Source organism: Curcuma longa, chromosome 14, assembly GCF_044706935.1.
Source record: "Curcuma longa cultivar G26 ecotype Majalengka, Jawa Barat chromosome 14, ITB_CL_G26_1.1, whole genome shotgun sequence".
In the NCBI taxonomy this organism is placed as follows: Eukaryota; Viridiplantae; Streptophyta; class Magnoliopsida; order Zingiberales; family Zingiberaceae; genus Curcuma; species Curcuma longa.
The window spans coordinates 6,634,962-6,774,636 of NC_133874.1; the positions used below are offsets into that span (position 1 = coordinate 6,634,962).

At 38.0% G+C, this 139,675-nt stretch overlaps 18 protein-coding genes and 1 pseudogene across 19 annotated transcripts in view; 8 read left to right on the forward strand and 11 right to left on the reverse strand.

Annotated features, from left to right (window-relative positions):
• Positions 1-17,053: 17,053 nt before the first annotated feature.
• On the forward strand, positions 17,054-18,240 carry LOC141845036 (cysteine and histidine-rich domain-containing protein RAR1). Its single transcript, XM_074733044.1, has 4 exons — positions 17,054-17,156; positions 17,369-17,520; positions 17,649-17,866; positions 17,962-18,240. The coding sequence occupies exons 1-4, from the start codon at positions 17,092-17,094 to the stop codon at positions 18,052-18,054; spliced, it is 528 nt and encodes a 175-aa protein (XP_074589145.1). The 5' UTR covers positions 17,054-17,091; the 3' UTR covers positions 18,055-18,240.
• A 302-nt stretch (positions 18,241-18,542) lies between these two features.
• LOC141845035 (ferritin-like catalase Nec2) lies at positions 18,543-19,793 on the reverse strand. Its single transcript, XM_074733043.1, has 3 exons — positions 19,442-19,793; positions 19,122-19,347; positions 18,543-19,029 (listed from the first exon to the last, which is right to left on the reverse strand). Exons 1-3 carry the CDS (start codon positions 19,780-19,782, stop codon positions 18,652-18,654), a joined length of 945 nt encoding a protein of 314 aa, XP_074589144.1. The 5' UTR covers positions 19,783-19,793; the 3' UTR covers positions 18,543-18,651.
• Positions 19,794-21,996: 2,203 nt separating this feature from the next.
• On the forward strand, positions 21,997-33,975 carry LOC141845318 (anaphase-promoting complex subunit 2). Its single transcript, XM_074733386.1, has 16 exons — positions 21,997-22,269; positions 23,523-23,609; positions 23,937-24,165; positions 26,996-27,288; positions 27,454-27,525; positions 29,302-29,537; positions 29,624-30,040; positions 30,156-30,354; positions 30,477-30,591; positions 30,660-30,742; positions 31,151-31,270; positions 31,657-31,745; positions 31,824-31,905; positions 32,780-32,968; positions 33,484-33,552; positions 33,646-33,975. The coding sequence occupies exons 1-16, from the start codon at positions 22,057-22,059 to the stop codon at positions 33,772-33,774; spliced, it is 2,622 nt and encodes an 873-aa protein (XP_074589487.1). The 5' UTR covers positions 21,997-22,056; the 3' UTR covers positions 33,775-33,975.
• A 1,336-nt stretch (positions 33,976-35,311) lies between these two features.
• Positions 35,312-46,524, reverse strand: LOC141845266 (uncharacterized). The gene is made up of 10 exons (XM_074733328.1): positions 46,422-46,524; positions 44,099-44,124; positions 42,910-42,994; positions 42,620-42,829; positions 41,463-41,585; positions 40,657-40,714; positions 40,507-40,580; positions 36,791-36,879; positions 36,653-36,725; positions 35,312-35,690 (listed from the first exon to the last, which is right to left on the reverse strand). The coding sequence occupies exons 1-9, from the start codon at positions 46,503-46,505 to the stop codon at positions 36,656-36,658; spliced, it is 819 nt and encodes a 272-aa protein (XP_074589429.1). The 5' UTR covers positions 46,506-46,524; the 3' UTR covers positions 35,312-35,690; positions 36,653-36,655.
• A 3,323-nt stretch (positions 46,525-49,847) lies between these two features.
• LOC141844673 (receptor protein kinase TMK1-like) lies at positions 49,848-52,956 on the forward strand. The gene is given in 4 exon segments (XM_074732673.1): positions 49,848-49,901; positions 49,904-50,065; positions 50,067-52,299; positions 52,370-52,956. Coding segments are annotated over 4 exon segments (2,979 nt in total). The 3' UTR covers positions 52,900-52,956.
• Positions 52,957-55,793: 2,837 nt separating this feature from the next.
• Positions 55,794-57,792, reverse strand: LOC141844674 (purple acid phosphatase 17-like). Its single transcript, XM_074732675.1, has 6 exons — positions 57,534-57,792; positions 57,004-57,160; positions 56,800-56,907; positions 56,588-56,715; positions 56,287-56,483; positions 55,794-56,211 (listed from the first exon to the last, which is right to left on the reverse strand). Exons 1-6 carry the CDS (start codon positions 57,729-57,731, stop codon positions 55,998-56,000), a joined length of 1,002 nt encoding a protein of 333 aa, XP_074588776.1. The 5' UTR covers positions 57,732-57,792; the 3' UTR covers positions 55,794-55,997.
• Positions 57,793-58,468: 676 nt separating this feature from the next.
• LOC141844675 (nuclear transcription factor Y subunit A-3-like) lies at positions 58,469-64,400 on the reverse strand. Its single transcript, XM_074732676.1, has 6 exons — positions 64,158-64,400; positions 62,328-62,769; positions 61,671-61,783; positions 61,512-61,583; positions 59,109-59,279; positions 58,469-59,039 (listed from the first exon to the last, which is right to left on the reverse strand). Exons 2-6 carry the CDS (start codon positions 62,647-62,649, stop codon positions 58,785-58,787), a joined length of 933 nt encoding a protein of 310 aa, XP_074588777.1. The 5' UTR covers positions 62,650-62,769; positions 64,158-64,400; the 3' UTR covers positions 58,469-58,784.
• A 1,243-nt stretch (positions 64,401-65,643) lies between these two features.
• Positions 65,644-72,084, forward strand: LOC141844925 (PHD finger protein ALFIN-LIKE 3-like). The gene is made up of 5 exons (XM_074732904.1): positions 65,644-65,971; positions 66,137-66,169; positions 67,424-67,652; positions 71,231-71,354; positions 71,574-72,084. The coding sequence occupies exons 1-5, from the start codon at positions 65,869-65,871 to the stop codon at positions 71,838-71,840; spliced, it is 756 nt and encodes a 251-aa protein (XP_074589005.1). The 5' UTR covers positions 65,644-65,868; the 3' UTR covers positions 71,841-72,084.
• A 90-nt stretch (positions 72,085-72,174) lies between these two features.
• LOC141844926 (NDR1/HIN1-like protein 10) lies at positions 72,175-72,870 on the reverse strand. Its single transcript, XM_074732905.1, has one exon. It carries the CDS (start codon positions 72,830-72,832, stop codon positions 72,203-72,205), a length of 630 nt encoding a protein of 209 aa, XP_074589006.1. The 5' UTR covers positions 72,833-72,870; the 3' UTR covers positions 72,175-72,202.
• Positions 72,871-75,031: 2,161 nt separating this feature from the next.
• Positions 75,032-76,221, forward strand: LOC141844823 (growth-regulating factor 6-like). Its single transcript, XM_074732814.1, has 4 exons — positions 75,032-75,242; positions 75,340-75,634; positions 75,724-76,080; positions 76,137-76,221. Exons 1-4 carry the CDS (start codon positions 75,032-75,034, stop codon positions 76,219-76,221), a joined length of 948 nt encoding a protein of 315 aa, XP_074588915.1.
• A 4,524-nt stretch (positions 76,222-80,745) lies between these two features.
• On the reverse strand, positions 80,746-81,872 carry LOC141844824 (uncharacterized). Its single transcript, XM_074732815.1, has 2 exons — positions 81,040-81,872; positions 80,746-80,786 (listed from the first exon to the last, which is right to left on the reverse strand). Exons 1-2 carry the CDS (start codon positions 81,870-81,872, stop codon positions 80,759-80,761), a joined length of 861 nt encoding a protein of 286 aa, XP_074588916.1. The 3' UTR covers positions 80,746-80,758.
• Positions 81,873-82,791: 919 nt separating this feature from the next.
• On the reverse strand, positions 82,792-85,967 carry LOC141845103 (small ribosomal subunit protein uS2-like). The gene is made up of 5 exons (XM_074733148.1): positions 85,784-85,967; positions 84,145-84,407; positions 83,866-84,063; positions 83,442-83,652; positions 82,792-83,155 (listed from the first exon to the last, which is right to left on the reverse strand). The coding sequence occupies exons 1-5, from the start codon at positions 85,908-85,910 to the stop codon at positions 83,034-83,036; spliced, it is 921 nt and encodes a 306-aa protein (XP_074589249.1). The 5' UTR covers positions 85,911-85,967; the 3' UTR covers positions 82,792-83,033.
• A 1,078-nt stretch (positions 85,968-87,045) lies between these two features.
• On the reverse strand, positions 87,046-91,109 carry LOC141845268 (pectinesterase 31-like). Its single transcript, XM_074733330.1, has 6 exons — positions 90,838-91,109; positions 90,642-90,746; positions 90,443-90,520; positions 89,603-89,790; positions 87,438-87,611; positions 87,046-87,277 (listed from the first exon to the last, which is right to left on the reverse strand). The coding sequence occupies exons 1-6, from the start codon at positions 91,081-91,083 to the stop codon at positions 87,115-87,117; spliced, it is 954 nt and encodes a 317-aa protein (XP_074589431.1). The 5' UTR covers positions 91,084-91,109; the 3' UTR covers positions 87,046-87,114.
• A 214-nt stretch (positions 91,110-91,323) lies between these two features.
• Positions 91,324-92,942, reverse strand: LOC141845267 (purine-uracil permease NCS1-like; annotated as a pseudogene).
• Positions 92,943-92,994: 52 nt separating this feature from the next.
• On the reverse strand, positions 92,995-98,223 carry LOC141845269 (protein BOBBER 1-like). Its single transcript, XM_074733331.1, has 6 exons — positions 97,727-98,223; positions 95,035-95,207; positions 94,886-94,934; positions 94,643-94,809; positions 93,443-93,526; positions 92,995-93,323 (listed from the first exon to the last, which is right to left on the reverse strand). The coding sequence occupies exons 1-6, from the start codon at positions 98,115-98,117 to the stop codon at positions 93,285-93,287; spliced, it is 903 nt and encodes a 300-aa protein (XP_074589432.1). The 5' UTR covers positions 98,118-98,223; the 3' UTR covers positions 92,995-93,284.
• Positions 98,224-101,107: 2,884 nt separating this feature from the next.
• Positions 101,108-101,455, forward strand: LOC141845218 (transcription factor ILI6-like). Its single transcript, XM_074733278.1, has 2 exons — positions 101,108-101,233; positions 101,309-101,455. The coding sequence occupies exons 1-2, from the start codon at positions 101,108-101,110 to the stop codon at positions 101,453-101,455; spliced, it is 273 nt and encodes a 90-aa protein (XP_074589379.1).
• A 1,308-nt stretch (positions 101,456-102,763) lies between these two features.
• LOC141845586 (vacuolar protein sorting-associated protein 29) lies at positions 102,764-109,335 on the forward strand. 2 transcript variants are annotated; one of them, XM_074733647.1, is made up of 4 exons: positions 102,764-102,916; positions 103,913-104,091; positions 106,796-106,933; positions 108,820-109,335. In XM_074733647.1, exons 2-4 carry the CDS (start codon positions 103,960-103,962, stop codon positions 109,120-109,122), a joined length of 573 nt encoding a protein of 190 aa, XP_074589748.1. In that variant the 5' UTR covers positions 102,764-102,916; positions 103,913-103,959; the 3' UTR covers positions 109,123-109,335. The 2 variants fall into 2 exon arrangements, with proteins under 2 accessions (XP_074589748.1, XP_074589749.1); XM_074733648.1 differs by having other exon boundaries at positions 103,954-104,091.
• A 1,824-nt stretch (positions 109,336-111,159) lies between these two features.
• Positions 111,160-112,811, forward strand: LOC141845644 (cytochrome P450 78A11-like). The gene is given in 2 exon segments (XM_074733702.1): positions 111,160-112,695; positions 112,697-112,811. Coding segments are annotated over 2 exon segments (1,650 nt in total). The 3' UTR covers position 112,811.
• Positions 112,812-119,314: 6,503 nt separating this feature from the next.
• LOC141845289 (transportin-1-like) overlaps positions 119,315-139,675 on the reverse strand; it is a 22,530-nt gene continuing 2,169 nt past the window's right edge. Inside the window, exons 3-29 of the mRNA XM_074733351.1 lie at positions 139,048-139,137; positions 138,870-138,947; positions 138,704-138,784; positions 138,293-138,343; positions 137,798-137,883; positions 134,962-135,028; positions 134,818-134,874; positions 134,715-134,744; positions 134,535-134,591; positions 134,264-134,377; positions 132,465-132,578; positions 131,007-131,105; positions 129,426-129,551; positions 129,272-129,346; positions 129,048-129,119; positions 128,796-128,906; positions 126,873-126,956; positions 125,843-125,950; positions 123,678-123,779; positions 123,528-123,590; positions 123,380-123,454; positions 122,971-123,042; positions 122,784-122,908; positions 120,254-120,305; positions 120,098-120,166; positions 119,959-120,018; positions 119,315-119,874 (exon numbers count right to left, since the gene is read on the reverse strand). Coding sequence (XP_074589452.1) covers positions 119,791-119,874; positions 119,959-120,018; positions 120,098-120,166; positions 120,254-120,305; positions 122,784-122,908; positions 122,971-123,042; positions 123,380-123,454; positions 123,528-123,590; positions 123,678-123,779; positions 125,843-125,950; positions 126,873-126,956; positions 128,796-128,906; positions 129,048-129,119; positions 129,272-129,346; positions 129,426-129,551; positions 131,007-131,105; positions 132,465-132,578; positions 134,264-134,377; positions 134,535-134,591; positions 134,715-134,744; positions 134,818-134,874; positions 134,962-135,028; positions 137,798-137,883; positions 138,293-138,343; positions 138,704-138,784; positions 138,870-138,947; positions 139,048-139,137 — 2,202 coding nt within the window. The 3' untranslated portion in view covers positions 119,315-119,790. The remainder of the gene's footprint in view (positions 119,875-119,958; positions 120,019-120,097; positions 120,167-120,253; positions 120,306-122,783; positions 122,909-122,970; positions 123,043-123,379; positions 123,455-123,527; positions 123,591-123,677; positions 123,780-125,842; positions 125,951-126,872; positions 126,957-128,795; positions 128,907-129,047; positions 129,120-129,271; positions 129,347-129,425; positions 129,552-131,006; positions 131,106-132,464; positions 132,579-134,263; positions 134,378-134,534; positions 134,592-134,714; positions 134,745-134,817; positions 134,875-134,961; positions 135,029-137,797; positions 137,884-138,292; positions 138,344-138,703; positions 138,785-138,869; positions 138,948-139,047; positions 139,138-139,675) is intronic.

Below are 139,675 nucleotides of genomic sequence, written 5' to 3' on the forward strand. Positions count from 1 at the left end.
GCATCTATCAAACCCTTTCGGACACTTCTCTTCCCATCAGAACCTCCGAGGCTTTAACTTGGCAACTTTAACTTGCATCGCATCATCTGTAGTGTCACACGGGCTTGCTCTTTTCGACATTTCTGCATAGTTTCATGGGTGATTTTTGTAGAGAGATTAGAAAATCTACAAGTTTTCAGGGTGAACTTGAAGGTAGTCATTAGAACAATTGCATTGAAATCGTCCACTTTTCTAGCGAACTTAACAAATCTCTTCAAAAAATTTGAGAACGTCTAGCACACCATGCTATCTACACTTTATGCAATTCAACTACTACCAACAAAATAAGATTTAAGACTTCAAATATGCTCCCTAAACTTGCAATTTCTTCTAATGACAACTTGGCAAACTACTGATGCAACTACGCAATTTGATCGCTAAAGCTTGGCAGATTAGGGCATTGGACATTGCCATAAAGAGACAGTTAGGAGTTATAGGCATTAACACGCTCTGAGGGGTCTGTGCTCCCATTAGAAGTATCCATGTTCAAATAGTTTGAAGCTCTTTGGAATTTGTTCCTCTGATATTTCCAATATAAAGAGTGTTCTAACCTCTGAGCAATTCGCTTCCAACTGCCTCATTTCGTCCCTTATCCACACTTGTTCTTCTTCAATCCATTTAGTTATCAAAAGAATTTATTTCAGAGGAAAGATTTATAGATAATTGCCTGTTGGATTCTGTTGAGGCAATAAATAAAGAAAGAGATTTTTTTAGATTAGATAGATAAATATAAATGTTTAATTTGTGCAGGAGGCATATATCTTCTGTGTTCATGTTGTCAAAATAATAATTAAACTTTTTTGCTCATCATTTTGAATCTCAAATTGTAGGACTTGATTACGAGCCACATTGGTGATTCTACTAATGAATGATTTGGTGGATCTTCTTCGGAGGCTTCTTCACTACGATCCAGCTGAACGCTCCAAGGCCAGAGATGCACTTACACATCCCTTCTTCACTCGCTGCTAGACTTTATAGTTCATCATCTTAGTTTTGAGAAAACGAAGTCGAAAAATTTGATACTGAAGGAACGAATATAACGGAAGGAAATGGAAGTGAGTGATGTAAAAGGGTGAAAATGTAAAAGAACTACGTGGACTTTGATTCCCCTATACCCTAAGGGGATACGTAGGCAACTTAATAAGTGCAAGTCCTTTTTTTTTTTTTAAATTTTAAAATTTAAAATTTTTAATATAATAATCTTGAATCATCGCGAACCGTGAATCGTAACCGTCTTGGGCGGTTAAGGTTAAGGGTCGACCTGCCATGAACCGTCGAACCAGCGGTTCCGTCGAACCAGCGGTTCTGAATCGTCAAACAAGCGGTTCCGAACCGTCGATTTTGAACCGTGGTCGGGTCTACTTGAAAGTGTTCCGAGCGCCCAAAATATGAATACCTTTTTATTATTTTATTATTTTTTATTTACGATTAAGTTGTTTAAAATTTTTTTTAGAGGCTCAAGTGTTAGGTTATAGTATTAAATATAAAAAAATTTAAAAAAAATTTAGTTGCTCACGAGATGTACAAGTTGTTATCCAGTACACCATGTGAGCAACTAATATTTTTATTTTTAAACTTTTTTTTATATATAATACTATAATCCAACCCCTAACCCTCTAAAAGGAAAATTTTAAATGGCTTAATCATAAGTCAAAAAATAAATAAATAATAAATAAAAATAATAATAATAAAGGTATGATTCTTCTGTCAAGCGCCTGAAATCTTCTATCGTAGATAAGGGTCAAAAAATAAAATACACAGGATATCAATTATATATATATCTTTTATGTTGTAAAGACTCTTTCCAATGTAGTTTACATACATTTTTTTTTCCAAATTAGTTTTTTAATAATTATATTGAACCATGAGTAGAGAACCATGAGTAAAGAACTCAGGTTCCTTCCTATTCAGTAATTTTTCATCAATAAGTACACCATTAATTTACGGCAGAAATAACATATCCATGCATCATGGGCAAATTCCACTCTCTCTCTCTATTATATATATAATCCAAATGTCCCGATTAAGATAAATAATTTTCTCTAATTTTCTTACTGTGTACATTCAAAACATTAATTTATTCCATTTACACGAACAATATTAATAATTGTCATTTGAGTATAATATATCTATTCACTATTAATTCGGGTGCTATAATATAGAAAATATTTTTTTAAATTATTTAAATTCAATTAAAATTATTGTAACTTATTAAAAAATTTAATATTATTATAATAATTATAATTGTTATACGATATAGTTATTATATATAAGGAGGGAGTAAATAACTTAAGGTCCTAAATTAATTATATATTAATCATAAATTAGACATCTACATTTTGCGACGTTATTTAGAATTTAGGCGAGCACATGAATGTGATGCATGAACTACTCACTAAGCAAAGCACATCGTCACAACTAATTTATATTTACGTAGTATTTACTAACTAATTTACTATGACTTGGATTAATTTAAAAATAATGCTAATTATTATTTTAAAATAATAAATCAAATTTATTTTAACATGGTTTAAAATACTTAAATATTGATTATAATTGCTCTAATTTTAATCACCCCCGGAAATGCATAGGTAGGGTCTTTTCTTGCCCAAATAGGCATAGAATGTTCGTTGGAGGAGATGGAAACGGAGACGGCGAGGGATTGTCACCTTAGAACAATCTTATGATGTATGTATTATCGCCTCAGAGATAGCGGCTCTAGAAGACGCATTTCTATCGTCCTTGAGGTTGTCTATTTTTGTATCTTTGGATTTATTAAAAAGTAGCACAAAGGATTATCGTTCATTAACTATGTCATTTTTGTATGAGTTCTAGAATTTCAGAGTAGATACAAAGATAATCAAAATATTAAAAATATCTTGAAAAGTAAGATTAATGAAAAATCAAACTATATATACTTGAAAATATTACTTGTCGACCGGTTTAACCGCAAACTTGTAAGCCGATTAAGAGTTGAGCCTCAATAAACTGATAAATTGACGGTTCAACTATCCATTTGACTCACATATATTTTTGAAAATTTATTTTTTATATTTTATATAGTTTAGTTTTTTAAATATAGTTTGTGTTATTTAATAATATTTTAGTTATATTAATTGTATTGTTTAATATAAATTAACTCATTTTATTGATATAAGATGGTATTTTTATTTAAAAAATCTATTTTATTTATATTTTTTATATTAATAAATCAAACGTATTTTTTAATTTTCTTTTTTAGAAAATAGAAAACAGTATATCATACCAAATGTATTATCTATTTTCTAAAAATTAGATCAGAAAATAGAAAAACAGAAATAAAAAATAAAAAATAAAAAATTTAAAATATAGAAAAAATTTTCTAAACCAAACACCCCTTATGTTTTCTCATTTTTCAAAGAATGAAATTGAAAAATATAAAACAAACAATAATTTCTAGAAAATAAGAAAATAAAAATAAAAAATGATCAAACCAAACGCTCTCTAAATTATCCATAGAAAAATAATTTAAAAAAAGTAAAATTTCAAATAAAACAAATGGCGGTGAGCTTGAAGTGGTGGCGGTAAGCATAACAATTGTATAATGCTTTTACTAAAATAATTAAAAAGATAGGGAAAATATTGAGATTTAAATAACTGCGGTAAACTTAAAATCATCCGGTAACCTTAAATCAACTTGCTCTATATCACTGGAAATTAGTATTCTTTCTGTCGGTGTCCAGCAATCAATTTGTTCGATCGATCGCATCTTCGATCGCATCTTCCTCCTTAAGGTTAGTTTCATTTACTTTGTCTTGTTTAATTTAATCCGTCGTCGATAACTAGTCTTTCGTGGTTTGCAAGCATCTATCCATTTCTCTGTCGATGGTATTTGCAAGCAATTTCTTAATTCTCTGTTGTCTGTCTTAAGATTTCTGCACGTTATCAATTTGGAAGTCGTCGTTCCGAATCCGATGGAGAATCGGTGCAGTCCGAACAAGAAGCGTTGGACAGAAGCAGAGGATGCATGCCTGATCGATTACGTCAAGAAAAAAGGCGAACGAAACTGGGACGCCATCGCCAAAGCCACTGGCCTCGGTCGATGCGGTAAAAGTTGTCGTTCGCGATGGCTCGAGCATTTGAAGCCCAATCTGAAGAAAACTCCAATTACACCTCAAGAAGAGCATCTCATCTGTCAACTTCAAGCAAAGATGGGGAATAAATGGGCTAAGATCGTGAAACACGTAAGTACGATCGATATATATCTGCATGCATGTATGCCGACTGTTAATTTGTCGTATGTCTTAATTACTCAGTTAATTAATCATTATAAATCTTAATTTTGTAGTTACCTGGTCGCACTGATAACGAGATTAAGAATTTTTGGAACTGCAAGATGAAGAAGAAGAAGTCTGATCAGCGAGTTCATGTTCCCCTCGAGCCTGATCCTCCTCTTGCTTTGGATCCTCCGAGCATGGCGAAGATGCAACCTTACGAGCGTTCACAGGGGATGACCTTGGAGGGCATTATTCCTCTTCCTGATTTGAGTTCCCATCATTTTGATCTGGAAGCCTCGAGGATAGCGATGCAGAATTACACTGGTTCCTTGCAGAGAATGGGCATACACATTCCTGATTCTGTTCTTTCACTTCTATATCCGGATCCGGCTCCGGCTCCGGCTCCGGCTCCTCTGGCTCCAGTTCTATATCCTCCTCAGGCCCCGGCTCCTCCTTCTCCAGTAGTTTTATATCATTCTCCAGTTCTCGATGCGGATATCAGCTTGGATCCAGCTTTGGAGTTCGATCTCCCTTCCGTCTCCGATCTCGAAATGGATTTCGACATCGATGGCACCATTGCACCAGTTTTACATCCTGTTCCGGCTCTAGCTCCGGCTCCTCCTGCTCCAGTTCTATATCCGGCTTCAGCTCCGGCTCCTCCTTCTCCAGTTCTGGCTGCTGCGACTATCAGCTCGGATCCAGCTTTGGAGTTCGATTCCCCTTTTCCCGTCTCCCGACTTTGGGCATCGATGGCATCCAGATAACTTTGGGCATCGATGGCATCCATTACATTCATATATAAATTCGTTGCTTGATGGATGACATCGAGTATAGGAAGGAGCTCCCTTCAGTCCAAACTTTGAATATACATTTGGTAGTACAAAATTTTATAATTACAGATTTGGTTTAATCTGTAATGCTACTGTTATTACTTAAGTTTGATGGATTATACTTTTTCACATTCATCTGTGTTTATAGTGGATTTATTCTCATAAATTTTACATATTTTAATTGTCTTTCTAGTGTTTTGTACATTTTCTGATTATTCAACATAAATCATGCATGCTTCGATGAATTCTGTGATGATGTGGCAGTCATATGTATTGTGGTAGCATAATCAATCCTGTAAAAGAGTAAAAGATCATACCCCGCCGACTACGGATATATCTTACACGATCTATCATGCAGTTAGATAAGTCCATAAGAGAGTCAGGATGGTGAAATCCCTAATAATAATTATATCTAATAAAATATTTAAAATATATTATAACATATAAATTATTAAATTTATATAAAATAATTAATTAAATACTTTAAATTCAATTTGAGAAATATTATATAAATATATAAATGAATGGGGTATGAAAAAGTGTAATTAGATTGGAATATATATATAATATAATTAAAATTTACAATTAATTTTTTTATATTATTTAAAATCTAAGTATCTAATTTTATAAAATCTCCCATTAAATCTTTCATATTCTTAAGTCAATTAAGCAATTGAGCAATACGTCAATTTAATTATAAATTTATTTTAAGCTTTTTATTAAATATATATTTATAATTACTTATAATTATATTATTTATAATATCATGAAAATAAAAAATAATAGTAATGATCTAAAATAATAGTAATGATCTCCCATTAAATCCAAAAATAGTAATGATCTAAAATAATTTAATTTTTTTATTTGGTCGGATAAAATATATCATTGAAATTACTAAAGCGGGCTAACGAATCGGAGCCCGATAACAATATCCATCCCCGATAAAACTATCGACGAGCGAATCATTTTCTGGAGAATTCGGAGCGGCTCGCTTCGGCAATGGCGGCGACCGACGGCGTCCCCGTTCGATGCCAGAGGATCGGGTGTGATGCCATGTTCACCGAGCAAGATAACGTCGACGGATCCTGCCGATACCATGATTCTGTAAGAAACCTCTTTCCCCGATCATTCTTTCCTATTTGTTCCTGGTGACGCAGAATCGTTCAGGATGAGTGCGTTTTTCTCGAGATCGTGGTCCTTTTAATCTTCTATCTGAATTTGTTTGTCTAGGGCAAACGATTTCTCTTGTTGCTAAGACCTTTATAAGTCATAGCTTTTGTTCTCGTCACTTGGACATTCATTTTTGTTCCTTTTTTGATAATAGTTGAACTTTTTCACTGTTCCTATGGTCAAAACTATCATAGTCAATTGGGATGCTTGGAGGTGCTTGCAAAATCAGTTATTTCTATTATCAAAATCTCATATTTTGCTTCATTGCTAGTCACTAAAAATTGGATTTTTAATGGTTTTCCCCACAGAATAGACCTCTAGGATGATCACCACCAATCCTGTTGCTCCTGTATTCCTAATAGCCGACCTATCTACATATAGCACCCATATTTGTGTTTGTTCAAATTCCTCCATCAGATCTATCAGTTCTGCATATCCGATCTTTCTTATGGGCATAGACTGAATTGTTCGTGGAGCGGCAATGTTTAATTCTTATCATTTATTTTCATAATTCCTTTGAATTGTAGGGCATTCGACGGTATCCCTTTGGACCTCTCATTACAAGTAGGCATCTATCAAACCCTTTCGGACACTTCTCTTCCCATCAGAACCTCCGAGGCTTTAACTTGGCAACTTTAACTTGCATCGCATCATCTGTAGTGTCACACGGGCTTGCTCTTTTCGACATTTCTGCATAGTTTCATGGGTGATTTTTGTAGAGAGATTAGAAAATCTACAAGTTTTCAGGGTGAACTTGAAGGTAGTCATTAGAACAATTGCATTGAAATCGTCCACTTTTCTAGCGAACTTAACAAATCTCTTCAAAAAATTTGAGAACGTCTAGCACACCATGCTATCTACACTTTATGCAATTCAACTACTACCAACAAAATAAGATTTAAGACTTCAAATATGCTCCCTAAACTTGCAATTTCTTCTAATGACAACTTGGCAAACTACTGATGCAACTACGCAATTTGATCGCTAAAGCTTGGCAGATTAGGGCATTGGACATTGCCATAAAGAGACAGTTAGGAGTTATAGGCATTAACACGCTCTGAGGGGTCTGTGCTCCCATTAGAAGTATCCATGTTCAAATAGTTTGAAGCTCTTTGGAATTTGTTCCTCTGATATTTCCAATATAAAGAGTGTTCTAACCTCTGAGCAATTCGCTTCCAACTGCCTCATTTCGTCCCTTATCCACACTTGTTCTTCTTCAATCCATTTAGTTATCAAAACAATTTATTTCAGAGGAAAGATTTGATAGAAAGTTGCCTGTTGGATTCTGTTGAGGTAATAATAAATAAAGAAAGAGATTTTTTTAGATTAGATAGATAATTAATAATATGTTTAATTTGTGCAGGAGGCATATATATATTTTCTGTGTTCATGTTGTCAAAATAATAAAAATAATTTAATTAAACCTTCTTAGCTTGCTCATCATTTTGAACCTCAAATTAAATTGTAGGATTTGATTGCAAGCCACATTGGTGATTCTACAAATGCTAATGATTTGGTGGATCTTCTTCGGAGGCTTCTCCACTACGATCCAGCTGAACGTCTCAAGGCCAGAGATGCACTTAATTACACATCCCTTCTTCACTTGCTGCTAGACTTTATAGTTCATCATCTTAGTTTTGAGAAGACGAAGTCTAAAAATTTGATACTAAAGGAACGAATACAACAAGAGGAACGAGGAAATGAAAGTGAGTGATGTAAAAGGGTGAAAATGTAAAAGAACTATGTGGGCTTTGATTCCTCCATACCCTAAGGGAATACGTAGGCAACTTAATAAGTGCAAGTCCTTTTTTAATAAATTTTAAATTTTAAAATTTTTAATATAATAATCTCGAATCGTGAACCGGTGAATCGTAACCCTGAACCGGCGGTTCCGAACTGTCGAACCGTAACCGTTTAGGGCGGTTAAGGTTAAGGGTCGACCTGTCATGAACCGTCGAACCAGCAGTTTCGAACCGTCGGTTTTGAACCATGGTCGGGTCTACTTGAAAGTGTTCCGAGCGCCCAAAATATGAACACCTTTTTATTATTTTTTATTTTTTATTTACGATTAAGTTGTTTAAAATTTTTTTTAGAGGCTAAGTGTTAGGTTATAGTATTAAATATAAAAAAATTTAAAAAAAAAATTTAGTTGCTCACGAGATGTACAAGTTGTTATCCAGTACACCATGTGAGCAACTAATATTTTTATTTTTAAACTTTTTTTTATATATAATACTATAATCCAACCCCTAACCCTCTAAAAAGAAAATTTTAAATGGCTTAATCATAAGTCAAAAAATAAATAAATAATAAATAAAAATAATAATAATAAAGGTATGATTCTTCTGTCAAGCGCCTGAAATCTTCTATCGTAGATAAGGGTCAAAAAATAAAATACACAGGATATCAATTATATATATATCTTTTATGTTGTCCACCCCTTCGGGTGGTATAATATAAATATAAAAAAATTTTAAAATAAATTATAAATTATAATTTATAATTTATAATATTATAAATTAGGTCCTAAATTATAAATATCATAAATTAGACATCTACATTTTGCGACGTTATTTAGAATTTAGGCGAGCACATGAATGTGATGCATGAACTACGTACTCACTAAGCAAAGCACATCGTCACAACTTATTTATATTTACGTAGTATATTTACTAACTAATTTATTATGACTTGGATTAATTTAAAAATAATGCTAATTATTATTTAAAAACAATAAATTAAATTTATTTTAACATGGTTTAAAATACTTAAATATTGATTATAATTGCACTAATTTTAATCACCCCCGGAAATGCATAGGGGTCTTTTCTCGCCCAAATAGGTCAAATTTTTTGCGACATTTTTTTTAAAAAAAATCGTCGCAGAATTTGTCGCAGATTACTAATTTTTTTTTGTAGTGATTGTCACCTTAGAACAATCTTAGATGATGCATTATCGCCTCAGTGATGGCGGCTCTAGAAGACGCATTTCTATCGTCCTTGAGGTTGTCTATTTTTGTATTTTTGTATCTTTGGATTTATTAAAAAGTAGCACAAAGGATTATCGTTCATTAACGTAACTATGTTATTTTTGTATGAGTTCTAGAATTTCAGAGTAGATAAGAAGATAATCAAAATATTAAAATATCTTGAAAAGGTTCAACTATCCATTTGATGCACATATGTTTTTTAAAATTTATTTTTTATATTTTATATAGTTTAGTTGTTTTTAATTATAGTTTTTGTTATTTAATAATATTTTAGTGATATTAATTGTATGGTTCAATATAAATTAACTCATTTTATTTTAAAATTTAATTTAAAATTATTCCACATTTTTATTAAATTAATTTTTCAACTTATTTACATTGAATTTTGTGACGTGGGACTTTTAAAATTTTTTAAAGAAGTTAGTAAGTGTTTGGTTGGGTTATTTTCTGTTTTCATTTTCTTATTTTTTAAAAATTATTGTTCGCTTTGTATTTTTCAATTTCATTCTCTAAAAAAGAAAAGACATTCTCTAAGAAAATATAAAATGATAAAATATCATTTTTTTTAGAAAATAGAAGGGAAATAAAAAATAATATATCATACCAAACACATTTTATATTTTTTAAAAATTAAATCAGAAGATAAAAAAATAAAAATAAAAATAAAAAATCAAACCAAACACTCCCTATAAGTGTTATAGTATCCATAAAATCTGCTATAGTCAATTTGGAAGTCGTCGTTCCGAATCCGATGGAGAATCGGTGCAGTTCGAACAAGAAGCGTTGGACAGAAGCAGAGGATGCATGCCTGATCGATTACGTCAAGAAAAAAGGCGAACGAAACTGGGACGCCATCGCCAAAGCCACTGGCCTCGGTCGATGCGGTAAAAGTTGTCGTTCGCGATGGCTCGAGCATTTGAAGCCCAATCTGAAGAAAACTCCAATTACACCTCAAGAAGAGCATCTCATCTGTCAACTTCAAGCAAAGATGGGGAATAAATGGGCTAAGATCGTGAAGCACGTAAGTACGATCGATATCTGCATGCATGTATGCCGATCGACTGTTGATTTGTCGTATGTCATAATTACTCAGTTAATTAATCATTATAAATCTTAATTTTGCAGTTACCTGGTCGCACTGATAACGAGATTAAGAATTTTTGGAACTGCAAGATGAAGAAGAAGAAGTCTGATCAGCGAGTTCATGTTCCCCTCGAGCCTGATCCTCCTCTTGCTTTGGATCCTCCGAGCATGGCGAAGATGCAACCTTACGAGCGTTCACAGGGGATGGCCTTGGAGGGCATTATTCCTCTTCCTGATTTGAGTTCCCATCATTTTGATCTGGAAGCCACGAGGATAGCGATGCAGAATTACACTGGTTCCTTGCAGAGAATGGGCATACACATTCCTGATTCTGTTATTTCACTTCTATATCAGGATCCGGCTCCGGCTCCGGCTCCGGCTCCTCTTGCTCCAGTTCTATATCCTCCTCAGGCTCCGGCTCCTCCTTCTCCAGTAGTTTTATATCATTCTCCAGTTCTAGATGCGGATATCAGCTTGGATCCAGCTTTGGAGTTCGATCTCCCTTCCGTCTCCGATCTCGAGATGGATTTCGACATCGATGACACCATTGCTCCAGTTCTACATCCTGTTCCGGCCCTAGCTCCGGCTCCTCCTTCTCCAGTTCTGGCTGCTGCGACTATCAGCTCGGATCCAGCTTTGGAGTTCGATACCTCTTTTGCCGTCTCCGATCTTGATAAGGATTTGGGCATCGATGACACCATTGCTCCAGTTTTATATGATCCGGCTCCCACTCCGGCTCTGGCTCCTCCTTCTCCAGTTGTAGCTGCGGCTAGCAGCTGGGATCCAGATGCTTTGGAGTTCGATACCTCGTTTCCCGTCTCCGATCTCGAGATCACTTTCGGCATCGATGGCATCCATTGCGTTCATAAATCCATTGCCTGATGGATGACATCGAGTAGAAAGGAGCTCCCTTCAGTCCAAACTTATGGATTTACATTTGATAGTACAAAATTTTATTATTACAGATTTGGTTTAATTTGTAATGCCACTGTTGTTACTTAAGTTTGATGGATTATACTTTTCACATTCATCTGTGTTCGTTTACAGTGGATTTGTTCTCATGAATTTTATATAATTTAATTATCTCTATCAAGTGTGGCAGTCATACAAATGCTACAAATCATGTACTATGGATATATTTAATTATACAAAACCTATCTTTCGTACGTATTTTACATTTTTTCTAAATTAATTTATTAATATTTGAACCATGAGTAGATAACTAGCCTTAGATTCAAATATTCAACAAATAAAAAGAGATTAGCGTAACATAGAGGAAATTAAATTAAAAAAATATGAATATGATTAAATCCAGTATTAATATCTCCAAGTAAACAAATTAAATGAATAGAAGGGCAATTGACTCAATCCTTCCACCTATCGATGAATGATATAAAAGTTGAGTGATCATCACCTCAAAAGTTAGTTCAAATGTGATCAATTGTGTCAAAAGAGCAACATTCCTGTGTTAGGTAACGTAGTTTTGCTCGTCTCTTTGTGAAAATATAAGACAGACAAAGAAGAAACGGAAAGACTGCATACTATCATCAGCACAACTGCTTCCACGGGCGGAGCCACGTTGTATGTTACCCGGGCTATAGCTCGGATAGCTCGATGCAAAAAGTCTTAAATTTACGGAAGGAAATTTTTTTTTTTAAAGAAAATGAAGAAGACAGCTCGGGTTATCTTGTCGGAATAGTCCAACGTCGGAGATCAGTCCGGATAAATTACTCGGGCTGGCTCCGCCATTCTGCTTCAATGGCAGGAAAGACCACCTCTGTTTCTCAATTGAACCAAAAATATAGGGGAGGCATCTTCCTTGAGCATAAATAATTTACTATTATATTATGTGTATCTATGTATTTGGATAGTACATGGAGTGTAGGCGTAGCTGTGCATGCCATGAAGTGGTTAATTAATGAACAACTCTGTTTTGGAGCAGAGCATGACCATCGCTAAGTGTTTTTTTAATTTAATTTGGAAGACAAATATGCAATTCTCGATTAATTTTGAAGATAATTAATGTTTTATGATTGTCACACACGAAAGGAATTAATTAATAGGGAACGCAATCAAAGGATGCTGAGTATCTGAATTGGTCGTCATATGCATTTCCCAATTTACTCTGATGGTCGGTGGGGAAACTTCCGTGGGACTGAGCCGACCATCCCCAGAGATTGAGTCCATGAGACTGACTGGGATTTATCATTTTTATCAGTGCGACTTAATAATAATCGATCGCTACATTGCTGTAAGTTGATGAATCACATCAAACCCATAGCCTCGTTTACTTCTTTGTTTGTTAAATGGATTGTCCGATTGGATTGAAATTTTATCAATTAATTTTAAGATGAATTCAGATGAGATCAATCCATTTAGTCCGCAATCCGCATGAGTCAATCTGCAATCCGCATGGATTGACATGCGGGTTAAATTTTTTTATTTTTTCTTTTAAATTTTAAAATTAAAGAATAAAATTTAATAAATTAGTGGGGTTGACCCATCTAAATCACAATTTAAATTTAAAATTTTCAACTTGACCGGTTTAAACTACAATTAAAATTTAAAACTTTTAATATTTTTTATATTTTTGATAAGTCCGTTTGGCTCGTCTAATCCGCAACTCGTTTCTAATTAGCTTTTAAATTAGATTGGGTTGAAAATTTTTTAACCCATCAAGTTAATGGATTGATTTGTCTTATCAAATTTCTAACAAGTTAGCTGTTCCATCGTAGATTGACAAATTTGACAACTCTTGAATAGAGCTGTATATGACACTCCATAAGCATACATATATATATATATATAGAGGAATGATATGCCGCGCGACAGAAAATCGCGACTCCCGTACGCGACCGCCGACCTTCCGCCGTTCATCGCCGTCGTTCTTCGCCGTCCGATCACCGCCGGCCACCATCCCGGGCTCGTTGGAAGCGCAACTCGACGGCGCACACATCGGCACCGGATTCCGGCCGGATTGGGCCGGAGTCCGGCCGGAATTCCGGCCGAAACACAGCAGACACAAATCGACCGTCAGCGTCCGGCCCCGATTCGGCCGGAATCCGGCCGAATTCCGGCCGAACTCCGGCACCCGCCGGACCGCCGGTGAGTTGCGGTTCCAATGGGTCCGGTCCGGCGGCAATCGGTGGTCGGACGGCGATGAACGGACGCCGGGAAGCGGCGAACGTCCGAGGAGAAACACTGTGCAATCGCGAAAATGGACGGCTGAGATCGGGATCGCGCACGAGCGCGCATCGGGCGATTGCGCAGGATATCAAAACCGTATATATATATATATATATATATAATTTTATAAAGATAATATCAATTTTATAAAGATAATAGTAATAAAATTTTTAATAAAAAAGTATTAAGTTCAGCGGAGATTGTTTATAATTATTAAAAAATAAAAAAGGATGGATATGTATATCAATAAATACAAATTGACAATATAATAATCTTAACAAGTATTTTTAAATTAAAAAAAAACTCCAAACGCCCAAAAATATTAATGATCTAAAATAATTTCATTTTTTTATTTGGTCGGATAAAATATATCATTGAAATTACTAAAGCGGGCTAACGAATCCGAGCCCGATAGCAATATCCCCGATAAAGCTATCGACGAGCAAATCATTTTCAGGAGAATTCGGAGCGGCTCGCTTCGGCAATGGCGGCGACCGACGGCGTCCCCGTTCGATGCCAAAGGATCGGGTGTGATGCCATGTTCACCGAGCAAGATAACGTCGACGGATCCTGCCGATACCATGATTCTGTAAGAAACCTCTTTCCCCGATCATTCTTTCCTAAAGTTCTTTCCTATTTGTTCCTGGTGACGCATAATCGTTCAGGATGAGTGCGTTTTTCTCGAGATCGTGGTCCTTTTAATCTTCTATCTGAATTTGTTTGTCTAGGGCAAACGATTTCTGTTGTTGCTAAGACCTTTATAAGTCATAGCTTTTGTTCTCGTCACTTGGACATTAATTTTTGTTCCTTTTTTGATAATAGTTGAACTTTTTCATTGTTCCTATGGTCAAAACTATCATAGTCAAGATGCTTGGAGGTGCTTGCAAAATCAGTTATTTCTATTATCAAAACCTCATCTTTTGCTTCATTGCTAGTCACTAAAAATTGGATTTTTAATGGTTTTCCCCACAGAATAGCCCTCTAGGCTGATCACCACCAATCCTGTTGCTCCTGTATTCCTAATAGCCGACCTATCTACATATAGCACCCATATTTGTGTTTGTTCAAATTCCTCCATCAGATCTATCAGTTCTGTATATCCTATCTTTCTTATGGACATAGACTGAATTGTTCGTGGAGCGGCAATGTTAAATTCTTATCATTTATTTTCATAATTCCTTCGAATTGTAGGGCATTCAACGGTATCCCTTTGGACCTCTCATTACAAGTAGGCATCTATCAAACCCTTTCGGACACTTCTCTTCCCATCAGAACCTCCGAGGCTTTAACTTGGCAACTTTAACTTGCATCGCATCATCTGTAGTGTCACACGGGCTTGCTCTTTTCGACATTTCTGCATAGTTTCATGGGAGATTTTTGTAGAGAGATTAGAAAATCTACAAGTTTTCAGGGGTGAACTTGAAGGTAGTCATTAGAACAATTGCATTGAAATCGTCCACTTTTACTTTTCTAGCGACCTTAACAAATGTCTTCAAAAAATTTGAGAACGTCTAGCAGTGTCACCATGCTATCTACACTTTATGCAATTCAACTACTACCAACAAAATAAGATTTAAGACTTCAAATAAGCTCCCTAAACTTGCGATTTCTTCTAATGACAACTTGGCAAACTACTGATGCAACTACGCAATCTGATCACTAAAGCTTGGCAGATTAGGGCATTGGACATTGCCATAAAGAGACAGTTAGGAGTTATAGGCATTAACACGCGTTGAGGAGTCTGTGCTCCCATTGGAAGTATCCATGTTCAAATAGTTTGAAGCTCTTTGGAATTTGTTCCTCTGATATTTCCAATATAAAGAGTGTTCTAACCTCTGAGCAATTCGCTTCCAACTGCCTCGTTTCGTCCCTTATCCACACTTGTTCTTCTTCAATCCATTTAGTTCCCTGGCTTGGAACAGTCTTCTCCCCCGTTGGTGGTATTTAAATTCATCTTTCTCTACATCAGTCTCATATGTTTTTTCCTCAACTCTTTCATAACTCCAGCATCCTTCTTGGGCACTACTTTCTTTTCCTTTATCAACTTAGAAAATATCTTCCTTATCATTCTTGCTATAAACTTAACTATGAACTCAAAGTTTCCCAAAATTTTTTATCAAGCATCATTGAATCTGAAGGAACTTCCTAACTTGTGGCATTAGAGTTTAAAAAAAATTCTCATGGGTATTGGAGAAAGTCTAGGCTCAATTCCCTTAGTTGAAACTTTAAATATCTTATTTATTGGTGAAGCAAGTGAATTGTGGATTGATCTCTTTTCTTCTTTTCCTCTCATTGCCATGCCTAGCACCTTCCCATAGATGATGCTAATTTGTCGTGGTTGAAACTACAACACGTGGAAGTCTGCTAGCTACTCCAAGTTTCTTGGACCTAAATTGAGGAAACTGGCTAGAGGGGATCAAGTTGAGAGAAATGCAGCCGAATTGCTTGGAGTTTGGTAGAGGGTCTGATGGAGTTTAGTCAAACTACCTGAGCTCTATCGAGGTAGGTTGAGATGAGTTGGATGATGAACGACTTGCTCAAGGTGAATGGGTATGAGACTGATTTATGCTATTAGTGTTTTGGAAATGATGTCTGGCTGTTGGGCACAATGCCTTCTTGGGCTGAATGGGTTTAGGTGGTGAGTTTTTGCGGGATGAATCTAAAGGGGATATAGGGTGTTCAATGTAGAAATTTATCACCTTGAATTTTATCCTCTAATGCTTCCAAAGTGTGCGTCTCCATTCTGTGTCCTTGACCCTCTTTTTATAGGCTTCAAAGAAAATGTTCATTCAATGACGAGTTGGCAGGTGGTAGAATCTTCCTGGTAGCTCCATGAACCTTCGTTCGTCCAATCTGAGGGTATCCTTAAGAGTTTTCAAATTATTCAGTCTGCCTAATTTGCTAAAGCGAACTAAATTAGCAGATAAAAGAAACTTGATTCAGTGTCCATTATTCAGTTTTGGACTACGCTACATTGAAAACCATAAAATGCTAATGGATTGCGTGTTTTCTCTCTGGTTCTTTTTGGTTTACTTGTGTTTTTTCAAAAAGTTGCACTAAACTGAACAGCCTATTCTTTTGGTTTATAGTTTTAAAATGGTTTTTCCAATCCACAGAAGTCATTCCAAATCCAACTGATTGTTTGATTTAACTGTTGTCTATTAGGCCATTTGCATCTTCCACTGCTTGAGTGCTCATACAATGATACAAATATGCTATTTAGCTCAAATTTTTGGCTTTTTGGGCATTTTATTCCAACCAGTATTGCAATTGTCGAGTTGTATCTGTCCCCAACCTGAAAATTATCCTGTCTATAATTTTTGTATTGCTCATTCCCGTTCTTATATTTTGCAAGTCTTTTTGCTTCCTTTTTGTCTTCCTTAGTAATAATTCTATCAATTTAGATTTCTAATTTTGTTTTTTTTCTTAACAGGGGGTAAGTCAACTTTACCATTGCTCTGTATCATTTTGAGATTTCAACCGCCATGCCTCTTAAAGAAGTGTTCTACAAACTTTCCAGCCGATATTCCATGATGGAATGAAAGAATGGAGTTGCTGCAAGCAAAAAAGTCATGATTTCAGCTTATTTTTGGCGATTCCAGGGTAGGCCGTCCTTTGTGTTAATATCATGTCAATTTTGGTAGATAGTCCTATATTCTGTTTCCCATTTTTTGGATTATGTACTTTATTGTTCGTCGTATTCAGGCAAACTTACATATGTTTATTTTGAAGTTAGAATATCATATTTGAATTTGATATGTTTGTTTGTATGCTGGTTTTTGATTTATGGCCCGTAACTGTGTCCCTTTCTAAAGCTGTAAGACAGGCAAACATACAACTGAGAAACCAGTTACCAAGGTTGTCTCTACAAACACCCAAAAGCCTGCCCCGGTTCAATCTTCCACTCAAAAGAAAGCCGATGAATCTTGTTCGAGGTGCCGTCAAGGTTTCTTCTGCTCTGATCACGGTATGTTGCTTCTGATACTCGATGCTCCTCTCCTTGTATTACTTTTTGAAGCACTTGGTGGAAATCCTCATGATTTGTCTTCATGAATCTGTTTAGTTAGCTTCATAGTTCATAGTCTTTTGCTTTAGGTTCACAAGGGAGGCCTTCACAGCCAGCCGTCGTGCCTGGCGGCACCGACAACCCTGTGGAAAACAGCCCCCCTCCGGTTAAGAAAAAGATCGGCATCAATGAACCCCAGACTTGCAGAAACAAGGGATGTGGCAAGACCTTCAAGGAGAAGGATAACCATGAAACAGCATGTGAATATCATCCAGGTCCAGCGGTTTTCCATGACCGTCTGAGAGGGGTATGTTTGCTCGTTTTCTTCTGTAGTTGCTGAAGCATCAAACTCGATGTTCAACTTATCATAGAAATCTTCCTGACATCTTCTCCATCGCGCAGTGGAAATGCTGCGACGTCCATGTGAAAGAGTTCGATGAGTTCTTGAGCATTCCTCCATGCGCTAAAGGCTGGCACAATGCCGATGCTGCATAACACTAGAGAGAAACCCAGACATCATCCACCTCCATTGTATCGTACTAAATTCTTGTATTCTGCTTTAACAATTTCTAGCTACTATTTTAGCTGATGGATTGCTGTTGTTTCTCATTGCACATTTGCTTCAGATGGCTTTTCCATTGACATGTTCTGCTAAAACCAGTATATCGTTCATGTTTGATATTGAATTGTGCCAAGTGAGGATTTGTCTCTGCTCTTTGATATTGAATTGCGCCTACCTTCGTTCATCATCGTATCGCAGAGGTTGACTCGAGAGAGGGCTCGAAGGATTCTTTAGAAGAAGAAGAAGAAGAAGAAGAAGTGGATGGATGAGCAGAAGCGAGTCCTCCGCAAAGGAGAGAGAGTTGAAGAAGACGATCGAGGAAGACGAGGTTGACGGTTGACTTTGTTTGCCCGTTGACATTTCTGAGCAGTTCTATTCTTCCTTTTTACAAATTTTTTTCAACTGTAATAATATCAAACGATTAAATAAAGCCCAAATATATTGCTTGAGATCGACACTCCACATGATTCCAGCATTATTCAATCCTTAGAGTTCTGGTCATGGCGATCAAACATTTAGCAGCTATCTTCTCAAGGAAATGCCAAGAATTCCCTTGCGATTTTCCCATCCCCGCCGTCGGGGAGGAACCCTCCGGGCACATGCTCGCTCCCAGTCCCATACACCACCCGGAGCACCTCCGCCGGAGTTCGCTGGTAGCCGAGGGAATCCCGGTTGGCCGACAGTATGTTGGTGGACAGCCTTGCCTCGGCGCCGAACTCCGGCGGCACGAGCAGCCCTTCGTCCCTGACGCCGCACATCGCCAGCCGGTTCCTCAGCTCCGATATCCGACCCGTGAACTCCGCCACCGTGATATTGTACGGCGCCACCAGCTCGTGCTTGCGCTGATACAGAATCGCCCTTATGATCGCGTCTTGCCCAGCTTCCACGGCCAACAACCCCGCCAAAAGCTGCGCAAATTTGCAGTTACAGTTAAGCTATAATCAATCAAGCCGTTCGACGATCGATCGATCTCTAGTCGTTCTGTTCGCCAGCTGATTACCCTCTTGGCGACGAAGCCGTTGGTGTTGGGGTTTGCGCCGACGTAGGCGACCAGGCCCATGTAGGGGATCACGTAGGAAGCGAGGAGGTAATTGAGAGCGCCGGCGTAGGGATCAAAGGGAGGGTTTAGATGGTACCCCAAAGCATCGTCCATTATGTTCGCGAAGTTGTGAGCGCTCAGGTCGAGCTGAGGCCTCGGGAACCCACCGACGGTGCTCTTGATCGCCCTTCATCAGTTACGATACGCGATCGATCAGCCAGCTGACGGCCGGCGAAGCAAATTCAGAGTGCAATATAATCAGGCGTAATTAATTAACGAACCTCAAATGGCCGACTTCTTGGTAGCCAAACTCCTCGACGATGAGCCTTGTGGTCTCGTCGAGGTCGGCCTTCCTCGCGCCGATCGGCGGCGGCCCGCCCATGGCCAGATCCGGCGCGACGGAGTCTAGCCCGCGGCCGAGCGCGCCGAACAGGAAGAAGTCACACTCCGTGTGCTCCAGGTTCAGCGCGAACTGCAGCAGCTCCCTGTCCAGGGGGAACACCGGGGCTCCGATCGCCTCAGGCTCACATGCAGCGGGATCTCTGGCTTCTCCGGTCACCGCCGCGACCGCCGCCGTGGAGAGGAGGAAGAGAGACAAGACGTGGACCGTCACAAAAGCCATGTCGATCGAGCTCCAAGCAATCGAATTAGTCTGATGCACATATATAGGGTTCCATGGAATCTCCCAATATATTACCAACTGTTTAGATGAAAAAGAAATTCAATCTTGGTGAAGTTTCAATATACGATCATGAACAAATGTTATAAATGAAGTGAAGATACATGCACCAAACATTTTCAATTCTGCACGAAAGACCAGTTGTTGTTGGATCTTGAATTAAAGTCTGATGATATATGGAAGTAAAGTAGATGGAAGTTGAATGAGGAACCACTGGATTTGTATAAGAGTGTATATATATCTGTAAGATAGATCTTAATGTTCAGCAACTTCATCTGCTCGAATTAATATATATACATATATCACACGCATGCTCACTGACTGGACATTGTTTACAAATAGTGGAATGAGTTGTTTTTCTTACTCCATTCAGTCCAAAATTGGATGAGAAAAAGAAAAAGGAAAGGAGAAAGAAGAACGCCAATTAATGTATACACTTATATTTTGAATTTCATCCATTATCTCTTAGTTTTCAGACAGTTACTTGCATTTGTAAAAGTACTGTCTACCTCTGAAGTAATTTAATTAGCTTGGTTTACAACACACTAGTCGTCTAATGGTGGTTTCTCAAAGTGGGAAGAAAACGACTGAAACACTTGCCTTGTTATCTTGATCGAGGAAAATAACGAGCAAGGAGCTTAGATCTATGTCATGGGATTTAATAATAAGGGTGCATTTAGTTTAATCATCATACATAATTTTAATTATGTGATGATTAAATAATCATATAATTATCTAAGGTTATGAGATATATTAAAAATATATATAATCTAATATTGTTTGATCTAACATATTTATTACAAAGAATAAAAAAATAATCAATTTAATATTTATTATATTATATTTAATTTAATTTATTTTAAAATAAAATAAAATACAATATTAATATTAATATTAATATTAACGATGATAATAAATTGATAATATATATAAAAAAATATAATTTATTTATAATTTTTAAAATTTCAAATAAAGTTATATATATTAATAAAATAATTTAAAAATAATTTTTTTTTAAATTTATAAATATTTAAATTAAAATTTATTGAATTAATTAACACATTTTCAATTAGGTTTTACTTTACATTCTAATTAATTTATTTTTATAGTTGAAGGATAATCATAAAAAAAAATTTATTAACTTTTGAAATCGTAAAAAAATCTTAGGCTATTGAGTTAATCACATTCCAGATTTATAATACATTTATTGATGGTTTGCTAATGTGGCGGTAATGCTACATTACTTGAGAATCGATCATAACATAAACCAAATAAGATTATTTTGTTGATAAACTTGGATAGATAATCAAGGTTATCAACGATAACTCTAAATTAAACACGCTAAAAGAGTTGAATTCCTTAATTATTAGGATTGCATTAGAATAATTAGACTTTAAGTTGGTTGAATGAGCAAGTTGATTAGCTTTGGCCCCATGACCTACATGAGTTACTTTGCAATGGATTCCGATTGACTTACAAGTTGAGAATTTTTTTTATTTTAAAATTTAAAACTAAAGTAGAATATTTAATGGGCTTATGGATTTAACTTGTCTAATCCGCAACCTAAATTTAATAATTTTAATTTTTTTTATATTTTTGATGGGCTCGTTATTTAACTCATCTAATCCACAACTCAAACGTAAATATTTCAATCTTATATATATATTTTTGATAGACTCGTGAATTGACTCGTCTAACTCATAATTCACTTTGAGTTAGATTGAATTCGCTTTGAGTTGGATTAAATTGAAATTTTTTTAGTCCATTAAAATGATGAGTTCTCCGTCCCACCATATGATAAATTTTTGATGTTTGATGAATTTAAAATCTATCGAAGGACCTTAACCACTACACCACTATGGGTTTATGTTTTTTTCTAAATGGGGATCGCAATCGAAGGATGTTGGGCATCTGGATTGGCCGCCGTATGCGTTTCCCGATTTACCCTGATGGTCGGTGGAAAATTTTCATAGGATCGGACGACCACCTCAAAGGATTGAATCTACGAGATTGACTGGGATTTATCATTTTTTACGGACTTGTATGTTTATGCTAATTCCTTACCATAATTGGTTAAATATGAGGCTCACCGAGCTTTGCCCCACTTTCCCCTCAAATCAAAAAACCCGTCGCGCCCTTTTCGCTGCTTCTTAGCGCTGTTCCGACCGCCGTCGTCGCCGACGCTCTCGTGCGCTGCCTCCGCCCAGATCGCCCTCGATGATGTGGGATCCTGAGGCTCTGAACTCGTTGGACGGCGAAGACATCGCAGTGCTGCTGCAAAGCTGGGAGGGCTTTCACGAATGCACCGACGTTCTCCTACGCGACCGCGGCGACCTCTCCGCAGGAGCTGACCTTGTCCCCCTCGTATCTGCTCTCTGCCGCTACGGCCTCGATTCTCTTGTACAGGATCACTTCCTTCAGTCCCTCGAGGTTCGTACTCACACATTTGCCTAGTGTGCCGTAACCTTGATTTTGTTCATCTTAGGGTTTTCACTTAAAAATTCGGGCTTGATGGTGAGTGTTCTAGTATAGGGTTTCCCTCGCCACCTACGTTTCAGAAGAAGCCACTTGACTTTTGTGAGGTGTAATCTATCTGGCCCGAAGTTTCCCATTCCCACCGAAGTTTAGTTTTTTGCGTTGACTTTAACCTTTGCAAACCCAGGTCTTATGATTTTATGTACCGCAGCCGGATTTTATCAAGTGGTGTTGACTATTGAGTATTGTTGGACTAAACTTGGAGTTAAAGAACGTCAACCTTGACGCTCATCTTATTCTGATACTAGAGTTTATCCTGTCTGGTTGTGGAAAATTTTGACTAAGTAAGCCTCGTGTGACTTGAGTTGACTCGTGTTATTGGCCTATACTGCAGGTGGGTTTAACATACCTCTATCTTTAATTTTGGAACATTGCTTTTTATGTGTTTGTGAAAATGCTGATTTAAGTATTAAAAATCTCGACTTCTGTTAAATAGTACTTTGATACGATGAAACACCCAAACAGATAAACATGCAACTCAATGGCAGACAACAATAGTATTCAAGAAACATCCAATTCACTATGAAGCTATAATAAGAGAAGTAAACAAACTCTTTTACTGGGAGATCAGGTTTAGCTTTATCCAACTTTTTGAAATATCTTTGTCTCGTGATGAGATACAACTATGATTCTGTAGTTCTGTTTGGCTGCCTGATGCCACACATGCTTATGCAGTCAATTTGAGCCTCTATTTAGCACACAAGAACTGATATATTTTGTCTACGTCGATGTACTTAAACAGGCTTATCTTTGTGGATGCTGCCAGTTAGAATTTCATGTATACTGTGTCATGAACTGCCCTCAGGACAGCCCAGCTAGAAGATATTAGATTGCTAAAATCTTAGCTCACAACGACTAGGCAGTAACAATAATTATGTTGAATTTTTACTCCCAAAACATGATAAAACACTAGTGGGAGGAACTGATTTGGCAAAATATAGCATCATATGAACTAGCGGATCCCATTTGATCAAGAGTGAGAGCTTGGGAAAACAATCATTTAGATGATTCTCATTTAAATAACTATACAAACACATGGTTTTATAGCATGTGATACGTGTATATCCATGTGTATATGTATACATTATGTAAGTGTTTTTCTGGCAACTCTTCTATTATCTCCTTCTAACGTGGTCAGTGTCTTGCAGGAAACATTCAAGTCAAAAGCAGTTTTGAGGTTTTGGAAGCAGTTTGATGCTTATAGCGTGTCAATGGGAGAAGGAACTAGTTTTCAAGTATGATATCAGGCTTTTCGGCCCCTTTTTCCTTATGTTTGTGCACTTCCAAGTTGTATACACGAGAGTTCATGAAGAACTTAAATTGATATAGTCCAATTTCTTATTTATAGTGGTATGCTAGCCATTTTTTGCTCCTTGTTTTTGTACATGTCTGGGAAAAGTGTTCTCAAGAATTAGGTGTTTATGGACGTTTTCAAGAAGTTATGTAATGGATTTTCTCATTCCATAATCCTCAAGTATGACATTTCTGAATCTGCAAATTGTATTCTACTCTGGGATAAATATGCAATGTTGTGAATTTCTAATTAATTTTTACAACTGCAGGAGGAAAACTGGATTGAGGGAGTGTTAAGTAAATCATTGGAAGAGATATGCTTGGAAAAACATTATGAGGAAAAATGCCTTTTGATGCTGATCCATGCTTTGCAGTTACATGAGGAGAGCATAGCTGACAGAAAGATGAAAATACAGGAATATCAGTCCTGTCTTACTTCCAGATATCAGTTAATGGTGTCTTCCATTCTTCTAGCAACATTACCTATGCATTTCCCTGGTGCGTTGTTTTTAGGAAAAACACATGAAAACTTTTCTCTTTCTCATAGGATCAAGTTGAGAGCCAATCTTACTTCTAGATAGGCTGTGTATACTATTTCATGGATGCTAATTGCATAAATTATGTTTTAGAAGACAATCCTAACATTAAACGGCTAATGTTGCCACTGCTCCTCTAGAAGCCTAAGCCAAAAAAGGGAGCTCTACCTTGTTACTTTTAGGTCTTGCAATTTAAGCTCTAGTAAAGATGGTGCAAATCAAACAAAGTTTTCCTAGGTAGAGGAATCTTTGTTCCATGGTTAAAACAAAATCTCCCAAAATCTACCTTGCCTAACAACTACAAAAAGTTTGAAGTTGCAATACAAGTGCCAATTTTGATATCAAGTTGGAACCATCTTGTGTTGACGTAAAGTTGTGTAGACACACTCGACACAACTCAGACCATGTCAACATGGTTTTGAACTGATTGATTTTCTTTTATTTGCTTTGTCATTTGTCTACTTCCGAAGATAAGAATACAATCTTAGAAACAACTCAAAAGAAGTATAACAAATTTCTCAACTCAAATCATGCATAAGTAACCATATGATTAAGACTATCTCTAGTAATGTCTTATTAGTAGGAGTCTATACTAATGCTAGAATGACTGTGTTCCTGTTGATGAGACCTTAACTCTCACGAGCTTATTGTTAAATTCTAAAATCATATATGTAGTGACATCATATAGTTATACTTTGCATTATATATGTCATTGTCATATCTAAGCCTTTATTTTGCCAAACTTATGTGTTTAATTGGATAATTATGAGAATTGAATTCAAATTCAGTTTAATTTTGAGTTAAATTACTTAAAATGAGTTCCATATGGTTTAAATTTGTTTAGCTCAATATGGGCTGCAGTAAGGTTTATATTTCATAGAATATAGGTAGAAATTTATATCATCATGTGTTAATTTTCTCATAAGTAGGTTAATCATTTTTGTCAATATAAAACTATATGAAATAATATAAAGCTAATTAAATACCTTTTATGATCATTCTACTGGATCTAAGACAGATATACTCTCTAAAGAATTAACTTAGATTTCATAAAAAGTTATTGATGTTTAAAAAAAAAAATTCCTTTACAATTCATGCTATCTATTTATATATACTGTTAAGTGTTGTGCCACTTTTGAGTTTATATTGCACAGAACTTTAGGTAGAAATTTGTATCATCATGTGCTCATAAGTAGTCGATATTGTTTGTATCAATATAAAACTATATGGAATAATATAGAGTAATTAAACACCCTTTATAATCATTTTATTGCATAAAAAGTTATTGAAGTTTTAAAAAAAATAAATTTAGTTTCCAATTCATGCTATCTATTTATTGAAGAATTAAGTTAATTATTGAAGGTTAATATTGCATAGAACCATGGGTAGTAATTTATATCATCGTGTGTTAATTTTCTCATAAGTAGGTCATGTATGTAATTTTCATAGGATGCTGATTGGTCTCAGTTTCAATACTCATGTGAAAGAGTATGTATCACCTGTGTTGGTTGAAACTGAGTGAAATTATGAACTATGAATTTCATGTTTTGTCTTTTGTGTAATGGTTTTGAGTGTCTAATGTTTATTAAGTGTGGTTTCGGAGTTTTGGTAGAACTTATATCTGGTTTATTTTGATTTTTGCTATGTTCTTATCTTTTACTTTATGGAAAAGTAAAAGAACTAAAAAAAATCTTCTTTCTCTTCTCTTGAAAGTCCTTTCAAAGAAATAAACGGGTGAGATCAATTGGAAAGTCAGCTTGGTTGGATTGATATATTTTTCTGAAGTATGGTTAAAGATATATAGTATTTCTCTTCTCTCATCCTTAAGTTTGTATTTGATTTACTACTATGTAATTGTCAGTAGTTGCAGATTTGAAGTGTATTTTATGAACATTGGCTTTTTTGAATTAGCATGTTTATCTCGTATTTGATCAATTATTACATATAGCCTTGTATAGAGCTCAATGGAGGATACAATTCATATAGCCGATCCTAGATAATTAGGATTAACACAGCTTGTGATGTTCATTTGTCTCATAATCTATTATCTAACATCTTCATGATATATATTCATTGCTCTTTCAAATTCAGTCTCGTATTGCATTTATACCATGCTTAACCTGCTGATCCTTTACCATTTTCTAATAGTTTATGCATCACTAAAATTCTTACTTAATTGCTGTTCATTTTGACATTTATTTTGTGTACTTTCTTGTCCAACTTTTAGTATCCTAATTTGAAGGATGCAACCTTGTTTCTTCTTTCTTTTTGTCAACACATTATATGCCAGTTGCCAACTGGCTATCCTGGCAAGGTTGTGTAGACAGATTCTGCAGATTTGTCCTCCACAATGAGATGGGAGAAATAGTTGGTCAAAATCTCGTTTGATGTTATTCAAATATATGTTTTGCTGTTGCCTGATATTTTCACCACTGTGTATGCCTATATGATACTATTATTTTGTTTAGCTAAAAACTTGGAGAATGCTATTTGTTGGTGAGGCTCTTATTCCACATAAGCTTGACTGTTTCCTAATTTCTCTGTATGAAGATGATGCTGATATCTCCTAATTACCAGAGTGTGGGTGTGAAAATGCATGGAGTATTTATATTTAACTCATATGACTTGTGCATATATGTTCAGTGTACATGAGAGTTTGAAAATTGCACTGGTGCATCACAGTCAGAATAGTTTTTTTTTTTTTAAATTTGCTTATAAGCATAAATTAGCAGTGTACATTGTTCTTTTCTACTCAAGGCATAACTTAGCAACTAATTATGTTACTTTTCTAGAGATGCTCCGCTTATATTTTAAGGGAAAGTTGGAAGAACTAAGTCATATGATTGATGTGCATCATGAGGAAGATGCTTGTCAATTTCAACTTGACAATGACAATTTGCGCCATCAAAAGCATAGGCATATTAGTGTTGGTGAAATGGATATTGACACACACAGTCACGGGTGTAATCATAATAAGGACATGTTGGTTAACAACATTGGTAAAGTTGTTCGTGATCTTCGAAGTCTTGGTTTTACATCCATAACTGAAGATGCCTATGCTTCTTCTATCCTTTTGCTCCTGAAGGTTAGGATCTGTTGCTTTGTGTAAATACATTATTTTTTGCAGCTCTCTAATTTGGATCATTTTTTGGTTACTTGTAAATAGCTTCTAATGGATGGTAAGACACGTTCATCTTGTAATTCCCATTGCTATTTATACTGACATGATTGTTTCTACTTTCTACACCAGGATAAAGTTAATGCTTTAGCTGGCGATGATTATAGGAACCCCGTTCTTGTATCTATTAAAGAGTGGATTCAGGTATCTTTTTGATAATAATGAGTGGTGAATATGTTATTGTTGAATTTTCTGATAATAGTTTGGTCTATTGAAGATTTTTTTTTTCAGTTGAGACCTTTTTCTTTTCAAAAAAAAAAAGAAGGATTTTGAGGGAAAAACGTGTTCACACAATTTTAATATGTTAATATCTTCAAAACAAAGGAGCATGTGATATCTAACAAATTATAGTGTAGGATTCAGTTGAGACTAATTATTTGATAGTATTACACAAAATCTGATTGGATGTTAAGCCTTAAATCCACATATTAGAGACGTATGTGAAATTCACTGACAGGAGTGTGCTTTGGTGATCTACTCAAGCATGAATCTGCTATGCTGTTTTATAATTTAGCATTGAATCAATACTGTACTTCGACATCTGTGCTCTTGTCCAATCTATCCTAGTATGTAATTCATGAAAATAGGATACTACTTAGTAGGTTTTCATATATCACTCTTTTGTGCTAGATAAGCAGTTATAAAGATTATTTCTTCATCAACCAATTAACCCAGCCCAAGTGATGGAATTTCTTTTGAATGATTTGTCAATTCATTAAAAAAATTTACCGGTTGTAAATTTGAACATGGATTGGATGTGCTTCTTGTTCTTCTACGCAACTAGGTTTTGGCAATTACTCTTTGATTCAAAGTTTTAAACTACTAATATCTTCTATTTCTTGTTCACATTTCCAATATACAATTTTCCTCGTCATATTTTCTGCATTAGTCATTCTTACATGTTTCCTAATTGTTCAACGATCTAATCCATAAAGTGTAATTAGTTGCATACTTGCATCACGATCTTACAAAGGCACATGATTGTTATACAAAGACAGCAAACGTTTTCTATTTCAAACATTCATTTTTTTAATCTTGTTAATAATACCTTTGTCAATATATCCTTGTTAAATCATAGTTCCACATTATCTAAAACTTTTATTTTCAGAATTTTATTCTTCTTCTTCATTATTTTCTTGATTTCTTTTTTTATGGTAGATGGATACGAAATCCCCATAAAATTTTTGATCTCTTCAATCTATTATTGAAAGACATTGATAAAGATATTACAAATAGGATACAAAGAGGATGTTTGAAATGAAGAAGCTTCTGGAGACTCATGTGATTGTCATGTGTCCCTTAGGTTAAAAGAAATAATATGTAAAATTGATATGATTTACCATACTTATGGATAACAGTGTTAAAGCATAAGGAGATAAAGATACAAAAATCATTCCTTCTACTTTATTTGTTTCATTTTCATTTAGATATAAGTGGGATAGGCTGAATAATGATGTTTAAATAATGAAATTATTATGTTCTGGTGATCGGTGAGACCCTAATAAATAGATTTATGTTTGAAAGGATAATTATTGTACGAGGTCTACCCAATGCTAGATCTAAGGACCCATAATATATCTGTACGAACATCAAGAGTTATCATAATAGAAGTAGCTGATGCTGCCTTCCTCTCCACTCCTCTTTCCTACCCAAATAAGCTGACCCAAAATTTAAATAGTTTAGACATGGTCAAAGAACGTTTAACTATGTATCTTGTTTTATGCACTGCCTAAATTGAACTGTCAGGAAAACAAGTTAGATATCTGTAGTTTACTTTAAATTACTTTTGTGGTCATGCCATTGATTAGATCTCATATGAATAATAATTTTCTAATGTTTTAGTGATTGTGTTCATAATGCTCCTGTTTTCAACTAGCTATATCTAATTCTTACTAATTTACATGTTTGGTTCACTCTCAGGCTGTTCCTCTTCAGTTTTTACATGCTCTCTTGGTATATTTAGGCGATTCACCTGTCCATGATGCATCATCTGGTCTTAAATCGCCTTTGGCTGCTTCTCCTTCTTACCCTGGGATAGAAATGCCTTCAGAAGGGCTTGTAAGATGGCAACTGCGTCTTGAATATTGTGCATATGAAACATTTCAAGACCTTAGAATTGGAAAACTTTTTGAGATCATTGTAGACTATCCTGAAAGGTACACACTTACGTACTCTTTTGCCATCCACTATTGGATTTGGAGGAAATTTGTCTCAAAAGAATTCTTGTTGCCTCTTTTCACAGTTCTCCTGCAATTGAAGATCTTAGGCAATGTCTGGAGTATACTGGACAGCATTCGAAGCTTGTTGATTCATTTATTTCTTCCTTGAAATATCGATTGCTTACTGCTGGTGCATCAACAAATGACATATTGCACCAATATGTGTCCACTATCAAGGCACTTAAGACTATAGATCCAACCGGGGTATTCCTTGAGGCAGTTGGTGAACCAATTAGAGATTACTTGAGGGGAAGAAAGGATACCATAAAATGCATTGTCACAATGCTTACTGATGGGACAGGGGGAAATTCCACTGGTTCTGGTAATTCTGGTGATAGTCTGCTTGAAGAGTTAAACAGAGAAGCAGAGAACCAAGAGGGTGCTGATTATGATGATGATACAAACCTTGACGATAAGCAAGCATGGATAAATGCTGAAAGGCATTATTAACTATTCCAGTAGATTCATAGACTAATATTTATTCTATCAAAAAGCAAACCAATTAATTTCTATTATCTTGTGGTTTTTAAGTTGCATCCCTTTTTATAATTTTAGGTGGGAACCAGATCCAGTAGAGGCAGACCCATCAAAAGGTAGCCGGAGAAGGAAGGTTGACATCCTTGGAATGATAGTTGGCATAATTGGCTCAAAGGATCAGTTAGTTAATGAATATCGTGTTATGCTAGCAGAAAAGCTCCTTAACAAATCTGAATATGATATTGACTCAGAGATACGTACTCTAGAACTCCTTAAGGTGTGTGCCACCTTCCTAATCAAGTTATACAAATTCTAGGAGATTTCTACATTGATCGATCTCAATGTTCTAAAAGTTCAATTAAAAAAAATCTTGATCCTTTTGTCATATGTTCTTAACAGATACACTTTGGGGAGGGCAGCATGCAGAAATGTGAAATAATGCTTAATGATCTAATTGATTCAAAACGAACAAATACTAATATTAAAGCTACTATACCGCCATCATCTTCAACTTGTATGCTGAAACTTTTAATGAACACTACTTTTATTTTTTTGCCTATTCATTAATTGAGTATTTTGTAGGTTCTGAACCAGAAGCAACACATTTGTCCCTTGATGTTCTGGATTCCACCATAATCTCTTCCAGTTTTTGGCCAACCATCCAGGTATACAATCAGTCGAGTATAAAGTTCCTTACTGAAGCTGTTTTCACTTCCTTTTTTCTATGTATTTTTACTTCTTTTTTTTTACTGTTTTCAAGATCAAGAAGTCATGGAGAACTCAGCGGCAATATGTTCATTGTGACAATAACACTTCTTAGAAACTAGAACGTAGGAGATAGAAGTTGAAATTAGGATAAATCATTGTAAGTTTGCAATTATCTGTCAAATTGAGTAGTTTACAATCCAACTTTGCAGAGTTGGAACCTACTATGTTACAATTATAAATGATAGGTCATAGGTTTATGCCTCTATTACTTGATATTTACTCATGGGAACTTCCTTAGATTTTATTTATTTGTATGTCCTCTATCTCCTGTAATTATGTAACCCTGTTACCTTGACAAAATACAGGCAGAGTCTCTTAATCTCCCCAATTCTATCGAAGAATTACTATCAGAGTATGGGAAGAGGTTTCATGAGATCAAAACTCCTCGTAAGCTGCTATGGAAGAAAAATCTTGGGACAGTGAAGGTTAGAATGGCTGTAACTGGATCTTTCCTGAATGGGTTATAGTATCATTTTTGCAATTGTATTCCAGTGAAACAGCCTTAACAAGAAGTTTAATTTTTTGTAGAAGGTAATGGTTCGATGCTATTTTGATAACTTATAGGTTCATTCAGTAAATCAAACGCCTAGTTTAGTTTCATAAATTAACTAAACAAGACAAAATGAATCTATGCCAAGCTTTTATTATGTACAAGCCTGTATTTTTTTCATATGTTTCTACATCAGACATTCAGGCATAATGGTAGTAACTAGATACCAACCTCATTTGTGTCTTAAGCTGTGCTTGAAAAGAATACATTTTGATAGGTCAGTTTACTTGACATTTTCATGTTTCATATATGCTACTTCAGCTGGAGCTGCAATTTGAGGATCAGAATATGCAATTTACTGTAAGTCCACTGCATGCAGTAATTATTATGCAATTCCAGGAACAGCTAAGGTAAGAGTAAGAGGGTTGCCATCCTCTTTAAATTCACTTCCTTGCATTCAAACTAACTCTTTTTTCTCTTTAATTCAGTTGGACTTCTACGAACCTTGCAGCTGCTGTTGGGGTTCCTGTTGATACACTTAACAAAAGAATTAACTTCTGGATAAACAAGGTGTGCAAAGTCACATTTTTGTAGTTTTTTTAGCTTAAGGGCATGCAAACATAATTTTCTTCTTTAGTTTTATTTGTAGTCCTAAGAAAAAGTTTAATTTTCCTACTAGACTCATTTCAAACTCGTGTTCCATTAGGATTATAAATTCTTTTAAAAATTTAGAATTAGTTGACTCAAACACAATATCATTTATGTATACATGTGCTATAAATAAATCTGTTTCAAGTGCTTTTACAAAGAGGGTTGAATCAATTCGACCTTGTTTCAACTCTTTTGAAATTAGGTAATTTAATAATCTTTCATACTAAGCCCTAGGTGTTTGTTTTAGACCGCATAAAATCTTTTTTAGCTTAAACATATGATTTGGATAGTCTAAGTTTTCAAACCCAGGTGATAACTTACATAGACTTCTCCTTTAATTAACTCATTTAAAAAGGTGGATTTAACATCCATTTGGTATAACTTGAATCTTTTATGTACTACATAAGCTAATAACATTCTGATGGATTCAAGTCTAACTATTGGGGCATATGTCTCGTCGTAATCTAGATCTTTTACTAGACTAAACCCCTTAACTACTAGACGGGCTTTGTTTCTAATAATTTCTCCTTTATCGTCTAATTTGTTACGGAATATCCATTTAGTGTCTATTATTGATTTATTCTTTGATGGAGACACTAGATTCCATACTTCGTTTCTTTCAAACTGAGCTAACTCCTCTTGCATTGCTAATTTGCTATTACCCAATCAGGATCAAGCAATACTTCATCTATAGACTTGGGTTTGATTTTAGAAATAAAATAGATTTGACTTATATTTATAAAAGCTAATTAGTGACCGGCTACTTTGTTTCCTTTTTCTGTGGCTTTTCCAGGGAGTTCTCTCCGAGTCTGGTGGATCCGATTCTGATCGTATTTTTTCCATTGCCACTGCCATGGTTGATTCTAGTAAGAGCAGTATAAACAATGGAAGATGTGAAGGTGTACTAGCAATGGATGAGGAATGTGAGAGATCTGTGGCCTCCGTCGAGGAACAGTTGAGGAAAGAAATGACAGTATATGAGGTTGGTTTCTGCTCAACTTTATTTCTTTGGTTTCTGAAACCTAGCACTTCAACAAGGAACAAGTTTCGCCTTAGTATTTGACTGATGATGATTTGCTTAATTGAATTCGTCAACCATTTCTCTTATATTTTCAACACATTTATCCCAATGTGGAAAATTAATCACCAACCATCACAAAACAAGAAGTTATGAGGCTTCCGCCCGACCTCAACGCTTTTTGCACACCCAACCAACAATCGCCTCAAAGTGTTGTCTTTAAATCTCAGTTGTAGAGATTTCTCTTACAAACACAATCTCCAACCAGTGAATTTGTGGAACCAAATTTTATTGAGTTGTATTAGTATACCGCACTAGCTTGAGCACATTGGAAACTGCATATGCTTCTTGATGCAATTCCTTAGTTTGGTTAGAGGAATACCTACCTAGCGAACCAGTGTAGGAGATTCTTCTTTGACATTTGCTTTTCTTAATAATGCATAGAGTTATTTGATTATCTCACAAATTTCTTGGTTCAGAAATTCATTGTAGGGATGCTCACAAATTTTGTCAGTATGCCGGTGGATAGGATACATAACACTTTGAAGGTAAATGGAGCAAATAATAACATGCTCATGATAAACTTAAGCCCTTTCTTTTCCAAGGAGTCCTGACTCATCCTGGCTCTACATTACCATCAGATGTTCTGCGTAGCCGAACCTTCATACGACAAGTCTCTCCAACAATTACAGAGCTTCCTTTCCAGCCTAGTAGTCGAAGAAAAGCTAGAATTGAGAGAAGGGATGTACTTCCTGAAGAAGCAGCATTGATTACCATGCGGTATGCATCTACATCTCAAATAGGAAAGCAAGATCACTCATTCATTTTATTTGGTTCTGCTATTGCTCTGTTCTGTAATATATATACATGTATCTGCTGTTTCCTTTTCATTTCTTCTTATCTCTCACTGTTATTGCATTATCCAACTTTATTAATATTATAACCACAAGGGGTCAGTATTGGAAAAAAAGGAAAAACATATTATTAGTTCAACTAATTATCTCTGAAAAAAATTGATGATTGAACATCATTGAAGCTAGCGTCCTCTGTGCCTCTAGTTGCTGAAATGCTGAAGAGTATGAAAAAACATCCGTCCTGTGGTGTGGTAATAAGAGATAATATATATTTTTTAAATAATTAGTATGTAAAATTCATGTAGTATCATCACGTGATGTTTGAATTAATTACATTGGAGTATCACATTTGAAGTCATCTTGTTTATTGAATTTATTTGATAGATGGAATGTGGGATTCTGTTTATTTTTAAATTAATAGGTGTGAATTTGTGTGTGTGTATAAGTATGAAAAAAATATAACTCAGAGATTGTAGAAAAATCTGTAATTACGTTGAAATATTTCGGATTGAATATTCCAAATTGAAATCATCTTGGAAAGGTCGTGGGTTTGGTTTTGGTTCAATTTGAATTGAAAATAAATAATGGATTTATATGAAGAGAATCAAACCGAAGTTGCTTCGAAATGCATGAATAGCCAGAAAGCTGGAGTATTGCCAAATTAGTGAGAGCACGGCCGTGAGCTCCAACGAGGAAATATGGTTGGTTGGTGGGGTTTTTTTTTTTTGAATAATCTAAATATTTAACTTTTAAGATCTAATTAATCTTGGAGGATCTACTTTCACAAAAGTTTTTCAGCTCAAATGGATTTTATGACGAATCAAACGTTATAAAAAGCTCAAAACTTTTCAAATGTATTCTGAATGAAATTTGAACCTTCATTATTTAAAAAGTCTTAATGTATTTTAAATAAAATTTAAACTTTCGTAATTTAAGAAATCTTAATATATTCTAAATGAAATTTGAATCTTCATTATTTTTGTTATTTAAGGAATTCATCCCACCTTTACCATTATCCGCTTCAGAAATTCGTTAAGGCGGTCTTACACGATCAACTCCATAACCATTTGTGGCCAATAAATCAAGAAATTGTAACTAACCATCCTAATTTACCTTCTCACGTATAATTTTTATAATTTTAGCTGATCGTGTAAAACTATTATGTCCTGGACACCTTTACCACATTATCTGCCATTGGTTGGAGGCTTGTAAATACCCCTTAATGTTGCATGGGAATAGACCTTCTTGGTAGATTCCAGAACTGTACCATGCTACAACGCAGCCAAAATAGGCCAACGGCAGAGGGTTAACCAGTCAGGTCCCAAGCTTGCTCTTGAAGGGAATCTATGAACATTAGTTTTAATTGCTCAGTAGGTCTAAACAGCACATAAAAAAAATTCTTACAGCCATCCATTTAAGAACTTTAATTCTTGAGAAACAAAGGGAGGGAATCTATGAACATAGTTTCTAATAAATACTATTTCAAATTGCTACAGTTACACTAGTAGCTGCGTAATGTAGAATTCATGAAATATACAGCAGTATAATGTACATTGAAAAACCAAAGAGCCACAGTCAATAACCGAACTACTTTATGCCTACCAAACAATGTATGCTTCACAATGCATTTTACAAAAAATTTAAATTACATCAGCGAGGACTTCTATCCAGGTCTGATCTCTGATCCGTCAACCTAGTTATTTGTCAGATGAGCAAAAGCAGCTACCTGAGGTGTACATATGGAAGGTTGAGGCAAAAAAGATAAGTGGTGAATAGTCATCCACCAAACGACCGTTCCCCAAGGTTAAATATCTTGCATATAGAAGAGCAATCTGAAAGGAAACAAAAAAAAAAGAAGAAAAGATTTATTTATGACTTCGTCTTTGGATTAAGCATCTAAGATTAGTTTCCAAGGCAATAATATGATCATAGCTCAAAACAAGTCACATACACACACACACATATATCATAGACAAGTCAAGGAAAATTATTTATTTTATTCCCTCATTTACCAGATTCTTCTTTTTTCAGGAAAAGAAAAACTGAGTAAACAAAATCTGGAAGTAAGCACAGCCTATAAACAAACTAGATTTATCTGCTCTACCGCCACAGCCAACATCAGGTTATCGGACGCAGAAGTTTGGTCAGTCTTGGTGCCTCTTAGAGGAATTAGGTTAATAGGATTACTAGTATAGTGGATTTATTGCCGCATTAGAATTTTATATTTAGGGTTTTATCGTGATTCTTACATGTAGAAGTAACTGTCTCATTGAAGGCAATACAATGCTCCCTTTCTCCACCTTCAACATAATTTAGTGGTTATTAAGCTGAAAAAGAGTTCAGATACAAACAGGAACATGCAATGTTGAGAATCCTAAAGTGAGAAAGATATAGAATAATCCCAAGCAATTGAAAGAAATCAATTAGATATTAACAGTGTTTATTAAGGTTATGAATAAACACGAACAAACAAGTTTGATAAATTACTACACAAGTAATGGAAGTGAATAATCTATAGGTGAAAAAACTATTTAAATTGGCACATTTCCAGGTGAGAAAGAACAGGCTCCTTGCAACAAAGTGACAGAGTTAAGAAAGGTAGACAAAGATTGACAACATAAGAAGAGGACACTATGAAAGAATAAAGACACTTGTGACTTGTAGCTAAGAAGTGTTTCAAGTCTTAATTATGCTGCTCGGAAATCCTTAAAATATCTATGCATGTCAGGGAAGTTTACCAGCTAATATGTACTTGTTTTCTTAGATGGAAAAGGAAGGTCAAAAGTCTACCTACCAGCTAATAAGACTTTGTCTTCTTCCCTGCTTTTGAGATGCGTTTCAAGTCTTGGATCCCCCTTTTCATTCCTCTGAAAATTCAGAACCATAAGGCCACTATCGCAATAAATAACCATAACCTTCAGAATCACCATACCTCTGATGCAGATAAACCAATACATAGAACAGAGGCAGCAACATGACTATCAATATGGAAACAGCTAGGTAGAAGACACTAGTTTGCTTCTGTTAAAAATGAGGGGAAAGTGTTATGATCACAATATTAAAGAGTAATATCAATTGTTTACTTACTTTATAATATGCTTAAAGAAGCAAACAATATAAACAAATAACAAGTGAATGGCAAATTATTAAAATGTGATAACAAATGGAAAAATTGCACAAAGTGACCTTGAAAGTGAACATTCATTGTCAAGCAAAAAAGAGCTAAAAAGGAAATCTTAATCGGAAAGGAATAAACTGTTTTTTATTATTTAAAAAAAGTAGTTTTATGCATTTCCAGGTAAGCACAGTCCTCATGATATCTAGGACAGTACTGATGTCATATAATGCAAGAATAGAATAAGGTCGGCAGCCTAGGAAAACATTTCACAACCAGATAGATATCTCTGTCAAAATTATATTAATAGATCCAGATACCTCAACCGCAAGTATGCTAAGCTAGTTTGTAGATTCTCTGCAAGATTGTCATTGGGATGCAAACGTACATATATAGGGATACATCAAGGAGTACAAAGATGCAGATTGCTACTAAAGCAATGGCTGTACTAGTATTACAAGATACACTTATGTAAGTTGAGCAAGTTCTCTTTTATAAAGTGTAAAATATGGATAACTGTCCAGATCTGAATGAGTTTACTGAATTCATTCTGGTTAGGCTTTTCCCTATTTTGGAACAGGATTTTCATCCTCCTTAACTGGCATATATTCTCCAAATTTGAGGGAGAATATATCTGTAGGATTTCTTGTTTCTACTTTCAATAAAATAACTGACTGAGGTATGTCTCCTCAGCTACGAGGACCATAGGGTATTCTCCTGTAAACTTAAGGAATAAGAGAACAAAACATCCATACAAGTTCCATCATGGAGGTTATGTGTAGGCACCTCATGACAAAAATACTCTTGGAGGTTGCGTGATCTCTAATGTTATCTAGACATGTTCCAAAAAAGATCTGGGTTGAGACTGTTTTAACAAATACCATCACATGTACTGAATTTCCAGACCCAGTGCCAAGAATTACTTGCAACTACCTGATCTGAATCCAAATGCGAGGTCTTCAGTTGCACAGCCTTTGTCCACGTCAACCAGCATCATGGTAAACATAACCAATACTATCAAATGTCTTCTCCTAAGTTACTCCTCGTATCAGAAAGGTTACAAGTGACTCTCCCCAAAATTTACAATTACATGAACATGACCTTCAGAAGACCAGCCCTTTATCCCAAATCAAACATTCAAGGGGGGCACTAGAGAAATCAAATTATGGAAAACCTAGAGCCTTCTCCAGTACATCATTCCTATTCTCAACCTGACCAACTGCCTATGGCATGTCCGTTACCTGTGTTGACTACCTTACCCGTGTCAAGTTCCTAAAAAGGGTTGGTTCCTCAGAATCCTGTTTCCCATCAAGCTAGAATCTGCACAAAGGAAAACCAAAAGAACCTATTGTCTATTCAAGTAGATAGAAAACTCTAGAAGATCAAGAGGACCACACACCATCAGGGCAGCACCAAGACCCTCAGAAACTCACACAGGTATACAGGTAACACTCTTTCAGACTTGCATTCTGTTGAGGTTTTTGATGATCTTAATCAATTGATTGCTTCAAGGGTGTGAAATCTTACACCTAACATCCCATTGGTAAATTATGTATCTTAAGAAAATTTCTCTCCTAGTTTTAGAGCTTTTGTTATATCCTTAACAGATATCCAAATTCCAAATAATGTGCAAGAAGCACTCGTCCAACCAGAGTTAAAGATAGCAATTATGGAGGAACTTTGAGACCAGCCTACCTGCAGGGAAGAGAATGGTTGGAAGCAAATGTTGTTGGGAGTGTAAACAAATTCAAGGCGAGACTGGTTACTAAAGGATTCAAACAACCATATATAACTACGAGGCGGCATTTGCCGCTGTTGCTAAGTAAAGTTCAATGCAGATTCACTAGACTCTAGCCACTACTTTGGACAGACCTTTCCACCAATTAGATGTAAAAAAAAAACACATGCTAACTTGGTAATCTAGAAAGTGGTTATTATACATGACTTGAAACACAAGAGAGGAAGCTCTACCCGTGTGCCAGGTTTGAGAGATTAAACAGTGGTAAAGAAGCATAGGTTCCTTCAACGAATAGAAAAGACTTATACATGGAAAATCCACCATTACTTGAAACCCAAGAGAGCTTCAACAAAGTGTGCAGACTCAATAAGCCATATGGTTTTAATCAGTCCCCACATGCCGTGTCATTTAATTAACTCAACGAGCAAGATTGAGATGGAGTAAGAAAGTCCATAGACTGATAAAGGAAGGGCTGATAAGAAAACTTATTTATCTTGTCCATACAAGGCCCAATATTAGGTTGGCAAAAAGTTTATAAATAATCCAACAGAGAAGCACCTGTGAGCTGTATTTTGAATCATTTAGTATCTCAAAAAGAATCCTGGAAAAGGACTCTAGCTCAAGAAAATTATGTGCGGAGTGGAGATTTTTTACAGATCCAGATTGAGTTGAGTGCTTAATTGATTAACGATCAACTACTAGGTATTGTACCTGAGTGGGGAAACATGGTTCCATGACAAAGTAAAACACAGTCAGTTGTAGCTAGAAGCAGTGCTCAAGCTGAATTCAGAGCCATGTTTCACAACATTTGTAAAGTAATATGGTTGGAAAGAATGTTGAAGGGGTAGCAAATATTCTCCCAGATTTGAAGAATGTCTCAGTAGGATTTCTGGTTGGTGTTTTTAATAAAATAGCTGATCAAAGCCTGTCTCCTCAGCTATAACTACCACATGAAATTTTCCTATAATTTAAAGAATAAGAAGAATAAAACACCTAGAAAATTTCAATTATTCCCTTCATAAAGGTTATCTGGTATTTGGGTATAGTATATTTTATGGAGGAAAATTGATGAGTTGGAAAAAAATCCAGAGCAGAAACAAAGTAAAGGGCCTTGCCACTATCAACATGTCAATTATAGTAGCTTAACTGCTTGTTGGTGGAGCTGATAAAATGTTGCTATGAAGTCAATATGGGATAGCCAAATAGTACTGCCTATTTCTTCAAATTAGACAAAATTTTGGTGTATGAAATTAGTGTCCTCAAGCAAATTATGTTTGCAACAAGCTAAGCATGTCAGATTCATATGCACTAACTTGAGCAGAGTTGACAATTTGTGTAGCATGATGTTAATTGTATGATAAGCAGGTCATGTAATCCATGCGAATGAAAGATCATATAGAACAAGATAAATAAGATCTAAAATATTAGGTAAATTCAAAAAACTGAATTTAAATAATGTAAAAGGTTATTAAAGTTTTTTGAACAAAGAATTTATTTATTAAATGGATCAAGCCAATCCATTTGCCACAGCAGCCATGTCATATCATTTTTGTATTTCCCCATATCATTGAACATGTTTCATGTTAAGTTAAATAGGGGGACTCGTATTTTTTCATGTCATAATTGAACCATGTCATATCATTGATCATGTTTCGTGTCAAGTTATCATGCCATGTCCAATTCTGCCATCTACTAAAGAAAAAGGGCTATGACCACAACCATAATCACTCTCAATACTGCGTCTGGTCAATAACACCACATTATAACAGGTGGAAAGTGCATAGTCAAACCTTACCTTGCCACCCTGAGAGAAAGGCTTCTTGCCCCCACTGCATGTGTGAGCATCACAAAATTGACGCAAGAAAAATTCTGCAATAACTCCCCATAAAAAAAAAATCTACAATGATTCAGTGAAAGTGGCATATTTATATAGCTGAAGGCATACCATGGAGACGACTTGCTGAATGGCCTTGACTAGTGGGAAAGCAATTGTCTGCCAGGCTCTGTGTATTGGAGAAGGACCAATAACCAGTTATTTGTTAAAGGGTGTATTCAACTAAAATAGCATGCAAGAATTCCATAATCCAAATACAGTTAACTCATACATCCAGACTAAGTAGGTAAACCCATGGACCAGAAGATGGCTTTTCAGCTCATACACCTTATGCTTTTTTTTGGAATAAATGCATCATATAAATACATCCATAGGGCAGAAATTAAAAATGGCATTAATAAATGATTGATTTACAGAGCCTACTTATAAGGCAAATGAATTAACATTATTATGTACTAAGAAGTAAAAAATATCCAAGTTGGTGAAGTATTCATTGTCAGAGATCAGGCATTGGTTTGTATTTGATCTAACTTGAAGAAATAAGTACAATTTGGAGCATATTAAGGCAGAAGAACATGCCTATATGTACTAATTGTTTCTTATAATCAATCAGTATACACTCAATGAAGAAATCCTACATTTGTAGTTCTTATAATTTCAGTATATGTACTATCCTTTTGTGTCGCCAGCAACAAATTTTGGAAGGTATTTCAGTCAGTAACCAACTTAAATATATAGCAATGGGATGACCAGATAGCACAGAATTAGTCAAACAGCTGCAGAAAACATTCATTTCAAGTGACAAGTCAGGAATGATCCAAATATTTCTACCATTTGGTTCATGATAAGCTTGTAAGAATCCTCTTGTTGATTCTGTTATAATGAAATACTCCTAAGTGATTTAAGATATAATGAACCTCACAAAGATGGCGATTCCTAGCAGCAGCTGCAGGATTGCATTTTGTCTTGGCTTTCTTGGACTCTACCATCTGGTCACAATGCAATGCTCCGCATAAATCTGCCAAACATCGCCCTTGACTCTGAAGAGAGAGTGGAAAAAATTGAAAACCAAGTATATTTTTTTCAATGTAGTTTTAGAAAAACCAAAATATGTGCCAATAAGGTCATGAAGCTTTATGAAGCATAGTCTACCATATCAAAACAGTGCACTATAAAAAGTAAAAAAAACTCATGGAAATGAAAACAGACAAAAGACAGAGAGCAGAGAGTGAGACACAGATACATGCCACTATTTCAGCGACTGTAACATATAGTAGATCACTGAACACCAATGGGGCAGCTGTTAAACACAAAACAAGTATCGGGAACATACAATAGTATGTATAATGTACTAATCCTTAAGCTAGCAGAGTATGTCTTGTTCATTGGCAGATATAACTGCAAGATGCTACATGCTTTTGAAATGGCTAAAAGTTTGACAAGTGAAAAAAGAAACATTCACCATCAAACAAGATGCTACATGCTTTTGAAGGGGAGTTTTGGCGCAACGGTAAAGTTGCTGCCGTGTGACCTTATGGTTATGAGTTCAAGTTGCGGAAATAACATCTTGCAATGCAGGATAAGACTGTGTACATTAGATCCAATGTAGTCCGACCCTTCCTCAAAACCCCGCATTGGCGGGAGCTTTGTGCACTTGATTGCCCTTTAATCATCAAACAAGAGAGTATGGTCCCTTCTAAACCTTGGAGTGACTAGACCAACCAAATGAAGGAATGCAAAAGAGGTATTAATGATCAAAGAAGCCCACATCATGTTGAGCTGATGCATCTGCCAAGCATCTGATGCTGATGCACCAATCACATGAAACGATGAGGAGCATTTTAAAATGGAGCTTTCGAAAACTAGTGTTTCAGAATTGACAGAATAGCTAATCAGAAAAATGAGTTTCCAACAGAGAAGAAAATCATGTAGTAAATAGAATTTTCAAAGTTAATTTAAATTTTGATGGTGAAAAGCAAATGCATAGAATCAGAAAAGTAGTAGGAAATGCACCATTTAAAAAAGAAAAGAAGAGTAAATTGTGTCAATTATTCGTCTTCTAAGATTCACCTACATCATCCAGCAGGTTAGAGTGTCGGTTGTCAAAATGTAGATCAAGGAATTTTTCAGCTCGGAAACTTTTCTTACAGAAGCCACAACGCCATTCATTGATATCCACATGGATTTTATGTTCTTCTTGTTCCCGGAACATATCATTATCATGATGGAGCCTGCACTTATTGGGTAGATGGTATTGCTCTTGCTCTACAAATGGCATTAAATACTGCAAGATAACTGATTTTATAAGAGATGGCGATCTACAAGCAGAAAAAAGTTACTAGAGTTGACAGTGATCTTGTGTACCTGCTCAATGACTTTTGAGGCAATCCTGCTCCTTTCTCTGGAACAATGTACTTCGTGTTTTTTTACATCTTCTTGCAAAAGAGTTCTGAAAATGGAATATAACCAAAACAAATCTTATTGATAATATTCCAACCCCAGGATTGTCAATAAAATGGTAGACTGTTCTGCACAAACCACACATGTGAAAACAAAGATAAAAAAAGTTTCAGATCCGTCAGGAAGCTTATTGGGCTAGAAAACTGACATTGGGAGAATATAAGACCTTTCACCTCCACCAAAGGTAGTTAACAGCCAGCCCAAAGGTTATTTACTTTGATGATAACAAATTGAACAATGTTTTGTACAGAAGTTACAGACTTGCAGGAAGCTATGGAATTGAGAGTGCAGGAACCAAGCTAATATCACCATGACAATTCAAAATTGGTTTGCTACAAGTCCTGATAAATCATGATCAGAATGCACAATAAGAAGACAACTCACAACAAAGAGTAGCAACAAAATTGGCTTTCTAAAAAATTAGTTAATTTATTTTAGCATTATATACTCAAATTATTGGAAAAGTCACAACCAAGCCAATTGGTCAAACTTAGTCAAACTTTGATTTAATCCACAGTTGGGCCTTAATGTAATTAATTTGTATTCAGTATTGATGTAGATTCTTGTTGTACTTTATCTAATTTCAAACCTTACATATCACCAAGTCACTTAGTCTAAATCCCATTTCACAAGAAAGCAAATGCATTGTTTGCTTGAATCATTTGGTTTACCTGAATTTCTTTATCGATACCTTCTTAAAATTCCCACATAAACACTCACTTTCCTACCAAAATAAAGGTTGGCTCTGAATCAAACCGGGAACAATACCATTCTGTTTATAAAGAATTTTTTCAAACCAAAGCAGAACTTTTTAAGGTGACAATTCTCATACTGCACCGAATAAAACCAATAAGCTTCTGAACCAAACCAACCTATTGGTTCAATTTGTTAGATTTAAACTGAATATCCTCAAATAATATAATGAAACTCTGGATTCAGCCATGTGTGTGTGTGTGTGTATACTTTTTTAATTGACACTAGTAATTATAATGTAGTTTGGGTATTGATTAAATTAAAATTTAAAACACCACTTTTAAGCATCCTTTAACATATTCTAAAACTGGAAGACATTATAGAGATAAAGATTTATCACCTGGTTCCAGCAGCTCCAACAAAATCCTAGAGTAAGAAAAGGAAATCACAAATACAGCAAAGGTTAATCCAAAGAACATACACATCTGCAAGAAAACTTAATCTAACACAAAAGTTTTACTTGGTTTCCAAGATTCAAGTTCATGGAAGATGCTATCCTCATGAGAAAAGTAAAAAAAATTATAAAGCAATCGATGAAAGCCACTGAACTAGTGGAACACATTCTTGATGCCATTGATTTACAGTGAAAGCCAGTCATTTAGAATGGATTCAATGTCATACTCAAGTACAGATATGGGGAGGTGCGTTTGGCTCATTCAGAGGCAAAAATTAGAAGAAACACCGCCTGCAGTGAGTCTATGCTAGTGTATACAGAGACAGTTTTGCATGCTTCCTCAGAGAATAAAGCCCCAACATATGCTACATGTGTGGCATGTGTAAGCTTGCATGATCATGAAAAACAAATTATATATTTGGTCTATATTTCTTTGTTTCAACTTCAACAATTACATTGATATGTACCAAATTCTGGATAGTATAGAATTGCCCAGTTATGTACCAAATTCTTGAACTACCTTAATAACAGTAGCAGCTTCAGAAAAAAGATAATCCAATAATTCAATTAAACTTGAAGCAGATTTGCACCAACAAAAAGTCAAGTTCCTTTTGGGAGAGAAAGAAACTTAAGTGAGTCCCCAAAAATTCAATGTTGATAACCATAAACTTGATGCCAAGAAACAGAACATTTAACACATATATCAAATTTGTTAGCAGCAGACATTTCTACTACAAATTCAAAGCTCGGATGTTCCTAGTAACTATAGCCATATATTTGCAGGTAAATCACTAGCTTCGAACAGTTAAATTTAGAGAAAGAAAAATATTTTATTGCATTTTTAAAATACCAATCAAATTGGTATATATAGAACTAAAGATAAAACCCTAAACCAAAGAATATCAATGTGAGACTAAATCCACTACACCTAGAAACTCTAGTGTTCTTTAGTCTTTAACACTCCTACTCAAGCTGAAACATAGATACTATTTAATCCAACTTCGATTTGGCACATAACCTAGAGAAACTTTTAGACAAAATATTGGATAGACCAATTATTAAGTTTGCACTTGTAGGAACAGAGCAGTGAACGAAACTCATCAAATCTTGAATTTAGTGTTGCTGATGCTTGGATGCCACATCTCCAAAGAAAGTTCTTAATACAGATTTGGTGTGCAAGGAGCAGCACATGATATCGCAGGCACAGCATAAGCATGCGGCAGCATCAGCATGTGACAGTAGAAGCCTATTTGGATGAATTAGTCATTATCTGATGCATAAGGAGATAATGATTTCCTCATTAGAGGAAGAGAGTCACGTCCACATTGCTATATCAGCCACTAAGTTGGCCACAGTGGCAATTGCAGCGATGAGGTTAGTGGTTGCAGTTTGGAAGAGACGTAAGTTATTCCAAGTGATTGTAAGCTTGGATTTCACTAGTACATTTTAAAGCTTATTTGGTTGATAAGTTTATTCATTTTGAGAGCTCCTTTATTTATTTACAAGTTTATTTATAACTATGACAAGCATTGTTTGTGGCCATTGTTCATAAACATTAAAAATTTCATAATCTTTGCTTACTAACATTACGTATGTTTTCAAGATTGTTCATTTAGTTTAATAAATTATTCAAGCTTACCACTTAATTAATCTTGTGCACATCAAACATAAACAAGCCCTTACCAAGCTGAACATTACAAACTCTTGCCTCTTTTACAGATCTAATTGTCATCGATGCCTTTGAAATGGAAATTAGGGTTAGCTAGAAATTTGCTCGCCTATCCTTCCCACAGAACACTTTACCAGACCTTCATATTTCCATGCAGAGAATGTCTTCGCACAATTGTTAAGAATGCAAATAGCATGCGACGCAGTGTCATTTTTTATCCTACTGCGGGCTCGAAATGCCGCGTCTCACTCAAAAGCAACAAGACATCCCGAGACCTTAAGTTGAGATAAATTACCCACTTGTTCATAGTTCCACAAAGATTGCGTTGTTCCCTACTTTATCAGTCGCATGTTTACTATGAAAGATCAAACTAGTTTAACTGTTCAAGCCAACATGACCTTTAGGAATAAAGTAAAGAAGAAGAAGAAAACTGATACAGTTTATCTTTGATCCAATGCAACTTGAAGAATCAAAGGAACAAAAAAAACATCTCAGAAAATTTCCTCAAAAATTCATGAGATTTTTTTCCGCTATTTTACCGTAGTACAGAAAAACGAAGGAACGAAACAAAGAAGATGGAGGAAGTCAGAATCCAAGAACCTGATCAGAAAGGCATCCTGCGACGTCCAGTGAGACAAAGAGGCAAGCGAAAAGCAAGGCGATCGCCGCGGCCGCTCGTCCCATGGCGGTCGGAGGAAGAGGCGGAGCACCGAAAGGGGGCATCTCTCTCTCTCTCTCTCTCTCTTAATTCTGTTTTTCTGCGGCCGAGGGTAACGGCGAACCCATGGGCTTTTTCCGTTCCGGCCCCTGGGCTTTTTCAGTTCCGGCCCATGGGCTTTTTCAATTCCGGCCCATGGGCTTTTTCAGTTCCGGCCTTGCGGCTCGGAATTATTACTTTATTACTCGAGTAGCAAAATTGGTGTCTATTTATTCAATTATCTAATATAATAATATTCTATACAAATCCAAATCTCTAAGAAAAAATACACATCCATTTTTGGTTAAAAAAGAATAATTATATGACAAAGTCTCAGAATGTTATATAAATAGGGTAAAAATTAAAAGTCATTTTAAAAATTCAATATTAAATACATGCTCGTTGGAATAATAGAAAAAACGTTTTTTTTATTTATTGTTAAAATAGCACCCTTCTCACCTTTATACAATTTTCCTTTTTAAAAATTATCTTTATTTTTAATACTATTATAGTAATTATAAAATAATTATTAGTATATGTAATTAATACAATATTAATTATAAAAATAAATTATCTATGGTATAATAATTATGATTCATATTTATTATAATATAATATTAATTAATATGAATTAGAAATTAAATATATATATTATAATAGTTATGAATTGTTGATGCAGTAGATAACTATGGATTCAGTTGATTCGTATATGAATATCGAAAATGATTTTTTAAATCGTGTTGATTATGTGGAATGTCAGGAGATGGATAACTAAACTCGATATTTTAGAAGAAATGATGCGGTCATAAATTCTAATTAATCAAAAATTTATTATTAATGCATTGTTGTTTTCTCGATGCCATATAGTAAAAAAGTTATTAAATTCATTGGTTCACGCACGAATATTGAAAATAACCTTCTAGAACCTATCAACTTTATCAAATAATATCAAAATTTAAGAAAACAAATTAGTCGTTCCCAAAGAAGGAGACAACGATTGACTCCACAATATCAACCTCACTTTCAGGGCCGGCTCAAGCCTAGGAGGGGCCCTAGGCGATTTTTTTAAAAAATAATTATTATTTTTAAAATATTTTAAAATTAAATAATAATAAAATTTAATTTTATGCGTAGTAAAAAGGAATAGATTCACAGAGGGGTGTTCGTTTACCACTTTTCTTCGGCCTTGCTCTTCTTCAACCGCGACGAGCCGACGAGGTCTGGCGAAAGGCGAACTGCGAAGGCGAAGGGAAGAGTTTGGTGGCGAAAGACGAACAACGAATGGTCGACGGTGAACCACCAGAACCGACGAAGGCGAAGGGAAGGATTTGGTGGTGAAGGACGAACAACGAACGGTCGACGGTGAACTGCCGGAACTGGCGAAGGCGAAAAGAAGGGTTTCTGGATTTGGTGGTGTTTTAGGGTTTGGTGGCGAAGGGCGAACTGGCGAAGGGCGAAGGCGAATTGGCGAAGGCGCGAGCGAAGGAGGAAGCGAACTAGCGAAGGGCGAAGGCGCGAAGGTGAACTGGCGAACGGTGAACTGGCGAAGGGCGAAGGTGCGAGCGAAGGTCAATTCAAATCGGGAGATTCAGAGCGAAAGGTGAACGGTTTGGTGACGTTGATTTGGTGGCATCTTAAGGATTTTTTTTATTTGGGGCCGGCGAAGGTGCGAGCGAAGGTCAGTTCAAATCAGGAGATTCGGAACGAAAAGTGAACTATTTGGTGACATTTTAGGATTTGGTGGCGTTTTAAGAAATTTTTTTATTTGGAGCCCTAACCCGCTAAATCGATTAATAAAAATATTTTAATAATTTTTATTTACTTAAAATATATACATTAATGTATTAAAATGGGGGCCCCAATTAAAATGGGGGCCCTAGGCATAGGCCTTAGTGGCCTATGCCTAGAGCCGGCCATGCTCACTTTGATACCAACTGACATAACGGATAACTATTGAATCAGTTGATCCACACAGAAATATTGAAAGTAATTTTCTACAACATGTTAATTCGAAGAGATACGACTAAATTAATTTTTTGAAAAGAGAGATCATGGTCGTAAATTATTATTAATAAAAAATTATTTCCAAAACAACTAAATAAATATTTAAATAGACTCAAACTCTTACCTCTAAAAAAAATAAAAATACCCCTAAATTTAACTTGGCAAAAATAATAAAAAAATAAACTTAATCCGCATCAGCTACTATAATATAGTATTATTAACATTGATTAAAATATTAAAATTCTATTAGAACTGTTGATAAAATTAAAATATTTATATTATAACAATTATAAATCTATAGTTGTTATTAAGAACGGAGATAAAAATTTAAGGAAAAATGTATATTTAAATTGAGTAGGAGAGAGCTTCATTCGTCCTTTATTTCTATATCTAAATCTCTTGTATAAAAAATTAAGAGGGACGGTGGCCCCACGGTCCTCGGTTCTGTCCCTGATTATTTTAATAATAAAAAAAATTAAAATAATGATTTAGAATGAAATACTATATTTTGATAATAAATAAAAAAATATTCTTATTTCAGCGTTAATCAAAATTACTCTTTCACAGGGAAATAAAACCAAATACCTTGGAAGCATCAGCTTCGTAAATGCGCTTGGGAAGTCGATCTTCCATTGAAGTTGGCCGCCTCTCCAGATGGAGAGAGAGAGAGAGAGCGAACTGCATAACTCAACTGCCATCTTGTGCGCGCTGCCGAGCGGAGCTTGCACGTGGGCAGCGGGGGAAATCACGCATTGAACGCTGCCCTGCAGCTCACTCTGCTCAACGCTGCCCTGCTGCTTCGAATTCATCGAAACAAAAGCTCGACGATGGAACTGCGGCTCGGTAGGTAGGTACGTAACTGCGATTGCCTGGGTTTCATGAATTAATGCACCAGATGATGATCGGTAACACCTACGACATTAAACTCGTCGACGAATTCATCTTCTCCCTCTTCCCTTTCCACTGACAGCTAAATAATGAAAGATATATTTCGAACTTCAGAAACTTTGTAGGTAGGCTCTTTAAAACCGAAGACAGACAGCTCTGCTCTGCTTAAGTTCATCAAACTTTCCCTTCAGACACCGCTAGCTCTTTCTGTGGATTCAATCTGCATCGTAGCTTTTGACTGGATTCGAGAATCCAATGCGGAGGGAGAAAGATGGCTCTGAATCCAGCGACGAGCCGCCGTATACCACCTGTCTCGGCCCCGCAAACACTGTATTGGTCCAACCAGGCTACACCGATTTACTGCCTTTTTATCTGCAGCAACTAGCTGTTAATCTGAAAAGAAGCGATCTGAGGGTGTTTCCTGTCTGGAGACGAACATGGGTGAGCCGCGGAAGCCATGTGCACTGCTTATCTGACTCTTCGTTATAACGTGTTTACTGCTGCATCGCCTTCTTCCCTTCTCAGCTTCTCTTCTCTTCGTATGGCTGCCTGCGCTCTTCGCCGCCTCCTGCTGGTGGAGGTGGCGCTCCTCCTCCTCCTCCCCTCCGCCTCCGCCGTCGAGACTGACCCCGGGGACCTGGCGGCCATGCGCGCCGGTCTCCCTTGCGCTCGGCGTCGACCGCTCACCTTCGCTCTCCTGGCCACCGTCCGCCGACCCTTGCTCATCTTGGCAGGGCGTCTCCTGCTCCGGAGACGGCCGAATTGTTGCCGTCCAGGCCGGAAACCGCGGCCTCTCTGGCTCCCTCTCCCCTTCCGTTCAGAACCTCACCGCTCTCGTCCGCCTTGAGCTCCAGATCAACCACCTCGATGGTCCCCTACCCTCCCTCGCCGGCCTTGCCTCCCTGCAGGTCCTCCTCCTTCACGGAAACAATTTCTCCTCCATCCCGACTTCCTTCTTCTCCGGCCTCTCCTCACTGCAGTCTGCCTACCTCGACGACAACCCCCTGTCGCGCTGGCAAATCCCCGAGTCGCTTCGCGACGCTGCACCTCTCGTCAATTTCTCCGCCAACTCCGCTGGCGTCTTCGGCTCCCTCCCCGCCTTCTTCGCCACCGCCTTCCCCGACCTCGACCACCTCAGCCTCGCCTTCAACCACTTGTCCGGCCCTGTCCCTGGCGCCTTCGCCGCCGCCCCAATCCGCTCACTCTGGCTCAACAACCAGCAGGGAAACACCCGCCTCTCCGGCGGCATTGTCTTTATCGAGAGTATGACCGCCCTCGAGGAGCTCTGGCTTCACTCCAACGACTTCTCCGGGCCGTTGCCGGACTTCTCCCAGCTCACTGCACTCCGCGACCTCCAACTCCGCGACAACCGCCTCACTGGTATCGTCCCCAAATCCTTGACCCAGCTCCCGTCGCTCAGCAAAGTAACCCTCACCAACAATCTCCTCCAGGGGCCAGTGCCGGAGTTCCTTCCCTCTGTCAAGGAAGTGGAAATCGATCCAAAAGGTGAGAGCTTTTGCCTTCCCGCTCCTGGCGAATGCGATCCCCGCGTCAATTCTTTGCTCTCCGTTGCCAAAGGATTTGGCTACCCCGCTCGATTCGCCGAGAACTGGAAGGGGAACAGCCCCTGCGGATGGTTGGGGATTAACTGCGACGACAATGGCAACATTACTGTGATCAGCTTCCAGAGGATGGGTCTCAATGGCACGATATCGCCGGAGTTTGGATCGATCACCTCTTTGCAGAAATTGTTCTTGTCAAACAATAATCTCACTGGGACAATTCCAGATACGCTTGCAAAGTTGCCATCTTTGAAGGAATTGGATGTGTCAAACAACTCATTATGGGGACAAGTCCCAACCTTTAGCAAGAACATCTTGGTAAACACCGCCGGGAACCAAAATATAGGGAAGAATGCGATCAATGGTTCCCCTGCTTCTAGCTCGGCCTCTCCCGCAGATGGCAGCCATTCTAGTTCTGACAGATCAACTGATGCAAATAACCAAAGTAGCAGGAAATCTTCCCATGTTCGAGGAGGCGTAATCGCCGGTTCGGTGATAGCCGTGGTGCTGGGAATTGGTATCCTTGGGCTGTTGGCTATCTGCTACCACAAGAGAAAGCAGCAAAATTTCGGTAGAGTTCAAAGCCCTAACACAACTGTGATACACCCACGGCATTCGGGATCCGACCCAGACATGATCAAGATCGGCGTCGCAGGATCCAGCGTGAACGGCGGCACAGCTGCAAGCGAGACCATTAGCCGGACGAGCAGTGGCCCAAGCGACGCCCATGTCGTCGAGTCCGGCAACATGGTGATCTCCATCCAAGTCCTTCGGAACGTGACCGACAATTTCAGAGAGGAGAATGTCCTCGGTCGCGGGGGATTCGGAACGGTGTACAAGGGCGAGTTGCATGATGGAACAAAGATCGCAGTTAAAAGGATGGAGTCGGGCGCAATGGGGACGAAGGGCTTGAATGAATTCCAATCTGAAATTGCAGTGCTCACCAAGGTCAGGCATCGGAATTTGGTTTCCCTGCTCGGATATTGCTTGGACGGCAACGAGAGGCTCTTGGTCTACGAGTACATGCCGCAGGGGACTCTAAGCCAGCATCTTTTTGACTGGAAGGAAGAAGGGTTGAAGCCCATGGAATGGAAGAAGAGGTTAGGCATCGCACTGGATGTGGCACGGGGCGTCGAGTATTTGCACAGTTTAGCACAGCAGAGCTTCATCCACAGGGATCTGAAGCCTTCTAACATTCTCCTCGGGGATGACATGAAGGCCAAGGTTGCTGACTTTGGCCTTGTTCGACTTGCTCCGGAGGGGAAAGGCTGCTTTGTAGAGACAAGATTGGCAGGGACTTTCGGCTATCTAGCACCAGAATATGCAGGTAATCTAGATTAGATTTGCATGATGCTTTAGATTGCTGGTTCTCATCTGTTCTTCTGAATCTATTGCAGTTACAGGGCGGGTGACCACAAAAGTCGACGTATTTAGTTTTGGAGTAATTCTGATGGAGTTGATCACCGGCCGGAAGGCTCTGGATGAGACCCAGCCGGAGGAGAGTATGCACCTGGTGACATGGTTCCGGAGGATACTGCTCGACAAGGATGCATTCCCTAAGGCCATTGATCAGACGATCGACCTGGACGAGGAGACCTCAGCTAGTATCAGCACGGTCGCGGAGCTCGCCGGCCACTGCTGCGCCAGGGAGCCTCACCAGAGGCCAGACATGGGTCATGCAGTCAATGTCCTCTCTTCGTTGGCGGAGCTTTGGAAGCCCTCCGATCCCGACTCGGAGGAGAGCTACGGCATCGACCTCAACATGACACTGCCCCAAGCACTGAAGAAATGGCAGGCGTTTGAGGATCGCAGTTACTTGAACGGAGCCACGAGCTCCTTCCTCGCGAGCTTGGATAACACTCGCACTAGCATTCCGACGAGGCCGCCAGGATTTGCAGATTCTTTTACGTCTGCCGATGGAAGATGATCGTCTTCACTGAGCTTTGATCATTCTCCTTTTTTGGTTCTTGTAAGTTGATTTGTAGTCGAACCACTTGAAGCTATGACTGTTAGGATTGAGTTGCCTTGTAACATTTGCTACTTCTCTAATCAAACATGTATGTTTTGCTTACTGATGCGGAGAGTCCAGGTGGACGACGTGGCTCCTCTGAAAGTCTTCCTATGGTCAAAGTCGGGGCCAAGGTGTCGCTCGCGGCTTTCGCCTCGTTTCGGCCCGTAGCTTTCATCTCGTCCCGGCTTGCTGCTAGCCTCTCATCTCGTCTCGGCTATCAAGCCTCTCTCTCGTGTCTCGGCTAGCAAGTCCTCTCAGCAGTTGAAGGCTCTCGTCTCGGCTATCAATCCCTCTCGTCTCGTCCCGGCTATCAAGCCCTCTCGGCGGTTGAAGCCTTTCGTCTCAGTTATCAATCCCTCTCGTCTTGTCTCGGCTATCAAGCCTCTCGTCTCGGCTAGCTAGCAATCCCTCCCCATGGATGAATCCTCTTGTCTCAGCTCTCATCAGATAACCTCGCCTCGGTTATCTCCTCCAAGTCAACTTCACTCCTATACATGCGAACTTAGCCACTCCACCTCTACCGGGCTAAGTCGTAGCCTCAACTCGGACTCCCTGACATCCGCCTTAGGCGTTGTTGTTGGAAGAAGGATGTGTCAATAGATAACATAAGTATGGTGCCCCTGACATCTGTCCTTTCCATGCCACCGCATTAAAGGCGCATCAAGTTGTTATACGTGGCCTCCTCCTTTAACCTTGCGACCTACACGTACTACCAAAAGGAAGATATGGGGATTAGACTTGATCCTCACTTAGAGGCCTCCCCTATGCGCGTAGCCAAAGGTAGAGGGGACAGAATGAAGGTCCTTCCGGTAACTGTGTAGCGTCCCGAGGCGTGCAGGCGCCGACCTTATGTACGAAATCCTAAGGTTGATTATAAAGGAGTAACTCACCACCATGCAAGAAGTCTGTTTCCTGAAACTCTCTCACTACTGTTCTTACTTGTTCTTGATTTCCTGTTTCTCATCGGAACCCTAACTTGAACATCGGAGTAGTTTACCAGGACTTTTCGTTGTCAATCTAACCTCTCTTGTAAGTGTATTTTAGGCTAAATCTCTACAGGAGTCTCTCGTCTGGCTCGGCCACAGGATTATTTTCGTCGGACGATTCGTTGACTAGTGACTTGACCATTTGCGGTATTTAGCCGGAACACTTACAAACTTGCTTAAGAGGCCGATCGCCCTAGCCCATGCCGGAGTTCTTCGCCTATTAGGGTATTCCGGCCGTGGCAGTACCGTCGGAGCTCTATTGAAGCAGATTGCAGTCTGCTCCTCCCCGCTCGACGGAGCTTAAGCTTGCACCCACGGCAGTCTGCAGCCTGCTCGAATGGATGCGTGACCTATATACATGCTTGATAAAATGCCTCTGTGAACGGACAACTAGAGGAAGCACGGGGCGCCTTTGACCGGATGGAGAAGAAAGGCTGTTCGCCAAAGCAAACCACAGCTCGGACTCTGGTCGATGGCTTTTGTGCCCAGGAACATCTCCGCGGAGCTCTGGAATGGCATGCAATTCTTTGATGAGGGAGCTCTGTGGAGCATAAACTGGCTTCTGCAGAGGAAGAAGAAGGTATTTGCCATGAAGGGCATTTGGTGGAGACGATCTGCAGGAAGATTGTGCTGATGATGATGATCGGTGAGCATGCTCTGACATCACAGATCATGAAACTGAAACAGCCACAAGATGATGCTGCAATGCAAAAATCAAAAAGGAATTTCTTATCGTCTTTTTCATTAAAAATCAATTTTTTTAAAATAAAATAAAATAAACAGTGAGTGCCCTATCGTATTTCTCAACCTATTATTTTTTTAAAAAATAAAAGGACGATCTAAATTATATAAATGAGAACATCTTTTTCAAAAATAAAAAGAAAAAATAAAAGGCAGCCCACTCAATACTTTACCCGGAGAATATTTTATTTTCAATATTATATGTTATAGTTACGACTAATTATTATAATATTATAATATATATAAATTATTTAATAATTACTATAACATATAATATAATATTATTATAATATTTTAATAGCTATTTAATAATTTTTTACACACCATGATAATGATTAGATAGTCGTTATAATTATTTTTTTAATGATTTTAAATAATTTTAATTAGAATGATAAAAAATTTTACTATTTAAAATTTAAGATTTTAAATTTAATTAATTTTGATTAATTTAAATTAATTTAATATAATAGTGATTTATACCTAAGTAATTTTAATTAAAATAAAATAGTAGCTATTACATAATTATATCTTAAATCTTAAATTTTAAATTTTAAAAAATATTATTATATTAAAATAATTTTTATCAATTTAATTAAAATTATTTTAAAATAATTATAATGACTACTTAATATTATAATAAATAAAATAACTTTTATTCATTATAATAATTAATCTTAACTACTTCAATAAATAGCTACTCTATGTTATAATAATTATCGATAATAATTATTATAATAATACTATTAAATAAGAGATATTTTAAAAATAAAATATTTTTTCTATTTTTTAAATATGTACCTAATTTTTTTTTAATAAATTCCACCATTACTGTCAGCCAACACCATTCACGTGAGTTTCCAACTACTCCATCAGCTAAAGACAACACTCCTCTCAGCAGTCATCTTCCACAATACGTCTGGCACCTGTACAATACGTCAGGCATCATCTCCTTCCAACTTTTCTCGTGAATGCATCCACCTTTTTCAACCTCGAGGTAGTATCCCTGTTTAGCCGGCAACAATCCACTTGCCAACGAGATAAGGATTTAGATAATCCACTCCCACAATCCACACCAACAATGTCGTTAGGTCATATCTTATTCTATTCCTTCAAGAAACCCCAGCTAGTGGAGCTACCCACTCAACTGCATGTGTCAGTGCGCATTCTCTCTCTCTCTTTCTCTGTAACATGTTTACTGAATCACGCAAAGTTTTGTACTTTAGTTTATGTATTCATTCTCAGTGTTCATGTCCAATCACAATTCCACTTTTACAACAGCTTTGTAGATTATGACGTAGCTGGGTAGAGACTCTTGGCCGCACTCCACTTGTGAAGAACTCGGCCAAACACATCGTAGAACGACAAATCAGCAGCTGACCTGGTGAGCTGCAGGGCCATGAAGCCTTGCCCGTCGTAGAAGAATCGAAGCTTGTCTGAGTTTGGAGTGAAAACGCCCCTCCATGCCTTGGAGCCACCTCCACTAGTGAGATACTGAATGGGACTGCCAAGAACAAGAGCAGATGAAGTCTGAATATCTTCCAAAGCGTGCAGTAATTAGCTGGTGAATATCTTTTACCTGTCTTTGCTGCTGATATGCTCCAGGCAATGGTCATGGCCATTGACGTACAAATCTACGCCATTGGACTTGAGAACAGGGAGCAGTAGAGCTATAAGTTCAGGCGTGTCTCCGTGTTCACTGACACTCCTCATCGTGTGGTGCCCAATAACAATCTTCCATGGCGCTGTGGATTCTTGCAGTGCTGCAGCCAAGTCCTTGCGACACAACCGAAGGTCCGATCTCAGTTCTTAATTCATCGCAAAAACAAACAGAAAAACAAATCAGAGAAAATGGTCGCTCGCAATGGAGATGTGCAAACCTTCAGTAGAGTTGAAATGTAAGCGCCGCGAGGTGCGACTCCTCTCCAGTCATAGTTATGTTCCGTTGAGTTGGCCCAGTAAGATTTCTGAAATGGAGTTGTGTCCACGAAGAAGAAGTCCACGATCTCTGTGAAGAGAAAGAGGATCAAAAGGAAAGACCTTTTTTTCTTAGCAATTTGTGATACAAAACCATGTTTAATAAGAGTCTCGCCTGCATTCAGAACGAAGCTTCTCAAGCAAAGCCATCTGCTGTCTATGCTACGAAGAACAGGACTCAGTTGTGCTAACGCATTGCCTCTGTAGTCGTGGTTACCCAGAACTGGCAACAAGGGGGTCGGGCAATCAGATCAAACGATCGATGGACGAAATTAGCAAGCAAAGAAGATCAAACGATTGATGGATTTGATGAACTTACCACTGTACCACTGCTTTTGCAGACTCTTTGCGGTGTAAACGTTGGTGAATGACTCCTCGAATTGCTTGTCGTCGACGCCGGTGAGGCCGTCCTCGTAGAAGTTGTCTCCGGTAGATATCACAAAATCGATGTCCAGATGCTCTCCAATCCTCCCCATCTAGCATATTATTAGCAATCAATATTTCTTCTTGCAAAATACAAACTTCTCTCTTTATTTGGGATTAAAGAAAAAGTTTTCTTGCTTTCTTTTTTCATCCCGAGAGGCTTCTCCCTCAAAAACTGCATCAGAAGCATATTCTCATTTGAGACATGAAAGGGGCGCTGGAACAAGCTGCATGTTCCCACATCCCAAAGATAGCACACAGTTGCAAGATTCCACTCGGAATTTTAAAAAAGCGATCATTGTGCTCAATTTCTTCGCAACCAAAAAAAAATAGAAACGAAGTTGCATCCTTTTTGCTGAAAGATGATCGTTTGGTCGGAGAAATCTTTGCAGAGATCGAAGAGGAGAACGAAGGAGAGAGGTCTACCTGAGTCGCCACTTCCGATTGATTGAACAGCCCATTCCTTCCCCAATCTCCGACGACCAATAGACTCAGCGACCCGTCGGGCTTGGGCGAGCGCTCGAACCGCTGCAACATGGCGTAGCAAGGTACGAGCGCCGGCGCCATCGCCGCCGCGAGGAGCACGACGGTCAGCGCCGCGCTCTGGATCTCGACGAATGCCATGCCTGATGATGCCTCAAGCAAGTTACGACTTCCAAGGCGCCACCAAAGATCGGAGACTGGTCGCTGGGATTAAGGCGGAAGGGTAGGAGCGAGCTTTATAGACGATCATGGCGTAAGGAGAACAAACACGAGGGACGGCGAACAGGGACCTACGAGAGGGACCATACATAAAATCTAGGAAACTATATGGACTAACGCGAAAAATACTCGGAAAACCACCAACAGGCGTAGGCAACCTAACTAGGGACCTATCCTTAATTAGTAAAGATATTTGTCTTCAAGCTCAAAATATCAAAAACTTCCACTTTTGTAAGGTTCTCTAAGAAGCAACAACCAGTACGTTTTCCAGCTAGAATCATCTACCCTCTGGTCTACCCAACGAGTACCTACCAGCCCCACACCAAGACTCGAATTGAGCGAAAGGTACAATATTGGTCCGCCCGCGCTCGTAGCGTCGCGTCGTATCAGGATAAGCAGAGGAGGAATATTCCTGGAATATTTGGGCATAACTAAAAACGCATTCTTCGGCCAATGAAAATATAACAAATTATAAATAATTATCATTTTAGTCAAACAAAAAATATATATCCTTTAGTCAACGGTGAAGCAAATAAGTGGAACAACTGAGATCGAAAGTCAACGACAAAAAGAACAAAAAAACAGAGGCCCAAGCTGAATTGATGATGAATAGTGAAGTTGGGATGAACTTGAAGAACAGAAGCAAATAGCAAATCGAATTAGGAGTCTGAGTGGAAGGCATAGATTGAAGGTATTGGAATGGGATGGATGGTTGATGATGTTCTTTCCATGGATTCAGAGTTGTTTAAGCAAGACGAAACTTGAGCATCTACAAACAAGACGAATAACAGTTTTCAGTATCTAGCAGTCGACTGATGTTCATGTTCGCTACAGATGTCGACTGAAGGAAGCACTTCAAACAAAGGTACTACCAAAAGCCAAGGATGAATTGCCAGGAAAACACCATGACAGACAGCAAAATGCAACACCTCCTTACTGCCCCGAGTCTTATCATGCTGCTTCCGCCTTACGTGGTCACTCCAAACTCGAGCGGAAGTTGGATGCTTGGAAGCCAAAGTGTTTCCGTTCCGCTACCTTGCCTCCGTTTGTCGAAACAGCTCTCATGTCGGAGCTCCCCGAACCAGAGAGACCTTGGCAGACTGACATTGCTGAAGGTTGGGTCTGCTGCTGCTGCTGTTGTTGTTCTAGTTGCTTTGTGTTGAGGAATCTTCCACCGGAACCCCTTGCTCGCTTCATCGCGTGGAGATGACGAGACTCGTGAAGATATGGCTGTGAAGTTACACGAGCGAAGGCACGTTAATAGCCTAACTCGAACAATTAGCTCTTCTTTATTCGTACCTTTCTGCTCTTTGTGAGTTTGTTTTCAGCCTCCAACTTCGCGCGCAGCTGCCTTCTTCGTAGAATTGCAGCATATTGTTTTGCATTGACATAAATAGGTCCTTCGGCTGCGGGTTGAAGAGGCAGTGGCATGCGAGAAGCAGAAGATGTTCCCGCGATTTGCGGATGGATCTGTAGGTAGAGTAGCACAATAGAGTATGACAAGCGACATGATCTAACTGGAAATTTGTTCCTCAAAACTAATGAATTCGCGGAAGAAATGAAACAAATCTTAATGACTTGAGATCGAACAAAATGAAAAACCAATCTTAATGTACTTCACAGACAACGGTAAGCTTGACGACCGAGTGAAAATCGATGCCCAACCCTTAAGTGAAACCTTTGGCCACCAAGCTGTAGCCTTGTACCGATTAATGGTCTCATAAAGTCTTCACTTTACCTTGTAAATCCATCTATGACCAACTACCATACAAATACATTGTTAACATCGAATTGTTATTTGAGAGGATATGAATCTGTATTTATCAAAATGATCAACAAAAAAATGCAGTATTTAAAGAGATCAAAGGAGGTAATTGGAGCAAGACCCCAAACATTGCAAGGATAAGAGTTAGCATTTGAGAAGAAACAATATGTGCTAGGTTGTCTTATTGGCTGTCCTAATTGTCGATGTCAAAGCGTGATGGTGGAACGAAATGAAACATTGCAAGTGGATGTGTGTCGAGGACTCGAGGCTGAGGTTAAGAGGTAGCGAGTACTCGGATAGGAATTAAAATAGTCACTCAGAGATTTCCTTTACTCTAGCCATGGATAAGTGTCGCCCCCTTGTTCAAATCCTTCACCATAAAAGAAGAACGAAAGAATTCAATAGAATTGCGCCCAAAGAAGATTCAATAAGAAAAAAGGTTTCTTGAATGATGCGTATCGTGTGATCTAACCTATATGGGTGAAGGGGATGTTGTTACAATCGTCGACAAGAACATCATCACCACCTATATATTCTGAATGCAACACGAACATCATCACGCTGATATATTTTGAACAAATGGAGAAATTTGGTACATCTGAAGCGATGTGGTGGGAGCTCTGGAATCCATAAGCCAATTGTCAGACAACATGGATGAGGATCGGTTGGGGAGGTGAGCTTGGATTCAGACATCATATATGACTTGCAGACCTTGGCCGAATGTCTAAACTTATCATAAATTTGACAGTAAACTTGCCTCACTAGACTTTGGTGCAGGTGAGCACCAATTAGGAAATGCTAATTAGAGTTAAAGGCACCTCTATTGCTGTAGTGGCTGCCATATTGGCTACTAAAACTCGGTCCCTCCCCACCTTGGAAGAATTTATTCTCGTTTGTATTATTGTTGTTGATGGTGCGTCCCTTGGATCAATAGTTGTTCTCCCACCTTGGAAGAATTTATTCGTGTTTGTATTATTGTTGCAAGTGCCTCCCATGGATCAATAGTTGTTGGCACATTGGTTATATTGGGTGGTGATAGCGGGTAGCTCCTTGTTGGCTTCACACTTTAAGAAGATTTCATGACCAACAAGCTTATCGACCAACTCTTTGTATATTATGACGGTGTCCAAGCCCAGTGACAACTCAAGTTCATCGTCAACAAGAGGTTATCTCCCTCAAGCTAATACTAGTTCATCTCTCTTAGAGATTCTTCGCTGACTTGTTCTCTTTAACAGTTTGGTCTAGAATTGCTCAAAGACAATGGATTATATTCCTCGATTTGTTGGCCTACGTTGCGAGGAGAGGCTATTTAAGCATGCTTAACAATGTGAGCAACGATGACATCAACTGACGTCATGATAGCATTTCAACGAAGACTATCTTGCCTTGCCCAAAGTTTGATTTCACAGGTCATGGATATGAATTATCAACATAGCTCGTCAAGTCATATTCTTGGAGCAAGGTAAGAATACTCTAAACTGGATATGTTCTACTGCTCGAGAATTTAAAAAGAATTAGAGAGGCTACATGGAAAATTATCATGGGTGTCTTGAGGATTGGATACGATTGGTGGAAGAGTGGTGGTTTGGGATTAGACTGTGAAGGGTTAGGCGATGAATGCCCACTAGAAATGACTTATGCTCATTGGAGGTTTTGTAACTGATGCCAATTTATTCTTATCTTTATTACTCACAAGATGACAATCAAGACTTCAATTTCAAGAGTGGTACAGATGTGGCTGACGCGATGTCAAGCAAGGGAGATTACAATGCGGACGATGAGACAAATGTATCCAATGAAGAAGAAATTATAGACGTGAACAAACAAAAATAGTAATATCACTCTCTAAAAAAGGTGAAGCATGCTAAAAAAAATTCATATGAAATCATAGAAATGGAGTGAAACAGTTAAGAATATTGTGCTCTTAGTATAATTACCATAGCCGGCGGTCCACAAACAGCAAGGATGCCACCTAAGTATGGGTCAGCATAAGGATACGCCACATGAGCCTGAAGTTGACAAAACAAATAACCAAATATTGTAATTTTAGAAGCATAATAGAAAGTTTGAGAATCAAAAGTACTGTATTGACTTACAAAAGATTGGCTATAGTCCATCTTCATAGGTGCAAATGAAACTTCTGAACTCCCCAAACATAAAACTGGTTTCGTAGGACTATCATCGGGTTTTCTATATGTATTATCAGCACCTTAGGAAGGTCAAGTAGAGATTAGAAGGCATGTACTACAGCGAGAAAAAAAATTAACAAAAAAGATAGCAAGCAATCATCTCTATGTTCACAATGTAATACAGTAATGAGTTTAGAACAATACATACAAGCATCTGTTTATTTATACATTTGGACTTTTTTAAAACAGCATAAATTAGACATGTTTTGGTTCAAATTAAACATTTAGCAAGCTGTGCAGCTTGAACATCATAAACAAAGGAATCGATAATAAGATCATACAGTAACCCAATAAAAAAGCTCTCAGGCATATAAACTAGAATAAGAGTTGCCATTTGGATCATTGGTAAAGATAGAGTTCAATTCCATTCCACAGAAAATACACTCTTCCTCTAGAAATTAATTTTTCAAAAAAAGTGAAAACAGAGTTCAAATATCATTAACCATAGGCTATCGAACAATGTGTTTGCTTAGGAGGTGTAGCAAACAACTTTACTGCAGTGGTATAAAGGAACATGACAATAAGAGACCCGACAATTCAACATTTTGAATAGTTCGATAATACCAGATTGCATAGGAATATATTGCTGATGAACATTGTCTTCACTCATCTCAGATACTTCTCGATGGGATTGACCACTAGAGTGAGTTGAAGAGTCATGGTCGGACATTGTATGGCTTAATTGTGTTTCCCCGTTACCATCTTTTGCTAAGTAGTCCATATTCATATTCAAGTCTTTGGAATAAGATGACTGCAAAATGTTCGCACTACTAGCATTCCACCAGGTGGGATTGCTCACAAAAGTAGATGATGAATAGAGAGAATTACTGTCTGAACCCTTTTTTCCAACAACCTGCATTTCTGCAGACTTTGCATCAAGATGCATAACTCGATTTCCACAGAGTGCAACTGAGCACAAGTGAAGTCTCTCTTATTGATAAGAGATCAACTAGTATCGATAAGGAACATATACAACTACCAATATGTGAAAGCGAGACAGGATCACCTGAAATAATAAATGTATCATTTTAGTAACACAAATTATTATCAACAATATCTGCAAAACTGTAAATGTATAACAGTGAGCTATTAGAGAAATTTAGCAACTAAATTCTCCTTTACACACATAACGGTAAAATGACTCGACTAACTTAGCAAAATTTCATAGCATAAACGTCTTGCCAAATGATAATATCGGCTTCTCAGATTGGTACAGTATTTGTCAGTAGATTAACTCTTATTTTCTTTGACTACCTTGAGCTTATGGTCACAGGAGCTCGACCAACCAACAAACAAGAAGGGAAAAATTTATCGAATCCAGATAATTTCATTTTACAACATGAGAATCAAAAGAAAAAGAGAAAGAAAATTTTTGTTTATCCTAGCAATTTTCACCAACATGCCAAGGCAAGTATCGAGATCTTTCATGAGAATGCATTTTATATACATGAGACTTTCTCATGAAACACCTTACTCTTCTCCACATGCAGTATTTCCCTAGCATAGTGAGGGTTTTTGGGAAACAAAAGTGTGGCTTACTCAGAAACTAGCACTAGCATATCATCCCACCCAAAGGGAGTCGAGATTGGAAATTGTTCTAATCTCACTCACTTTGCAATACAGGCTGACACAAGATTACTTCAACAAACTTCTGTTCATGGATTCAAGGGTCTTGATCTCTAAAAAGTTGACCATAACCACATGTTCTAACTGCTCAAGTATCTGACTGAGATAGTAAGATGCATGTCAAGAATTGCATATTTATGTAATCCTCTTCAGAATAATAAAGTCAATGTGCCAAACTCTGATGCATCACTGCAAATGGATGATACCTAACAGATTCATACCCTGAGAAAATAAATAATCTGACCATACTCGCAAATGTAATCTTCAGTTTTCCTACTAAACAAAGGGAAACAAAAACAAAAGTATAACAGCTTGAATCCAGGTGATGAACGATAAATAGCCAATAGTTTTCCACCCAAAATCCCCAAACCAACTCTTTAAAAGATAAGAGGTCAAATGAACTAAAAACAAAACAAATCAAGTAATCGATGCCCCAGAAAAGAGCAGAAACACCCATCAAAATCGTCTCTCCCCCAATAGCCCGCAACTAAATGGCAAGCACCCTTGAAAAACAACAAGTTTCACCCGATCCAGTAAGAACTACGAAAACGAAACAAATTTCCTTTTTCTCCAAATATCTCCCACAAATCAAAACCCCCACTTCCAAAAAACAAGCAAATCGACAACAAGATCCCGAGAATCAGAGAAAATTAAGCCAAGAAGCAGCAGGAAAGTGGATGCATGCAAATATACTGAAGGATTTAAAGGAGAGAAAAAAAAAAAAGAGAGAGACTAGTCAGAACCAGATCATTGGCTTCAGAGAATAACCTTGGAGAAATCTTAAAGCCCCTCTCTGTCCTTCCACTTCCCAAGTCCCCCCCTTCCCTTTCCCCTTCTTCTTCTTCTCCCTCACCTTCTCCTTCTCTTCCCTAGTTATCCTCCTCGCCTCTCTCCTCGCATTTAAAAAATGTGCTGCCGAGTTTCACCTGCCAAATATGCAAGAACATCTCCCTCACTCTCAACCTTTCTTTATCCTTAAAAACAGTAACAAATAAATAAATTTCTCCCACTTCCATACATCGGCACCACACAGCAGCCGCCCCTCCCCCTTCTCTCGGCCCCCTTCTTTCCTCTAATAAATTATTGCCCCCGATGTCACAACCATCCTGACCAAATCGCCCCTAGCTTTTGCAGCTATTTCCCACCAGTGGCATGATCCGACAGCAGCCACCTGGGTGGCGGAGCGTGGCCGACGTCCCAACGCCCACAGTGCCGCCTGCCGTCATCGCCCGACCGCGGACCCACCGTTGGAATCGGATCCGAGGATCAATATTACGCCGTAATTGGTAGATCACGGGCGAGCGCTCGGTTAATAGATTTCGAGATAGATTTTGTGTGCCCGTCACGTGCTTGCATGCACGAGTGTCGAGCCGCTGCGTACGTGCTCCTCCGCCGTAACACGCGCCCTGCGCATCGCAAGAACGAGACAAAACAACACGAACGAGAGCCTGTGAAGCGGATTCCCAATTAAAAAGGTGTATTTTGGGAAGAAATCTATCGATGAAATTTAATTAAAGGGGACAAAAAGTACGCCGCATCTAGCTGCTTCTTCGGTCTATTTATAGCGCGGATTTATTGAAGATCCGGTTCACTTCAATCAACTTCGTAGTCACTATACTCGAATTGGAAGTTACGTTTTTACCCTTCTTGATATTTTAAAATTCCATTTATTTTTTCATATAAATTAAAAAGATAATTATTCATATATATATATATATATATTATGTATATTAACAATTCATCAAAAAACATTATTAATTATTGGACTTTGTTGAGATTAAAAAATTAATATTAATTTAAGAATTATATCTAAATAATATGAATTCTAATTGCGAAATTACTTTGTAAATATTATATCTAAGAAACAACTATTAATTATAGATAGAATTACGTTTGGAATTAAATATATTTTATAAAATGTTGAATTAAAACAATTAAGATATATAGAATGAAATTATATATATATATATAATAATTAATTTTTTATTACTCTTCTTCAATAAAAATTGAAATTCATCACCCCAACTACCTTACAATTATATGCAAGAAAGTAAATTGAAAAATTATAATGGATCACGATGAAAAATATTATTTTAATTTTGTTAAGATTCGATTTTTATCTATTTTAGTAATTTTGTTTCATTGTAATTAACATAATTATATCTTGAAAATAAATTTTTATTACTCAATTTAGTTAATTCCGTTATAATTTTCAAAGTAATCGAAATTTTCCTAAAGGAAGCATTCAAATCGGCCATGTTTTGATCGGCGTGCACAATTTTGCCCTAGCCCCCAATTGTTTCTACGGATCTGCTTTTCTTCCCCAAATAAAGAAAGGAGCCTCTCTCGCTTTTCTTATATTATTTTCCCGTTTTACTTCACTTCTCGCTCGATCCTCCCAATCCAATTTTATATGTGTGTATCGTAACTCCTGGATTCCTCGTTCTTGCTCGCTCGCTCGCTCGCTTCTGGGGAGGCAATGGACGGTGGATCGGCGGCGCAGTACAACCCGCGGACGGTGGAGGAGGTTTTCCGCGACTTCAAGGGCCGGCGAGCTGCTATGATCAAGGCCCTCACCACCGGTCGGCATCTCGTTCCCCTTCTCAAAATATGACCTTTTTTCTTGTCTACCCCTAAAAAGATCTTTTTTATTGCTATTTTCATCTTTGGTATAGTAAAGCTCTTTGATTTATTGTTACCTCTGTCGTCGAGAATTGAGTTGTTGACGGCTTTTTCTTTTGTTGTAGACGTCGAGGATTTTTACCTGCAGTGTGACCCTGGTGAGGATCTGCTCTGCCCTTTTTTTCTCAATTGGTTCTCTATGCGTGGCTTGCTGGTGCTGGAACTCGCAGTACTAAGTTTTTGTTGTTAAGTTCTCCGTGTATGTAGTTTTCACATTTGTCCTCGTTGACTAATTTGTAGGATGCTTCCTGCTGCCAAATATACTTACCTTCACTTCAAAAAGTTTGTAATGGAGGAATTATCTTTTTTCATGAGGAAAGAATTATTATAGTATTAAAAAGTCAAAATTAAAAAAATACAAAAGAAGAAATAAGTGATTCATAATCTCGTCCCTAAGAAACATCTTAGGATTGAGACTTGAACGAACTGGTATATATCCATCCATCCAAGTAAACAATAAGCTAGGTAGCTTAAACTTCATCCATCCTTTTTATATTAATATATTCTGATTAGTCCAACCTCATATTATCAGCCCATTCAAGTAAATGATGCCCTTGAGTTCTTTTTTGGAGAATAACGTTCTCTTGTTATAGTTGAGGGCAAAGACAGGGTGTTTGCCCATTCCTTTTTGGAGAAAGTCTTTTCTACCTTTTTCTTTGCCCATTGTGTGACTGTTGAGTGGATGCTGGGTGGATGTACGGCAAATTAGGTCTGGGTACTCTTCTTTTGCTTGATTGATAGGAAGGGCTAGTGGAGAAATAATACAAGATCAATAAAAGTTAATGGGGTTGAAGTTTTGACCAGATTTTACAACCATTGCTAAAAAATGGAATAAATGATCTTGGTCTCCTTAGAATTGGTTTAGGTTTACATAAGAGATGCAAAAAATTGGCATGTGAAAAAGGGGGAAAAAAGAAAACGAAAAAAGTATTTCCAAACTGCTCCATGTTTTTTTGTTTTGTCATTATTGCTACTACAATGATTCAGCATATGCTAACTTTTGTCTGAACATGTGCAGATTCATAATACTGACTGTGAATGCATTCCTCTGGACCTTTAAATGGAGATTCTATAATCTCCTTCTGATCATGTTGATTTGAAAATACACTTTTTTATAGTACACTATTCCTCTCTACTTTTTTTTGTTTGCCATGACAATTGCTTTGTTATTCAAAGAATTCTCTATGATTTTGCTGTTGTTGTTCCTAATTATTGTCAAGACACCACAAATACTTTTGAGTGGAACATCTGTTCCTCATTAAGTTTTTATTTTGCTATTCATATACTCTTATCTTATAACTATAGAATAAATTGTTATCTTGTACTTATTAACAATTTTATCTCATGTGCAGAGAAAGAAAATTTATGTCTCTATGGATTTCCCAATGAACACTGGGAAGTTAATTTACCTGCAGAAGAGGTGCCTCCAGAACTTCCTGAACCTGCTTTAGGAATTAACTTTGCTAGGGATGGAATGCAAGAAAAGGATTGGCTATCTTTGGTTGCTGTTCACAGTGATGCTTGGCTACTTGCTGTTGCTTTCTACTTTGGTGCTAGATTTGGATTTGATAAAATACAAAGGTAATTATTTTATGCTTTTGAGCAGAACTTTCTTACTGTGTTTTCTTAATTGGCTTAAATAACTAGTATATCTATTTTTTCTGTGGGCTTTCTTTTGTGTCATAATTAATTTCATTGAGTTTTACTGATGTGAGTCAGTATCTTCATTCCCAGATGTCTGGTTTCTGACGTTGTTGTTTCTATGAGCTACAGAGATGACTTCTTTAGTTCTCAAGCTAAATAAATTTCCTTTAATCCAGTTCTGAATGTTAACCTTTCTTTTTAAACAAACAATTTTTCTTTGTGTAAGTCAGTACTTTTAATCCTACATATCTGGTTTGTGACATTGATGCTTATATGAGCTACAAAGATGATCTCTAGTTCTTGTGGTGATAATGTTGGTTCTGGTTCAGTTCTGAATACTAATTATCGACTTCTTTATTATTATCTCCACTCAGTATCTATACATGGTGCAACTGACAATGGCTTTGTTTTGTTTGGATTTTGTGTATTAGTTTGTTAACTTGATTTTTCTTTTTTCACTGCTAGAATATGTTCTGTGTATTTCTTGTTGACTGGTTATACTTAATGGCAATTCAAATTATGGTTAGCAAACTCAGCTGATCCTGATATGGATTGACTGAGTTGGCTTGGGATTGGCAAATCCTGATCCTGAGTGATTTCTCTGGCACCACACCAAGCCTCTCGGAAATCTTGTATAATTGAGGGGAGATTAATGAAATTTCATATGTTGGGATTACTAGGCCAAACTACTACTTGAATGATTATTAGGACACTTACCTTCCTGGTAGGGCTTTAATAAGGGACAGTCCCTTTCTCAAAAGAAATAGAACTTATTACTATAATATGCACGGTGCCTATACGGCTATACTTTAGTCACTTTACATCCTATAAGCCCTGGTAGAACCTGAAACCAAAGAGTTCTTTTTCACTGTTGCTATTAGAACGATTATTAGGACACTTACCTTCCTGGTAGGGCTTTAATAAGGGACAGTTCCCTTTTCAAAAGAAATAGAACTTATTACTATAATATGCATGGCGCCCATACTTTAGTCACTCGACATCCTATAAGCCCTGGTAGAACCTGAAACCAAAGAGTTCTTTTTCACTGTTTGCCTAGATCCAAATTTCATTTAAATGTTCATGTATGAAATTTTTAGGTCTACCCGGTGGTTCAAATGTGAGTTTTTTGGGCGCTTCTTTCAGCGTTGCACGTTGCTTGATTTACCCAATTAAGCACGGATTTGAAAACCACTGACAAGGAAGGTAGGTTTTGTTTTTTAATGACACCTTTTGCTGGCAGTATTTCGACCAATTTTGCACAAGCCCAGATAAGGGAGTGACTAGTGGTAAACATTGTATTTCATATCAAATGATCCAGTAGATGTAATTCCTTTACCTCTTCTTTTTTTCGTTTTTGGTCAGAGGGAGGAGGTACTGGTCCTCTTTATTTAGTTGCCCAAAACAGTGTACATTAGTCTATCTACTCTAGTTACATTGGAGGACAGAATCTTGAATAGTGGTGATCACCATCTTCTTAATTCAACTTCAATGTGACTTTGCAAGGCCATCTGTTACGTTCGGCTCCCTGGGAATCTTTGCCCACCCAACCTTTTAGTCTCTCTGCAGCCAACTCTGATGCCGCCTCTGATATTACCACTTCATGCCTGGGTATATTACCTACCTCTCCCTTGAGGCATCTCAACGTCTCCTTGTTTTCCGCCTGGACAAGAATTGATCTCACACCTTGGACTGGGCAATCTCTAGATCTCATTGACTGTTGGATAGTTTCTGCTTCCAAAATAACCGAGCTATTGCTCACATCCATACGCACACACCAAATTGTCATCCCTCTAATTGTACCACCGACTCCAACTCTACCATGGGGTGGAGCTTCAGTGCTGCACCATCTTCAATGTATATTCATACTCCACCCCTCACCTTTGTTTGTTGCAGAATCCATTAGCACCTTGGAATGTCTTACCCCTTGTAGAATTTCACCAGATTCTGGATGAACTCATTGGCCTCTGGAAAATTGAGTCGAAGATCCACTTGCTTCTCCAGCTCTGCAGCTTCCAACATGTAATCAAGAACATCAGTCTCCATTCTCTATCGACTTTTCCCCTGCTCATGCCTGCCTACGGTCCCTTCCAACCACCATCTATGGTCCTTCTGCCTGAAGAAACTGCTACTCAGCAGCTGTTCCCAGACAAGTTTTGCGTGTATGCAGTCCCTCAAAACATGGAGGACATCTTCATCCTCTCATCAGCACAACCCTTGTGTTGGGAGATATAGCATCTACATCTCTCTACATTCGTTATTAACCTCCCATTGATGGTCATTCATAAGAAAGTTCTTAAGTGCTGAGGACCTGGGCATCTTGGCACCAGTTTTTACAGATCCCTTTCTGCACACAGCATGTCATCCACCTTTCTCTTTAGCCATTTGTATGCAGTCTTGACTGACTATGATCCATTACTTGAGTGTTTCCGAAGACATTGTTGTTCCCTGGCACTCTTGGGCTGGTACTTCTGCCAACCTCATTAGCACCGGGAAAGGCAATACTTCTTGAATTAAATTCCAGCTCCCGCGGTTCTCCAAAGCCATGTCTGCCACCTTGGAACTGCATCAATCACCTCGTGGCTCCCCCATCAGTTGGTCTGCTAGCCTCCCATCTTCCCGGCTCAGCTATCACACCAGAAGCGAGTTTTATGTCCATTGGCCAATTTCCAGATAAAGCCCTGCCACCCATAGGTGGCCCTTGATCTCTCAAAGTTATCATTTATTCCTGCCTCCATACTTCTCTTAGCACTCCACCCATAGGTAGCACAATATGCTCAACAGTGCCTTGTTATGTTCCTCATATTACCGTACTCCCAAGTTGCTGCTGTTCACATCCTCTTGCATTTTCTTGCTTCTAACCAAGTGCATCTTGCTCTTTCCCGTTGTTTCATTCCACACAAACCTTCTCTTCTCGCTTTCTCCAACTCACCACAGAGGATCTTTGGAGGCTTTTGCACTTGCATTTGGAAGGTTGCTGCGAACAAAGTTGCCTTGTCACTCTATCGGCGAAAGATAGTAACCTTGCGGCCCACTCAAAAAGTTTATTTTAACAACTATGAAAATAAGCCATTCCATACCCATGGCTCACTTCACTCGCTTGAGAGATTGGCTTGTTGACTAGATTAACCGCATTCTATTTGTTTTGGCGCATGAATTACAAGGAAGAATCTACTACCAAGTATTGGTTTTCATTTTTCTAATCAGCCATTATCTAACTTGTGAGTATTTCAAAGCACAAGGAAATATAACCAAATAATATGCATTCCATCATTAACCTAAACAATGTAGTCTGGATTAGATAATTGTTTACCTTGTTCCATGATACGAAGGACGAACTTAATTTCCACTGTATTTGCTATGTAAAACTCATGCTACCTTTGAAATTCTTCTAATTTCCTCACTTGAAGACTCTTTTATTCATCTTTCTTCCTGACGTACTTGAAGTCACTAGTTGCTGGATGCAGTTGTTCTACTGGGTGGCATCTCTAATAAATTTGTGGTGATTTTGGATACAGGAAGCGCCTCTTTGGTATGATCAACGATCTTCCCTCCGTATATGAAATTGTGAGTAGCAGGAGCAAGGTCAGGTCAACTGAAACAAACCATAGCAATAGCAAATCCAAGTCGAACTCGAGCATGGTTAGCTCACCTCACCTCTCTTTGCTAATCAGAGTTTCTTGATTTTAGCAGACAACTGTTTTCTCATCTTGGATGCATTATTAACTTACGATGCAAAATCTACGAGTAATTCCTTATGTTGTCGAAAATATGTAGCCTTCCTACTGATACAAACATCATGAATATCCTGCAAAGTTAATTTACTTATTAGACTTGTTTGTCCTTGTACTACTGGTGCAGCATGTATCGGAATCTCAGGCGAAGTTTCAGAAGGTGCAACCAAAGGAAGGGGACAACGAACTCGACGAGGAAGAAGACGATGAACACGGAGACACCCTCTGTGGAGCCTGCGGGGACAATTACGCATCCGATGAATTCTGGATCTGCTGCGATATCTGCGAGACATGGTTCCACGGCAAGTGTGTGAAAATCACACCAGCTAAAGCAGAGCACATCAAGCAGTACAAGTGCCCAACGTGCAGCAGCAAAAAGTCACGCCCATCCTAGTAGATGCTTGACGTTCCTTCGATATGCTCTCAATGTCGATAGCTACTCTAATCATAGAAATGTTACTGTCAATCTGCACCTTTAGCTAACTATCAGTTTGGCTTACAGATTTTACTTACTGTATTACTATCGTCGCTTGAGGTGCAGATTGAATCTTGTGGAGGGAGTTGACACTCTGCAAATTCTGCTAGCATGTTTGTAGATCCTGAAGATGTCATATAATGCCAAGACTCTGCATTTTGTTTGAAGATCTTGCGGTGTTATATATGCACATATCTTTGTAATCAAGTTGATTAACATTCTTATGAACATGTTATTGAGAAGGAAACTAGAATTGAAGAAATATTTGATAATGATCGTGATCAGTTTCTATAGACATGGCAGCCGGTGCTCGGAGAGGCTGTGTTGTTGCTGTTTCTGGTGATCAATGGCAGATTCAGGTTGCACTTGGCCCGCAGGTTGTACCGTCTGGTGGTCGCCAGCGAGCCGAATTTGTACCTGACGCGGCCCCGCAGCCACAGTTCGACGTCGAACCACCCGTCGCTGCTGTCGCCGACGGCCGAGACTCTAGGGAAGAGGACGGGGCCTAAAACGGTGGTGTTCTTGTGGCCTTGGTAGAAGCTCGGCAGCGCTGCACGCAGGAGCTGGTCGCCGAGGTACGCCCGGGCTTCCAGCCAGTCGTAATGCACGCCGATCCGGCGGTTGGGGTTGCGGATGGAGAAGGCGGCGGCGAGGTCGTAGGGGGAGGTGAGGTTGGAGCGGGCGAGCGTGGCGCTGGCGGCGACGCGGACGCGGTGGGGGCGGAAGACGAGCCAGAGGACGACGAGGGCGACGACGGTGGCGGCGCAGACGGCGACGAAGATCCTGATGGCGGTGGAGAGGAGGCAGCAGGAGCACGTGCGGCGGCGCGGCGGCGTGGAGCTGGGCAGGACGGGAGGGCCGTAGTAGCCGCCGGGGAGATTCGCCGGCGCCGGCGCCTGCAGCTGCTGCATGGCACGTGGAATTAAGCAATCAAATACAGTAATCAAATAATTCATTCAGAGGGAAGGTGAAAAGAGAGGAGATATCAGAGAAGCAAGGACGAAGATAAGAGTAGATGATCGATGGAAAGAAGAACTAGACAATGGCGACGGCATTAATCAACAGAGAATCCAATTCCCTTTATCTAGAAGGAAGTAGTCAAAATGGTTGACTTTGATCAGAAGGGAGTGGTCAAAATGGTTGACTTTGATATCACTGCTAAAATCTTTCACGCATCTTAATTTTCTCCTCGGCGCCGTTCTTTCCTTACGAACAAGTTTTCTCATTTGCATCCCGCATCGATCGCCTGTGTGGCGCCAGATTTCCCATGTCTGCGCATGCATTCCCGCCTGTAAAGTAATAATTAGCTTCCGCACCGAGCTCGCCTTGTGCCATTTCCACTGACGGTGACTTTGTCATCAGATCAGACAAGAACAGACCAGCATAGCAATAGCTTTGATGAAAGTTGGAAGTGCATGGACATTGGATTGCTCTCTCCTACAATGATTTTAAAGAACGAAGCAGCAGTCTAGTGTTTAAAGAACATGTTTAGATCTCAGATAAGCCACTAAGCAGGGACTAGCCAAAGCTTTTCAGAGTTCTTGTTGCTTTCCTATTGATCTTTTGGGGGCATGCTGTTACGGGGATAAGCCGAATACCCCCTCGTGGTTCGGTTCGAGTCCGGTCCTAGTCCCGCTCAAGTGCCGAGTCAGCATATATAGTCTTTGGCTCTATCACCCAAGTTAGTTCTCTCTCTCCAATCGGGGAGGTTAATCAGCCAACACTCCATTCGGCTCCGAACGAGACCGCCGCCTTATCACCAGGGCCCGAGTCGCCCCTCTTCTCAATCCTTCACTCACCTAACAGCCCAATCGGTCCGTCAATTGGCCGATCTGTCCGCTCGGCCATGCTTAGCGCCGAACCACCAAACCAATCTACGATATACCGAACACCCTATTTGGCTTGGTCCCGAATTGAGCCGTCGGTCGGCCGAATTGCCATTCGACCGTCTCACCGCCCGACTGACCATTATGTCTCCCTTTCGATTCGCGCCTCTCGCGAGGTCGAATCGCCGGATCGCCCTACAGTGCCCTGGTATGTCCCATCATGCCTTCTGACAAGCCCACACCCCTCATTTATTATCGTCATCCCTCTAACACCCACGTAGGCCGTGACAAGATGGTTACTGGTAACGATGGGACAGATAACTCAATTGTTCCTTCGCCTCATTAATTGTGATGAGATCTCCTTTAATGATGACGTGACAGGTACACGTTCATCTCTCTATAAAACTACCACTCCCTCCTCCACATGTATCTTCTTCAACTTTTACTCTTTTTGACGCTCAAGTTCACTACTGTTCACCTTCTTCCTCCCCTGTTTCTAACTTGAGCGTCGGAGTAGTCGCGCTGAGCACTCCTGGCCTTCCTTCTTACGTTCCTTGTGTTCGCAGGTCCTGGAGGTCTTACCGCACTCAACTCATCTTCCTGCTCCACGCCGACGACGGAGAAGGTCCGATGACTTGTCCAACCACTAATTCACCTTGCTGGCATTCATTTATGTATCAAAGGAATGGCAGGAGATTGCAGGAGGCAATCCCTCTGTCGTATGCATGTGCTTGACCGGATCTTTCTTTCTTTATCGTTTGCGACTTTGAAGATCTCGATCGATTGATCATCTTAACTTTTAAGATTAGGTCCATCTAACTGAGTGAAGCATCAGCGAGAGTACACTCCACTCGATGCCTTTTAATCCTGCAGTCGCCGTCGCCGTCGTCGCCAGGTATAGTCGCTAAATACTTTTATCAGGGTTTTGAAGCCTCAAAGTAGGCCTTTTACTAATGGTTTCTGGGTCAGTGGCAGGGAGTCAGAAGCAGCAAGCAGCAGCAGCAGCAGCAATGGCAGCACGAAGCCAGCAGCATGACCAGAAATGGCGGCAGGCGAGCAGCAGCGGCGGGAGCGGGACGAGTTGCAAACTGCGCGCCTGTGCCTTGGCCTGCACTCCTTCTGCCGTCAGTCTAATTAAGAACAGACCACTGGCACCAGGTGGCAGCCACAGCTCCTGTCTCACTGACTCCATTAATTCAAAACCAAAATCTAGCAAGCTGCTGCTGATGCTAATGCCGCTGTCGTAATCTGTAAGCCTTCTTCGACCTGTAGCTGTGTTGGAACATGATGGGAGGAGGAGGAGGAGGAGGAGGAGGAGGATGCCGGAGTAGATATCCCTTCACGCTCTCGCAGTGGCAAGAATTGGAGCTCCAAGCCCTCGTCTTCAGGTACATGGCCTCAGGCATACCCGTACCCTCTGATCTCGTCCCTTGCATCAGGCGAAGACCCTTCGTGGATCCTCAAACTCTCCCCTTCCTTCCTAATCTCCCTGCGAGTAAGTCCTGCGATCGAGTTCAAGCTCCCTAGCTCCCTTCTTTCTGCCGACTCCTCGGTTGACTGACATACATACATGCTTTTGCGTCGGGATTCAGTTGGATGGGGAGCGTACCAGATGGGCGACGCGAGGAAGGCGATGGATCCGGAGCCAGGGAGGTGCCGGAGAACGGATGGGAAGAAGTGGAGATGCTCCAAGGAGGCTTATCCCGACTCCAAGTACTGCGAGAGGCACATGCACAGGGGTAAGAGCCGTTCAAGAAAGCCTGTGGAATTGTCTTTGGCCACCAGCCCAGTCGTCTCCTCCAACTTCCAGCCCCGCCTTCTCCCGCGGCCGCCGCCTCCGGCCGGCCATTTTCCCTTCTCGTGTTCCTCCTCTACTGAAAGTTACAGGTAATGAATGAAGAATCAGTGACTCGTATATCGATCTTCCTCTAAGTTCGCCTCTGTTTATCGATTTTGTATGATTGTTCGGAGAGAAGGAGCGTCCACGGACTCAAGGAAGGTGTGAATGAGTACCCATTCCTCATGGAAAGCTTCGGGCAAACCGATATGAGATCGAAACATCCCTTCTCCAGAATCCTTGCGTCTGAGCAAGAGATGGAAAAGCAATACTTTCTGCCGGATGTCGATCTCAAGATCGATAGGCCTGGTAAGTTGGAGGAGCTGCAACCGAGGCCATTCCACTGTTTTCTCGATGAAAAGCCTCCCAAGGTTGAAGATTCCTGGATGAGCATGAACGTCGACCACCCGAAGACGCAGCTATCTATCTCCCTTCCGATGGCAAACCACGACATGCCGGTGATTGCTTCCCGGCGCTTCAATGGTAGTAGTTTCATGTGGCTGCAATCCATTTGTTTGTTTTTTTTCCAACTTTGTTTTCTTCACGTTGCAGATGGTTGAATTCTGAAGACCACCTCACCTTCCTCGATGATCCAGATTTGACTGTGTCAGATATTGCTCCGTGGTCTGTTCTTTAATTCTCTTCTCTCTCTCTCTCTCTCTCTCTCTCTCTTAATATTTTGTTGTGATGAACGAAGAAGAGGTGGGTTGCCGCCATGTTTGCAATTCTCTTTGAGCAATGCTGTTCCAGTTAGCTTGAAACTACATATTGTTCATAATCGTTTATTAAGCAGATCAGAGAAGTTGCCTCTGTTTAATAAACTCAATTCTGTCCAAATTTTACGGAAACAATCTCTTGCAAAGTAGGATAAGACTACTCGAGTTCATTTGGCTGCCTGACCTGTTTGGGTCGCTTGATTTGTTCAAACAAATTAGGCAGTGCAACTTGTCTAACCGATAAGTCCCACCTAATTGACTAGGTTGGCTCAACTACTCAAATCGACTAGTAGTCCAATTGGCACATTGGATCCCCTTGATCGACACGGCTAACTCAAAATGCTCGGCTCTATATGCTCACTTGTAACACTTGGGCTAACCAAATTGATAGATCTATGTGGGTTGCAATTGAGCCTATGGCCTCTTAACTAACTAGCCAACCTAGCTCATCGAGCTCCACTCTAATCATTTCGTTTGATAGTGTCACTTGATTGTATGCTCGACTGATTGACCTAGATCATTCTCCCTATGCAACTCCTATTCGCCAATTTAAGAATGGGGCTTAAGGATGAAATTGTTTGTGATTTCAACATCCGCTTAAAGCCGCCAACGATGATTATTAGGGGTGTAATTGAATTAAGTTGAATAGTAAGAGGCTCGAGTTCGATTTGTTTTCCTTAAGTTCGAGTTCAACACGAGAGTTCGATTCGAGTTTTAATTCTTAAACTTGAGCTTAGCTCGTAATGAAATTAAATAATTCGTGAACAACTTAAGTTCGGTTCAAAAATGACTTGTTTAAAAGTTAAACGAGTTTAATTCGAACTTAACTAGAAAATGACTCATTTAAAAGTTAAACGAGTTTAGTTTGAGCTCAACTCGTTAATATATAATATTTATAATTTATGTAATATACATATAATATGATAAATGAGGCTCTTAAGGAATATAATAGAATATGTTTGCGAGCTTTTTAATGAATATGTTCGCAAGCCTCTAAATGAATATGTTCATGAGCTCATGAATCAAATACTATTTAGTTCGAGCTCAGTTCGATAATGATTTTAAAATTGAAATCGGGTTCGAGCTCAGCTCGTTAACTTAATCGAACAAACTTGAACGAATTTTTTTCGAACCGAAGACTCGAATAATTTGCGAGCTGCTTGGCTTGTTTACACCTCTAATGATTATCACAAGGAATAACAATGAATATATTAGTTTACAAGGAACCATATATATTTTAACGTGAAAGGGATGGATTTAATTTAGCTTGATTCGAATGAAACTAAAATGGTGATTTTGGACAAAAACAAAAACAAAAACAAAAACAAAAACAAAAAAGATATTTTTTTTCTAAATAGTCAAAGAGTGTTCCATTTTAAAGAATTTTTCAAAAGAAGTATTTTATTTTACTGTTTAATTATATATAATTGCTCAACTGTCCTTTAATACTTTTCGATATTATTATCTTCTGATTAATTTTTGAACACGATGATAATTACGAAATCATAACTACTATCCTATAAATAAGGATAATAAAAATTTATATTATAATATCTATAAAAATATAACTACTATAAAACGTGGTCAATCAATCTAAACTGTACTGATTTTTCTTCTCTGAGATAAGTAAAAGTTCATCCTCCTTCATGATTCACCAGCCATCCTTTATTACTCCACCTGTTCATTTTCTTTTGTTTCATCAAAGTAACTAGAAAGTAAAAGGCTGATGCTCAGGTCACTGCTTGCCATTTTGGTGAATCGAACTTAATGAATAGCAAGCACCACAGATTGCAGCCCATGCTGCCAATCCACTCCCATTAATGCCTCTGTCCTTAGTAGTTGGATTAAACAACACCCCACGCATTGATGCCAAGAGAAAATCTATTCAAAATGCAAGATGAAAAACAAAAACTAGCATTCAAGATTAAATTTCCCTGCAGAATGATCAGTTGGTGGTACTACTGTCTTATTCGATTAAAACAACGATCCTATCCTATGCATGAAGTTCCTGGTCTATTGAATTTACTATACAAAATCTTATTTTGTATTGTATAGACTTATCAGGAATGGGAAGAGAAGAGGTGGGAATTGGAAGAAGAGGGAGTGCTCCAGTTGTCTTCTGCTCCTCTTCACGTTCGCAGGCCTGGAGAGGAAAGGAAAGGATTGGATTGGTGGGAGCACATGTCTCAGAGGTAAGGCCATGCCACCACCTTTACTTTGTTATTATCTTCACTACACTACTTCCTCCCGTTTAATTTCTTTCACAAGTTAGGGCCATGCTTACCTTTACTTTGTTATCGTCTTCTCACGGGAGAATATTCCCCTTCTGCAAGGTTTCCCTTTTCATTGGGCGAATGCATGAAGTCAACAATTTGGTAGTTTAGGGTTTATGTTTAGGGTTTAGGGTAGAAACTTTGCAAATGAAGCCATTTTGTGGATTTTAGGTTTCAGACCAAAAATTGCTCCATAGGTTTGTTAGAATGAACATGATAAAATTCTTTCTTGGTGGTTGGTTTGTGTAAGTTAGTATGGCTCTGTTGTTTTAGAACTCTTAACTTAGATGGTCTTATGGCGATATTCGGAAGGTAAACCATCATAAAATGGGTTTGTTTAGTAAACTAAATGCTAAGTTCTCTTGATTGAATCACCATGGTGAAGGTTAACTAATTTTGTTTTTTTGTTCTTTCAGTATCCTAACACTTTCAACTTTAATCGGCTTATATATCTACTGGTTGTTGTTTTCACTGTTCTGATCATCCATTGAAGCTACACCAACATAATCTTCCATGTACGTCGATCATTTTGTATCTAGCCATCTAGGTTAAGTTTACCACTACCATTTGGAAACAAGATTTGTTTCCTGATCTAATAGATCAAAACTCTCAAGCTTCCTAAAAGTAACATGATAAAAATCTAAACTAAATTAGCTTTACTATCTGTAGTTTTATGGTCATGTTTAAAATGGTGGATCAAAAGCTTTCTAAGTCGATGGTATCCTCAAGGGGATTTGGTGATTTGGTGGTAACGAATTCGAGTTGCATAAACAACCTCTTGTAATGTAGGATAACCCTTTATATATTCAACTTTCTCAAACTATAGAATCTATTGACTGCCTTTCTATATGTTCAAACCATCTCAACCTATCGGTACCGCATAATACAGAAAGTAAAAAGGAAAATTTTGAAACTACAATTACAATGCGACGTTAGCAAGCATAGTTGAAGGCAAAAGTATTTGTTATGAAAATCTTGTAGTTGCTTCCCATTCACGCTGTTCCCATTCCATCAGAAGATGACACGGGCGACAAACCGATATGGTGTAGGTTCAATGTCACTTGGTATGATACACTAGCCGTAGGTCATGGACCACTCGGCCCTTTGGACGTTTCAGAACGGCAGTAGCATGACTAAAATCTCTTAGAAACTTGGGTGTTTGATCTCTAGATTTACTGCAGTAGCTACTAATTAAGAGTCTTGTAACTACTTACCAGGCTGCTGTTTCTGCATTGAATCTACAGCTGCTAAAGAAAACCTCTACACTAGATTTGTTGCTTTTGTTTCTCGATCGATATATTGTTTTCGGTTTTCCTTCTAAAAGGTTGGATTATGTAAGATGATCACAGAAGAAATTGAGAAAGTGTGGGGCATTGGAGAAGTTTTTTTGTCAGAGTGCTAGGTCCTGTGTAGGTTGGTCCCATGACAAGAGTTTGCAGATGAATAATTGTTTGATTGCCTGAATGACTGCATGCATCTGACAACATCACTGAGGCTCCATATCTTGTCTCAACTCAGGCATAATATTTGAGGTTTCAGAGTAGAATTAGAATTAAAAATCTAGAGAAAAACAAAATCATATAGTGTTCTTTGATTTCAACAACTTCAAGAAGTTGATGAAATTGGGCTTGAGCTTGCACCTTCAACAACAAAGTGGTGATTAAGGTGTTTCAGCCAAATCATAGATGTTTGAAGAACTAACTTTATTGCTATAGATTTGATTATGTTTATGAAAGTTAATACAAAATTTCCTGTATGATTCTTTTAGAAAATTCATTAGTTATCATGGGTGGAATAAATAAGAAACACCAGCAAGGAACAGAAACACAAACCGAAAACGATCATTTTGATCAAATAAAAAGATCTTCTTCGGCCATATGTTCTCACAGAATCTGAACCGATTCAGGTTGAGTTTTACTCAATTCTTTTGATATCTAATATCTATGACAACAAGCTGTAATGTCTCAACTGTTTCTGTCTGTTACATTGATCTTTTTCAGCCATTTTCTGGGTACCTTCTACTTGGCTCGAGCTTGTCGTTTTATACTACAGAAAACCGGTTTATTTGATACATGATTACTTCAAAAAATTTAAGTTTCATATATTGCCATCTCCAAGTCCAAATCATTTTGATGGAGCTGTGATGAGATGCCCTTTGTTAAAATTGTCTATCCTGCTGTAATAATCATTCTCCTCGATATTCAATTTCCAAGCTGCAAAGGAAAACCAGTAAACCCATAAGCAAAAACTTGAGTTTCAGTATACTCCTGTGAGAAAAATGGTTATCTTCATATACAACGACGATGATGATTTTATCTACGACAAGTTTAGTACTTGACATAGTGTTTACTAACCTGACAATCTTGTGAAATTTTGTTGGTATTGTCTCTTGACAGATCTTGAAGTCTAAAAGAAAAATGAAAACAGACTTGGATAGATCTTTGGAATTAAAATGATTTCACTCACAGTTCCAGAGTAGCATCTTGCAGGTAATCATCAACATGGAAATAGTCATCCAAGTGTTGTTGAAATAAGGAGCTTTCCTTTGCATCCTCTCCATTGGCTCCACGGTGATCCTCATCGATGCCGCCTTCCATGTTCTTCAAGAACTTACTCCACCATGCTGATGTTGCCAAGTTCAGTTTATCATTCCACTCCATATCATGTTGCTCTCCAATTGATTGAATTTCAGCCATCTCCTCCTCATCTATTGCTTGGTGCAATGAGACCGATGAAGGATCAAACTCGCCAACATGCGATGATTGCTGAGACAACAAAGCTTGTGATGATGATGGCTCGGCCGGTGTTGGATTATGAATGCTGTGGTAGATGGAGGTATCAAGATTTTGAAAATTTTGGAGATTGAGGTTGAGGCCTAATGGCTGATCAGGCAAACTGAAGTTGAGTTGATCCAAGATTGATACAGGTGAGAATGGAGAGGCATGAAAGTAGTTAGCTAACGTTCGGTCGGGTGGATGGTTCATGGAGTTTCTTATAGAATCCACCACCAGCTCATGGGATCTCCTCCTTCGCAAAGTCGATGTTGCTGCCATGCTTTGGTGTTCATAGGCTTGCTTCATGGAGGCTCTATGCAATTTGAGGGCAGCTACAATCTCCCTTCTGGCTTCTGCCATATTGAACCATCTTTCCTGGTAAGGCCTAGTGGTGTGGAGTCTTCTTCTCACTTGTTTCTTCGGTGGCAGCAGCGGCGACTCCGGTGATCCCCTCTGCAATTTTTGAGGTCCTTGTACTTCATGTTCATTGAGGGAACTCATATCCTTGTCATCTTCAACCTCCATTGTTGTTGGATCTCTAGATCTTCCTCCCTTTCCTGGAAGCTAAATAAAGCACAGGGTGTTGCTATAAGTAGTAGAAAGCATCTCAATTATGCGGAATTTTGCGAGAAAACAAACAATCTTTAATCTCTTATCCTTTGGCAGCTAGCTAAGCTTTGGTCCATGATCATAAGAAACTATGGGATGCCATTTCTTTCCAAATTACCAGTGTTTTGTTATTATTCACGTTGAATCTTTCTTTCTTTCTTTCTTCTTTTTTTAGTTTAACAGTCCTTTTAGTCATTCAGTGTGGGGTTTGAATGGGACCACGCTACACCGTCCTATCAGCTATTACTGAATGAAGCTATCACAGAAGTCTATAGCTACATGAAGATGAGGTTTGATATAAAGAGAATTCATCTTCATTTTTCTGCAAAAAGGTGGAATCCGTCACCTTAACGGCTCCACACGGTCGGCCCTATCATCTGTGAAGAGGTAAATCGAGAAACTACAGTTGATCATGACACAGGAAGAGTATTACCTGACTTCATCAGAATTCGAACCCTTGTCCTCTTCTACAAGTCTGCTGCGTCATAACCAACTCAGCTATGCCCCGAGAGCAAGAGAATTCGTCCCCAGGACATAGCACAAATTGAGGTGATAATTTAGAATCGATCTCGTCATACACGTCAAATGTCTATGTGTCTGAATGAATCTCCTCCCTCTATATCTCGTAAAATCGGCTCTAGAGGGTTGTTAGATAGCAAATCTATTTTTTTTATATATAAAGAGAATTCAATTTGTGCCATCTTTCCTTTCCTTTCCTTTATTTTTTTTAAAATTCTGAATAAAAATCACTAAACTATGGCAGTGCTTGGTTTACTAACCGTCCTAATTGCTTTTAATACATAATAGAATGCACCGAATTGAATAGACATTAATATAAACTTTTCAAAAACAATTCTGAATTGATTAAATAATGAAATGCATAAGATCTGTTGCAAAGATTAAAAAAAAGAAAGGAAAATGAAGCAAAAGCCTAGAAAATGGCCAAATTGTCTGAGGGCCTTCGAGTCCAACGCTGACGAAAAGCAAGCAGCAGCAGCAGCAGCACAAAATGAACTAACTAAACAAAATTCAAACTCTTGCAACTGAAATCAATGAGGCAGTGGAGTTTCAGCTCAGTTACTCCCAGCCTTGGGGAGCCACCGGAGGAGCCGCCTCCCAACCGGAAGGAACAGGAGCAGCGGCAACACCACCCTCCGGAGGCGGAGCAGCGACATCCCATCCATCGGAAGCTACAGGGGCTGTGAGAGAAGAAGACAACAGTCAGACGAACTTCACGGTAAGTAGCAGCATTTAAACCATCGAATGTTATAGAATAGGAGTTGGTTCTCAGTTAAATTCTAGTGAATGAGAAGATTAATGAAAGAAAAGGTGATCAAAAAGTGCTTTGGAGAGGAAATATGCAACCATGCAGCAGTACACTAGTGTTGGAGTAGATTCACTAATGTCTTGTTCGACAGGAATGTATCATAGTTTAGTCAATTTGGTTGTAGTGAAGTAGATCATCATATGGATATTGAAACTAACCTTGAGCAGCAGTCCACTCGCCGCTGGGAACTGGAGGCGCGACAACAGGTGGTGCAGCTTCTCCCTCAGGCGCCCATGATTCGGTAGTCCATTTTTCATTGGGTACCATGGCACCATAATCAGGGACTGTGCCAAAATCAGGAGCAACTGGAGCTTCCTCTTCCTCTTGTTCCTTGGCTTCCTCAGGATCTCTGTAGAAAAACAAATCAACCTGCAAAGACCAGCCGGCATTAGAGCATAAATAAAATCAAAGGAAACTTTCAAATAGAAATGCATAGGAACATGCTTTTATGACAACCAGAAATAATTGAACCTAAATAAATACTAGACCCTAAATAGAGGTTAAATGTGTTAACAATGCACAAGAATCAAAATTTTGACTATCAAAAGAGCAAGTAGAACCAAACAATCAGCATCAGCTCACCATTACTTCCCATTTCCGGCCAAGAGGAATAGTACCACGCATCTGCAGAACCATCCTAGCCAGCAACCAATAAAGACAGCCAATACTGAGTTTTCCCTTATTGTTAGCTGGGATCCCAATATCCACATATCGCATCGGAGAGTCAGTGTCACAGAAGGCAATTGTTGGAATGTTGCCCAGAGCAGATTCCTTGATAGGCTGTTGGTAAAAGAATAGAACATTTTCTTTAACTAATCTGCATTCAAATAAAATTTTCAAATATTAAGCTAATTTTCTTACCTGGTGGTCGGTTCTAGGATCAGTTAGGATTAGAAGGCGTGGTTCGCTAAATGAAGTTTGCAGCTGATTCGTGAAGGTTCCAGGCGTATGCCTCCCTGCAATAGGGTGCGCACCTGTGTATTGTGCAAACTTGAGAACAGCTCTCTGGCCGTACGGCCTTGCGGATTGGACAATAATGTCCTGAGGATTCTCAATGGCTACAATGACCCTGGCTGCTAGTTGAAGTTTCTCCCATGTTCTTCCAAGGTTGATGATGTAGATACCTGAAATTTCAATAAAATGAGTTGCCTAGAAATAAATCACAGTAGTTCAATGGTGCTCAGTTACATAGAAGACAAACAGCTGGTTTCACTACAAAAGAAAACCAATAAAGGATCTGAAAATGATATAAAAGCAGGAAAACTGGCATTAGATAGATGACAAATGGTATCAAGAGAAAAGATCAGGTCATTCTAGAAAAGAAATTGAACCTCTGCAAGTAAACAAGAAAGAATGATACCAAACTGAATCCTCTAGACATTGATAGCATGTAACTGGTAAATCACTAATTCATCAGTTCTGATTCCATTTTCCCCCTTCTCTCTGTGTAGTCAAAGGTTGTATATGAGTTGTTATCATATGGTATAAGGATCTTTCAGTTGAGAAAAGGAAACCAGGGAAGAGAAAGAAAACAATGAGAAGGAAAAAATGGTCAATTTCCTGATAGAGAAAGTTGGGCAGACAAAAGAAATGGAAGGAAAATTAACCATTCCTTTCCTCAAAACTGATCCACCCTATATATGGAGGAAATTATCATCACAATTTCCTAATAGAAAGGTTAGCACAACACCACCTACAGACATGTCAGTTGCTCATACTAGCTCTCTGTCATCAAGCTGATTGACATCATGTCAAAGGAAAGTGTAGGAAGTATGAGTTTTGCAATCCTTCTCCAGCCTCAATCCTACTATATCCTACTATGTTGCTCCTACAGTGGGTGAACCTCAGATTCACACTTCCAACTAACTCTTCGTCTTCACCAAATCATTGTTGCTAAAGGCCACAGTAGAAACTCAGTCTATATTCAAAGTGAAACATTTAATTAACATATTCAGCCATATAAATTCTTCAATATAGCAGGCAAGCTTCTTAAAGATTGAAACTTGTTTACTTCTCAACTTGTAGTGCATGATACGCTAGCATATTGAATATATACAGTCATCCAATATGAGTAATTTACATTTCCATAGATGTGAAACTAGTCATCCAATACATCTATATTTTAATTGAAATCAACCATAGATACAAGTTGTTTAAATTGCTTTCCTCTCAATAATTTCATGATTAATCAACCATAGATCTTGTTCCCTACGATGTGAGATAATTTAATGCCGATATCAATCATCAATCTTCAACTTTCAACACGTCGACAAAAGAAAACAGAACATATGGAATTACATCCAGAGAAATGTAGGCACACCAGTTTACACGCAAAACGATACGAAAAACAAATAGAAAGTACACAATAAAATTTAACCGAATACCCAAAAATCCACTGAGAATTACCAAACAATATTAACACATTCCCGAGCAATGAAATGCAAATCCGACACGAGAAAAAAGACAACAAAAAAGATCAAATTTTGGAGACAGAAATTACCATCAGTTCGCCGCTTGTAGGCGTAGCGCTCCATCTGGAAGTCGCAGTTCTTGGTACCGAGGTGGACATCGGCAGCGAGCATCATCTGTATGTCCTGCTCCTTCTGCGAAAGGGTCCTCGACGCCATTGTCTCAAGAGCACAAGATCACTCTCTTGCAGGGAAAAAAACTGCTCTTTTCTCGAAGTGCCGACGGCTGCGAAGGAAAACGTCTGAGGCGACGCTACATATTAACCTAAGAGATCGTTAAATGACTAAAATACCCTCATCTGATAGATATTCACAATTATAATTAAAATAAATAATATTAAGAAATAAAAATAAATTTAACAATGAGCAACTGTAAATCAAATTTATATGAATAATTCTACGCGATTTAAGAATGAGTAAATGATTTAAATATCTTTCCATTTTAATAATTACTAATTATTTAAAAATGTTAGATGAAACATAATTATCTTTGATATAAAATCATTAGTTATACACGTTAATCGGGTGATTAATTATCGAGAATATTTCGATAACATTCTGCTGCATGTTTTTACCGTGGATATAAATTAATTGAAATATTTATGTATAATCTTTAACAATAAAATAGTATAAAATTGTAATTTGGATAATCTGTTCAACTATACGACAAGGATTTTTTTTAATGAAATATATTTTTACAATATTAAAAATTATATATAAATACTAATGTGATCAAGGAGATATAATGATGCTCATCAATAGGAATGGGTAAAAATTTAATTAAATTAAATAAATCGATTGAATTGATCAAATTAAATAATTTAATTCAATTATTTTAAAATTTTAATTTTTTTTTAAAAATTAATTAATTCAATTCAATTTTAATTTTAAAATTTTTTATTCAATTAAATCGAATAAACTAAATTAATCAAATTAAAAATAATTTATAAATCTTAAATAAATAAAATTATAAATTCTTAATTAATTAATAAAATTTTTATAATATTTAAAATTTTAGTTAATTGGGTAGAAAATTGAATTAACCAATAAAATATTAATTCAATTTGTTTGATTTTTACTGAAAAATTCAATCGATTCAGTTGATTTGACAAAAAATCAATTTATTCGATTTTGATTGAATACTCCGTCCTACTCATATGAATGATGTTTCTATATATTTCTATATGAATATTATAATGTCATAACCTAGTTATGTATAGAATTATATTGGTCCTACATCATAATTGTTTTCTAATGACTAATAAAAACATCAATACTCGATCAGAGTTCAGCGTAATAAACCAATAAAACATCTCAACCTTCTTATTCTCAGTACATTCTTAAACAGAGCCCAGAGTAAATTCTAAGCCGAATAAGGTATTCTAGAAGCCATTTTCTGTGCGAGCCAAGGCCTATCTGGATCAGGATCAACAAAAAGGTGTGAGATGAACAATTCAGCCTCATCATCAAGCAGTTCTCTTGACCATGCGACTCGGTTTGTGAGGCAGCAGCCAGGTCCTGAGCATCTGAAAATAGGTTCAGAAACCAAACATGAATGCTTTGTTTCTTCAATCATCAGTATCAATGAAACCATGCAAACTGAATCAATCAAGGAGCAAATTGGGTGGAATTAGAGTAACCAATCTGTTCATTGTCTAAAGGAAGAATCAACAGAAGGCAAATTACCTGTACTCGTAGAAGCAAGCACTTCGTTCATTCTCAGACTTATCCCAGTTGTGCCACCCGAAAGGTCTAATGCAACAGTCCATCCAAGTATACGCGAAAACAACCCTCGCGAAGGGTCCCCATGGTCGGCCAAGAAATGCATAGGAAGTTCCACCGCTGCCCGTGATAATACATCTGCAGGGATCAAATCTGAGAAACAAAATTGAAGCAAACAAAACCAGATGGCACCGGATGCAGAAAATAATATACTTTATTCACAATATTGGACCTAACGATGAAACTGATTACTCTAACTCGGGTAACGATTTTCCTCGTTACAGTCGTCATCATTTTAACAATCCATACTATATGAGAATAATTATCAACCAAATAATTACGTTTCATAATCTGAGCTGCACAATCTGATATGGAATTTTAACCTGTATTGCTAATTATAATCCAAATTCAGCATTGATGATAATATAATTAACAGATTCAACTAAAACTAAAAATTATGAAAACATAATATTAGTAGGACTAATTGACCTCTTATTTACTCCTAAACATTTAACTATCAGATGACTTTCAAATTTTAAGTATATATCAAGGTAAATACATAGTAATTTTTTCCTTATTTGTCTTATACTCTTATTATAATCTAGTGATAATTGCCAACATATTCTGATATATCTATTGCGAGCATGTCAGATACTCATTTTCCTGTTATGCAGGAGATCAAAACTGGTTGTTAATATTTGATAGCAGTCTAAAAGTGATTTATCATGTTATTTTTTGCATTTATGACTTTAATAATAATGCAATATAGTTTGCTCAATGACATCTTTAAGACTCTAAGAATTTTGCATTTAATAGTTATAGTTAAATGGTGGTGTTGGCTTATTCTATCAACTCTAGATGTCTACATTGGCATGCAATGGTGAACCCAGAAAATACGGGTGTCTCCTATAGTTAAGAGAAATTATCAAGGTGAGAGATGAGGTAGGGTAAAAGTTCAAGGGGAAAGAATAAGAAAAGATGTTCCTAGTTTTTGTTTTCTTTAGTGGAAGGAAGCGAAGATTCTCTAGGTGGTTTGTGACTAGTTCAATCTCTTCTCATAACTCTTCCACTTTTCTTTTCTATGGTGATTTCTTCTTCATCATAAGAAACATGATTTCCTCTTTCTTTTGAAAGAAGCAATGTGATCGAGCTATGGAGAAGGCTAGGCTAAGCGATAGGACTAAACTTTTGTTGGGGCTATTCTATTCTACTACTAATTGACTAGGAAACCTTACCCACCGTTTCCAGAAAGGGAAGAAAGAAAAGTTGAGTTTCTAAACTACATCAAAAACATGAAAATATAATTGACAAATAGATTTGAAAAAACAAGAGTATTTTTATCTTGGCCTGATGTAAGGGATATTTGGTTTAGATAGTGTTTCTTCTGACCAATTTAGGCTAAAGTAAAATTAGAGAAAACTAGAAAAGAAAATTCCCAGCCCTTCCCCATCAGTGCTTCCTTCCTACATTGTCTCCATAGGAGAATCACATCCTTGGGTCGGTGAGGTGAAAGAAAGCAAAATTATTAATAATTTACAAATTATTAAAGAATAGAATTACAAGAGGACAACTAAATTTAAAAGAAGGGGAGGGGAAGCAGAATAATTTATAGCTTAAATAACAACAGTTGCATAGAGAAATCATTAAACAAGAGGTCAGATTTCATAGTATAATCATATTGATTATCATTTCAAAAATTGAGAAGTTGCATGAAATCATAAAGTGATATCTCTGTTAATTCTCCAGCATAGGATGTTTCAGTAATCCATAGCATTTTGCAACCATTCCATCAAGTGATTTTGTTTCAAGAGTTCCAGATGCAGAATAGTTATTCAATTTGAAAGGACAACTCAATCATAAAGCCATCCTCCTGATTTTCTAAGCTTGGGGGGCTTCATAAATATAACATTCCCAATAAATTTGAAAGAGCAAAACTAAAAAATACACAATAGAAAATTCCATGGTTGCAAGAAAATATAGAATTAGGAGTTATTTTATTCCCATGCAAGAAATCTTCGAGCTATCTTTTGACATCAAGAATGAACACAAGCTGGTTCTTTCAACTCAAAATAACCAACAGATATGTTTGCCTTTTCTAATCCCATTTAGTTGATTAAAAAATTGTGTACCTCAAGAAGACATAACCAGTTGATTCTTGAGACGATTTCCTATTTTGAGCAGTTATAAATCCCTGCGCCTTGCAGTGGATATGACAATGTTCTAGGAGAGCAGTAGAGTTACCAAAAATGAAGTCAACACTTCCTTCAATATAGCAATCTCTCAGATATTGCTTTCCATAATGTAGATATAAGGTATCCTGAAGAATTTATATAGCATCTGTTAGTAAATATACATAAAAAAAAAATTAACACCGTAAGCAATTCCTCCAAGCAATAAAAAAATGCATCATTCTTCTTTTATTTGCAAGGTGACATGATCAAATCAGAAAGCCTGCAAACACTATTCATAATTGATATTTTTCTTGGCCTTCATTGGCTGATCTTGGTTTGAACCAGCCAGAGCTCAAATTGAATATTATTGTTGTTCGGCATTCAGGCAATTCAAGCAGCTCAAGACTCAAATTAGTCCCCCCCCCTTTGTTCTTCACTATGTCTTCTTAAAATTGAGTAACCTCCTCTTGGATTTGACTCCGTTAGCAAAGTATTATACATAAGCCGAATATCTGAACTCATCTATTTAGAATTAAGATAGTCTCCAATGTTGTTAGCTGAGAAAGAAAATGCTTAATACTAATGACCACTTTGTTATCATCTAAGCAATGTAATTATGATTGAATCTTAGCCTACGTCATCTTTGTGATATTTCTTGATCTCCAACCATTTCTTCCTCTCTAGCTTTACTTTCCTGGTTCAGAAGAAATGGCAGATTCCATCTCTTGCACTAGGAAATACGGAGTGTGAAACAAAATGCAAGCAATCGAGAAGAAAGACTGTGCCAATTAAAAGTACCTGCCACCCAAGGAACCTGCAATCGTAGAAAGCACATCGATCAGCAGTCACCCGGATAGCCACGGCCTGTCCCGAACCCTACATGCACACCCAAAATTACTAAATCTCAGCTTTGAACTTCTTGAGCTGCTGAGCACACTGACAATGGAGGAATATGGGAAACAAACTTAGGGTTTTTGAGAAACCCAATTGGGCAGACCTGCGGAGCAGAGTTCTCGAAGGTGATGTTCTCCGCGATGAAGTCCTCTCCTTCGACGATCGTGCTTCCGCATCCAAAAGTCCCCGTCCCAATCACTCGCGGCGACTGCATTGCAAATAGGCGAGAGAGAGAGAGAGAGAAACGCAGAAGAAGCACCATTATGAGAAAGCGACAGAGAAGGACGGGGGATTCAGACCTGGTGGTGGTCGATGCGGCGTGCAGTATTGTCCCAGGTGAGGACGGTGGTCTCGGGGCAGGAACCGGCGAGGGTGATGAAATCCTTGGTCTTCGGGACGTACACGGGCTGCCGGTAGACGCCGGGCGCCACCTGGATCACCGTCCGCGTCCGATTGGAGAACGGCACCGCGTCAACCGCCTCCTGCACCGTGCAGAAGTCGCCGCTTCCATCGGCCGCCACCCTAAGCACCTTGTCGCAAGACATGGCCTTCCCCTACCGCCTCTCCTCTCCTCGCTCCCAATTCTCCTCTCTCTCTCTCTCTCTCCTTTGGAAGGTCGGAGGCGCCGGTTTCATCTTTGTGATGTTATTTTGGGAAATTTTCTTAACGTCTACTAAACGTAAACTTTTCGCTTAGTGGTAAATTCTTCAATTGATTAAAAATAGTAATGGCGGGATTAATATAATTTTTCATTATTTAATTTCATAATTAATAGACATGTCACACTCACGTCACATGTGGAAAATGAGTCAATTAAAAATGATAAATTTGGCTTTTATATCGCGTCACGCATGGACCGGTCAAATGGACGAGTCAGTCAACTGTACCGAGGAGCGGCTGTCTGTGGAAGCTTCTCGATCAACCCTGCGCTGCCTGGCCCTGCTTCCGCAGCACCGGGAGAGCGCCCAATAGACCACGGACGCAACGGAGACTCCAAAGAACCACGCGCTGTCGTAGACCACGTCGAACACCTCCCACGTCGCCCCCACCGCGCCCACCTTGTGCAGGAAACCCGGGACCGCCGGCGCCACGCCCGCCGCCAACGCCACAAATGCCACCCCGTTGTACCCTCCCGTGTAGTAGTATGGCCCGTGCTCGCTATCGGAGTAGAGGCCGCTTACGTCGAGGCGCGCTCGCCGGAGGACGTAGTAGTCGGTGAGCATGATCCCGGTGATTGGCCCAAGGACGGCGGAGTAGCCGACGAGCCACGTGTAGACGAAGCTGTCGCTGGAGCCCATAAGCTTCCACGGCTGGAAGGCGAAACTGATGGCGGCGGTGAGCAGCGAGCCGGTGGCGAAGCTGAAGGCGGAGGGGCAGAGGCTGGGGAGCATGGTGGCAACGGCGACGAAATTGGCTGGGATGTTGGTGGTGGTGACAGCCAGAGGCGATCCCGAAGAAGGCGACGGCGGAGACGAAGAAGTTGGAATTGATAGTCGAGAGGAGCTCGATTGGGTTGGAGATCATTCGGCCGAAGATGACCGCGGTGGCGGAGGTGATGGCGAGGCCGGCGAAGGCGAATGCGGTCTGGAAAATTGGGAGGCCCATTTGGCCGAACACCTGGTCGGCTTGGCTGCGTGCGAACCGCGCGAAATCGGAGATGTTGAGTGTGATGCCGGCCCAGGTGCCGATGCATCCGGTGAGGGAGGAGAAGAAGACGGGCCAGAACTGGGAAGGGGAGAGGCGCGACGGCGTGGATAGCATCTCGCCGAAGCCGCCCGCCGTTGCATAAGCCCAGGCGAAGAGGGTAGCGACGAGGAGGATCAGGATTGGGGCAGAAAACCGACTTAGGTCATTGATCGCACCCATGCCCTTCCACAAGACGGCGAGCTGGAGGACAGAGAAGAGGAGGAAGCAGCCAAGCTCAAGCGGCGAGGCGCCGAGCCAGGCCAAGGGCTGGGCGAGGGGCGACGAGGCCGCCGAGCGGGGGAGGAGGAGGAGGAAAATAGACTGGCCGCCGATCCAAGACTCTATGCCACACCATCCGCAGGCAACGACGGCGCGAAGGAGCGCCGGGACCAGGGCCCCCCGGACGCCGAAGGCGGCGCGGAGCTGGACGGAGAAGTGGACGCCGTAGCGAACCCCGGCGTGGGCGTTGAGGCAGACGGTAGCGACGACGATGAGGGTGCCGAGGAAGATTGTGGCCATCCCTTGCCACCACGACATCCCGAGATCTACCAGGCTTCCGGCCAAGTAGTAGTTAGGGACGCTCGTGACCAAGGCGATCCAGAGACCGGCCATGTCCCATCCGGAGAGGGTGCGTTCGGCGACGGACACCGGCGGTTAGGCCGCCGCCGCCAATATCGATCACGTTTGCATTGGTATCCATGGATGCACCGCATTGATTTCACTCATTCTGCTATTAATCAAGAAGATGACACCAGAAGAGTTGCAGAAGAATAATATAAAATTTAATTAAATAGATTAACTTATATCTATAAAAAATAAATAATTTAATTTTAAAGTCACTACAAGAGGAACGAATCGAACCGAGTTTAATTTTAATTTTACCGGTTCAAAACGAGTAGCATGGTAGAAACAGAATCACTAGTTCATCTTCATAACGCACTTTACAGTCGAGATAGAAACACATAAAAAGACATGCTTATCTTGATTCCATAACGAGGATTGTACGCGGTGAGGAGGAGGATCGAACAACCTTGGTTCGGTTACTGCCATTATCACAACATTAGGCTATTTTTGCCCCTGAAAAGTCCATCTCCGGATGCTGCACAAGCACAAAGAAATCAAACATTCATGAGATTCTGGAGAACATGAGCAGACAAGTGGTAGTCAAATGATAGAGGTATTTGAAGGTGTTGGTGAAGAGGGAAGAGTATTGAAAACCTGAGCCATGAATTTTTTGAGGATTTCTTGCTTTTGCATTTCATCACTTGTTGGAAGACCCATGGATTTCTGCCGCTGATCAAACTGAACAAATAATGATAATAATAAAGTATAGCATAGTATATAACCAAATCACAATTAGTAAAAACATTTACTGCATCTATCATCGAATCAGTGTACCAAATCCAATAAAATACATTATTCTTGGAGGAAAACAGAACATTGCTTGACCGGAGCTTAATATAATGTTTGTTCATGGAATGAGATAAATAAAGAATGGAATGGTAATTCCTTCGTTTGGTTTATGGAACAAGAACAGTTCCTACTATCTTATTCCTGGAGTTGATTAAAAAAAGGGAGTGAAAGGGGATAATAATTCTAACAATTAGTAATCCAACAACAAAGGAACAGTAATTACTTCAGAGAAGTTAGCTATTACTGCAAATTCATAACATGCAGTAAAGGTTAGCCAAACCATTTAAAATGTGACACTGTACCAAAGCCTTTTGCCTTCTTATAAATAATTTACCAGTGTTCATTTCATACCGGATTGAAAATCAAAGGGAAAGTTCTGAATCACTAGTTCATTGATTAGTTATTGTTACGTCAAGCCAACCCCAGCTAGTGGAAAAAGTTTAGTTGTTGGTTGTTGTTGTAGTTATTGTTATGACAAAATTGTAAAAAAGACATCTTAACTAATTCATAATAATCTAATATTGGAGTAGATAAATAAATATTTTAGGATTTTTTAAAAGAATAACAAAACCATTGTTTTTTTACAAAACTAGTTGGTTCTCCCGGTTTGACTAAGAAAAGCCAGTTCGACCATATTTTTTTCATAAGCTTAAATGCATATCAAATCTAATTGAACAACCAGGATTAAACACAACCCATGCCCTTTTTTCCTGTCAGACTGACTGGCAGGTCTGGTCCAGCTTTCATAACTAAGGTTTATCTATCATCATCTCAGAAAGCAAAGGATAAAAGGATACATATGAAATATAGCAACAGTAAAGAGCAATGATTATAAAATGATCACATTAAACAAGTGATAATGAAGAGAAAACTCATTTGTCTTTTATTATGACTTGTTTCATTTGGCAGGTTAGTCCAGATGACCAAGAATAATAAGGATGTAAATCTAAATTAAAAAATTCACCATAACAAGTTATGTATATGAATCATAAACGAGCAATTTACCATCATCTTTTCTACAGTCTGTCGAGTTTCAGGGTCCAAATCAGATAGCTTGCTATTCTCAGGCTCTACTTTCTGAGTATCAATTTCAGGGTCACCCTTCACCACAGATTTCCACCATTCCATCTGGTTTTGCTTGGTTAGGAGTATAGAAATGGATTTCCCATCCTCTGTGAGGAAATGTCAGATATTAAAATCTAAAAATAATCTTATAATTTGCCAAAAAAGGTGCTAATGTCATTGTACCTATGCTCCAGAAACAGTCATCTACTTTCACTGGCTGATAAAGTTCCCCCTGGAAGTACATTCCAAACACATTTATATGAATGAGATACAAGACCTTCCAGCAATAATCTAAATCATAGAAACACACAATGCAGTAAATATACACTTACATCAATAACTGGAGGCTTTCCCTTTAATCCAACCTTAAGGTGTGTTTTCTTAATCTCACAAGTAACAAATCTTGATTTGGTTCCCTGAGGAACTGGTATGTTAACAGTGACCTCTTGAAGTGATTGGATCCATGAATAGTTATCTAAATCCAGTCCATTTCCAGAATTTGGCCCTGCAAGACAAGGAACAGAAAATTCATAAAAGTTGATCGCAAGTAAAAACAAAGACAGCGCTTCTGATAACTAAGAATCTTATAACAACATAAAAAACATCAAACCCGAGGTATGTAGCCAGAAAGCAATATAGGCAACAAAATACATCAACAATTTACATGTACATACTCTTTCGTTGCAACTTCAAGACCTCATACACACTATGATATATTTCCCTTTCATATTTGACGCATGCTAATTGCAAATACACGGTCGTCATCAAATAGTAAAATTATTGTCCTCTGGGACCGTATTGTTGACTACCAATCTACGTACAAAGTAGGTTATCTAGATAAAATCTAAATAAGGAATAATTGTAATAAGAAACTAAGTTAAATTAAGAAAACTAGATAAAAGGTTGATAGGGAAACTAAATCTTAAAACAATTCTAGGGTTTCGATTTCGCCATGATAACATTTGACAATTTAATTGTAATCTCCTCTCTTACCTTAATGTTAGATTATGCTTGAAGATGGTTTATCCTACGGTAACTGATGTTTCCTCTCGAAATACATCGATGTATTTGCCCTAACACGACTCCTATTATCATGGTAATCGAATTAGGATAGACTTTTTACTCTCTATGACAACTAATGTTATCCTCGAGAGAGTTTGAACTACTTTCGTGATCAAACACTCAAGTCCGGATCTATAGATCTGAGTTTAAGATTCAACTCTCGATCCTTTCCCTAATCTCTCATAATTACAAACACACGCTAATATATTCGCAATTATCAACGTTTTGTTAAGTTACACTAAAACTGAATTAAGAATCGAACATATCATTAATAAAAGAAAGAAATCACAAGTTCAATGCAAATATATCATCAGACTGCTCCCTAATTCTAAAATAAAAAAACTACTTCATAAGGTTAAAGATACAAGTAATTTCGTAACTCCTTTGATGTCGTGAATGCGGCCTCCTCCTCGATCCCTATCACGGGATCGAGAGTCACAGGATCGAGAGATCCCCAGATCATCAGATATCTTGTAGTCGTCGCCCCTTGCTTCCTTTTATAGTTTTAGACCTTTAACAAAGTTTCCTAAAAATAGAGCAACCCTAACATAATTTCCTAAAAAGTAGAAGCGCGACTAACAAAAGGGAGGCTAACGGAATTTAAGGGGGCGCAGTCTTTGATGTTCCACGGTCGTGGAATGCACCACGGCTTGCCCGTGGGCAAGCCATGGTGCATTTGGCTTGATTTCGTCATTACTCAGTATGGATCACAATCGTGATGGCTACCACGGCCTAATCGTGGATCTTGCTGCTTTCTCCGGTTGATGCTCCTTGAGCAAATCTGACTCCCTGGATGATGGCCTGACCGTGGTCCATGCGGTTTGTTCCAATTGATCCTCCACGACTGTCTCTCCTTCCTAAATGATCCACGACCGTGGTGGCTACCATGGATTGATCGTGGATCATGCCGCAATACTATTCTTTTAACTTTGCATCTCAAAACTTGTTCCAATGTCAAAATCTCCACTTCTTGTCAATATAAGGTATAAATCGAAGTCATTTATCATTCCGAGTCAACAACTTCTTACAAAAGAGGTGGAGTTGGAATTCAAAATCAGTGAGCAAACTTCAAACTCTATTGTCAACGGTGACAATAAGAAAGGACGCACTAGTTCTAGCAAAAGCAACTAATTTTGCAATTTTCACTAAAGCACAATGATGTTATATGGAAGCCAACAACAACCAAATATTATCCCACTAGGTGGGGTCTACTATATGAATTCTTTTATGTCATTAAGCTCTATTCTTCTATTATATTATTAATTATATTTAAATAAATTTTATCTTATTTTATTATTGCTAATCAAGTCTTTTTTTATCTACCTCTTTCTCGTTTGATGTGTACATTTATCATAGTTTCACATCGTCTAACTGAAGCATTTATTGATCATCTAAATACATGTTTATACCATCTTAAACGTATCTCTAGAAGTTTTCCTTTAATTAATGCAATCCCCACTTTCTTTCTAATATTTTCATTACTTATCCTATTCATCGTTGTATGTCCGTACATCCACCTTAACATCCTCATCTCCGTAATTTTTATTTTTTGTTCATGTACTCAAATCATAGTCCAATATTCAACTCCATATAATATAGCAAATATGATCGCCGTTTTGTAAAATTTTCTTTTAAATTTTAAAAGTACTTTAGGATCACATATATCATTTGACGCTCTTAAACATTCAACTTAAACTATGAATAATCAAAAAACACTTTACTACATCCAACTAAAAATATGAATGATCACCGATCCTAAACATTCAAATCGGCGACAGCAGGCCAATCCTAAATGATCAATGCCTGTCCCTTGCTTAGCACACCCTACCGCGCAATTCCAAAATCAGCCTAAGTTAATGCAAAATTTCGGCATCTCCATACAATACAGTGAAAAAAATAATCCTGGTATGCAGAACTGAAGCTTACGAAAATAAGGATGTAAAATGAAAGAGCAGCACTTACTCCGCGAACCATCCTTTTCATCCGCCTTAGAAGAAGACTCCACCGCCTCCAGATCCTTAACCTCCGTCCTCACCGGAGTATTTCGGGTCTCCTCCTCGAGACGCTTCTGGGCCTTAGCTGCATCGCTGGAAGCCCTTTTTCTCAAACTCTCTTCGGCATCGGCCTTCTCCTTGGCGGCGTTCGCTGCTTTGACGACCTTTCCCGCAGCCGCCTCGTCCTTAAAAAATTCCGATCGCCGCCTAACGAGGTCAATGGCGGCCGCGAGAAAGGCCAACGGACCCTTCTTGGCGAGAACCGATGCCAAGGCCTCCTCGTCCGCGTCCGCCGTCGAGGAGGAGGCAGGCACCTCCTCCTGCTCCGTCTCTTCCTCGAGCTCTGAAACGACCGCCATGCAGCAGTAACCTCGGACAGATACGGATGAGAAGAGATCAGAACGGGAGCGTACCGGAAGATTCGAGAGGGTTTTGGAGAGAGAAAAAGAACGAATTCCAAATCCGTCCGCGACCTGTTTATTTTGAAGGACGGATGAGAGAAAGAATATCAATATTGTATGAGAGTTAAAATATTAAGGGGTGGATTCCATTTTTTATAGAAAAAAATTAAAAATAATTTTTTCTATTTATTTAATTATAAATATAATCTAAATAAAAAAAATTAAAATTTTATCTATTAAAAAATTATGATATAAATATATATTTAGATAATTAATAAATAGAAAAAAATAAATTATAAGATAAAATAAATTATGATATATTAAAATCATAATACCTAGATAAAAATTAAAAAGACTTATTTAATAATATAAAATAGAATAAAATTTATATAAATATATATATATATATATATATGATAATATAATAAAAGATAATCTAATAATATAAAATAAATTATAATTTATTTTATCTAATAGAATAAGATTTAATTATTATTATCCTTATTATATGAAAATTATTTTATAGACGGTGTATTCTATCAACTCAAATTCAAGCATTACGATGCCTAATGATCTCTAATTTTGATGACACCAAAGATAAATTTAAGAATTAGATTACGATGGCTGCTCTAATTTTGATGACACCAAAGATAAATTTAAGAATTAGAGTGAAATTAAAAAAATATCTTATTCCATCGTGGTCAATTATATCTTCTCGATTTACTTTCTCATCTTGAGACTAAAGAATTAAAGCTAAAATAAATTTAGATACTTATTTGGTCTCCAGACACAGAAGAGACAGAGACTATTTGAAGATGTCATGAATCTCCATCTGATGCCTAGGGCACATTCACCACTTAGCTATACTTATTTGGAGTTGAGTCAGAGTCCAAGACGGCCCAAAAATAGATCCGTCTCTACAGCATCCCGACTAAACGATGCAATGACACATGTGAGTTCAAAGATATCAGCCACAATCCATGTGACCTTTAAAAAAAGTAAAAATCTTATTGATGGTTGATTAAAAAGAATTAAGATCACGATCATGTGATGGGAAAAGGTCCAATCATGTGGCGCCATGAGATTCTCTTTAAGTTTTTTACTTGTGATAATAAAAAAAATAGGATTTTGATGTGATGATCACAAATGTACAAAAATAATTGACCTTTTCAAAGAGAGAGAGAGCACAATCCTAGTCCCGGGGCATAGCTGAATTGGTTACGACACAACAAATTTACAGAAGAGGGCATGAGTTCGAATCCTGACGAGGCCAGGTAATACCTCAGAGAGCTTGCGGAGATGGAAGCCAGAAGGTAAGACCAAACAGATGTGGTCAAGACGCACATAAATCGGATCAAACTAAGTCCGAGATCAATCAATGTAAGTGCGGGTCTGGATCAAACTCAATTCTTTCGAACTCGGACCTCAACTCTTGATTCCCGGACCATTTGCTACTCAGTGCTTGATTCCCGACTCTGAGACCACTGCCACTTGGTGTCCAACTCCCAATTCTTGTTAATACCCAAATAGAGAGGACAAGATCGCCTGGAACATAGTGAATGTGAGGTAACACGATTAGCGAAAAATGAGGAGAATCTGTGACAACATTGATAGCGAGGTAAAGAGAATGTGCATTGATAATGACATGGCACTCCCTCAATTTAAAACATGGGGAACATAGAGTCATGGATGCCGCATATTTCACCAAAAAGATAGTATAAAAAAAACATCTGCTCCCACGGATATAAATTTGTGCACATCAATTCCAGTCACTTCTTTTCCACTTTATTATTATTTTTCTTTCTCATTCTCCGACCACCAAAGCCGACTTGAGCATCGGAGTGATTATGCTAAAGTTTGCCTTAACCTTCATTCTAACTTTCTTTGAGTGTCGTAAAGATTGTTCAAAGTTAGTGCATCTTTAGTCCCGTGAAACCCACCTCGAAAACCTTTGATCCATCACCAGCCTTCTCATTGATGGTTCTTTCATCATTGATCTCGGACTGGATCACTACTTAGTAATGATCTTTAAAAAAGCAAAATACATTTTGATGACGATGATAAATGACGGAGCCAGCTTTGGTGATTTATCCTGACTGAACTTTGACTGTGGACTACGTCGACATGACAACCCGTGTTGTCTTTTTCGTTCTCTTAAAAATTCAAGCTTTTGCGCCGTTGGTCGCCCGAGCTATAGCCGGGGTAACTTATAATGTGGCTCCGCCCGTGATGACGATGATGATTACACAGTGATGGCCTAATGCATTCCTAACATGATTTCATTATGCAAATTATCTTAACTAAAAGCTTCTTTGCAAGTTAACCTTTTCAAAGTACATAGAATATCATGGTTCCATGTGAGGAGGAAGAAGCTCAGCCTCATTGGATCCTCCATGGACATTAAACTATGAATCAATCAAACTCGAGACTACTTTTAATTCCATGTCTTCGCTGTCGACTGGATCCAAATCATGTGCCCCATGATGCACCCTGCAGAATGCAAGCAACTTCACTTAATTAACTCTTAACAAAACTAAAACTTTATATATTTTTTTGTTTTCCTGCAAATTGCTTCTTAAATACAGTTTATGAGTGTTAGTTAAGCTTAATTAGTACTATGTTTTTCTCAATTATTAGGAGCAGTGTCAGTTCATCATTAGATCCTCATGAGCCTCTTCCCTTATTCTATTACTTCTTGTACTCATCATGCATCATTTGAAATCAGAGTCGAGTGTTAGGTAGATCCATAGTGCTCTACTGTGATTGATTGCTCAGAAAAAACAAATGATATTTACAGTTCCTACGGAATGAAAGATCTGATAACAAGAAAGTGTCTGTAAAACAAGAGTTTAAACGTTTTATTCAGAGTTTTAAAGCACCTTCTCAATTCAGTATATATTTAACCTTCTCATTTGAGCTTCTAACTAGGCCTTAAACACAACCACAATATGTCAGAGAGGAGAAGCCGATCGAGGCAAGCGAGCTCGTCCAGGATCACAGATGAACAGATCAATGATCTGGTGTCCAAGCTGCAAGCAATCCTCCCCGAGGCCCGCATTCGCAGAAACGATAGAGTAAGTTGATGAATGAGGCTAGGCTTATAAGGTCTGTTTCCGCGACTCAAACCTCTAGTTTTGTCGTCGATGCAGGCATCGGCGGCAAAGGTGCTGCAGGAGACCTGCAGCTACATTAGAAGCTTGCACCGGGAGGTCGATGACTTGAGCGAGAGGCTATCGGAGTTGCTCGAGGAAACCAGTGGCGACCAAGCCGCCATCATTAGGAGCTTGCTCATGTGATGCTTCAGTGTTAATTAATTTGCTAGTACTACAAGTTTTTGATAGCTTGTACTCTCAACTTTCTATCTTAAAATGCTTTGTTGAATCAAGGATCATACTGAAAGCGGCTATACAAGTCTAGCTACTAACTGCGATATCTAGTCATAAGAGGAACTCAACTTGGTCAAATAGGTTTGATTGGACCCGAACTTGGCTTAAGTTGGTTTGACCAGATTCGAGTTCAATTTGACTTGATCTCATCTTGACTTTGATTGTTAGTTCAGTTTGAGTTTTGACTATACTAGGTCATGTAATGCCAACACTCTTCGCCATATTAGTCATCATTTTGAAAAGAGTTACATGGAGAAAGAGAGTTTTAGTACAATGATAAAATTATTATTGTATGATCTAACGATTACAAATTTGAGTTATGAAATTATCTTTTATAATATAAAATAAAATTATGTATAATATATATATTTTTTAATTCTGTAGTAACAGAGTGTATAGGACTGTTATATATATATATATATATAATTCTGATACTTTGCACATCTTATAGTGCGTGACTCATCCATAGAAGATTCAGAGACGTCTGAAAGTGTTTTGAGCACTTGAAACAGTAATAGTATTATTTTTTATTTATTTATTTATTCTTAAATTAAACAATTTAAGATTTTTTCTTTAGGGTTTAAGAGTTAGATTATAAGTATAACAAAATTTCAAAACGAAAAAATTTAGTTACTCACCAAGTGTGTCAGATAAGAAGTGCGGGATAACAATTTGGTACATCTCATGAACAACTAATTTTTTTTTGCTTAATACTATAACCCAACTCCTAAATCCTAAAGGAAAAAACTTAAATAATTTAATTGTAAGTAAAAAAATAACACTATTACTGTTTTAGATGTTCAAAATACTTTCGGACATCCCAAATTTTCTGTTACGGATGAATCATGCATTATAAAATACACAAGGTATTAGAACTATATCGTAGTGTTTGAACATAAAATGTGATATATTTAATATGACTAATAAAATAGAATCATTTGTTTGTAAAACACCCTTTTTTTTTTTTTGAATCTTGGATATCCAACCCTTGAATTCCTCGCTCAATCTTGGAACCCTAAATTATGGTTAACCTGGGCCAGGCCTAGCTAAGCCCGGCCCAAAACATTGTAGGCTTGCTAGATTAGTGTAAAACATATAAAATTATTTTTTAAAAGTTTTATATTATTTTATATAATTTAATATATTTAGATAAAAATCAAAAGGACATTTATTTATTTGTTTATATTAAAAAAAAAAGGTATTACTCCACTGCCCGACCCGGAGTCCTTCCTCCTCGCGAAGCCGAACCGCCACCTCGTCGCTCCCAAGCCGGATCTCCCTCTTTCTCAGGCGATCAGCGGCTACGCAACCGGCGCAGAAGAGAAAGGATTTCGCAGTGGAATCCGACGATCAACAGTAGAGTTCCTTCAGGTTCTCTTTCTGTTCTAATCATCTCATAGATTTGTTCTCATCCTTATCTTCTCCTACTTGGCGCATGCGAACGGGATCGGCGAGAAACCGATCGATTTTGACAAGATTCGGCGATTTCCTCCCTTGATTTGTTCTATGTTCATCAAAATCTTTTCGATTTCTGGTTTCAATTTCTGTTTTCCGCGGGCTCTCGAGCACATGTCGGAGATATCAGCTACATCGGGTTCGGTCCTGCCGATCCCAATCCAACTCAGGGATCCGGCCGAGTTTGATCGCTATCTCAAAAGCTTGACAACTTTCAGAGCTTACTCGGCGCAGCATAACCAGATGTTCCAATTTGACCGGATGTTGGGTGATAGGGATTGAGTGCTGTTTAAGAAATTGATTTTTCAGCATTGTCATTATCGTATCAAGTTGACAAATTAAGGAAATGGGGGAATAAAAATCTCCAGTCACCTTGTTATCCTTCTTCATTTAAGGAGACAACAAGATGGAAGCATAATCAGAGTCAAACTATAGGCTGCTTTATTTTTCTATCTACGTAATTAAATTCATTCTGCTTAAGTAAGCGTGAGATCTTTGACAACTCTGCGATTACCTTGATTGGTTCGGCTTCTGATTTGTTCTTTTGCTTCAGTTAATTCTCTTCTCTTTCTCGTGATCAATGGAACTTTTTTTTTTATTTAACTTTAGTATGAATTTAATAAGTTGAAACTTCAAAGCAATACACCAAACACTTCGGCATGAAACAATTAGATCCTTTTACCCAAGACTAGGTTCCTACTATTTGGGAAGTTACTGAAACTTAGCTTACAATGTAAAAATTTGCAGTTACTGAAGTGGTTTTCTGGAGGAAGATTATTCGTTTTTCCAGCTAGGTCCAATCTGTCTGATTGTCACTTGTTTTTGAAGCTTTTCTGAGAACTTGAATTTCTAGCTGGGTTTGTTCTAGTGTTTTGCGCATGGATTGACTTTTCCTAAACTTGTACTTTTCAGGTTTTAGAATGATTGAACTTTGATTTTGTCATTTGTACCAGAGAAGAATGGTGCTAGTTCTAGCCATTGGTGATCTCCACATTCCTCACCGGGCTGCAGATTTGCCCCTAAAATTTAAGTCCATGCTTGTGCCTGGGAAAATTCAACACATCTTGTGTACTGGAAATCTGTGTATCAAGGTGCTTTAGTTCCCCTTCCCCTTTAATGAGTTGCCACTTTATTTGATTGCATTGCACTATCAATGTGAATATGTGATAATTCCTGCTACCTACAGTTTAATTTCCATCATAATCCTTGCCATAACACGTTGTTTCTTCCCAATTTTGGATGTCGTTATTGGGACTTAGTTTTCAATGTTATCTCTAGGACAGATTAGAAACCAAATAATGGCATGATAACTTAAATGTTGATATCTAGTTGAAAATTCAGCGACTTGCATGTATCAATTTATACTGTCAATACTTTAACATGTAAATCTGGTTTGACTGATAATAATTAGGCAGATTACTACATTTTGCAGTTTATCTTAAATTGGGAGCCTTTTTTGTTTCCTAATATATACCTCTGTTTGGTTGTTATTGCTAATAATGCATTTCATGCGTCCTTGTTCCTTGACCTACTTGCTTAGTGCTATGCTTCTCTAGTGTTTCTAGAATTTTATGATTCAATGTTCTGACTGAATGTGATCTAGAATCTATATAGAATTGGCCATAAGATTAGCCAACACTAGTAGTGGAAAGAACTCTATGAATCTGCAACAATGGGTCATTGTGATCTGGAGACAGATCCTGGGAAGAAGAAAGTGGGATCCAGCCCAGTTGTGAATGGTCTAGAAGGATAGGAATCAGTACGGGCAAGCCTAAAGTTGCTGCATTCAGGAGATTGACAAATCGTAAAAGTCAGGTTATAGAGATTTTTAACCACTTGCCTCGAACACCCCACTTGCAATGGAGGGGTTTGATGCCATACAATTGGCATCTCCAAGGAATAAACCGAGAATGGAAGGTTCCCAACTGCAACCATAATTCACAGAGAAAGGGACATCATCCAAATGACAAGGAGTTATACACCCAACAACAGAGTAGGTAGGAATTGCAGTTGAGGAAACAGCTGTGGTGACAATAAAATGAATCCTGCAGGTTGGTGCAATTGAACCTGGAGAAGATACTTTCAGTTGAGGAACAGAGTGCCATGGAGCTCATTGTCAGCAGATTGAAGGAGCCAAAATGTACCATGTGACTCAGCAAATTGGCAATACCACCAATCTGGAAAGTACAAAATGTGTCAGTGACGAAGCATAGTCCCACCTGCTTTAGAATTCCAACAACCTCTTGAGCTAGAGGATACATTGGAGGGAGATGCCGAAGGAGAAGCACCTTCCGTAGTGACAATGCAAACTTCCACTGAATAGACTAGCTGGGCCATTAGAGGGACTAAATGTGGAATGATTGCCACTTGATATCATTTAAGTATAAGATCGATAGAAAAGAAATAGCCTAACTACTCGCCAAAAACCATTGAGCACCAACTGCAAATCATCTCATTGAAGGAGTAAGCTGATTGCAGAATAATGGTATGTTAAAGAGTCAGAGACACACCAGACTACCATTTCGCTGAGGGGCACCACCACATTCAAGCCTCCACTTCAATACCTTGTATGTGTCACAACCCAAGGTGAAAACTTCCATGTTCAGCAGGAGAGTCTTTACTGATGCATTGGAGCATTTAACACGAATCCTTCGTTATCCATGGGATGCATAAGCCAGCTCAAACAAGGGAAAACAACCGGAGTAAAATTGCTCAACAGCCTGGATAGTTCTTTTTGAGAAGAGCCAAGCAAGGAAGAGGGTCTGATAAGAAAGTAGAGAAGTTTGGTTGAAGTTGTTGACTTTCACCGTATTTCATTGAGATATACAAATGGGAAGAGGTTGCAGCCCCATAAAACAATGAAGGAACAAAATTGTGTGGTGGCACCCACACTAGCTAGCACAATGCCTGATGCATAGACAATGGTAAACAATTGGGTTTAAGCAAACAAGAGCCAAATGTCAGTGTTGCAAGCATCTAAAGCATTTGGTCCACCAAGACGGAAGATACAAGCATAATCAGGGAGAAAGGAGATCACAAGCCTTTTGTAAGCTTAGGAATTCAGAGCTGCAAGAAGATGAGAGGCTGGAGGATAAGAAAAGGATGTTGCAACCTCTGCATGGCTACAACTGTGAGATGGAAGCTGGGAGCCTGTCATGATACTGGACATTGAACTAAGTCAAGAGGAAGAAGCAATATTTATCACTGGAGCAACCTCAATACTCATAGTTGTTATCCAACTGAGAAAGTAACTTTTAGATTTTATATTAGCCAGGATTTTCTCTTGGTTATGTTTTTTTGACAGTATGGATTAACAAATTCCTTAACAAGCTACATCTGCAGATTTTGATAAAAATAAATATTTTTTGCAATTTTGAATGTATTGTTTCATCAGCATGGCTACTCTCCAGAAGCTCCGAGTGTCACCCAGCTACTATATTTTCACTGCATTCATGAGAGCATTCTAAGAGTTTAACATATGTGAAATGTCCAACGAGAATTTTTCTTAGCTTTTATTTTATTTTATTTTTTTCTTTGAGAGCTTGATTTCTATGCTTTTGCATAACCTGATGTTGCTGTCTAATTTGTTCACAAGTACTCTATGTTGCAATATATCATTCTTTATACTGGTTTCTTCTTGTACACATAGGCAGCAATTTTTCATGGGTGATTAATTAGTGAAGAATTTGTTTTTTCATAACTCTGGTTCTCAAAAATAGTTCTATGAATATGAATTATTATTTTCACTGTCCACATTCCTTTACTTTGACAAAATTCATGAATTGCATCTTGTAGGAGATTCATGAGTATTTGAAAAGCCTTTGCCCAGACTTGCATATTACTCGAGGTGAGTATGATGAGGATGCTCGTTATCCAGAAAACAAGACCCTCACTATAGGTCAATTTAAGCTTGGGCTTTGCCATGGTCATCAGGTTTGTTTTCCTCTGGTTAAAGTGAGGAGCTTTTTGTGTATTCTTCTTTGATTGCTCAATTTATATGCCCACTTGATTTTTTTTAAGGCATTCATTCATTGCATTGATTCCATAGGTTTGACATCTCTCTGAAATTTCATTTGTTAAATTTAACATTTAACATCATTACAATGTGATGAAGTTGAGTTCGTTAACCAAATATGGGGAGAGGCAAGTGTGCAATTTGCTTGGAAGGCTTGGCTTGGAAAGAGATTATGGAATAGATTAGTTGGAAGATCAAAATGAGACATGTTCTTCCTGATTTTGTCCGAAAATGAGAAGGAAATGGAGATAGCATGATCACTAATTTATCCTTTATTTTTTAGCAGCAAGGTAACCTCCATCTAGACCAAGTTGTCCTCATGTCATTGCTATACACCTGTAACGATATTGACAACCATTATCCTTGTAACTTGATGCATCAGCACTCCATCTCGCAAATAGATGGGTAGAAATTAGACCTGACCTCAGGCCGGGTTAGAATCGGACCTGGACCTGTAACCAGGTCAACGGGCCGGTTATCTGTTGACCCAGTTAGCTGGGCCTGAACCGTAACCAGCCCGGCCCTAGCCGGTTACAGTTCAGGGGCCCAATTAACTGTCAAACTGGTAGTTAATTACCGGTTCAAATTGTCAGTTTCGAACCGTGTCGGGTCTAGTAAAAATGATAGGTAAGTGAGCTGCAAGGAGGCCAACAGTGAGAGGCTAGGGTGGGGTGTTGGGGAGCGTGGCTATGAAGTATGATCCCTTACCTTATTGTTTCCTCACCTCACCCATTTCTTCTCTCTTCATCAGGAAAGTTGGCATGAGGATTTTGCCAATAACGCTGAGAGACAAAACAATTAGGTTATGGCTATATTAACATCGTAGTTAGTCTAGATCTTTATCGCATAATTTCAAATAAAATAGTGTTCCTTGCTGGAGTTTGAGTAAATGAATATTAATTTTGGTACTGTATCATGTTGAGTGTCGGCGTACTTCAAATCATTTCCACATCAACTCAAATGATTTTTAACTCTATAACTCCCTTCTACTTGGCGTGCTTACCTCCAAATATAAACTTATGAGTAGTTGAATTACAACTATGTAGTAAAGTTTTGAAATATAATAAACATCTTGATGATCAATTCTTCCTAGTACCAAAATGAGTGTGATGCATTAGATAAGAGCATTAATTGTCAAGTCCGACCCAAGTTCAACCCAAAGTGGGCGTTATCTATATGTTATCTATAGTAATGTCAGAGCAAATATGAAATTAAAATACCCATCTCAAAGATGCCAAACACCAACCTTTTTGATGCGTAATTGAGGACCTAGGAGTGCTATATTCTTAGTGATAAAGAAAATGGGCATCTGTTTTAAGCCTAGAATGCATATTATTTTGGACTCTACAGATTACAATCATTATGAATTTTCGAACTTGTTTTGAATGTCATTGCTCAACCTGTTTTCTTGGGTAGAAATTTTTTAAATCTCCTGGTAAGTTTGTATCACAGTGATAAGTGCATTTGCTTTTCTATTTAATCTAAGAGGGCATAGACTAGACTGAAGATCTAGAAGGTTGCTTAATTTGTTATATAGGCAAGCTTCCATATCATCCTGGAATTAGTGCGGGTTTATTGGTTAGTTTATCATTCGGGGTCGACATCACTTTTACATGAGGATTGGATAACCTTCATTCCCATTAGTACATTCTACCACTTAGAAATTTAAGGCTTTTAACCTCGTTGTGGTGAGTTGCTGAAGTTGATGTAAATGGAGTTCCATTGCTTTCGCTTCATAAATTTTTTGTTGGCTATAGGCCACATTGTTGTAGTACCCTTCCAATTTTGCATTTTGTTCATGCAGATTGTTCCATGGGGTGACTTGGATTCATTAGCCATGCTTCAGCGGCAACTGGATGTGGATATCCTTGTGACTGGACATACTCATCAATTCAAGGCCTACAAGCACGAGGGCGGTGTCGTCATAAATCCTGGCTCCGCAACTGGTGCATATAGCAGCATTACCTACGATGTCAACCCGAGTTTTGTGCTGATGGACATCGATGGCCTTCGCGTGGTGGTCTATGTCTATGAGCTGATTGATGGAGAGGTTAAGGTGGACAAAATCGACTTCAAAAAGACTGCTGCTACCCAATCTGCTCATTGATTTTTCATGTAAACCTAGAGTATGCCATTCTGGAATGCTTGCTTGAACATGAACTTTCTCAATTTGGTTTCATAAGTTCATTTTGTATTCTGAAGATTGTACGAAGCTCCACTTGTCCTTTTAAACTGCTCAACTTTCTTTTCTTTCAGCAGGGAGCTTGGTGGATAGAGTTATTATTATATCAATAATGGTAATTTGGAAGATTTTAGCTTATTTCTACATTATGCATTTACTGTAAGTTTTTTTTTTTCTGTTACGTGTATGATATCTGCCACTGCTTGTTCAGCATTACTGTAAGGGCTTCTATTATTTTGAGATGTAGAATAAAATGAATATTCTTAGGGAAGACAACATTTAGATTTGTTCAACTATTTACTTCTTTAATTCAATACATTTCTGTATGTATCTTGCTACTTGCACTTATTCAATTCAATTACTTTGATGAAGAATGTATAAAAGATTTAAGGCACAAAGACACATGAGTTCATCTCAAACCTCATGATTCCTTCAGTAGAAATCTTATATCCATAGGAACATCCTTGAGAAGATAATGATTGAAATCTTATATATTGTTATGGTGAAATTTGAGTGCTCGTCATCATCAGATGATTAGGATGGAGAAAAAAAAAATACTTTTGTCTTTCGATTACCACTCTTCTTTTATAATTTTTACCCGAGTAACCTTATAATAGCGAAAACATTTCCTCTTTTAGGATAACGGATTCCACCTTTTACAGTAAAAACATTTCCCCTTCTCTATAATTACTAATGTTCATCATTATTGATCGCCTTCATTACCAATCACCTCTTTCAGAAATACAACATCATCAGATTAAGCTTGAGTCTTAAGTGCCAAGCTTATATGGGTGTGGTTGAATTGGTACTCAGACGGTAGATTTATAACAAAAGAGCATTGGAATCTCCATAAGTGTATGTCTTTAAGAAATTAATTTCTCTCATATCGTTCGGTATCATGATTTATCTTCATTTCATAAAATCTTAACGTTATAACCTTTTGCAACAATCGAATCTCAAGTATTGAGCCCCAAACTATCTCCATATATATATATATATATATATATACACACATGAGTATCGAGCATCAAGCACCGAGCACAATACGATCCGAACGAAGCTCTCACGCATCTAAGACTCGAGTGTCGAGCACCGTATCCTCTCCATCTCTCTAGGTCCAACCTGATTGATCTCAATCCAACCCATGCATCCTAATTTCTTAGGATGCATAAATGAAAAGTATAAAAAGAATCTTTTATTTTATTTTTTCATAATTTTTTTATTTATCATCAATCATCACAAATAATTATATGTCTACATTGAGTTAGCATTTTGAACATTGTACTCTATTTATGGACATCTATATTTATTAGATAAAATATTATTTTATAAATTTTTTTAAAAAAATTAGGAAAGTAAATGTATCTATAAGCATTGCATTTAAAATTTAATATAATAATATTATAAATGATCAATCCTCACCCTGGCCGAACAAAAATGAAAAGTATAAAAAGAATTTTTTTATTTGTCATCAATCATCACAATAATTATATGTCTACATTGAGTTAGCATTAATATTCATTAGACGAAATATTATTTTATAAATTTTTTTTAAAGCAATCTATTATATCTATAAACATTGCATTTAAAATTTAATATTATAATATTATAATAATATATCTTACAATAAATTTAATTTTTAATGCTCTATCAAAATACAAGAGCATTTATTTATTTTATTTTATTTTTTCCTTTAAAAGTAAACCGTTATCTAGACAACAAATTGAATGTTCATATTAAATAAAACGAAATATTTAACATAATTCCATAATCTTATTATTAATATTTTACACCTTTCCTTTTTTTTCTTTAATAATATATATTTTTTTCTATTTTTCTTTAATTACCTTCCTGTGTAATTCCTCTCCGTCTATCTATAAATAGCTCAGTCCGCCGCGAGCTTTTCATCATCCTCGAGCGTGCTCCTCCTCCGGCGTCGATCGAAAACCACTCGTCGGCGACATGGCTCTCAGCTCTGCTTCTGCAACTGACTCCCTCTGGTGGGTCGTCACTCTCCCCGCCCACCTCGGAGTCGACTCGCTCCACTCCGACGCCCCCGTCCTCCTCTTCGCCCTCCTCATTGCGTTTGTCACCGCCGGCCTCCTCTCCTGGGCTCTGTCGGCTGGAGGCCCGGCCTGGACGCACGGCCGCGCCCTCCGAGGTCCCGTCCCCATCCCTGGACCCCGGGGCCTACCCGTCCTCGGTTCCCTCCTCGCGCTCGCCGGACCCCTCCCCCACCGCACCCTCGCCGCCCTCGCGCGGTCCATCAGTCAGGCCAAGTCCCTCATGGCCTTCTCCATCGGCTCCACTCCGGCCGTAGTCTCCTCGGACCCAGCCCTCGCCCGCGAGATCCTTTCCCACCACTCCTTCGCCGACCGCCCCATCAAGCGCTCCGCCCGCGAGCTCATGTTCGCCCGCGCCATCGGCTTCGCCCCCAGCGGTACCTACTGGCGCCTCCTCCGCCGCATCGCCTCCTCCCACCTCTTCGCCCCCCGCCGCATCGCCGCCCACGAGCCCGGCCGCCAGTCCGACTGCGCCGCCATGCTCTCCGCCATCGCCTCTGAACAGCGCCGCTCGGGCCGCGTCGCCCTCCGCACCCACCTCCAGAACGCAGCGCTCAACAACATCATGGGCAGCGTCTTCGGCCAGCGTTACGACGTATCTCGCCCCGGCGGCGACCCGGAGGCGGAGGCGCTCAAGGCCATAGTGAGGGAGTGCTTCGAAATCCTCGGCGCTTTCAACTTTTCCGACCACCTCCCATGGCTGCCAAGCTTTTTCGACCCCAACAACGTCAAGAGCCGCTGTGCCTCCCTCGTGCCTCGCGTCCGCGAGCTGGTGCACGGCATCATCTCCGAGCATCGCCGCCGCGGGTCCAACCTCAACCGGGATAGTGGCGACTTCGTCGACGTCCTCCTGGCCCTCGAGGGGGACGAGAAGCTCGACGACGACGACATGATCGCCGTGCTTTGGGAAATGATCTTTCGCGGAACGGACACGACGGCGCTGTTGACGGAATGGGCCATGGCGGAACTGGTGCTGCACCCGGAGACGCAGGCCAAGCTCCGCCGAGAGATCGACGCCGTCGTGGGGCTCGGCGGCCGGACCCCGACCGACGCCGACGTCGCGCGGATGCCGTTCCTGCAGGCCGTGCTGAAGGAGACCCTCCGCGCCCACCCGCCCGGCCCGCTCCTCTCCTGGGCTCGCCTCTCCACCGACGACGTCCACCTGAGCAACGGCATGGTCGTCCCCGCGGGGACGACCGCCATGGTGAACATGTGGGCCATCACCCACGATCCGGCGGTGTGGGAGCGGCCCGAGTCGTTCTGGCCCGAGCGTTTCCTGGAGGCGGAGGGCGGCGTCGACGTCGACGTGCGCGGCGGCGACCTGCGCCTCGCGCCTTTCGGCGCCGGCCGCCGCGTCTGCCCCGGGAGGAACCTGGGCCTCTCCACCGTCGCGCTGTGGGTGGCGCGGCTGGTGCAGGCGTTCGAGTGGGGCCCTGCGGCACGGTGCTCCCGTCGACCTGGAGGAGGTGCTGAAGCTGTCCATGGAGATGAAGACCCCTCTCGAGGCGGTCGCCTTCCCCCGGGGCGACCTCGCCGGGGCGGCGTCCTAAATTCCCCGACCAGTCAAGGAGACGAGACGATGATCACTCGAAGTAGCTTCCTAAAAAAATCCTTTGCCGCCGCATCAATTGAGGTCGTTAGGTGATGAAACGAGAGCATTCAAGCTCCCATTTTGACCATTTACCGGGTCTTGAATTAGCTTCTCTTCTTCTTCATCTAAATTTTGCTCGATCGTTTGTGTAAGAACAGTTAGAATCTCTCTCAGTGATCCGTCTTTAAGAAATAAACTATCTTTTAATTAAAACAGTGTTCTTCATCTGTCTCTTCTTTCAGCTTTTCTGTCTCTTTCGATCGATCGATACTAAAAGCTTAGCTAGTTATTGGTCGTCGAGCTACGATCTCTCATATATATATATATATATTTTAATCTTTTAAGAAGAAATTATCGACAATAATCATTTCTTAAGATTAAAACTCTTTAAACATGAAGAACAAGAAAGGATATGAACTCAGTACGTAAAAGCATATATTTTATCGATCTTGCAAACAAGAAGATCGACGATCAAATTCGACTAGAACTGATGTTTTATTAATCTATAAAAAAGAAAGAAAAGAAAAAACAATCCATGCATTCATTGGCCCATGGTCATTAACAGTTGCAGAGTTTGAACTGTGGAAATTAATAGGGACAGAGACAGCGGAGGTGAGCTGCTGCTGCCGCCGCCTGCCGCTGCTGGCGCAATGATTAGACGTGAGACCCCAATCGAGTACGTGGGAACAGGGGAGAGACCGGTGGTCGTCGGCCTCGGGATAGGGCCTCATTGACTGCGCTGCTGCGTCGACTGGCCCCGAGCAGTCATTAACGCCTGAGCCAAGCCGCCGCTGACGCGTGGCCGCTCCGCATTTGCTCGAGTCGGAGAGAGGAGAGAGAGGGAGACTGACGGCCTGCGTCCGGCCGGTCTTTGGGCGGAAGAGAGGTCACTCAGAACGTACGGCGGCCGTGTCTCGTCAGCTCGGCCGTAGCCATGGCCGACTTGCGTGCTGCTCGATAGGTCGCAGACGGTCTACGTGAATAGGACAGGGAGGCGAACTGGGAGGGAGGCGTAGGAGTGTAGGAGCAGGGCGCCGGAGGCCATGATCCTCCTGACGTGACTTCGTCAGTGGTTTTGCTGCAGCACCGGTTCCATGGCTGTACTCTCTCTCTCTCTCTCTCTCTCTTTCTCCATTTAAAATAATACATTGACTCAAAATTTAATATTATTATATCAAAATTATTTTAACATGTTTAGAATTATTAAATAATTATAAAATTAAAATTATGTTAATATCGATGAGAATTACTCATTTTTCTCTGATATCATTTATAGTAATTTATTTAGATGAAAAAACTAATATGTTGATTTATCAAATTCAATTTATAGTCTAAAATAATTAAGCATATAAAATACAATTTTGTTAATATACCTTTGAAAGAATTCATACTCAATGTGGGGTTTTCTCATCTTCTGTAAAATGGTGGAATCCGCCACTTTAGCGGTCCCACACGGTCGGTCTCACGATCATCTGTGAGGAGGTAAATCGAGAAACTACAGTTGATCACGACGCAGGAGGGATATTGCCTGACTTCGTCAAGATTCAAACCCTTACCCTCTTCTGCAAGTCACGACGCAGTTGTCACAACCATCTGTGAGGTTTTCTCATGAATAAAGGCTTGATGTCCTAGGGGTGAGATGGTAAGTTGATCGATGATAGATCAGACATTTGACGTTTAAAATTTAATTGTGATAAATTTTTAAGGATTTTTGTTAATGAATAGCGAATTCGAGAATGTTAGATGTTAGGTTGGGCCGTCATCTTCACTTCTTGATTTATTTTGATGATTAATAAAAAAATTTGATGGGACCAAATTGATCACTCTAAAATTAATCGATAATCGAACAAAAAAAATGAATAAAAACTTTACTAGGAGTGGAGACACTTGAAAGTTAACAGTTCATTGAAAAAGAATTAATATCACGATCCTTATAAAAGGATAGTCATTACCGTTTCAAAGGGATATAATAATAAGAGTCGTTACTCGATAAAGGATATAAAAGGAGATTTTGATCTAAGAATAAGTTTGAGGATTCTTTCTAATAATTTTTTTTCATTCTATCATTTATATATATATTTTTTTAGAAAAAAAAATATCGTTTAAACATCGAAAAGGTTACGCTTGGATAAATCTACGCCCTCTAATCGAGTGTTAACTTTGGACAAGGAATTTATCTATGTGGCCGAGCAACAACAAGGAGCACTCAACAACAACTAATATCCCAATTTCACCATAACAGTGACACAAGTGGCGACTTGTTTAGTTGTTCATCCTAATCTTAATAGATCAAATCCTAATAGATTTGGATCACTTAATCTTGCTAGATTTTGTTTTCCTTTTCTCAAACAAGATTATCAAATCTGATTCGGAGCTAAATTCTTAATATGATTTGGCTCAATGATGTTATTATGATTTCATACCCTTTATGATTTTAAATTTTTTTTTATAATTCAAATATCAAATTCTTACAATCTGATTAATTTTGATAATGAATGATCCAATCCTACGGACCACCCATTAGGTAAATCTGAGTGGCTCCTGGTCCGATAACCCAATGACCCAACATCGTCAATAGTTCAAGTACCACGGGTGTATGATATACCCTACGAGAGAATCAAAAATCAAACTTTTGTTACATAATTATCCATGCACCTTACAGCTTACTGTCCCTTTATGATCCTGATCCATATCTTTATGAGAAATTAATAGTTTTTCTTTAGCACATTAGATGAGGACATAAAGTTTAGGATAGGACACCTCAAACAAAATGCCAAGTGATAATCTAGACTTTCTCATGCAGATCAGATTAGATGAAAAGAATAATAATAATAATTATCATAATAATAATAACTCAATAATAATAAAGAGGAAAGGTTCATACTTTAGAGGAAAGAGGTGTCATATTCCAAGAGGATCCATATGTTCTAAGTATCAAGAACAACTTCCAAGAAAATTTGTTCGAAGACTTCAAAAATCTTTTAAAACTAATTAATATTCATTTCATTCTCGACAAAGCTGTTAGTTTTTTTTTTAAAAAAACAGAGATTGAAGAGAGCACAAGATTATTTGTGAGAATAATAGAGCAACTAGTTGTTCAAGAAAAAGACACAAAGATCTCAGCCAAGATCAATAATTTCACTAACTTTAATTATCATGAATGTATTTGAGTGTCATCTTCAAAAGCTCGAGAAGTGGAAGATTGTTTAATATATACATTAATTAATAGCATGCTATTATTATTTGATAGATTCAATCGACTTTGAATTATAACTATTTTAAATTATAAAATAAATTATACAGAACATTAAAAGAGCTAGCACCTGTATGTATATCAATATTTTTCTATTAAAAATATTTGATTTATAATTTATTATTCAAAAAAATTCCTAAAAAAAATAAAATCCGCCACCTTAGCGGCCCCCACGACCATCTGTAAGAAAGTAAATTAAGAAACTGCAAGTCTGCTCTGTCATAACCAACTCAGCTATGTTCCGAGAGCAAAAATTGTATTGGATAAATTTTTTATAATGACCGATCTCACCGTCAAAAACGGCTCTATATCAGAAAATCCCTTAAGGGATTTTTTTAGAGGCCTGTACCACTATGTTGATAAGAGTCTATTGTTGAAACAACATCTCAACCAATAAATACATGTTGTTAAGATGATTTAAATCAAAATAATTGCTAAAAAGACTCGAACTCGAAATCGAAATCTCAAACAGCACACGTCTTCATATTTACCATTTGGAAAAGACACTTCGACAAACTGTATTTGTCATATCATATTAGAGCAATTTTAATCAGTTTTGATCGAAATTATTCAAAAATAATATAATTTTAATAAAATTATTTTAAAATAAGTATAAAGAGGCATTTTGAATATTAAGATGAAAATCCAAACTCCCCCCAACGGCACCGCCACACCGCCGCCGCCGAACGCGACGACGTCGACCAGGCGACAGACGGATTGCAGCATGGGGACCATCTGATCTTTGGGCCGATCGAGATGGATTCGTTCGGTTCGGTTCGTGTCTCTCGTCGAGCCATGCATGGCTTCTTGATCCAGGCGCGGGGTGCAACGCGAGATGTGGTTCACGTGGGATCGATCGCATGGACCCGTCGACGCCGATCCCCACGGCGATCGATTGATGCCCCCATTCATCTCATTTCAATGATCAAGCCCAGAAACAGCGGCACGAATTGCGTGCCGCTCTGCCATGCATCCCATCGACGTACGTGCATGCACGCCCTGGTGGTGGTCGTCGTGGTGGTGGTGGGTTTCATGCATGCACTAGCACGACTACTGAACTGTTACGCGTCAGCTCCTCCTGCGCCGACTTCCATATCCTGCTCCACATCATGACACTTGATCAGACAGAGAGGTGCCACTCGCATTTATCGTCATGTCTTCGGTGGTCAGGGACAGCTCAGCCGACTCCACAGGTGTTAGCATCAGAACGCCTTGTCCAGTGATTTGAACGGCTCACAGATCAAATCAGGCAGAGTCCGGTCAAGTGACTACCTGGTGAATTGAATGAATCAGTACATGAACTTTATGAACACAGAGAAACCACTGTTCATGCATGGTGCGTTTGCATTCTTGTCAGATGTGACTAATTAATGAGATTCGATGGAGAACATAAAAAAACATATGAAGAATTGGACAGGCAAGCTTATCGAATTCACAAGTGTTATTCTTGGGAATAGGGAACTTCAAAGGAGTTTAACCTATGGAATGTGCATCTATAGTGCCATGTGATTCTAAATCTTTAGCCATTTCCTAGATATACAAGATCCTTTGCCACATGTAATGTAAGAGTATCATGCCATATTCTTAGGATACCATGGGAATAAAAATTGTTAGTCAATTTATATTAGAAAATATTGTTCTAGTTTCATGTGCATATGAATTTTTGATAATATTGTTTTGTCTTCATCAATGATATTAGCTTTTATATAAATAATAAATATATACAAATTAAACAAAAAGTTTAGTGTTGATGAATCATGATGATCTTATCTAAAGGAAGTGAGTGCTCATCTAATAATAACAATGCACCTTATAGCCATGAAAGCCATCATCCTTGCTTTGACTAAGAAATTTAAAAAACACAAGTATAATAAATCAACACTGATAGTATAGTCAATTTAAATAAAAAAAGATTAAAAAAATGCCATGATTTTGCATAGAATTTAAAGAAAAGGATACAATCCATATAACTATTCCCTAACAGTAAAAACTAATTGATTCAGCATCATGTTAAATCAGTATTATATAAATTTAATACTAAAAACTCTAAAATAAATTGATGAACATGGTGAGAACATACAGCTGCAAGGTATAGTTTATTATGCACTTTAGTTTTCTTCAACAAAATTCCTAACAAAGTTTAACAAATGCATGTGCCCCTACATAATAAAGGAGCTAATCAATCACAATTGGCATATCAAGAAATATTAATTATCAGAATCTTTAGCCAAGAAATTACTCCTTGTTTATTTGTACAATATATGATTGATGAAAGACCTGAGTACCTTTCTTTCACCCTAATTTTTAGCACTATGTATATCTAAAATAATTATGTTTTTTTTCCTCCAAATATTACATATAACAAGTTCCTCAAAAAGTTATTTAATATACCTCTAAGTTGTATCTTTCTCACTGCAGATTATTACGGATCAACATGCAGATGAAGAATTATTTTATTCACTCAGTAGCTTAAGATGAGACCATTCTATCTAACAATATTTTTTTACTAGGATCTTCAACCAACAACATACTCTTGCTCATAAGTGCAATGATTGCGCCAAGAATTTTGAAGGGAAATATATTATGCAATAAAAGTCCTTTAGGAATCTATTCTAAGATACGATATATCTTTCTGAGATATCTTCTTGCTCATAACTTAGAATCTGGATTTCCGTACTGTCAGTTTCATGTGCAAGTATCAAGGAACATTAATGCAAGGGCTTGCAGTCTGAAGACAGAGTTTACTCAGTCAAAGATAAGGAAGATCAGATCAAATATCAAATAGGATTCTCTTGTGAAATAAAAATATAATTAAATTAAAAATGTATTCCTGCAGAAATTACGCTAACCAGTTATTTATTGTGTGATTGACTGGGTCGGCAAGAAATTTATAGTCATGCTGTATCTTAATGCATAAGATGAGCAGGTGCGAAGAAGAAGATTGGAGTGAGTCAAAGTCTGAGCTGATCTCAACAACCTGCAAAACATATCATGAGGCATGAAAAAAATAAAACAAAGCACTATGAGAATGTTAAAAAAAATGATTCTATGGTATACAATTATGGAGTTAGCAGATCACTTGATGGCACTGTGAAAAACTCCACAATAAATATTCAGGTATTAAATTCCTTTTAGTATAGGAGAATAGCAAATGAAATATACTTTGCAACCAAAGGATGATACGGATCATTAATATAAACAGGCAGCGTCTGTGATATGAAATCATCAAATAATGGATATGAATCTAATACAGAAATTCTTTCAAGAAATTTAATGTTAGAAAACTGATGCGTGTGGAATTTGGACAGACTGATGAATGGCATCAAACAAATCAGCGGAGTTATAGACAGAAACTGGCCACTGAAAAATATAATAGGAAAACTACGAGCATACAACAGAAGAGATCAAACTCCCTCAAGTGCCCAGCCAAAGCACAACCACGGCCCATTGGATGCAACCCCTCTTTTCTTGGTAGCAATCACTCTGCAAGGGCCATTACCAGAACTGGAAGATCAAAAGCACACAATTGATTACAAAGCTGTTCTCCCAACGAATAGATATATTCTCATCTGATCTCAGATGCGCACGATGCCATATAAGCATCCTTCCTACCAAGAAACATACTCTTGTCCGACCCGAATGCAACACAGATGAAAACCAACCAGGAACATTTTACTTGGTTCTGTTTATACTCCAAATTTAGACAATTTCTGCACCTCTGCTGGCTCTAATGTGGACATGCACTGTTCCCATGTCCCATTCCCAAGCATCTGTTAGGAGAAGGTTTATCGTTTGTAGAGTTAATTTGATGAGAAAATGTACATAGATGGCATGCAGAATAATGATCTTAGTACCTGTTTATACCCATTCAAAACTTGGCTAATCTCATTGTGTAAATCTTGACTTCGTATTTCCTGGGAGAAGAGAATAAAGGTCAAAGAAATGAAACAAGTTTTGATTTTGACATCATACATTTTGGCATAAGGTCCTTACGCGCCAACTTGCAACAGCTTTACACAAGTAAACGAGTGAGTTCACAATGCCGGAAGGGTTTGCTCTAACCTACAGATGCCAGAAATAATTTGTATATGAGCACCACTCAATAACTTAATGAAAAGATGGTATAAACAAAAAAGGTGGCGGTGGTACAATAGCACAAAGCCCTCGAAATGCATCCTCCTTTTCATAATCATCTCGTATCCTGTAAATAAAAGATCTTCATTGAGAAAATTGCACGAAGGTACCAAGATGCCAAAAAATGAATATGGATTAACCATAGGGTATCATCTTTATAAAGAATTATTGTATTAAGAGTTTGAAGCAACCAGTTTGTCATTTCCAAAAGCCGAATTATTTGGTAATATCTATTATAACCATGACCTGACATAGTAAATACAAATATATGTACAAAACATGCCAATTCTTGAAAATGTAATACATACTGTGGAAGATGCTAAAAGCAAGAGTCAGGCTTCATTCAACTTCCTAAAACTGATGTCTGACCATCAAACTTTGTAACTAGCAAGTGGATACATGTATTACTTGTATATTATTATGGATGATTTGAGAATTTCTTTGATGTTCTCCCATTTGTTTTATGAACTCAATAAACACCATGCAAAAAGATACCATGAAGGAAATAGGAAAAAATTATTGCTAATCACAATGTCTCCTTGTTTCTGTATTCCATTTAAGCTCCATATAGAATAAAAACCTAAAGATTTGGTTATGAATGTGTTTCATTACAGAACATTGCCAAGTCTGATTATTAGTTGCGAGTGAAATTAAAAATCGGTAGGGGTGTAATTCAACACGTGTTGATTTAATTAAATCCCTTTATTTTTGCTACACAATCCTGACCAGATTTTTTATGGAAAGATGTCAATTGCAGTGGTTGCAAGCTTGCAACTATATTGATTGACCCACTCATTTCATATAGTGACTGTTTCTTGGGATCACAATGTAGGAAGCAGTAAGTCTTATCCAAATTTGACTATGTTCATACCATTGCCTATGTCCATACCCAGTCCACGCTTGCCTATGTCCGTTGACACACTCCTATCAGCATCAAGCTTGCCTAGTTCATCTTGTGCTGTGTAGCAGTGGTGTATCAGAACTTGTGTCAGCATACTGAGGACTATTGAAGTATATTTTTGACAATGGCATAGTAGAAATCTATACACAGTAATGGGCATAGGCAAGCTTGACTAACTATTGTAAATTTGTCTTATCCAAATTTATTTTTATTTTTGCAACTTTCTTTTTTTATTGTTCATATGTTTATTACATTTCTAACATCCTATGATAGAGAAATATTACTTCACTGGCAATTGATATTGGAATTGTTGGTCATACTAATCTTAGACCAATATCTTCATATCCTAATTGAAAGGAGCATATGAAAATCATACAATAAATTATATATTCCTCAAGTATCATTGTTTTTGAATAATGAACCAAGATATCAAACTCCATTAAAAATTCTTATCAACAACTTAACCCTTTCTTCAGTTTTACTTTCAGATGTTATATTTCATGTATTCACTCTTCTTTCCACTTCAACTTGATTTACAAAAGCTTGTAAATCTCATCAGTTAACATAATCATCATCAATCCATGATTATCCTAACTATTAGGAGTCAGCTACATGAATCTTAGTCTCCATTACACTCTATGCAAGCCTGTATCACTAGAAATATTTAAATTATTTTTTATTACATTGATTAACATTTTCTTTGGCCCCTTTCTACTCATAACACCATTCGCTCTATTAGATTCAACTCTTCTAACTATAAATTATCTATAGTTCATCTTTGCATATGTTCATACATTCACAATCTTCAATCTGTTTTCTCTCATTTTATCATTGTAGTTACTAGATACTCCTTTTTCTTACAAATTCGACTCCTTTTCTTGCAAATTTGACCACAATAATTAACTAAGAGATCTATCAAGTCATTGTGAACCATGCTCATTTCAGTTATGTTCTTTTATCTAGAGACAAGAAAGTTTGGTAGAAAGACTAAACTTTGTTATGTAGTTTCCTTAACTTCTAGTTGGGGAATTAATCACATGCTGGAGTGCTTCCTAGGCTTTTAGACTGGTCTCTTTAATAGCTCCAAGACTGCTCATAATCAGGAGCATTTATATTTTGAGCAAATTATAAGGTAAGGTAGCAGTGCAGCTTCACCAAAAAGAAAATTCTATGTTAACAAGGTTTCTGCTCCACAGTGCATCAAAGGGCAATCAAACTTCTAATGTTATAGATGATCTTTTGTACGATGGTAATTTGGGGGGAAAAATACAAGAGCCAATTTTCTCTCTATGAAGATTGCATAAGGCACATGAGAAGAACATAAAAAATGAAAGGACCAACTTTCCGTGTAGATTGCACAAAATAATAAGAGGAACATATTGTCTAACGAGTGTAGTTATAAATATAATATCCAAAAGAGGAATATCCGAGACAAATGATCTGTTAAAAGTATAAGATGACTTTTCAGTGGAAATAAAGCATTGACAGTCAACTGTTCAATCCAAGAAATCTGGGAGATATGCTCATATAGATGATTGATTAAGATTGGCATTGAGATGGACAAAAAAAAAACATGAAAACCATCAGATGGTTATTTGACACAATGCATAGAAGTAATTTAATAGAAATGTAAGAGGATTTTACATGCATAAGCTGGTACACCATGACTGTATAAAATGCTCCGCGTGGGGTGCCACCAGTTCTGGACAAATCCATGCAAGCCTCCCAATTGTGATGGCGCTGTTTTCGAGTAATGATTTGTTCAACCCCTATAAGTAAGCAAAAGATTTAGAAGGAAAACAAGAAAAAATCAAGATAGGCAACGACTCACCTCTCCATTTTGGAGAATATGGGCCAAAGATGATACTACTGTTAACACAATTGGAGCAATTTCCTGATGAACCTGAAATTTAGTAAGAGAAGCAACTTAATGGAATAGAGCTAATGATGTTGCATGAAAGATATGGCCATGTTACTTTTATATACACTTACAAGTAGATAGTTAAGGACACAAACTGCAGAAAATAACCAGATAACCCTTTATTTCTGTGCAAATAAAATAATGCTATACGAAGCAAACTGCTATGAACAAACATTAAGGGGTGTTATACCAAAGTTTTACAATGTTGACATGCCACATGCTGATATAACTTAATAATTCCATAGGATAGGCAAAAGTATGTTCCACGGAACATATTAAATAAAAATCTTGTGGAGTGCATTTTTCCATTTCAGCCTACCTGAACAGCTAATTCTCCAATGGCCCAACAAGCATTGTTTGCCACTGACACAGCTTCCTTAACTGCAGCAATATTCTGCCATAAGAATGCTCAGTAAGAAATCATTATCCTGCTTATTTCGGGTTTTAATGGAAGAATTTCCTTATACCAGTTGCTCAGCTGCAACTCTTAGGAAATCTGCTAGACGAGGATACAGGTGTGTTGGGCAAACCTGACTTGCACAAAAGTTAAATAAAGGAGGAAGGGATAAGTGAGAGGAAATATTTTAATTTAAACAAAATTACCATTAACAGCTCACTTTTGCAAGGTCACCCAAAAGTGCAAGGGCACTTTGCCGAATATCAGCAGCTTGATCCATACAACATTGCAAAAGCAGGTCTCTTAAATTGGATTTAGCAACCTACAGAACAGCCATGAACAGAACATGGTATCTTGTCAAATAAGTCAGCCATGACTAGATTCATTTTTCTCTTTTATTCAATTAAATTTTTTGATAATATAACACCATAATTCTTGTCACAAGCATGGATGATGGTGGAGGGTAGAAATTCATGCAGTCACCTCAAATAGTTGGCTCTCACATTGTGTTATTGTTGTTTTTGCGGTATTTTTTATTCTTTTATAATATGTCACCTTGTTTATTTGTTAACAACGGAGCAAAAGTTCAATGTGAGTCAACATTACAAAATATTCAGCGTGTGCCTTTTTTGCTGAAAACAATAAATATCTATTTGCTAGTAGTTATCACACATTAGAAATTATTTATATTAATTTGAGTTGAATTCAAGCACTCAGCTATGGTTGGGTCTAATATTTAAAAATAGTATTTTTCTTTTTGCTGTTAAAGAATTACCAATGCAGATCATTTAAGGAAAAGCTTATACCAAGAAAATAACATTCATCTCGTGATTACTCATGACCACCTAAGAATTTAAACTTTACGCACAAGTACACCATTTGTCATAACAATACAAAGAAAAATATTCAAAACCATCTTACGAGTTTGGCATTAGGAGGTTATAATGATCTACTAGGAATCCTGTGAAACAAAAGGTTAACTAGAAACATGAATGTTAGACAAAGGAGATGAATGGAAAACAGCAGAAGGTGCTAGATCATGAATTTCCTGATGCTACCATAGCCATCTACTATCAGTTGTGAAAGGTCATTCCTAGTCATCAATAGCTGTTGCCAGCCTGGTCCTGGGCAGTAATCCATCAATTGGCAAGTTGGTGCTTCAAAGGACTAGAACCAGTTCACTACAAAATTGGAGTGGATAAGACTAGTCCAGCTAGACTGGTTTGCATGCCTTAAATTGATTTCCTATGCTTCTCTTAAAGATTCAAAAACCACCTCTTGTGATCCTTTGACCTAAGCTGAAGCTCAATGTAAGCAAGAAGACAAAGGGGAGAAGAAGCACAGGAAGTTGCAGCACCTAGAGCCTCTGCAGGTGTGACTGCTAAGGCCAATGATGAGTAGATTCACAAGGCTTCACCTGAGGGCCAACCAATCACATATATCCAAGAATATGTAATTTCATAGAAAAATAAAGAATCTGCGATTTAAGAGAAAGGAAAAAAGAATGTCCATCCTTATTCATCTTTCATTTTCCAGTCAAGAACAGAAAAGAAAATGTCTGGCACTTGGGACAGACTGAGCCAATGTCCAGCTAGCGGCTACCGGTGGGTTCGCAGGCAGACAGCGAGTTGGCGGCCAGCTTGATGGCAGACTGTGAGCTCACGACCAAGCTGTGAGCTTGCGGGCGGCCAGTGAGCTTATGGCCAAGCAATTGGCAGGTTTGCAAGCAAGCCACAAACTCCCAAGTGGTCAACAAGCTTGCAGGCAAGGGGCAAGCTTGTGCCAGCTGACGGGCTCGAGAGGAGGGTGACAGATAGCAAAAAAAAAGGACATTTGGGCTCAGGCAAATTGAGATTTTATGAGTTGAGAGCAAGGGAAGTGTCTTTTCAACCCAATTTTTGCAGACAATAGGTAATTTTGTGCCTAGTAAAGAATGGATAACGTCTCAACTCCTATGCGATCTGTCTGATCAACGATTAACCCTCTGGAGTAAACTGAGTATTAATATTATTATCACGCATCAAAATCGTTTCATTCATTGACAATACAAATTTAAGATACCCAAAGAACTTCACCCCGGTAAATTTTCAATATGAACTGGGTAATACAAAGAGTTAAGTATTTGATAGACAAACAAATACAATTATACTGGTAAATTACGGGTATCAAAAATCTCACATTAGTTAGTAGAAATCGAGACAAACCCATACAAGCACAGATTACCATGAAAATTGGTCAGATCAATCAATCTTTAAATGTAAATGAAAATTGAATTTGTGAAATTCTGATAAAGCGTGGAAAGTATTTAAGTAAAAAAAAAAGTGAGTGATAATGATAAAGAGAAATAAAATACCAGAGTGATAATGATAAAGAGAAATAAAATACCAGACTTTCTACACCACCTCCTAGTCCTTCTGCAAGTCCTGATAACAGATCCAAAGAACAGACAATGAACTCTTTATCATATTGGACACCAGCTGTGGCATGGTCAACCTGCATTTGTAACATCAGATATAAGCATTAATAAACTGAAATCAATTATTAAAAAATACTGTTATAATGGAGTACGATCTGTGAAAAATACTGTTATGTTGAATACATCAACAACAGAATTTGCTATGTTTCAGAGGTTAATCTTAACGACACAAAAGTAACAGAAGTCATAAATTAAATATATAAATTAAAGAACAGGTATTTCAAATATTCCTTTATGGGAAATGGAAGTTTTGATAGCAATTTTTATAATTGATGATTCAGTCAGAACTTTTTAGTCAGAAATTGTCTCTTTTTGCAAAACATCTCTTAGAATTTGCCTTTTTGTTTGTAGGATGTGGCGCAAATTTACTTTTAGCAAAATTCCCCAAAGTTTAACTTGGTTTGCAAAACATCCTCATACTTGACAAAACCCTATTAATACTGGGGCTGGGGTAGGGCTGGTTTGATGGGAGAGAAGTGAAAATGAATAGGATAAGTTGACTAGCATCTGAAAATTAAACTCTACAGTTCTGATATTTTTTAATATCAAATTTGAGATCCATTCCATGCAAATAGTAGTTTCTCCTCCCAAATTAAACAATTTCACCAATCTTTCCTTCCTCTGTTTTAACCAAAGGAACTGGAGATTTGTCACCTAGTTTCCATCCATGTTTCCTTCCCCGGTAGGAAACATGCAGTATGCAGTAAGGGCATTTTGCCAAGCTGAACACCTGAAGGCAGGAGATACTTTGCAAAAAACACAAAAGGGGGTCAATTCTAGAGGGTATTTACATGATAATGAACTCTATAGGTTGTTTTGCAAGAAGTGGTCTAAGGGGGAAATGGTTCCGTATATGATTATTCACACGGAATTATATAATCTAAATTCATGTCCTCATTCAAATTGAGAAAACCAATCCATAGAAGCAATGCAAGGTACCTTTGCTAACTGTTGGATCTGGATAAGTCCAATACATCTCTGAAATACAGGTTCAGCGAATTGAGAAAACCCTGGTCCCAAAGCCTGAGAAAAATAACAGGACTCTGTCTTAGTAATGGAAAGATTTGAAATGGAAATTCAATCAAAGATAAGCAATTAACCTCATAAAATCATAAGCACTAACTCCAACAGATCTAACCAGAAAAAGTAATTATTTTGCCACCACTAGGCGCATGAAAGAAAAGCAACCTCAGTTCAGATGTCACTAGAGCGTTTTTTGTAAGTTCTTCAACTAATCAGAGAAAGAACAATTAAGATAAACTTACCAATTATATTGGGGCTTTTGCAGCATTCTTAAATGGAAACAGTAAAGATGTTCAATAACACCCTATCCTTTTAGTCTTGTGAGGTACTTCTGAATTCACAAGACACTAGCAAAGGTTAAATCTTCTGTTATAAACAGTCCTGTACCATTCAATCAGCCAGGTGTGTTTTAATAGCAATTCCATTTCTTCCATATTTGAGCTATACTACTTGCGAAGCATTAAAGAGACTTGGCTCTATCTGATATCATAAGTTATGTGTTTGATTTGCACAACCATAGTGAGCTTCAGAGGGTGATATCTCATGTTATCTATACCTATTGTCTGGAGTTTCACTAACTTCTACTCAGGCTCCAAAGAACACCTATTTACCTATCTATCCAGGTAGGGTATGAGGGTTCCTTTGGTTCATTAGTTATAACATTATCCTGTGCCATAGATTGCTAGGCAAGACATTGGCAACAAATAAATTGACAGAAATGTCTATTTGATGTATGAGAATCTGTAGCTAGATTAGCTATTATTAGTTCAGATAAAACACATTTCTTGGAGCATAGGTTGGAATATTTTCCCATTTGTAAATAAAATTTAAACATGACTTGCAGTGCACTTTATTGTTTATTTTTAGTTTTCTAAGGCATGTATTCTTTAAAACCAACAAGATAATTAGTAACACCAAAAACAAAGTTGATATATGTATTCAAGGATGGCAAGGATTAGGAAATCAAGTAAAAACATTTGTGCCTAAAATTTATTACCTATTCAAATAGTGAAGTTAAACCAATAAATTTCAAGGTTAGCATCTAACATAGCATAAATTACAGGGTAGTTTCAAAATACCCACTTCTGCATTTCATATCAATTTTGTACACAAATGTTTAAACATGCTCCAATGATAGTTCACCAACAAGTAGATAAAGCATCACTTTCATTGAACTTTACGAGACAAACAATATATTCATTATCAATACAAAAATATTTGACTACTAGCATGGAGTTACGCATAATTGATGTAAGCGAATGGACTCATCATCACCTACTAACTTTGACCCTAAAAACATCACCCTTTCCTCCCCACTCTCCCAAACCAGAACCAGCAAATCCTATAAGCTTCTCTACTTTCTACATTGTTGACATTGAAGTCCATTAGCATATATCAACAGTAAAATATGCATTAAACTTGATGATTTACCAGGTACATATCAACAAAACACCTGCTTACTGGCAACAGTATGTTATAATTTAAAGATGCTCAACTTTGTGTAGAAAAAATCCTTCACAATGCAACAATGGTAACAAGGAGAAAACCCCTATAGTATAGTATGCTTAACAACCTAAAGCAGTTTAGGAGAAATGCAGAGTGGTGAAATAGTACAAGGATTATTTGTTGATATCTATTTGAGTTGTTGAAGAAAATTCTCTTTGGATATGAGTCATATGACTGATTCCTAGGGACCAGATCAATGGTTCCCAAAGCCCAAACTCGTTCTCTTTGGTATTGTTTTCACAAGATTGAATCAACTGATCAACCATGTGAAAACTGAAGTCATGACTCCAAATGTTTGCAGAAATGTTATATTAAAAAAAAGTGTAAACATACCTGTGCAATGGACGTGAAGCACTCCAGCAAAGGAAATAGATCTTTGTCAGAGTTTGTAAGTTGTTGCCATTTTGCAATCAACGGAGGCATCAATATTTCTAGATATTTTGGCTGTAGGTCAGTGACATGTTGAGTTAGAATGTGGAGAAGGATCCATGAAGCCACCAACAGAAATAACAGAGTTCTAAATGCAATGAAAAATCTTAGGCAAATGAAACAAGCAAACACATTAGCTAGCAAAAAATGTAAAACCTGATTGAGCTCCGAACCCACTGCATCTGCCAGAGTACCGATGGCATCATATAGAATATGCATGTTTCGTCTCTAGATAGAGAATATAGACAAAGTTATGGACAGTGAAAAGGAAAACAAAGTTAACAAAGCCATCTTTTAAATTAGATGTATTTCTGGTTTGGATACCTTTATTCACAGAAAACATTAAGGACATAAATCTAATCATAAGCTATAAAAGAAACCTGATATTTCCCATAAGCACATAACAGATGCTGCAAAATTACTTCCAGGCGAGGGGTCAGTTCCTCTCCTGCCTCCTGTCCGCAGAAGCACACAGTCAGAAACAAGAAAATAGGATGCTGAGTAAATTTGCTAACCTACAAGCTGAAGCATAACCTCTTCTAGTGTTGCAAAAGCAGAGCATGCAGCCTCTTGCACACGCTTATTAGTGTCCAATATTCTTCGGAGCAGTCCCATAAGAATTTGGTCAAATTGTCCATACCCATCATTCTCACTGATGTTCTGTGATGGTAAGTAAACATACTTAAGGTGTAAACATATTTCTTCCCTCTTGATAGAGGTAAGAATAAAGATAACTCCAAATGAGTATATAAAATTAACCATTGAAATAAAATAATCACAACAAAATGATCATCAAAAAGCATTAAGTTACTGCAAGCAAGATCTATGTTGAATCGTATTGGAACAAGGATCTATGCCCCACCAAGGGCATGCCATGATCATTCACCCGGTTCAAGGGACAAACTCCTACCAGCTTGCCATGTGAGATTTCACAAAACTAAACTCCTTGCTTGAAACTGAAAAGCATTGCCATCTAGTGGACATCCAATCATATCATCAGTCATTGAATGGAACCCACAAGAATTAAACTAACTGGATGGAGAGGTCGCTGACACATTTCATGATGGGTATTCCTCTAGGAAAAATGAATTTAACAGTAGAGGATTTTGTAGCAAAAAATTGGTGGTTCATAAAAGGAATGTATACTGGAAAGTTTGTTGTTGGGTTATTTATTATTAGAACATTTAAATCAATTCCATAAGATAAAATTGGAAATTTATCAAGTTCCATATGGATTTGAAATATTTATCAGTTAATTGATTCCTCACCCAATCCCAACTCAATGTTATTTGTAGGATATTGACTAAACAGAAAATGGAATGGACACATTTTATGTCATGACTATTTCTATAGTCAAAATCTTTTCCTAGGAATTTATATTAAGACTTTTGGGTTTCCTTCTCTCTTATACCTTCTTATGGTTTAAGCTGAAGAAAGTTTAAAATGCTTCAGAGCAAATTTACCCAAGCTTCAGAGCTACGGCAATTTCGAAAATATCTTATTTTCCATAATGAGCCCAAATTATTTTAATTCAAAACTAAGCAGTGTAAGATCGCCTATAATAGCCATGACAAAGACTTGAAAAAAAAAAGAAACTTCAAAGACTTCTTTACAATGAGGGAATTTGAGGGGATGGCAAGGATAGACTGTCTTTGTTTTGCCTTCTTCAGAAAGGAGAGGGAGAAATCCACAGTCTATAATTCCATCCCCATACCCACAATAGTGTTTAGTTTTCCTCTTTCTCAAATTAGAGTATACATTCCTTCCCCTACATTTCTTTTTTCTTTTCCTTCTACAGTTGCTAATAAAATTTCAAAGAATATAGCAGAAGGAATCAAGTGAAGCAAGGAAAATAAATGATGCAAAATTTGAAATTGTAAAGGTTACATTAGCTGATAATGATTAAGCTAAAAAAAAAAAAGAAGTATAACACAAATGAAAACTTTTAAGGAATGAGATATTTTCATGCCATAATACACAGCAGATTGAGCATATACACTGATTAATTAGAAGACAATCTAACAATATTGCCTTAAGATATATGAAAATGAAAATAATCAAAGGGAAAGGTCAGGTGATTTGGCTTAGGAAATCAACCAAGCTGAGTATGCATGCCTGAATGATAAACTTGCTAAACCGAGAAAGAGTCCAACAAGTGATACTCCGTATGAGTGGAAATTTATCATCAAAAAGAGGAATGAGGAATTTGACAATCTGCAACAAAATAATAGTGTCGATTAGTTAAAACATAGAAATGAATCCATGAGGAATTACAATTGAGATTAAAAAAAACTGACAGCAAACAAGCATCTATATGTTAGAATAGCACAATTAGTCATTGTTTATTCATGCAATAGAAACCAATTCTGTGGAGCACAGTTTTTGAGGCAGTACATGCTCCTTACCCCTAAAATTTCTAGGATAGAAATCATGAAGGGGATCAAACTTCTACAGAATTGAATTTGCCCAAAAAACTCATCCACCCAGTTTAGAAGTTGAGGAATAAAGCAAAGAGAAAACAAAATGTCCAAAAACCCATTTGTGTGATTGCTCTCTATGCACTCCTCTGACAATGCCCTGGTGAGCACAGTATGCAACATGGACATGAGCCTCACATCTGATGGGTTTGAAGCTGGGGCAAGGGCGGCAGGCATGTCAGCAGAAGTTGGGCTCACCACGTAAAGGAAGCCTCGAGGTGCGGAGCTAGTGCAAACTCCAAATGTGTTTGAGCTCCGTCCTCTTTCTATCTCTCTCAACCATCACCTGCCCTTTTGCCTCCTCTCTTGGCCGCACCTCTCCCTCCCTCGCTAGTTACCTTTCCACCTCTTCTATTCTACTTTCATAAGACCACCTCCTCGCTCTCCCCTCCATTCCTCTTTATTGTTTCCTCTTTCTATCTCCTCTCTTCAAAGGGCTGAGGCATGTGAATTTCAAAATCTGTAACACTAGGTTCTTCTCTTGCTCTCTATCCTAGGGCATCACTTTATGTTCATCTAATTCTACAACCTTTAGCCTTCCTTTGTCATCTTTTCATTTCTCATTGTAATAGCTACCAACGAAACAAAATTCAATCTTCCCAACAAAATCAACATGAATCTTAGTAATTCCAGCCATTAAATTTGGAACAAGGTAAGCTATATGCTTAGTTCATTTCTTTTAGTTGTCTAATTTCGTTCAAAGTTGATCTCAACTAACCTAGAATAGCATGAGACATACTAGCCCACCAATGACAGAATTACATCAGCTATAAGTATGATATTTCGTTTTGGTGACAAAGTTCAGCCTTTTATCTCAATAAGCAATTGCTTGTCATAAGCTGGCTAGCAAGAGAGATTAAACTCTCACAACAATAACCAATAACAGGTACCCAAGTGTTGGAAGACTCATACTAGGTTTTCTAAACTAAAATTTAGGTAATGGAATTCCAAAAAACAGATATACAAAATTTTTAACAGTAAACTAAAACATATGTGCAGAACAATGCATGTACAAACGAAAATTAATTCTACACAACAGTGTGATGGTTAGAATATAACTAAGTACCTACTCGAGTAACTAGTGAGAAAGATATACCTCAGGAAGATGAGGGTAGAGTCCATTAATGCATCCCTCCGCTATGGCACCAATAGCCAAAACAGCAGCCTCTCTCTCCTTCCAACTAGTGTCACTTGTAAGTGATAGCTTTTGCTGAAAAAGTTTTTTTAAAAAAAGAGGTAAAATGATTAGAAATGGACAAGCTCTAATTAAATGACATTGATTTATCATATAATTTGAGATAGATTACTACATAATATATGCTGTCCAATATATTTAAACATGTAAGCATATCTAGATGTACTATAATAGAAGATAATGCAAAACTGAGGACATATTCCCATAAAGGCTTTCAAGAACCATGATCTAAAATAGGAGTTCTTGCACTTTTGGTATGGGTTTCAGTTCCTGATCTGAATGGCACTGCACCAACGCCAACCAATGGCCACATACGATATGGACAGACTTAGATCAACCATGCAAGAAATGGAAGAAGAGGAAGAGGAAGGTGAAGCTGTTGCTTCTGAATCTCTCAGTTATTTTTAATCTAGAGGTAGGAGGGATAATAATTAAGTTAGTGGATCTGCGTTAACAAAAATGCAATACAACGATTGAAGAACGACAGTGTCGTGCTCTTTGTGGTGGAGCTCACAAAATCAGAGGCAGTGTTTAGTTAGGATCTTCATCTGCCAATTGTATCCTTATTGGTCTCCACAAGAATGAATCAAAACGTATCCATGTATCACCTAACATGAGCAATACGACCTTGACCTCAAGTGGTATGGGCAAGGCAAGGATATTCATCCTTAACCATCTTGTTTTGGTTTTAGCCCACAAGTGGGATGGAGAGTTTCCGCCATACCAAGGAAAAGGAGTGGCAAACCAAACCAAGTACAACAGGGCTATATTCTGAGTTTTTTAATTATCCCTTTAATTCTAGTTAGCTTCATGGAAGACTCTGGTATCTCATTTAAGTTATTCCACTCTGTTGAGAGAAGCCTATTTTGAACATCAGCGCCTTTTTCTTTCTCAATTGCATTTTTCCATAGATGACTGTTTTTTTCTTTCTCAGTCACATTATTCTTAGCAGTAGGATCTAATCTTCCTTTGCCAATTATCTCCTCATTGGCCTTGAACAATGTGAATGGAAACATATACATGTGTCACCTAATAAGGGTGACACAACCTTGATCTCGAGGGCATGGGCAAGATATCCATCTCTTAGTCAACAAGTGGAATTGAAAATTTTTTCCATGATGAAGGAAAAGGAAGTGTTATTCAAGACTTCTAAACTCTTCCCTGCACTCTTTCACCCCACCAATTCCATGTTGAAAAAGGCAAAGTGTCCAAAGGCGACAGCTAATATTAAATTTGCAGGATCTAGAAACACGGTTTTAGAATAGCATAGAAAAGAGGCTGCTTCCATAACTCACTCCCTTCATAATTGGAGTGGTAATAAAGGTGTTGCACCATCAGCAATTACTTCCCTTCTTTTCTTCAAATCTATGCAAAAAGAACTATTATCAGGAGCATGAAGAACTAGGCTTCTCACTTCCGGTTCATGGAAATTTAATTGGAAGCACTGATTTCTAGCATTATCCAGTATGAGTTATACTTATTTTGCCAGTTTGTCTTTTCTTCTGCTGATTTTGTATTTCTCTGTACAAATTTCACTCTTTTTTTGTGGTTGCAAGTCACTAACTTTAGCCAATAGTTTACTATTTTTTTTAAAAAAAATGATGCAACCATTACTATTCAAAGTATCTCATTACTAGCAAGTGAAACTCAACCAAATGTTTTACTATGATAGCAATAGTATACGTCGGTGTTGAGATTACCTGTATCAAAGGCATTAAGGTTGGAAGAATCTCATCTCCAAAAACAACTGAAAGAATATCTAGGCCAGCTGCACTAGATTTTCTTAAATTCCAAACATTGACTGTGTCCTCGTCCTGTAAACAACAAGAAAACACAGAAATCTGTGTTCAGATGCCTAGAACATAAGCAATGACATCAATCACTATTCATTATACTCTTGCAATAGCTTGTTGGCATAATGAGGTTTGGAGAAAAACATATGAAAGAAACATAAAAGAGATAAGAACGTACATCCTCTGTGATATCAGATCCATGAAAACGAGATGAATGAAAACGAGGCTTCAGATCCTGTTTATTGATACAAAAATCTATGTCATTCCAAACAGAACAGTAAAAAGTAATCATCACATGATACTCAAAAAGGGACAACAACTGTCTTGTAGCAAAATAGTCTTAAAGCAAGACCAATACCTGATCCCTATCTGGAAAAGACTCATCTTCCTGAAAGCAAAAGAATCCAGTTGACCAAACCAAAAATAGCCATAAACAAAACATAGTTTGAACTAAAGCACACCTCAGCATCAAAAAGTGCCTCATCATCCTCAGCATATGCCATATTGGACAATAGAACCTAAAAAAATTGTATTTAATTGCAATCATTTTTAAAGAAAGTAGAAAAGAATGTTAGCATTATCTGCTGATCTGATTAAAGGCTTACTGGAATCAAGTGTGGTAAATAATCTCTTAAACCATCGGGTGGCAAGGTACCATCACAGTATGCAGACCTGAAACATTAGACAACAAACTGCATCAGAGAAAGTGAGACTTGGACAAATTTCTTCTTCTTCATTATGCAGAACATATAACTTTGTTTACTGACAAAGCAAAACTAATGATTTTGAGATCCAAGCTCATGCTCAATATATCTGAGTAAAGAACAAGTACATTATCTTCAAATTCTAGTGTTAATGCTAATCAATATAAATCCAGTTTTTACATCAATTAGGCAACCAAAACTAAAAGCTTAAGTGTGCACTACCATGTGCAGCATATATCATTCATTGGATAATTACATTTGAATCTTTATTAAATCAAAGATAAGAAAAAAAGTATCAATACTTGAGAATTAAGCCAAATCAGATAAAAGTATCAATGCAAAAAAGACAATTATTTGAGAGTAATTTATAGGGTTGAATCACAGCAGTGGTAGTACATGAAAATTTATATAGGAATAGCCTTTTTCTAAGACAGCACACACTTGTAATTGACAAATAAATTATATAGGCTACTATTTCATGTTTAATGTATCTTGAAAACCAAAATCTATATAGTTTACATTTAAATTACAGAGAAGTGTTTATAATGTGTTTGAAATTGGAACCTTTACCCTTTTGTGGTATGATTTTTGTAAAGCATCAATTGGTATTGGATCCTAGCAAAGAAATTGTGCTAAATAATGATTATTATAAAATAATTAGTGATTGGGTAGCTACTATTTTGCATGCATAATCCTAATTGTCTAAAAGTTGCTCCCCAACAACACTTACTGTACAATTTATTATTGTATTATTGTGAGAAAAAATGATTATAATGCTTATTTAATTTAGTAGCTTATGTAAATATTAAATCAAATTTCAAATTAGAGAGTATAAGTAATCTACGAGGAGTTATTCGTGCCTTTATTTTGCATACTACTTTGGTAGTGGAAAAGTTACAAAGAAGGTATCCACCTCTAGATAAATTGTACCATTTTAAGAAAATTAAATTTAAGCTTAACTCATCAAGGATCACGATGAGACAAAAGATTCAATGACATCCTTACTAATTGGAAAGGATGTCCAAAGAAGAAGATGATAACAAAGATTAACTTTACGAGAATTGATCAAAGATAAAGATGCACCAAGTTCTCACTGGTTAAAGAGTCAACCCAAAAAAGTAAAACTCAAGAAAGCACATGAAACAAACTTGACGATTCCATTATTGTTTATGCTTGGAAACAGCAAACCAAGAAAGATATAGACATCTCACCTAGACTTGATTTCTTCTTGGTTTAGGAGAATATCATGGTTAGGAAATTTGGGATCAAATTAGAATTTTTTTTACAATTTTAGACTTCAAACATTTATAGAAAGGGCAACCCGGTGCGCGAAGCTCCCGCTAATGCGGGTCCTAAGGAAGGGTTAGACCACATTGGGTCTATTGTATGCAGCCTTACCCCGCATTGCAGGAGGTTGTTTCCGCGACTCGAACCCATGACCTCAAGGTCACACGACAACAACTTCATCGATGTGCCAAGGCTCCCCTTTAGACTTCAAAGATTTTTAAGAGTTATTAAAAGTTTGTTATATTGTTTAGATATAAGCTAGGCATTTTAAGATAACTTATTTTGAATGTATAAAAGGTGTTAGGGTCCCATGTAATATTTATCTTCAATCAATAATATTTTCCTAAATAATCAACAAGTGCCCTAGTAACAACCAGAAATTCAAATCCTAAAGCCTCCCAACATTCTACTGTTATGCTGTGTTCCTTTTAAATCACCATAGCGGCTGATTTTAAGCAAACCATTCAGTCATTGATAATATCTTGCAATTCTGTCAACAGTTCAATCACAAATAGTCAAGATTGACTAAGAGAGGGTCAAATAAATTTATAAATTTAGCCTAACTATTCATAGAATAAGTGATTATCCAATCAAATATTCAGTAATTGCATTCATGGTTGTCGAAAATATCAGGATCGAATGATTAAGAAATCTAAATCTCAGTCATATTGGATCAGGAATACCCATGAAATCAGAATCATTTAATTGTTAACAAGAATAGGAGCTTCATGAGTCACTTGGCCTAGTTGGCGGTGGATCACAAGCAGTAGCAAAGTTGATCACAAGGTTTAGCAAAGTGGAATGACTTACCCCACAGCATAGCTTCAAAATTGTCAAGCCTGAGCAACTTAAGCTAATTCATGTGAGCAACAAAGACTCTCCCCTTGTTGAGAACATTTACGAGAATTCTAGCTAGGATTGGAAAAGGAGTTAGATAGATCAACAAGTTTTCTAAATCCAACTTAATGTGACCAAATTTTAATAATCCCACTCTTTTCCACTTCCAAAGTGACCAAATTTTAATCAGCATTTAATTTCTAGTGAAATTTAATTTATTTCTAGGTAATCTTTTAGAATCCTTAATTTTAAACTTCTCTTCTTTTAGAATCCTTAATTTTAAACTTCTCTTCTGATTTGTGAATGATAGAGATTGGGTCAGTCTTTGCAGATATCAAACCAACTCAGATTGGGTTGTATTGGTATTGATTGATTTTGGAAATTGTGATTAAGTACCAACTATTTCCAGTATTTCTTACAATAGAAAATGCAATTGAAATATGATGCACAAGTGATCAGGCATCTGAGAGAATAACAAATATGTTTCACCTTTCTAGTTTTTTTAATATGAGTAATGAGCACAAACTATATGAAGAAACAAATTTATTTGTCCTCGAAGAAGCCAAATGTGTTGTGTTTCTATAAGTGCACCAGACAAACTCAATTAACTTACCAGAATTCACAGGCCTGAAGAGCAACTTCATCATCAGGGTCTTTGTTGGCTTGCAAGATAAACTCAATTACATTTCTCAAATGGGGCTGTAAGATTCAAGACAAAGTGTTAGTTAGTTCTGATGATCGACAAAAATGGAACAACAACAATATCTCTAGTGGATTCAATAAACTCTGAGATTCTGAGGTAGGAATCAAGACAGTTTACTTAGCATTAAATCAGAAAACAGCACAACATAACAGATAAACCAAAAAAGGAGAACAAACTCATGGCTTAATGTACAATATCTTGTATAATCAGTATCCACATTTCACTATGTGCTACCATGCCATGGTTGTGCCAGCAGAAATGTTGACACTAATATTTTAGAATTCCACAACATATCCCCATTGTGATGTTCGCCCAAGATAGAATGGCAAAAGCACAACCAATATGGACAATCAATAGAAATATGAACAAATCCACCTGAAAATCAAATATATTTTTTTTACTTACCTCTAGGAAGGATGGTCGAACTTCTATAAGTTGCACAAAGGCAGAACAAACCTGTGTATCAGAGAAAACAAACACAGATTGGCGAAAGATCATAATGCTCAAGGTAGTAAAAATACAAGCACAGAGCGGTGAAAGATCATAATGCTCAAGGTAACCAAACAAGTGCTTTTATTTACAACATTTCCAAGTTATGACTGCATAATCTGATCTAAACAAATATGGGTTGGAATTTAAGTTGTAAAACCATGCACTGATGAGCAAGTAAGATGTTGCTACAGGAATGTTATCAATGTGATGCATCTTAAGCCTAATAGATACGTACTGTTCTAAAACCTTATCATCTATGACTGAGTTTTATAAATCTTAATGAGAAATAAGCTAAAGCATTGCAAGAGTTGATAGATAACACACCAATTTTCGGACATCTGCTGAAGGATCTCGAGCGAGATGAAATAGGCCTTGAAGATACTGGTCCATGGACATAAACAAAGCCTGAAAAAAATGATTCAAACTAGGTTAGGGAGACTTCAACTAAGGCCGGCATTGCAGAACAAGTATGACATTGTATTTCACTTACTGCAGGCATGGCTACGATAAACTGATTAATGGAACCCAATGATAGCTTCCTCAATATAGCATGTGGAGATTGAAAAAACTGTGACAGAGACAAGAAATGAACAAATTTTTAATTGCTGTCCTAGTTATTGTTACTCATAGACACCTACAAACCACTTCAAGAGAGCAGCAAAAATTACCTGCAGTAATCTGGGCATAAAAATATTAATAGGACGCTCAGATAATCCAGGAACATCTACATCAAGCTCTTCAGGAATGTCCTCACATATCTGTCATGACAATATAATAATAACTTTCCTTAATCAAGTCTACAACTCATTACAAGATAAAAATTGAAATTTGATAAAATCAGCAAAAATTTTCTTTGACCATCACAGTTTTTTTTCACTTTATCCTTAAACTTTCCAAGTTATCAATATCACAATTCCAGCATGCTTTTTGTTCGGCATAGATGAAGTTGCATAAGAAAATTTACCAAACAAGACCATTCAATTCATCAAAATAAGCAAGAGAAAAAAATAGGAGTTAGAGAATGATTGCTAGCTAAGAATGTTATAGTAACACAGATGGAGTTAAGCAACATCTCTATCAATATAGTGCTGTCAAAGCATATATTAAACAGTCAAAAGGTTGTTTTGTCACTCACAAGTGTTCTCAATAAAGCATGTCAAAGAATATACATTGCACAAAAAAATATAAGGATGAGAATAGTCAAAACTCAAAAGAAACATTTAGAAATCAAGATTCAGTTTCAATCCAATAAGAATAAGCAACTAATGGTGGGAAAACTGTGGTTGTCCTCAATCA

Excerpts from the sequence above, each read along its gene's own strand:
- LOC141844824 (XM_074732815.1), bottom strand. The coding sequence starts at position 81,872 with ATGGAGGTTGAAGATGACAAGGATATGAGTTCCCTCAATGAACATGAA. Across the intron at positions 80,787-81,039 it reads CAAGATGCTACTCTGGAACT|CTTGGAAATTGAATATCGAG; the intron begins GTGAGTGAAATC and ends TTTCCTTTGCAG.
- LOC141845103 (XM_074733148.1), bottom strand. The coding sequence starts at position 85,910 with ATGGCGTCGAGGACCCTTTCGCAGAAGGAGCAGGACATACAGATGATG. Across the intron at positions 84,064-84,144 it reads ATCCTAGAACCGACCACCAG|CCTATCAAGGAATCTGCTCT; the intron begins GTAAGAAAATTA and ends TTTTACCAACAG. Across the intron at positions 83,653-83,865 it reads GCCGGAAATGGGAAGTAATG|GTTGATTTGTTTTTCTACAG; the intron begins GTGAGCTGATGC and ends TGGTCTTTGCAG.
- LOC141844823 (XM_074732814.1), top strand. The coding sequence starts at position 75,032 with ATGATGGGAGGAGGAGGAGGAGGAGGAGGAGGAGGATGCCGGAGTAGA. Across the intron at positions 75,243-75,339 it reads CCTTCCTAATCTCCCTGCGA|TTGGATGGGGAGCGTACCAG; the intron begins GTAAGTCCTGCG and ends GTCGGGATTCAG. Across the intron at positions 76,081-76,136 it reads TTCAATGGTAGTAGTTTCAT|ATGGTTGAATTCTGAAGACC; the intron begins GTGGCTGCAATC and ends TTCACGTTGCAG.
- LOC141845586 (XM_074733647.1), top strand. The coding sequence starts at position 103,960 with ATGGTGCTAGTTCTAGCCATTGGTGATCTCCACATTCCTCACCGGGCT. Across the intron at positions 104,092-106,795 it reads CTGGAAATCTGTGTATCAAG|GAGATTCATGAGTATTTGAA; the intron begins GTGCTTTAGTTC and ends TGCATCTTGTAG. Across the intron at positions 106,934-108,819 it reads GGCTTTGCCATGGTCATCAG|ATTGTTCCATGGGGTGACTT; the intron begins GTTTGTTTTCCT and ends TTGTTCATGCAG.
- LOC141845318 (XM_074733386.1), top strand. The coding sequence starts at position 22,057 with ATGATGTGGGATCCTGAGGCTCTGAACTCGTTGGACGGCGAAGACATC. Across the intron at positions 31,746-31,823 it reads CAATTCCAGGAACAGCTAAG|TTGGACTTCTACGAACCTTG; the intron begins GTAAGAGTAAGA and ends TCTTTAATTCAG. Across the intron at positions 32,969-33,483 it reads AAGAAATGACAGTATATGAG|AAATTCATTGTAGGGATGCT; the intron begins GTTGGTTTCTGC and ends TTCTTGGTTCAG.
- LOC141845218 (XM_074733278.1), top strand. The coding sequence starts at position 101,108 with ATGTCAGAGAGGAGAAGCCGATCGAGGCAAGCGAGCTCGTCCAGGATC. Across the intron at positions 101,234-101,308 it reads GCATTCGCAGAAACGATAGA|GCATCGGCGGCAAAGGTGCT; the intron begins GTAAGTTGATGA and ends TCGTCGATGCAG.
- LOC141844674 (XM_074732675.1), bottom strand. The coding sequence starts at position 57,731 with ATGGCATTCGTCGAGATCCAGAGCGCGGCGCTGACCGTCGTGCTCCTC. Across the intron at positions 56,908-57,003 it reads GCAAAAGCAGTGGTACAGTG|TTCTGGGTAACCACGACTAC; the intron begins GTAAGTTCATCA and ends CCTTGTTGCCAG. Across the intron at positions 56,716-56,799 it reads AAGCTTCGTTCTGAATGCAG|AGATCGTGGACTTCTTCTTC; the intron begins GCGAGACTCTTA and ends TTCTCTTCACAG.
- LOC141845035 (XM_074733043.1), bottom strand. The coding sequence starts at position 19,782 with ATGGCTTTTGTGACGGTCCACGTCTTGTCTCTCTTCCTCCTCTCCACG. Across the intron at positions 19,348-19,441 it reads CAAGAAGTCGGCCATTTGAG|GGCGATCAAGAGCACCGTCG; the intron begins GTTCGTTAATTA and ends TAACTGATGAAG. Across the intron at positions 19,030-19,121 it reads ACGGCTTCGTCGCCAAGAGG|CTTTTGGCGGGGTTGTTGGC; the intron begins GTAATCAGCTGG and ends AAATTTGCGCAG.
- LOC141844926 (XM_074732905.1), bottom strand. The coding sequence starts at position 72,832 with ATGCAGCAGCTGCAGGCGCCGGCGCCGGCGAATCTCCCCGGCGGCTAC.
- LOC141845266 (XM_074733328.1), bottom strand. The coding sequence starts at position 46,505 with ATGGGACGAGCGGCCGCGGCGATCGCCTTGCTTTTCGCTTGCCTCTTT. Across the intron at positions 44,125-46,421 it reads CAGGATGCCTTTCTGATCAG|GATTTTGTTGGAGCTGCTGG; the intron begins GTTCTTGGATTC and ends TTCTTACTCTAG. Across the intron at positions 41,586-42,619 it reads ACTCTAACCTGCTGGATGAT|AGTCAAGGGCGATGTTTGGC; the intron begins GTAGGTGAATCT and ends CTCTCTCTTCAG.
- LOC141844925 (XM_074732904.1), top strand. The coding sequence starts at position 65,869 with ATGGACGGTGGATCGGCGGCGCAGTACAACCCGCGGACGGTGGAGGAG. Across the intron at positions 67,653-71,230 it reads GGATTTGATAAAATACAAAG|GAAGCGCCTCTTTGGTATGA; the intron begins GTAATTATTTTA and ends TTTTGGATACAG. Across the intron at positions 71,355-71,573 it reads CCAAGTCGAACTCGAGCATG|CATGTATCGGAATCTCAGGC; the intron begins GTTAGCTCACCT and ends CTACTGGTGCAG.
- LOC141845269 (XM_074733331.1), bottom strand. The coding sequence starts at position 98,117 with ATGGCGGTCGTTTCAGAGCTCGAGGAAGAGACGGAGCAGGAGGAGGTG. Across the intron at positions 94,935-95,034 it reads GAAAGCCTCCAGTTATTGAT|GGGGAACTTTATCAGCCAGT; the intron begins GTAAGTGTATAT and ends ATGTACTTCCAG. Across the intron at positions 93,527-94,642 it reads AGACTGTAGAAAAGATGATG|TTTGATCAGCGGCAGAAATC; the intron begins GTAAATTGCTCG and ends TTATTTGTTCAG.
- LOC141845036 (XM_074733044.1), top strand. The coding sequence starts at position 17,092 with ATGAAAGAATGGAGTTGCTGCAAGCAAAAAAGTCATGATTTCAGCTTA. Across the intron at positions 17,157-17,368 it reads TTATTTTTGGCGATTCCAGG|CTGTAAGACAGGCAAACATA; the intron begins GTAGGCCGTCCT and ends CCCTTTCTAAAG. Across the intron at positions 17,867-17,961 it reads TCCATGACCGTCTGAGAGGG|TGGAAATGCTGCGACGTCCA; the intron begins GTATGTTTGCTC and ends TCCATCGCGCAG.
- LOC141844675 (XM_074732676.1), bottom strand. The coding sequence starts at position 62,649 with ATGCATCTTGATGCAAAGTCTGCAGAAATGCAGGTTGTTGGAAAAAAG. Across the intron at positions 61,784-62,327 it reads ATATATTCCTATGCAATCTG|GTGCTGATAATACATATAGA; the intron begins GTATTATCGAAC and ends GACCTTCCTAAG. Across the intron at positions 59,040-59,108 it reads AACTCACAAAGAGCAGAAAG|CCATATCTTCACGAGTCTCG; the intron begins GTACGAATAAAG and ends GTAACTTCACAG.
- LOC141845268 (XM_074733330.1), bottom strand. The coding sequence starts at position 91,083 with ATGTCTTGCGACAAGGTGCTTAGGGTGGCGGCCGATGGAAGCGGCGAC. Across the intron at positions 90,747-90,837 it reads GCCGCATCGACCACCACCAG|TCGCCGCGAGTGATTGGGAC; the intron begins GTCTGAATCCCC and ends TTTGCAATGCAG. Across the intron at positions 87,278-87,437 it reads GCTTGCTTCTACGAGTACAG|ATGCTCAGGACCTGGCTGCT; the intron begins GTAATTTGCCTT and ends ACCTATTTTCAG.